The sequence below is a fragment of the Amphiura filiformis genome, chromosome 10, assembly GCF_039555335.1.
Source record: "Amphiura filiformis chromosome 10, Afil_fr2py, whole genome shotgun sequence".
Lineage (NCBI taxonomy): Eukaryota > Metazoa > Echinodermata > Ophiuroidea > Amphilepidida > Amphiuridae > Amphiura > Amphiura filiformis.
In genome coordinates this window covers 43,259,055-43,403,233 of record NC_092637.1, presented here as the reverse complement: position 1 = coordinate 43,403,233, position 144,179 = coordinate 43,259,055, and the positions used below count along the sequence as shown (strand labels likewise).

Genomic DNA, 144,179 nt, shown 5'->3' with positions numbered 1-144,179 from the left:
TGTGAAGTTTTTAAATTTTAGGATGTGGGATATATGGTATCATACATTTAAAATAATTTTCCTGAGTCAGTGACAAGGTCCTTTTAGCCCATCTAATCTTGTAACGAGATAGTGGCAACTTGCTTATGTTTTTTTCTGGTTTCATTTCTTCCTGGTTTGTGAATGTATATGCCTATCAAAATAAGTGCTTATAGGAGTAAGCCTTATTTGCACGGTATAATTGAATATGACACAGTGATATGTAGCTTATTTTGTTTGAAAGCTACATACCTCTAGCATACTGCTTGTGTTCAGCTTTTTTTGACGAGTGGCGAGTTTAGCTTTGATTAAATGCGTATAATGGGCGTAATATTGAACGTGTCGCGGCAAATGTTTCCCCTAGTTGACTTAAAACCAGTGCAAAATAAGTGGGTTTTTTTACTTATTATCTTCCACAGTCGATATGCATGTATCATTATGCCTCAACCCACTTTTTTATTGTCAAATCAATGCAGAGAATAGCTAGTCACCTGATCCGTGAACTTCTAAAATAGTCAAGTCTAATTCTTATAGGCCCATGCATTTCGCTGATTTGCATTTTTACCACTTTCTTAACAAGCACATGTCTTCGTGATGGTAGGCATAATTAGCTATAGCTAGAATGCCTGGATAGGACGGGTTTATTAACTGAATTTGAGAGCTCGACATATTAGGAGGGAACAAATGATGGCAATGATATAGCAGAAGTATCATAAAATGAATTTTACATTTCTGATTATTTAATGCATAACAAATTCACAATGTTAATATGTTACAAATAAGATAATAATTAATAGTTTACGATGTTATTTTACATTACGCAATTAATGATCACGTTACGAACATTTGAAAAGTTGTAAAATAATTTTAGTCTTTAATGTTAATACGTCGATAGGTTTACTACTTTTCGTTGTCTGAAGACCAACTTGCTACGTTGAATGTCTGAATGTTTTATTTGTCTTTAGATTCTTTAGACGTCGAGTCTTATTCGTCAACGCTAGTATCCAAACAGTTAGACGCTAGCGGGATTTTGGTACTCTGGTTTTTGCACTAGTTTCGGCAACAATTCGTAATAACTTTGTGACATCCTTTCAATCATATCGAACAGCTTATCGATATGGACTCTGGATCTATCCAATTCTACATCTTTACTTTGACACTGCTGGCGTAAATCTTCTATAATGAGATTCTTTTCCTCAATGATTGACTTTTTACACAATTGAGAACTTCGCTCTGCACCCGATTCAGAATTTATAAGCGTCCAGTCAAACAAATTTGGTATTTTCATTTGCAAGTATTTGCAAAAGCAGCCGACGACACTTCTCTCATTCCAAATATCCACACTGGCTTTGCAACACTTTTCCGTTGGCACGTATTGCTCCAAATAGCCTGGCGATGCGTAAATAAGAGGTGATTGGACATTCCATTTACCCGCAGCGTATTTGATGTAACCAGAACCTGGCAGTTTTACCAGCGCATTTTCTCCCTCTTCTACTACGAATAGATGGCCTAAGTCGTGCTGCACTGCTTCCAGCGGTAATGTTAACGTTTTACCACTTTTTACCCCTACGTTCATGGTATACGGGTAAACTAAGGCTCTATAGTGTGTCCCGTTGTTCAATTTTAATACGACACATTCGCCAGTAAACTCATTTTCCTCAACCAGTACTGGAATCGCGCATTGAATACTGTAGCAGGCATTGGGCAATTTTTGATCTCGTTCAAGCATTATTGGCTGGATGGTGACTGCTGGTACAGCATCGAAGTTGATTACACTTCCACTTGCATTTGAAGAAGGGCGTTTGTAGTTGACCGGTTCAGCTGGCTCAAGTTTGAAAGATAGTTTGCTGTGCAGATCTTTCTCGAGATACACTGTCAACATTTCCCTAGCCTCACGACTATTGCAAGCTACTGCATAAACCGCCTCGTCTTCGTGAGTACAAAACAGTAGTCTGGGTACAGTGGTGAAGGATCGGCTGGTACATTGCATTCGTCCCTTATAAATATCCTGTAGGCTGGCGAATTTGATATCGCCGTAACAATTTACATCAATTGTTGGTTCCTGCATGTTTGCCATCTATTTCACCTCTAACGAAATATCTTCTTTGAGGTTGAATTTATACGTTCAGAGTAGCATACGTGATGTAAACGACGCCCCCAAGACATGCTTTTGATTACCGCCTCTTCATCGGGAACCGTAATTTTTGTTACGTCACGAGAAGAATATGTGATTGGATGTAAGTTCACCCATGGTTCTCCTGGTCATAGTTATAATAAAGTCAGAAACAAGCTCCGATAACGCGTTGTAACTACGGGTGTAATAGAAAACTAATAATCGCATTAAAAACATAGGTCGACAAAACTTGCAGATTATAGTTCTCTGGCATGCATTTTTGTTCTAAGGTGGTTTCAGGACAGGACTACCGGTATGTCTTAAAAATAACCTTCATTTACGAACCGAAATACCATCATATTTTCATATATTTTCTTGCAATGCGTTGTGATTTGATTCGAACATAATATGCACGCTACTAGCAACTGAAGATAGCAATATGATATGTTTTGTTTTGAACACAATATGCACACTACTATCAACATGATCAACCTGATATGCTATCTATATAGCACTGCGTTGTGTATATTGATTTGAACACAGTGATTATACATAATAATGTATTATGTAGACATTATCGTTTCTTGTTTGTATACATCGCAGCAAAATATGAGCTTTGATATAAACATGCATATACCAGAAATGTTCACCCAAAGATCAATGCTTTCCTTGTCTGGTTTGTCTTGGTTCAAATCATCAACAATAATAAAATTTATAAACACATCAAAAGAAGTAAGTCCCCCTCTGAACATGTCGTCATAACATTGTAAGGTTTCGTTTTGTACCAATAAAACTAACTTTGAAATAATTATATGACTGTTTACTAAGTGATGTGTGAAAATGAGAGATTTCCATGACTTCAGGGCTGAATGAGCCTAAATTGAAGGCAAAAACTGCCATTTTCAAAAGTCTCAAAGTAGGCCTATGCTTGTCACAAAAGTTGGTTCATGGCTTGTTACTAATGGAAAACCCCATGTGTTTGAGTGCAGTTTAAAATCCTCACCAAGTGAACATTTACTGTAATGTGTATCGATTCTTGATCATTCAGCCATGCAAACCCCTTGGTGCAGAGTTCAGCACAGTGAGTTGTAAGATGGCCAGTTCCATTCCTTGTCCCAATACACCTTGCAGTTAACAAGCATATAGGCCTACTTTGTGATTTTAGGAAAGGGTAGTTTTTGTCTTCAATTTGAGTTTATTCAGCCATGAAGTCATGGACATCTTTCATTTTCACAAAACACGTAGTAAACAATCATATAATTATTTCTAAGTAAGTTTTATTGGTACAAAGTTTTACTTTGCGATGTTATGACGAAATTTTCAGAGGGGGACTTATTTCTTTTGATGTGTTTATATAAATTAGCTACATTCATAATACCAGTTGACCAAGTGAAAGAATATGACATTCTATTATCTATATTAAAGTATTTTTATGGGAAGATAATTTGAACCAAACGTACATATTTAGCTTATGAGAAGCGGATGGCTACCCGTTTACGAACACGTATTGATGTTATTGTCGAGTTTGTAACTGAATAACTAATTTATATAATGTTTGGGATCAACCTAATTAGATTAATTGTACGTAACATTGTATAGACAAGCAAATTTGTTTAATCACAACATCAAAAACAAAATAATCTGATCAGCTCTTGTTCTTTGCCTTTTTGGCTATACAATTTGCTCTTGGTATGCAGGCATTTCAAAAATATCATGCTCAGATCAAAGACTTCAATGTGCACAAAACAAAATAATTCGTTTCATACTGAATATGGATTTTCGGTAGGCCTACCACATCAGTCATTCTGACTTTCATAGTCTTGGCATTTTAAATATACACAACAGAGCTGAGCAGCTTCACGTTTTTAATATCTTTTATAATACTTGTCCAGACTACATGAACGAGAATCTTATCAGACTGTCAAGTTCCCAGGATCAAGTCTTTTAGTTCTGGTTATTTTATTTTATTTTAATTTAATTTGAATGCTATCAAAAACTGGAACAGCTTGCGGAAAATATTAAATCCGTTTCACTCAAACACAAGTTTAAAAAATATGTCTTTCATCTTTATGCTTTGTTTTTTGTTTATTCTATTTTGGTGTTTTTTATGAGTCTTAACTTTTTCTGTACTATAAGCACCCCTTTGGAAATAAGTTTTTTTAAGCTGAAAGGGTTAACGATATCCTTGGCACGGTGTTATGAATTATCATATATGTATGTAAAAATGCCTATGTTTATAATATAATATTATGTATATTTTACCTATAAGTGCTATATAATGTTTGTAACGTAGGCCTATATCCATTTTTAACATGCTGAATAAATTCATATCAAACTTCAGCTGTTAATGTAAAATATTAACTGTTTGGGGGAAACCTTTAATCGTGTTAAGGGATAATGCATCAGACAAAGCATTCATGCCAGAAGATTATATACACAATGTAACCTAACTGAGGATGATTTTCATGCCGTTCATGAAGTATTCTTTATAATGAATCGAGATGTACTTTGCCGCGTGTTATTAACGAAACATGTGATAATGAATAATATTATAATGAATATGGTAAGTTTATTTTCACCATGTTCAAAATATGTTCATCACGTGTTTCGTACGTATAGCGCTTTTGCGTTTTATTATCGCCACAATTACTCTGGTATTTATTATTACGATGAAAGCGTGACGCGTGAACCCAATATTACGTAACGAAAGCGTGTGAGAGGGCGCTTGTGTTTTGGCCAGGTTAGGTTATATATAGACCCGTATCACAGGCCTACCTTGACTTCATTAACTGCAAGATGGACGAGCAAATGATAATGGCCACTAATTCGCTTATTCAAGAATTGTACAAGACCACTCGAATTAATATCAAATGGGGTCAGTACGATTCCCAGCGGGAACAATTTATTTCAACACTCGCACATCACCACAAGAATTTGCAAGGAGAATTGAAAGAGCAAAGGCGCCTCTCCGAGAAATTACAACTTGATCTGGACCAAAAAAATGGCGAAATTAACCAATTAAGGAAAACAATTGATGCCGAACGTCAACATTTAAGATCGATAATGTCTTTATTGGGATTTGAAGGCATGGGCTAGCAGCCGTTTTGCTTTAGGTATAAAGCGTTAACATTATATCTCTTTTGAGACAGTACCGGCGAGAGAACTTTATTCTCACACCACCGCAACAATTTGCAAGTAGAATTGAAACTCCGTTCAAGCAACTCAGTTCAAGTTGAACTGCAAGAAATAAGTGTTGACATTACATCTCCATCGGAGTAATTTTAAGACAACGGCCTCTGCACGATACGACGATTATTGGAAGATTTGACGTTTTGAACATGTTGGAGAAAGTGCGACAAATTGAAACGGTTTTCGGTGCTAAAGAAGAGTTCTGCTTCCTCCGGATGACATTGGGGAATCATGCGTTGTGCCGTATTTAAAAACATTATTTTCAGACTTTTGCATATTATTCTGCATCATTCTCGTATAATACCGTAGTTTGTTATGTCGTTTTTAGCGGGGCTCTGAGTTAACCGTTTAAAAAACCTGTACGGATTTAATTATTACATTGCTGTTGTAAGGGTAAAATGAAAACCGATCGAGCAAGAGTGATTGAATCTATTGCATCGAAGCGTTCGCGTTGGGTCTCCACTGCTGATAACGGCACTGCGTTTAATGTGTCATAGCGCCCTCACGAGGTTGAAATCGCCTATTCAGGGCGTGGATCACTTAATATCGAAAAGCATGTAGGCCCTAAAAGTTGTAATATTTTCTCGTGGGAAAATAAGAAGAATACCATTATTCCACTATGGTAATGAGAAGCTAATTGTATGTGATGATTATAATTATCCAGGGACAGCTTTTAATTATAACGGAAAGTTTTAAAATAGTACGATATTAATGCACAAGTCAGCCAGGCAAGGCGTGCTATGTTTGCATTATTGACCAAGTCAATCAGACTTCATTTACCGATTGATATCACTTGCAAACTCTTTGACTCAATGGTCTTGCCAATAATTACTCTATGGAAGCGAAATTTGGGGTGTAGAAAATATTAACCAAATTGAAATATTTTATCGAAACTTTCTCAGAATGTTTCTCAAAGTCTGTTAATTGTATGTTATACGGTGAAACCGGTAAATATAAACTGCAAAGCATGATTGACAAAAAAAAAATTCAACATTGTCGTATTCAACTGGACATTGGGTCATATGAAGGGTTATGTATTGTATCTCAAAATGACCGGTAAACTTTGTACACATTTGAAAGTTCCGTGAAATATTGAAGTTGTTTAGACATGTTTTGCTTTCCTGTATCTTTATGCATTTTTATTTGCGTGTGATATGATCAATGTTTTAAAATGCACTTGCTAATTAATTTTGCATTATTTATTCTAATTATCTTATTATTATTCATTTAAAATGGAATATTCGGTATAAAATGCAATGACAAGCCCACAACTTCAAATTTTGATGTGTTCAAAACCTGATATTTAAAAACAAGATGGTTCTCGACCACTGTTTATAACATAACGGGGTAAAGGGGTAACTCACTTGCCTTGAAGTGTCCTGGTTAATGTTTTTGAGTTCGGTCGCCGTGGTTAAAGGTAACTAATTAACTGTTTTAAATAACACGCGTCGCTCTTCACCTGGATCATAGGTCTACTCTGCGATTGTAACAGCGCCATCTCTCTATCAGGTGTTTTTATCAGTCCATTAATTTTGTATTTCGATCAAAGAATATACGCACAAGATTTCATCCCGTGCATATTTGTAAACAATAATAAAAACGAATCCAAGCAAATTGTGGTTTTATTTCTAAGCTGGGCGTACTTTAAGTAAAACAATTGCGAAGTAAATCTAGCAAGAGTGAAATTAGAAGCTTTTCACAAAATCAAGACAATAAAAGTGCCCAGCCGTAGCTGGCGCCCTAAAAACAGAGCAGAACACATAATACGCCTTACCTAATGACCAAAGTACCACATTTAAGAAAATTACGGTGACTTTGAAACAAGTCTTTAATATTCGTTTTTGAGTTATCATAAGTTTTATTTGAGATGAAGGATTGGTATGAGGACCTCTTTTCACCACCGAGGTCAAAGGTCAATCAGAGGTCAAATGTACATTTTTTCTCATAAAATCACTAAACAAGGTCAAAGGTCAACAAATTTTACATCATAGTAAAGTATATTTAATAAGCTTCAATATGAGCCACTAACCACTTTGTTAGGGTTAGGGTTAAAGTTTAGGGTAACTAGACATTGGTTAGTAGATAGGTCTACGTAGAGTCTTGTTTTTTTTTAAATTTTTGACAGGCCTTATGTTTAGTAACAACATATCAAAATCACATCAAAAATTTGGAAATCAATAATCGAATACGTAATAATGAGATAAATAAATAATTAATTAATCAACTAATTAATAAATATATTTATTTATCCATTTATTTATTTGTTTATTTAATTATTACGTATTCGATTATTGATTTAATAGTTGATTAATAATTAATTAAATAATTAATAAATTAATTGATTAAATTATTCATTCATTTATTTACTTGCTTTTGTAACTGCCTACTTTTTCCTTTTTTATTAATTCCACCGGTTATTTTTACGCGGACTTTTCCTTCACTGTCTCGCAGTATAATCATAACGATAGGGCCTACTATTTCTAAAAGCTTTTATCAATTAGAAATAATAAATTTTCGATGCTTTGGAACATTCCATAGATTGGCACTGTAGGGATGTAAGTGTCTACGTTATTTAATCTAGTCCCATTCTATTCGCGGTAATAAGTCAATGTTTCAAGACGTAAAATATGTTATGCAGAATATTAGCGTAGACATACTCTCAATTTTACGTCATGAACCATTCGTAGAACTTAAACATAACGGGAAATAGATTACTTAAGGACGATATGTTACATCAAATATTCTACATCCACTTAAGAGTCTCTATCAGGGTCCTTAAACAATATGATGGAGGTGGTATTTTGGGACATTTTATAATATAGGGCTCAAATTCTTCGTATATTGTATTGTTTTTATCAATAATCAATACAGTTAAGGGGTATACTACACCCCTCAATAAATTTGTGACTATTTTTGCATTTTTCTCAAAAACTGATAACACCCTGGTAACAAAAGTTATGTATATTATAGGGGCAAGAAATCCAATTACTTCACTGAAATTTCAGTGACCCAAAGACAAGCGGTTCAATTATTTTGTGATAAAAAATGAGGTACGGCTATGATGTACCTCATTTCCTATCATATTTACTGAACCGCTGGTCTTGATTAACTGAGATTTCAGTGTAGTAATTAGATTCATTGCCCTAATAATATACATAACTTTTGTTACCAGGGTGTTATTAATTTTTGAGAAAAATGCAAAAATAGTCACAAATTTACCACAAGGGTGTAGTACCCCCTTAATGAGCTAATGACTTTAATAAAATATTGGTTTTTAAACTTTGTCAAAGTGTTCCTTATGACTTCCTAATTAGTTAGCTAACCGCCCTAGTTTACATAATTAGTTAGCTAATTAGCTAAATTAGCTAATTAATTATGCAAATTACATGGCGGATAGACTATATGTAATACATTATTAGAACGTATTAGAAACGATTTGACTAAGTTTAAGGCAAAAGTTTTGAACGGTGTAATCTACCCTACCCAATTAATCCCTTTAATGGGGTACTACACCCCCGTGGTAAATTTGTGAATATTTTTGCACTTTTCTCAACAACAACAAAATCACACTGGCAACAAAAGTTATGTATATTATAGGGTCAAGGAATCCAATTACTACATCCTAGCGGTAACTCGTTTACTATCATATATACTGAACCGCTTGTCTTGGGTTACTGAAATTCCAGTGTAGTAATTGGATTCCTTGACCCTATAATATACATAACTTTTGTTATCACATATGTTATTAGTTTTTGAGAAAACTGCAAAAATAGACACAAATTTATCAAGGGGTGTTGTACCCCCTTAAAACTTGCGCAGAGTATTTCCTTATTACTAGAATATGCCTCAAATAGCTTAACTTCCCTGGATCTTTTGGATGCATTAAAATAAGCATTATCATTGTATTTACCTCGTGCACCAAAATTTTGGGAATAAGCTTTTTTCGTGCATATCTACTGGAAAATGTCATAACAAAGAATGTTATAAAATAACAAACGTACACAGTATTTGATAACGATAATATATTTATTTAAACGTGTGGTTAACACAATTTCACAATTTTATACATTTAAAACACAATCCATTAGCTTCCATTCTATATTGTTGCAACAAAGCTAAGGTCACATGAAATTAAAAATTCGTTTCACGTTCCCACCTTTTTTAAAAACTGAGTGAGGATACATCTGATGTGGTATACCACGTTTTAGATTTTTGATGATATCTTCGGAAACACCTGGATTTGGAACTCCTAATTTCAATATGTTTGTGAGAAAAATATGATCTCTCATTTGATATGTAATTCATAACATGATGATTATCATAAATTAAGAATTAGACACATTTACAAGGAACATTTACGTGTTCTTTTCAGTGCATGACTATTTTAAAGGAACCACATTTTATGTGATACATAACTTTTAAAGAATTTGATTTTCCAATATAGCAGGTCATTTTCCTTTAAGTATTAAAAACTTAATTATTTAAAACGAAAGTTCTTGTATATGTATAAATCCAAAAGTGTTTTTACTGATGTGTTAATGTCATCCATGGATGCGCTAGAATATCTTCTAAAGAAGGTCTTTCTTCGGGGTTTTTAGATAGTAAAGAGCAAATCAGATGCTGTAAATAACACGAAACCGGCTTATAAAATACGGGTGCCTCGTATAGAATTTGAGTCGGCGGGTCTTCTGCAAAAGCGTTGGTTCCAATCGCCATTCCATATAAAATATGTCCCAGGGCCCACACTGTAGCTGATTCTGCAAAGTAATAACCACTTGACAATAATTCCGGGGGCCATAAGGCCTGGGTAGTGCCTGAAATAACAAAATATGTGTACGTTAGTATCATTTTTTTTCCAAAATATAAAACAGCTTTTGATTTTATCGACGTTTTCACGTATTTTTTGTGGGAGCTGAGAGTACATATCGAATTGCATTCTGAATACGAGGAATGTCCTGATGATATCAAAATAATTTAGATTTTTGAAATTTGCGATGTAATACAAATTTTTACGACAGATTATTAAAACTTAATAAATCTAATGAAATGTACTTAAAGTGTATGTAGCTGGGATGAAAAGCCGCCGATCAATTGATTTGAAGATATAGGCCCTACGTTTTTTCCCCCAAAAGACTTAAATTTTGTAGGTATTTTGTGAAAATCCATATTTCCAATACGAAAGGTCAAAATTTTCAATTGATCGTCGGCTTTTCATCCCAGCTACATACACTTTAAGCACATCATTAGATTTATAAAGTTTACTTCGATGACTGTTAAATATCAAAAATTTAGAAAATTTTAATAATTTGTCCATTCTTCGTATTCAGAATACAATTCGATATGTCCGATGTGCTCTCAATCCCACAAAAATACTGCCCAAACGTTCATACCCCCACCCCTTAACCGCTTGTGTGAAAATGTGTGAACGATGTTGCATTGAATAGATAATAAATATTACGTGCACTACAAAACCAGTGCTAAGCGTTGCAATGGGCTATTTCAGAAAATAAACGACCATATAGAGGGCATTTGAAATCCAGACTTTGTCTGCAGCTTATTATGTCTGAAATTCCATTCTTTTTTGCTCATGGTGTCTGAAAATTATAATAAAAAACATAAATAGAAACCGCTGAAATTCCAGACTAATTTTGAAAATATTCCAGGTTTTTATTTTCTGGAATCACGGTCCCTTAAAAGACTTTTCTTAACACATTCTTGCGTTCAATTTGTAAACAAGACTAAGTACTAAACATGTTAAGAGTATGGATATTCATCGATGTTTAGGAATTTATAATTAGTTGCTAAACATGGTTACACAGTGAAGGCAAGAATGTCGCATTTTACACAGTGTGGCGAATTACGGATACATAATGTTTTTTTGAAGAAAATAGACGTAACGATTTTTGTGACTTAACAATTGTTAATTAGTGGCCGTAAAATCATTGCATTTAATCACAAAATTTTATCGTTATACTTTAACCCTGACGCCCATAGGGCTTTTTTGCTATCGGAAGGGAGAGTATGAACGGACCTTAAGTATACGACTTAGGGTCCGTTCATGCGCTGCAAAATATTGTGTTTTTCCGGGGTGAACCAAACCTGCTTGGTTATCAAATTAAACAGTGACACAGTTGACTCTGAATTTGACACGTGTCCAATGATGTTTTAACGTTATTGCATCAAAACCTGTTAGAGATAACATTGTCACTGATTAATTTCATAACCAGGTAGCTTTGTTTCCCCCCAGAAGAACTGCTGAGTTGTTCCAGCGTGTATCTTTACATTCGTACTTACCTTGGATATACCTGTAACTCCCTTGATGTAGATAACATGCAGTCCCAAAGTCAATCACTTTGACTTTATTTGTCACCGGCGAAATTAAAATGTTCTCTTCCTTCAAGTCGTTGTGGAAGACTCCCATTTCGTGGCACTCTATCGTAGTTTGAACTATCTGTTTTAAAACAGTCCTGCATAGTGGCTCGGGAAGCCTGCCTTTAGCCTTCACAAACTCAAATAGGTCCTGTGTTGGATCTGGCCGTTCCATGACGATGAAACACGCCGTTGGGTTAATATGGTAGTCTATGATTTTGATACAGCCTTCAACATCTCTTAATCTCTTCATCATCGCCACTTCTTGTGGTATGTATTCTCCTATAGTCTGATCCTGTTATAGCATAAAATACACGTAAAAATATGTCAATATGAGGTGTACATTTACACAGGGTAAAAGCCTCATCCTAAGGGCCTACGCCAAAACATCTTGACAAAATACATCCCAGCAAACACAAAACGTTTTTGACACACGAGGAAGAACAGTCTATAAAATGCGGGGTCTAACTCACTTTTGTATAAAAAAAAGTGGAATTGGGCCCTTCTTCTACTTAGGTATTCAATTGAAGGACATATAATAAGTCTTTCGTTTATACATATTATATTTTACAATGTAGTTTTGCAAAGAAAGGTTATTGTAGTTTCCTCTTTGCGAAGATGCCTTGAGAATAGTTCCTTGAACCGTGTTTCTGCCTTTGCTTATACTAAAAAAACAAACAAAATCAGCTTATCGCTAACTTTGCAATATGAAATAATATTTTACAAAGATTGTTTTAATAATTATATTATTCAAGACTAGTTTTCAATTGAGACAGTCTTTAAAAAAATGCAGAATACTCACGTAAACCCAGCTGCTTATTTTAAACCGTTCAACCATTTTAACAGCTACCTGAAAAAGAAATGAAATATTGCATTCAATATATGCGAAAATATCCAGCAGAAAATATTTAAAAATAAAAAATCCTCAATTTGAGAGCTCATTTTGGACAGTTCCGTGATGGCATTTCCAAGCTTTTTCCAGTTTCATTTTAGAAAAGACAGCAAACTTGGAAATCCAAGCATTTTTAATTTCAAAGTTACTCCTCTACAAGGGTGTGCACTTATTTTGTGGAATAGTTCATTATGTTGTCAGGTTTTTACCTCTTATTTGTGAAGTGAAGAGTAGGGGTTTACAAAAAAATACCATTATTGTTTAGTGAACATATGGAAAACAAATATTTCAGTAATTTTCAGTTATAAGGTTCTCGACATTATTTTGGGCCTAAGCAAAAATTGCGCCACAAATTGTCGCTAACCCCGACACTGTATCAGAAATTAAAAAATATATCCAAAAGACGCATTAATAGAAATTTTAAATAATCCGGGTAAGTTTGATATCTGGAACAATGATTAATTAAAACTAACGTGTAAACATTATGCCTATACATATCTACTCAAAATATTGAACTGCATATCGTCAGCCTGCTACGCTAATGAGTTATTTTTTGCAATTTTGAGAATAAAGAACAAAATGTGGTTCAAGCATGCATCAGTTATGTAATCAACCTAATTATTCCCTTTCATTAGTATCATTATCATCCGTTTTTGTGTAAAGATTGGTGAATGAATATGTTTATATGAATGTTTGAACCGTATTTTGTACTTTGTTCTCAAAATTACAAAAAATGCCGTAGGCAATTAGCGTATCAGGCTGACACTTTTGCTTGAAAAAGATTGCTTGAAAAGAATTCAATTTTCCAAATATATCAGGTCACCTTAAACGACTGTTTATAAAGTTTCGTTACGCCTATTGAAATAAAACGATAAATGTAATAATCTTACCGGTCTCTCATTGTAAAATCCAGAGAACACAGATCCATAGCCGCCACTTCCTAAGATCGAGGATTTATCAAATACATATTTGTCGAAAAATTCTGCCATGCTTTTGCCGTTTACAACTAAGCCAGGTCCAAGTATATAGAATAAAGTGACCATTTTCCTGGTTCCAATAAATTTATATACAGTGTGCTAACAGTAAAACACACATAGGCCTACAAACATTACACGTCATAAATATTCATGAGCAAATCACCCCACTTAATTGGTCAATCGCTAGACAAATATCAAAAAAACCTCCATTCATGTCACGGGTAGCTATCTCACGTGATGCGATTGTGAACAAAAATGTGTATGCCTATCTATATGAGTAGGTGTATAGTAAGGGGGCGATGTTCTAGAGTGATTTCTCTCAACAATCCCGGAGCAAATCTTTGAAACTTGAATTTTGCGCTTTAAAAACTCTAATTAGGAATGCCTGACAACATACACAATTCTTATAAAATACAAAACATAAAATATTGACACGATGCCAATGATGTCTTTTAAAGTTAGCGACTTATTTTCAAACGGGTTCTTAAAAATACACAATAGGCCTAAACAATGAAAATATATACAATAACTATTTAACACATAAAACACCTAAACTACGATATTAAAAACTATTTAACCATATGGTCTAAAAAAAGGTTAATTTTGACATCTTTTTGAAACATTGATTTTGTATTGCACTATTTTCCATCATCGAGAAGTTTCTTCCAATTATGGATTTCTGCTTTAATTTTTGGAACTTTCTTTCATATATCACGCAAAAAAACTACGGGGTCAAAATTTGACCCCGAAAGGGTAAAAAATGACCCCGCTTTCCAAGTCACCTATGCACCGACTATAGTGAAACATTTGACCCAAATTGTGGTCAAAAAAGGGTCAAAAAATGATTTGACCTGTATATATATAGTCCGTTAAAAAATAACCCCGCGTCAAAAAATAACTATATTCAGTGGTCATGATTAGAAAATGACCCTTAACGTGGTTGAAATGACTATGTTCAAGTGCTCCGATTAGAAAATGACTCCGGAACGGGGGTTGAAAATTATTATATTTGCGTCATTTAAAGTCTTTTAGGGGTCAATTTAACATGATGTCAAATAACAGAAAATGACCCCGGCCGTATATAGTTGATTTAACCACAAATAATATGATTAAATAAAACTGAAAAAGATGATGTACATTTAATGTAAAAAGACAAATTTAATCAATGTTAATGAAAAATAACTCAAAATCATTTAAAACTAATTGCTATCTCTCATCTGTATATATGTTATTCATATTTAAGCAAACAAAATACAAGAGAAAAGGATTGAAGTGGTTTGAACAGGACACCGCCGTGAGACATTCACAATAATATTTGTTATTGAAACATTGCACCAAGTTTATACACGATAGACTTATATTCCTTTCTTTTTTTTTCTCTCTCTTTTTTTATTATTCCCTGTGCTTGGAACTGCAGAAAACACATACACAAAGATTCACCAGTTCCCAACGATCATGAACATTAACATTTATTTTTACAATCACATTAATTTTTATATTTTTAATATCATAATCAATACTATATAAAGCAACAGGTACAGAGAGGGACAAAAGAGACAAAGACAGTGGACAAAGACAACATTCATGATGGTATTCGTGAATACGTGTATATCACTACACTGTAAAAAGGGTGTCTTGCAAATAAACACGTCTTAAATTTGACGTGTCTTTATCTGGTATCTTTTCCCAAGACACGTCAAACCATATAGCGTCTTCTCCCTAGTCATGTCTTAATTACACATATATTATTCTGTGTCATGACTCATCATAGCAAACATGTCTTGACAGAAGACACAACACACATGTTCATTTGGAGACGCGTCTTGGACCAAGTTGCCAGTCCTACTTGATGTCTGAGATCAAGACACTAAATAAGACATGTCTATCTTACACATTTTGTAGAACACGTCTTAAAACCAGTGTGTCTTGAATGGAGACATATCACACACGACCAATTGGAGATGCGTCTTGGAAGAAGATACCAGTCCAACTTGACGCATGGATTAATGTTGTAGAACACGTCTTAAAACCAGTGTGTCTTGAATGGAGACATATCACACACGACCAATTGGAGACGCGTTGGAAGAAGTTACCAGTCCAACTTGACGCATGGATTAATGTTGTAGAACATGTCTTAAAACCAGTGTGTCTTGAATGGAGACATATCACACGCGACCAATTGGAGATGCGTCTTGGAAGAAGCCAATATAGGCTTTTTGGTAACAATTGGGTAACAAATAATTTTTGTGAAGAGTACTAGTGTTTGGAGGACCTAAGTTGAAATAATAGGAAACAAAACCATGGATGATAAAACGCAGGGCAAACGCTATTTAACACCACGGATTATATATTTTTAAGGAAATACACAAGAATTTTCGGCACTTTCTTTTTTAAGACCATACTTTTAAAGATAACTTTAAAGTACGTGTCACCGTGCTATCAAATACACTTGATGGCTATTCAACACCGCGATGATGAGTTGAAGTGTTCCTCTCTTAGCGCGAAGCGGGCAAGAGATGATACATAAGCTAAGACATGTCTTTTTGCAAAATATATCTTTGGCAAAGACATGTCTTTGGCGAAGACATGATGTACCCAAGACATGTCTCTTTAATTACATGTCTCAAAAAAAACTGGCTTCACAAGACCTGTTTTGGATACAAACGTGTCTTATACAAGTGGTGTCTTGAATCAAGACATGATGTACCCAAGACATGTCTTTGTTATTACATGTCTCAAAACCGGCTTCATAAGACCTGTCTTGAATATAAATGCGTCTCAAAACCGGCTTCATAAGACCTGTCTTGAATATAAACGCGTCTTAAAACCGGCTTCATGAGACCTGTCTTGTTTTGTGTCTTCTGCCAAGACACCATTTTTACAGTGTACTCTCTGTATTTTAATGGTCATATATGGGCACATAAACATGAAACACGGTGAATAATCATTATGCAGGCTGATTACATGAATATGTGTAGCATGAAATATAAAAGGGAGTAGTAAATTCAGAAAAAACAAACAAAAATAAAATAGCAAAATGAATAAAAATAAATTGATATTCACTCTCATGAGATATTGTTTTCCCAATTTATAATTTTTTCTGCAATTTTATATTCAGTTTTAAACTTAATTTTGACCTAATTTAAAAAGGCTTGAAAATTTGGAATAATTTGTTGAAACTTACACCTATAAACATAAAACTTGAGACAGAGAATACAAAAGTTCAAGCCTGTGTAATGCTTTGTACTAGTGGTATAGGTCCCAAAAATATTTTTAAAATTAGAAAGAATACAATTTTCACCAGTTTTATTATAAAAAAAGAGTTGCAAGTTTGTTCCACAAAGGATACACACAATCGCACTCACAGAATATGTGAGCTAAAAATTCAGTTGATTTCTTGCAAATGAAATACATAGGCGAATCAGTTCTACTAATTTTATAAACTTTATAAAAGGACATTATTTGGGCAGATAGTTAGAGGTGTGTTTCGATTCGACATTTAAAATTATTTTCATGAATAAATGTCCAGTCAATTTCCTCTTCAACTCCCAAATTGTTGATCCAATAAACCTCCGTATTTTCTGGTATATCCTGAGTCTTTTAAATATTGTATGCACATTTTGTCATTTTATTTCTTTCAAACAAAGTTTCCACAATTTTATAAAAAAATGTTCACATCAACTTTCGTGGAACGGATGAAATAAATTGGTTCACACAGTCATAGTCTTTTGTAAAGTCGGTTTTATTTTTTATTAAAGTGTGACTAGATGATAAAAGAAAGGTGTTGATGTTCACACATTTTGTTTGGTCGTAATGACTAGAGATAAAAAAAATAGATGGTACAGCTGTGTTTGTGCAAACATGAACAAGCATAAAGCTTTTATCGGTATCCATGAAGGCAAAATTAGAATCTCAAAAAAGCACCACTTTTATTATAATATAAAACTTAAACTCTATTCATCAAATTAAAACAATTGAAATTAACGGATTAATTCTGCAAATTTTGATATTTTATTTGTCTGCATAACCCAAATTTTGTAGGCATGGTAACCCTTTTGAATGAAAAATATCCCAATTCAAAAGTTGTATCAAATAGTTACTCAAGTCAATGTACAATTACATTCACTTTATACATGACTGGTCAAAGATTACCAGCTGGTGGCCATTTACTTCTTCGGAGATATTTTTATTATATTCATTAATAAATAAGTGAATACTGAAGTTTTGTATTTATTGTCAGAAAAGATATTAGGGTTTGTAGCAATCTAGCTTAGGATTACGGTCAATGCCACCGAGAAAAGCGCGCGAAAATTTGCATTTTGTGTTCCCATGATTAAGCTGCACTCCCCGATTTCTCGAATATTTATATCGAAAATAATCATTTTGTAAAAGCATACAGTAAATTCAAGCGAAATATCTATTGGAGTGTGTGCTTCGAAGGCTATTGTACATGTATGTATGTATTTGTTTTTAATGCACGTCTCTTTCTTTGTTTTTTTGGACCCTAAACTTTTGTATGCTTTTCATAAATTGGGATTTATAGGGCTATTCCAGAAATTTGTCACACACCCCCGAAGATGACATTGGGATTTACCACAGCTTTTCTTCGCAATATTGTTTGGGAATTTCCATTAGGAAATGTTAAAAGAACATCCCATTTACTCTTCAGATGCACATTGGAGTGTAAAAAAAATCGGACTTGCGATAACATTGGTGTAAATGCGTGTAAATTTTAATTCTCGAATGTACACTTTATAGCCGCACAGTTTTGTTAGCGTAAGGACGTTTAAGTTATAGAATCCTTTGGCCATCATAATTGCTAAATTGTTGAGTAGGCTAGGTAAAGTAAGTTTATATAAAAGTATTAATATTTAGAATAGTAAACACTTCAAGAAACGACTTGTCACATAGTGATTACTGAATGCTATCTTCAGTAGATAGCAAAATTATAGTTACACCAAGTAATAATTCGAATCACAAATAATTTCATGGGAAACATGTTTTCGAGACTCAAGATATCTCCTATATCTCTAAAGGCGATTTATAAGTCATTTTAAATGTGACGTATAAAATTGATTTATAACACAGGGATATCCTATAATGTAGGGATTTTGATACTTTTTGTAGAATTTTTACAGAATTTTACAGGATTTTAACCCTTGTTTTTGTTTGTTTGTTTACTTCAGGGTTGCTGAAGCAATTAATAATATTTATTAAATCACCTAATTAATAAAGGACAATACGATAATGCTCTACCAACACCAAATACGAAATGTTGATTTCTCAGCAGATTATGTCAAATAATTAAATCTAAACAAATAATTACTTTTTTCACGTGGGAACGCGGGCAGTAAATAGGAAACTGACGATTAAGTGCGAAAGGCCTTATCACAATATTAACGCAGGAATACAGGCTGAGTCAAAAAGAAGTAAACTCATGTTTGAGGGACTGTAACTCGACAACTGCAAGAAATCTGTTAAAAATAAAAATACCATAGAAAAGAGCAAATTCTATACGTCTAAATAAAAAAAAGAATTGTTGAAATTGCTCACAGCAAACTAAAGTTATTCTCATTTGAATACAACCACCCATTTTTTTAGCTGCACACGGCTGATTGATTTTCATCCATTTCAATCTCGACGAATCAGCAAAGTGCTAACAGGATTTATTGTTGAAAAGACAACTTTTGCTTTTAATTAATATTTAACAAAGTCCATGACAGTACTATAGTCGGGACTATAGTTTGTAGGGATACCAATTCAAGTCTTTACGAACGATCCGGCAGAAGCTTGATTGGGGAATGTTGGGTAAAGGATTGAGCTGATCTTTGGTCTTGCTGTAACGCATGTCTAACTCTAGCAATGTTCACTTGTGATCTAGCAGTTCGTGGTCTGCCTGAAGCTTCCGGCTGTCTGTTCCTTAGTGTCCCATGCACATTGAGCTTATTCACATTCTTATATACTGCTCCCTTACATGAAACCCGGTTAGCTGTAGGAAATTGGAGACGAAAAAGACGCTGAACTTCAGTGGGACTCTTAGTTTCATGATACTTTGTCGACAGAAACGTGCGCTCCCGTGCGGTAAATTGTGGTGCCATGTTGTCATTTGGTCCGTTTTATTATAATGTAGTGCAATGAGGTAAAATTCATATTGAAAAGAGTCCTTTAACATGCAGTAATTATTGATCGAAACCACACCTGCCACAGAACTTTATTTGCATTTGAATATCGCGCCTTACCAATCAATATAATAGGTATACCCCTACTTGGGAAGTGAAACCGTGTGCAGCTACAAAAATGGGTGGTTGTATTCAAATGAGCATAACTCGAGTTTGCTGTGTGCAATTGCAACAATTCTTATTTTTATTCAGACGTGTAGAATTTGTTCTTTCCAGTGGTATTTTAATTTTTAGCAGATTCCTTACAGATCTCGAGTTATAGCCCCTCAAACATGAGTTTACTTCTTTTTGACTCAGCCTGTACAACGACACAACTGTTTATGTTCGAAATCAAAGTTTCTTAATTTTACTATGAAATACGGCGTGAAATAAAGCAAGGATGTTTGTTTATTATCAAACAATGATTGACTGTATCGGATTAATTGCCTTGACTCTTTGAAGTTAAGCGTTGATTCATATTACATTTATCAAGAGCAGTTTTGATACAGCTTAGACGAACGAAATAAGTTATTTTACAAGATTCCCTGGAAGGAAGCACCTGATAGTCGAGGGATTATTTTGCGACCGGTTGGCGTATATAATATAATTTGTCAACATTTTAAACGTTCTTTCAAATCTCTCAAGCTAAGATGGATGATATACAGGTCTCAGCATTCCAAGAAGTATTTGGACTTTCTCTCGAACATTTTAATGATTTATCCATCGATACATTAGAAGATACTTTTTTAGATATAAATGGTACCTCGGTCGAGAAAGGTCAGAGTCCGAGTTTCATTGGACAGGATTTTGATCCAACCAGCCTCCAAATGCAAATATCTTCAGAAGACATTGATTATATCTGTAACCAGTCCATGACACAATACCCAGATGCCAATTTTGATGATTTTCACGATTTTCCAGAAGCCGATTTTTCAAATAATGGGGAACAAACGATCGACTTTTCATTATTTGACTTTATCAATAGCTATGAAATTGATGATACGCTATTCGATTGCGATAATGAACTTTGCAGTGAACAGACAGTAATTCCTGAACTAAAATTCGATGATTTGTAACATTTTACTTTCGAATTAATCAAGATCACTGAATCGTACGAGTTTACAAATTGGCACCATCGAACTATATTTAAGACGCGATATTATAACCCTAACTGAACACAAGGTTTTTTTTGCTATCGGAAGGGAAAGGAGAAACGAAAAAGGAGAGAAGATGAAGAAAGAAGTCACTTGGCACCCCCGGCGATTCCCTGTGTATATATGGTACCCATCACATCGGAACACAGCAGTTGTCGTCAAAAAGGAACTTGTAGATTTCTTTACCAAACCAAATGACTGTTTTTAAGCTTTAAAATGGCACATCCCATTAAAACATGTAGAATGGCGATTTTATGTGACAAATGTAGTTCAAATTTCTGATTATTTTCTTTATACTTTTCTTTATTATCTTTAAATGTTGATTTCTGACAACTGCCGTGTTTCGATGTGATGGGTCACATATGATTGCGAGGCCTATAGTGAGATCTGGCTGCTTGAGTTGTTCTGACATTATCGAAAACGGTTTTGTTGTCACGAAATCAATATATCCTACCTCGGGTTGGAAATGTATTATTTATTTGATTTTAATTTAAAAATTAATGCATAATTAAAACACTTATTTTGCCTTGAAACTTTGCCTCGAAATCAGGACGCGCACAAGCCCTTAATATAGCAAAATTGAGCTTTAATTTGGGCTAAAAGTAAACATTTTCCCGCGCTTCGCGCGCAAATGTCCTGGTGAAATCTAGAAACGTGGCCACTTGAGTGCACATACCTTCCTCACGGTGTGTTTGGGGCCTCCAAATTTTGACCTGGCCCAGGGCCCCCAAAAAGGTAAATCCGGTCCTGCTCGAAATATGTTAAATTTCCAGCAAACACAGAATGTTTTCAATATCATTCGCAAAAGGTTATAAAATGTTGTTGGAACGCGATTAAATGTCGGGTTATATAAAGGGCATAAAACGTTTTCGAAACGTTAAAAACATTTTTGATAACCTAATGTAAATATTTGAACATAATATTATTTCAGCTTTGACAAAAATATTTGGTGTAATAAAAATGTTCGGTTCTATTACCCTGAGTGGGATGAAATCATATTTCGTATTCATCATATTTTAGATCTTTATGGTAACAATTTGGTCAAAACATTTGAAGATTTGGGGGCTGGTGGTTTTTATCTTTGTTCCAAAGATGTAAGTTTTCGGGAAATCTCCTTAGGGGGACGCCAAATTGACCAATTCATCATCGATTCTGCGCCCGTTGGCTTACATCTTTGTCGTGTATATTTTTCCCCCACCAGTCCCAAGTACAGGGAATAAAAACAATACAATACAACCAATGTATTTATATGAAATATGTTTGACCGATGTTAGTTTTTAGTGTCGCTGTTAATGAAATGATGTAAACAGTAGCATTAATAAAAGAAGCCATTATTGATGAGACAAGTTGAAGTTAAACACGCAAAATATTGTACTCTCAAATTTTCAGTTTATAGTTTTAAATTTTAAATTTCAAGATGGCTATGTGAAAAATATAATCTACACTGCAAAAAGTGTGTTTAGGAATTAAACACTTTTCTAAACACTATCTTGCCCCATGTTTTTAAACATGTATAAATGCTACACATGTTTAGGAATTTGATGGGCTGTGTTTAGGAAATTTGACATTGGTGTTTAGGAATCAAACATGTTTAGAAACGTGGTGCAAGAAAAGTGTTTTATTCCTAAAAACCAATGTCAAATTCCAAAACATCATGTGTTAAATTCCTAAACACATACCCATCAAATTCCTAAACATGTGTAGCATTTAAACATGTTTAAAAACATGGTGCAAGATAGTGTTTAGAAAAGTGTTTAATTCCTAAACACACTTTTTGCAGTGCGTTGTCTGCACACCCCCATCACGTCAAGTGCCCCCGAGATGGAGCGGTTAGTAGCTATATATCAGGGCTGGCTGCCACTATAGGGTTTAGGAATCAAGCATGTTTAGAATGTGGTGCAAGAAAAGTGTTTATGAATTAAACACGCTTTTTGCAGTGTATTAAATGATGCCAAAAACTCATAACAATGAGAAAAATCGGGGAGGGGGGTAGGATTGGACTAAGTGGTATTGAACCCCGGGGGGGGGGGCACTCAAAACAAATGACCATACGGGTATGCTCCCCCGGAAAGACCTCCCTTTTTGGATTTCGCAGATCCGAAAGATCCGCTCATTATGACCAAAAAAGAGCTCCGAAAGACCCTTGATTTTGATCATTTCAGTTCTGAAAGGTATTCTCATGTGATTTTCAACCAGAAAGCCAAGAAAGACCCTTGATATGGACTGTTCGCAGCTCCAAAAGTTCCCATTTTATTTGTTCGCAGCTCCAAAAGACCCCCTTTTATCGGTACGCCGTCAGCTCCCAAAGACCCACCACCTCAAAATTCTGGGGGAGCACACCCATCAAAATTTTTCGATGTGCCCCCCCCCCCCGGGTATTGGACCAAATGGGATTGGACTATGTGGCATTGGACGGGATTGGCCCAAGTGGGAATAATCCCTTAAAATTAATCTCTACCTTTCTTTTACTGCAGAGGATCCAAAAATGGATCCTCAAAGTGTTTTTGTTTTGTGTTTATATTAATTTGTTTCGTGATATACTATTATATGACCAAGATCTTTCATTTTCTTCACAAATGAAAAAAATGAAAGCATGAATTCTTCCTCCTCAAAGAAACCATCGTCCTCATCTTGCATAGTAAGTTCGGGACAATTATGTTTAGCCCCTAAATATGGTAACATGGCATAGCAATTGCCACATTCAAAGATATGTATTATTTGTTGAGTGGAGGAGTTCATTTTAGCGAATAGTATGACATGAGAATGAGCACATAAAATTCACATAGACCTATCATGACAGTCACACAGATATTCAGTGCATGCGTGCATTGAAATGTGTGATATGTAAATCATGAAAAGGCCTATTTGTTTTATTAGGCCTACACCGAACTTTTGCTATGGGTATGAGGTTGTCATGATAGTGGTAAAATAAGTCGTGCCGTTTGCGATTAACCAATGAAGTGGCATAATTTGCTCACGAATGAATATTTAATTTATGAGGTGTAATAATATTTTTTGACTCTTTCGAAATGTGCAACGTGGCAGGCCATAAAAGAAAAGAATATTGTTGAAAGTTCAAGTTGCCAAAATACTCAAAATGTTCTGTACCGATGACTCGCTTTTTCTAAAGTTCTTACCACGTCAACATGGGGAGGGGGTTGATTGTATGAACTATCCCCGCCCTGGTAAAAAAATTGGGGGATGTGGGACCACCCCTTCCCCCGGGATCTGCGCTTATGTTATTTAAGGGTTCATACCAGTAAATCCGCCTGTGAAGCGGTTTCCGGCAAAAGGTGATTGGAACTGCGAGTAAGTTAAGGAATGTTAATGAGAAAGATTTTTCTGTATTTGTTAATGGTAAACAACTTGAAAGAGTAAGAAAGGCAAAATGCCTAGGTGTTGTTGTTGATGATCAGGTAAAATGGCATGATCAAGTTAATAGTATTATTCAAAAGGTTTTCTGTAAGATTGGGCTATTAAGACGTCTGAAACCTTTCCTTGAAATTGATAGATTAAATGTTATTTTTAAATCGTTTGTTCAGCCTATATTTGACTATTGCAATATCTCATGGTATGGTCGTTTTAAAGATGACAGTTCCAAACTTAATGTTCTTCATAACAGTGGTGTAAAATTATGGAACAACATTGAAAATGATATTAGAAACTCAATAAATGTGCAAACTTTTAAATGGTATTACAAAATGTATATTTTCACCAGTTTTAATTAAATAGTGTATAATGTAAATAACATCTTGAAATATATATGTTACTGAGTTATCATGTGTTTTATATGATGTTTTTATGGATCAATGTTCATTTAATAATGGCATGTGAGTTTTAATAAGTATTGCAAACTGTACAAATGTATTTGAGATTTATATTCTTTTAATGTATCTTTTAATAATGGCTTGAGTTGTAAATTGTATAATTATATTCTTTGTAATTCCCTATAATTATATTCCTTTTATGTATTTTGCAGGGCCCCGTGTTAGACCAGCTTCGGCTGAATCGGGCTACCCTGGGTAAACATGTTGTAAATAAATAAATAAATAAATAAATAAGGTTATCACGCCTATAGTCCCAACTTTGCATACAAATTGTGCAAAATCGGTGCAATATTAACAATTTTAGTGTTAAAAGTCGTGTTTTACTAGAACCTGTGAATGTGATCTCTACTAATTTGAGAATGTTTTTGATATTTAACAGTACTCGAAGTAAACTTTATAAATCTGATGATTTATACTTGAAGTGTATGCAGGTGGGATGAAAAGCCGACGATCGTATTGAAGCTATGGATTTTTTTCCCAAAACACCAAAAAAAATTAGGTCCTTTTGGGAAAAAATTCCATATCTTCAATATGAAAGGTCAAAATTTTCAATTGAGCGTCGGCTTTTCCTCCCAGCTACGTACACTTTAAGAATATATCATTAAATTTATAAAATTTACTTCGAGGACTTTTATATCTCAAAATGTGAAAATATCAAATTTTATTAATTTGTCATAAAATTTGTATTATATCGTAATTTTCATAAAATGAAAATTATTTGATATCAGAAAGACATTCTTCGTATTCAGAATGCAATTCGATAGGTCTGATGTGCTCTCATGTCCCACAAAAATACTGTCGAACGCTCAAAACGGTCATTCCCGTTCCCTTAAGATGATATCAAATATATATTTCAGGACCCATAAACTCTCATACAGGGGCCAAAAATTAAACACGGTTTTAAATTCATATAAAATGTATCGTCTGCCCTTATAAGGACATATGATGCTTTATATAATGCGCACAAAGTCCTTCGACCTTTGTTTCAGATGATGTCAAAATATTTCCTAACGCCATAGGTCATTAAGGGGTCATAAAGGGGTCAAAGGTCAAGATTTCAAAAATGCTCCAATTGAGCTGATATTTAAATGCAATGATCTTTATGACATTCTAAACATGTTTAAAATATTTTAAAATTCATTTAAGGTCATTAAGGGGTCGTAAAGGGGTCAAAGGTCAAGTTTACGAAATGGCCCAATTGAGCTGACATTTAAATGTAATGATCTTTAAATGACATTCTAAACATGTTTAAAATAATTTAATATTCATGTAAGTTCATTAAGGGGTCGTAAAGGGGTCACGGGTCAAGTTTTCAAAATGCTCCAATTCAGCTGATATTTAAATGCAACGATCCTTATGACATGCAGATTAAATACCCCTGTTTTGCTAATTTCACTGTTAAATTTCACGGACAGTGCAAATTAAATCCCCCTATTTTGCCCATTTCAAGGTCCTTGCTACTGGTAAAATAATAACCCTTTTCCGCCCAATTTGGTAACTCTCATGGTTGTCAACTTTTGTGTTGAGTTGGTGGGCCGGGCCTGTCAGGTATCAAATAAATCCCAGAGACGCGTTTGTAATTTTTCAATAAACAGATCATTTTGTAAATACATTTTTTTTTAAGGATAAATAACCGAAACTGGGCATACGGAGAGGGCCCAGCAAACACAAAAACGTTTTCAAAACGTTTTGGGGTTTTGGTTTAGATCAAAACACTTTGATAAAATTAAATGTCGAGTTATGTAAAGGTCATGGCTCTTATATAACCCAACATTTAGACGTTTTCAAAACGTTTTGTGTTTGCTGAGAGAACAAAGATAATTATTTCACGACTCCTTACTATAGACTAAACAAATAAATGTCAAGCAACGATAATAATTATACAACACGCAAATTTTATTGATTCTATTGAGTAATGTAAACTGTTTTTTAATAATAGGGTTGAAACATGATTTCAAAATCAATCCAGATACACAAGTATTAATCCGAGTAAAGTTTTTATATGGTTTTGAATTTTAGAAACCATAACACTTTAGAGTAAGCCCAAAATTAAGGTACGTTCACCTCCTTGTCATAATTGGAACCAGCAGCCAATAGCTGCATTTTTTATCTCAAGTTTAAGATCTTATTCGCTGAAATTGTTCAAGAAATAAAAACACAACGATCCCAAAACCCAGCTTTCATTAATTAGCACGAAAAACCACGCTGTCATGGATTAGAACACAAAAGTGCAACTTTTCGTATTTCGTTTCTTCATTAGGTTTTAGATCACCGATTCTTTAATTCTCAACCAATTTCAACAAATCAGAGCTAAAAAGTACAGACATTGACTGCTGGTTTTATATCGAAATTAATTATTAAAGCGCTATTATTCAGTCGCAGTGGATAAACACTAATATTCACCGTCTTTACTGACCTTATAATTATGACATTTTACATGTAACAATTAACACCTCATGAACGGTGATAATTATAATATTATACATGGTCGCCACGTTGTGAAAAAGAGTTCTTTAAAATAGCGGAGAATGCAATTCTCCTACCGAAAAAAGATCTTCCTGATTAGGCTCAAAGTATTCGTTTATTACATATGCCGTTAAATCAACTATTTGAGTATTTAAAGTATTAAATCTATTATTAATTTCATGTTTAAAAAGTTCATTTTGAATTTCTTTTTCTTCATCTCGTTGTTTCAGCCAGTCAATTTGTTCATTTTTGTCTTGAATCTGTGCACGTTTGGCGTGAATATCGTCACATAAATGACGGAATACAGTCTGCGTGTCTGTATCCGAATTGATATGAGAAATGACGTTCGTTATTCTCTGCTCTGACCCTCTCGTCTTAATTTGTGATAAATTTAATCCTGCCTCGATCAAGTCCAAGTCAAGATTTGATGAATCTGATATTTCTTGATTGTATTGGCGCTTCCAAAATCTCATAATGCATCCAGCAAGCGAATTTTCACCGTTAACTTCTGAACGCCCACGAAGTTTAGTAAACATATTGTTTTCACCTTTGGAAATATGTTCCTGGCACAAATTTAGTCCACTAAGAAACCAGTTATCGGTAAATTTTACCTTGTTTTGTGCACTTAAATCCATCAAAGGAATCACACATTTGCCATCTTTTTCATAATGTTTCATAGATTGGATGAATGTCTCTGCTTCATGAGGCAAAGTCAACAGCCGCTTCTTGGAATTTGATATGAATGCCGCCATCGGATATACAATGGCTCGTCTCTGCATATTCAATTCGGTGAAATTCAGACTAATGCAATTTCCAATAAAATCTTCTCCAACAAAATTGGGACTAAAATTGTAGCCCAGTATCTGCATTTGGAAAGCCCGCCGAAGTTGTATTTACTTGACATATTTCGGGCATGGTAGTTTCGTTCTCAAGGTAGTCAATATTCAGAACGCCAGATTTGATCACTCTGGAAGGTTTATTCAAAGTGGCGAAATAATTGTCGTGGCTAAAATTGAAATGTCCAATCTCTGCTGACAGCCTTGTTTCTATAGAATATCTGTGCATTTCGTAGGCTTCTGGAAAATTCGATGCAATTGCTGACTCGGCGTTATCGCATAGTAGCAGCAACGGAATACGTCGAAATGCTTGGTGGGTAACTTTAGATAATCTTTGCATTACCGTGTCAACTGTTAAAAACTGGTCAATTTCTACATTTTGAGTAACTGCTAACGTCGAATCCATGTAATCATCAATATTAAATGATGGTTGGTAATTAGAGGGTAATTTAAGAAACCCTGCTCGCTCTGCTCCATGATTATTTGACAATATTACCGCGATCAATTTTTCTTTAATAGTCAAAATAATATACGAGTACTAACAAGCATATACATGCGCAGTATGGTAACTGATAAATCACTGCTAATCTCTCGTAACATCATCCAAGCTGCAAAGTTCATTTCCCATCGAAAAGGCGTCACTGTCATAGCGTGTTAATCAAGATGTTTATTTATACATAGCTCTATCTGTAATCTGCAGATAAGGAAATTTGTGATTGTAATTATAACAAAAGATATTTTAACGCGTTAATATCATTTGTTAATATTCATTTTCTTTGTTTTGGTGTATTACTTGCAATGTTAACAATAATTAATGCATTGAAGTTTTTCCGACGCTTTAATGATTTAATGCAAAATGAAATCTTTGTAAACTACGACACAATACACGATATCAATTAATTTCTTTTGCATTTCATAACATTTCAACCAGCGATATTTAAGGAAATAAAATGAACATTAGTTTTTAAGTTTAATTGTGGAATTTCTTTATAGTTTCCAAAAATCATAGGTAGCCCTAAAACAAACTTAAAACACCTCTGCATTATAGTTGCACTTACCTACTAGTACATGTCTTAATATTCTTATTCTTAGTATAAGGCCAATTATAATTGATTCTTAGTTTCCTGTTTCCCGCCCGCGTCCAAAGTAGAGAATTGCTAAATATTTAATTATTTTATTTACATTTTGGATTTTCTCTTTAAAAATAACTTTTAATGACTACCATTTGCTACTTTCTGACTTTGATCATATCATCTATAATGATGAATAAACATAGAACCTAATTGTGCCATTACTTATGTATAAAATCAAACATAGTAGTAAAATAATTAAATGCATGCTCCTAGTCAAAATGGCTTGATATAGGTTGCGACCACTTATTTTAAAATAAAGAAAATAAAAGATAATTCATAATTAATAATTAAAAGTCGCCTCATGCCTGGTTTTCAACCATGAAACAGGAAACTAAGAATTAATTGTGAAGGGCCTAATGCAATTAGGGTAGGCCTGTTATAAATACTAGATAATATTATAGTAGATTCCCCTTAAAGCATTAAACACAATTTATTATGTATACTGTATCAAATAATTAGAAACTGAGGCTGATCGGTTTTAAATTGATAGAAAAACAGCCTGGTAAAAAACTGCATGACATTTACTTCATTGTTTTATGTTTTATGATGAAGAGTATCATTAGCCCTATTGAAAATAAAAAATGAATCAGATTGATACTTCAGCATGTTTTTATTTTTCTACCCTGTTTAGCAAATAGTTTAAAAAAACTTTCAAACGTGTTTTTGTCGTGTTACTATAAATGATAGCGCCTGCATGATTTTTACACCAACAGTTTGATAAAATATTTATTTTATTTTATAAATACATGTTTAATCTAGCAATATTACAGCACCAAACTTGCAAGTGTAACTTTAACTTGAAAATATTGCTATTTGAATATGAATAGGTTATTATTGTCCGTGAAATAAAGTTGTTATGTGGTTAATGTTATATTTATTCAATTTAAGGAATCCGTGTTAAATGTCTGGTTAAATGTTTCTCATTGGCCTATTCAATCACTATGTGAAAGCATGATTAACACCGTCGGATTATAAAATAGATCAGAGGACTAAATCTATGATTTTACATTACCGTTTAATAAAACAATATCTTTCCCACGATTAAATATTGAATCATTAATGTCCACAGGTAATTTTTACGCAGTAGGCCTATGTACAACATGTGAGAATTTTTACACCTCGTTAAACTGTAGACATATTTATTGTCATTTGAGGAGTAACGATTGTTTATTTCATCATTAACACGTATAATTATGGAACGGCTGAATAAATTTTGTGCCCAGTTTTCATCTATATCATGTTTAGGCCTATAGCTAGTAGCATACAGATGTGAGAATTTTCACACCTCGTTATTATTCGAGGAGTAACGATACAGAACTTCAGCAAAAGGGCATTGATATAATCTACGTTGAGAACTATTTGATAATGGGCGTGTCAAATTTGACATTCACCTTCAATGGCCGTCAATATGCGGCATTATGAGGCGTAATTTGCTACGTCACCCGGTAGAATTTCACATTTTCTGATATAAGCACCGACCAATTTTGAACTCATCACATTGTTTTTTCGACATATTCCTTCCGATAAATCTGAATGAAGCGAAGCTGAATCATATTTAATGTTTAAGTCTTTCGAAAGATTTAAAAATAGATTTTCTTTTTCCCGATCCCAAAGAAAATTTAAATCAAACCCCGCGTAAAATAAATCTTAAAGACTTTTAAAAAAATCTTAAGTCTCAACTAAGATTTAAATTTTAAGTCTTTCTAATTTAGAGTGTAGATCTAGTGTAGAGTGCAGCAGGAAACCACGCAATTATTTTTAATAATAATTGTCCTATACTGCTATATTTTACACCAATGTATAGCTATAGGACTCCTACCTAAATAAGTACAAATATTCCCCGAATAATGTCGATATGACGTAATAATGTGAGTGCACCTTCGCGAAGCTGGAAACTCTTATAATAATATACCAAAATTGTGTTTTCTGCTTTAAAATCTTAGAAACATAAGATTTTCACCAGCATTTCCTAAGTATGAATTACTATTTATAACTTTTACGTTAAGTTTGCAATCCCTAAGAATATCAGCAATTTCTGCACAAATACCCAGAATCAATGTTGAGTTCTAGTTTATACGTATTTGAATACGTATTCGGCTGGGACTTCTCATACAGCCGAAAAGCTGTAAATTCCAATGGCTATTTTAATTGTTTTAGAAATTAAAAGGATTGTAAATAAATACAGTACTGTACATTCACTTCTATTATACATTTCAAATAATTGATCATAAAAAACGAGTCATATTAAGTAGAATAATCGGCGGACACAGACAAAATTGGAACACCAATGTTTTTGCTTGCTAGTGGCCTAATAATAACAACATATTTTAAAGGACAAAAAAGGACATATGGGAAAATACCTCAGATATAGCACATTATTATTTGTTTTCAATGTAGTTCAAAGCGGAACAATTTGAGATCACTTTGGTCATAATCGGAGCATTTTTTATTTTGTTAATTCTGTGGACAATGGCGGATACCAAAATTTGACATTTCACTTTTACGCCTATAACTCAAGAACTGTACATCATAGATTGGTCAAACTATACTTTTAAGTATAGTTTGACCAATCTCAGATTAGAATTAAGTATTAAAATACTTAATTCTAATAATAAGAGGAATACAATTAGATGTTATTTTTATCCATATTCGACCATTTTTAAAATTTGAGCCCTGTATTAGCGGCCATTTTTCCTCTATGTCCCTTTTTTGTCATTTTTCTGTCTAGCCCAAATGCGAAATAGACTCGGCTAAATGTGTCAATTTTAAAAGGGCAAATGGACTGGTACAAAAATGTTCAAAAACCATTTATTCAGAACAACGATTTTGTGTATTCGACACTATGCCGAATTCATATTACGAATAAGTGATGTTTTCTTACCTGCTTTAATTAGTTCAGCAAAAACTCTTCTGATGACTACATGTACTGCACAACAGGTAAGCTTCCTTCACAGTGGTACCAGTTTGATGAAAGTGGTATCATTAATTGTAACAGCTAGCGAATCTTCAATGAGGAATAATATGGTGCGTAACTTTAAAGTTCTAAACAAACTTTCTTGAACATGAAGTTAAACCAGTTCCAGATTGAAGTAAAATAGGTTCCAGTTATAATCAAAAATGTTGCTATTATTTGCAGACTGGTGAGAGTCAAAATAACTTCTGCTGAATGAAGATACTGTACTATACCATACAAATGGGGAGGCAAACAAAGGGGATATGCTGATGTGGGCGTTGGTTAAATTAGTAACATGCATATGCAAAGAGACACTTCGATTCCAATCAAAAGTTGACATTTCTTCAATTTATGTGACCATATTTGGTCAATAGATGAGACAGAACACTCGCTGAGCATCACATGATAAGGCCAAAAAAAAATGTGTTGTGTTGCCCTCAACCGTCCTCCCGGGGGGGCCACTCAAATATGGCAGTGTACGCATGCGTGACCAAATTTTTTTCAAACACCCCCTAAACGAGTTTTACCCTACCAGCAAATTTAGCCCCTTAATAAGGTAATTTAGTGTAGAATTTACCCCCTAAATGAGTTTTTGGCTGGTGAAAATGCAACAAATGTACCCTTTTTGGACTCATAATTTACCGAAAATTTGAAAAGGTACCCTAAACAAGTTGTCCAGTTTCAAAAACTACCCTTATTCTTGAAAATCACTGTTTTTTAGACCCTAAACGCGTCACGCGCGTAACTTGCCTTGCCTAAAAAAACACCCCCTTTTACTTGTTTTTTTGGTCACGCATGCGTACAGACCATTTATGTGAGTGATCCCCCCGGGACCGTCCTACCCTAAATCCTGAAAAATCAGGGTCGCAATTTTTTTTTTTTTTGAATGATGATTTTTACAGATTTGTTCAAAAACTCAATGTTTTTCACTTAAAATTAATATTTTATTGTAAGACTAGTCTTTAATTGTTGTCTAACAGGTATACAAAAGTCAAAATTGACAAATGTCCCCTAATTGAACAAGCATTATTTAATATTTGAGGGGATTTTTAAAAACTGAAGGTTTAAAAAAAATAAAAAATAAAAGAATCCGACCGCCCTACCCAAATTTCCCATTTTTCCACTTGAGGGCAACACAACAATTTTTTTTTGGCCTAAAGAGGGGGCAAATCCTATCCCAGGGTATTTTTTATACATATTTTTGATACCAAGTAAAAGGTTTCTATTCTATTCTATTCTATTCTATTATATTCTATTCTATTCTATTCTATTCTATTTGGTAATAAAACATTGTCTTGGTTCCTGCTTCTTTAAGGTTACTAAAGAGCGTTTGTCAGCTTCATCTTACAAAGGCTTTTTAGAACAAAGAAGCTTTCAAAGAACTGACTCATCTACTCCAACATGAAAGGAAAATTTTGTTTTGATTAGAATAAAAACAACTTAACATGGATTATAACGTTCAAGAATTGTTTTGTCAATTTACGTTTTTGAATACAATAAAAAGTTGCTCTTGTATTTTATCTGGCAGCGAAATATGATGCACCTTGAGGAAACTAGGAAACGATGGTTTTGATTAGAATAAAAACAACTGTTAAGGATACGCTCTATTTTACTATTTTCTGTCCACAAATTTGATGCATGTAGCCCACTTTAAAATTATATATTTCTGGAAATAAATATCGTATGAAAGAAATCTGCAGAAAATCTTAAACGTAAAGGTTAAGAAATCTCATTTTAGTAATCGTTTGTTACTAGTGTTTGAATTTCTACTACATTCAAGCACCATGCCTTTTTATAGTCACCTTATTTTGGAAAGCTTACTATCAACAGATTTCGCTAAAAGTTTGGATACGCGTTGCTAACACATTAGAAAAAAATGTTGATATGTAAAATAGGAATAAGTGGTTCTATGACTTAATGAACTAATTGGTTAATGTTAAACTAGCAACATTATTTCACTAAACCCTAATTAAGCCATAGGTAGAATTTTCCACAACCAAGCTACACTTATGTTAGGAAAATACATTTCTCGTCACCTATGGCATCAGAGTAGGTAGTTTTTCATTAGCTTCACTTTTGTGATTTTGGTAGCTATCTTTGTTTGTCCAATCCATTTCAGGATTTCTACTCACCATTTACATCCCAAGAAATGTTATTATGTCCATCACATTTCAGTATAATATATGTCCAGTAAAGAAAAACTAGACAAAATATCAAAATTAGAGCCTCAATTATGCTATCACGTGTTCTTCAAAATGGATGCCTAAATTTAACCTTTACTCAACCTTACTCAACAGTTGAGCTGTGACCTTTTTTACTCAACAGAGTGGTAAAACCTTCCTCAATCCTCATGGAGTAATATTTTGCTCTGTATTTTAGTAAATTGTTTGCTCAACCGTTGAGCAACATGAAGTTGACTCAACTGATATTGAGTAATACTGGATGTATGTTCGAGCCCCGCTCGTGCCAACGTGTTGTGTCCTTGCCACTGGGGGATGGGGTTGGGTTGGATTGGATGTTTGCATAGTTGTTTGTTTCAATGTTGCAATATTGGCGCTGATTAAGCTGCTGCCTGCAAATTGCATTGTGTCTGTTTAGTTGTGTTTAATGTACAATTCTAGCAATTTGACCTGCGGGTCACCATTAGAGTTTGAAATAAAACCTTCCTTTTTTTTATGTTAGTCAAAATTTTTACTCATCATATAGCTGCAGGTTACTCCTAACCTACCATGTTGAGTAAATTGCTAAACCTGAACCTCTGCTCCGGGTATTTTGACTTTATATTACTCACACTTTTAAAGAATGCAAACAAGATTCATGTAACTGTGGTGCTGTTACCATTTAATTCACATATTAAATAAATTTGCTTAAATTGCTAAAAAAACGCTATACATGCCACATGCTTATTAGTTGATACCCGGTAACGACACAAAATGTCGTCGTCAATAATTGTTACCAGATTAATATTGCTTTTTACCATTAATATACGATAATTGCCGATTTGGTTGTCGTTTCCAAGTATGCACACTCCAGTTACTTTATTAACCTTAAGTTACTTTATTAACCCTAAAGAAGGGCGGAATACAAAGAGAAAACAAAGAAAGGAGTTGTTTGATCTGGGTGGGGTTCGAACCCGAGACCCCTCGCATGCCAAGCACTAGGTTTGCAACACTTTGTCACGGATCTTGGGCTTCGCTGGCCAGCGAAACCGTGCCTATATATTACTTGGGGCGATTGCGTCATCACACCACGAACGAACTTTAATACAGTGCATATATTACAAGGGGGCGTAACACTAATTCAGAGTCCCATAGGATAACGTGGGAATTCGGCCTACTTCAAGCGCCATTCCTGGAGTCCCTACAATACTTGCCATTTGGTATCAAATTAAAGCTCTGTTTCTGTAGATTCCAAAACCTTTGTCGGCATATATCGATGGCCATCGACTTTTTTCGCTATTTGCGGAGCAAAACATAAGACCTAAAAATACACTAAACTCACCACTCACATTTCAAAATCGGAAGTTGTCTTAATCCGCCACAGAGAATTGCTTTTGAGATAAAATGTCCGGTTTTTTCTGCATGTTATCATTGAAGACACTTGTCGAATTCATATGAGCTGATATTGAGTGATTTAAAGTGAACATGTCGGTAGATATGGTCACTACAATCTCATATTCACTATGGACTATATTAGCCGAATTTCGTTGTTACATAAAATGAGTAGTGATTTAGTGTTGCGCCCTCTCAAGTAGTATTTTGTAGTACCTGGGCGTGTTAAGGTTAAAGGAATGTTCCTTAAAATATCCTTCCGCCTAGACGTTGATCCACTTTTTACACTATTTACAATACCATGTTTACACTTTGTTTTCTGTTTGGATGGTACTGTGTCTTGGATTATTAGGCTACTTTCTTCTTCCCATTGATCAAAACTTGTGGAATCCAGATGAGAGCAGAGAGTCCAAATGCAACTCTTAATACGACGAGCTGATAATAATACATGACAGCATAGTCTGGCATACTCCTTGTAATATAAGCATCCATTGACAGGACCAGCACACAGCGGATAAGCTCCATTGCTGATGCATAGGATCTAGACAAGGAGAAAGACATTTCAAAGAATTGTAAAAATGTGTTTTCAGGACAGTCGTATAATTGTTTTTTAACAGATTCCCATCGTTATTCACATTCTTAGTCAGTTAAATAATAGTTTAATCACTAAAACTATACCATTTAGCAACAAATTACCTTCATTAAAACTTCCCTTGATTTTACTTAGAGACACTAGTGGAAAATTTATAATAAGAATTCTTTCAAAGCGATGAGAATTGGACAAAACTATGAGCAATTAAAATTTTCTCATTTCTATGAAATTTTCTCACCCAAATGAAAGAAAAATATTGATTTATGTGTCAACTACAGAGGATGTTTAAAGACATTCCCACAAGCCAATGGGGTTTCTGACCTTGTATGTCTGGCTTTTGTACACATGTGGTACAGTTGATCATGCCTTGCATTGGGATTGTGTGCAAATATCTGGTGTTTTCATCCTATTATTTAACATTCAAAACATCAAGACTTAGGAATAAAATTAATGCAGTGGGACAATATGAATGTTTCCTGTCAGAAAATCAAATATCAGTCATAAGTCTCAACTATTAGCTCGTTGGCTGCAGTTTTAAAATTACCATTTTGTGTGTGTGGCAATGGGGACGTTGCCTTTAAAATTAGGTTATATTGATCAAATTTCCCAATCATAGTGCATTGTAGGAATGCCTTTAAGCCTCCTCTGTGTCAACTACATGCAACATCATTTTGAATAAGAACATTTAAGACATGTGACAGATTGTTGACATGTTAATTAGTATTTTTCATTTATTTGGATGACGAAATTTTTCATAGTTTTGTTCCAATTCTCATCGCTTTGAAAGAATTCTCATTTTATTTTCCACTAGAACAAACTGTATGATTTTTTAGGTTTACTATCCGCTACCGTGAGATGGACTACAGGCAGGTCCAATATTTTACCATAGTAATCAAAATAGAGGTTAGTAAAAATCATTTTTAGTCACTTAAATATTATTCTAATATAGTACCGTCATAAAACTCCCCTTATCAAAATGAACAAAACTTGTTTACAACTTTACACTTCAGTTTCGCGTGTTGCAAGCGCGTGTGAGAGTATTACGCGTTAGTCTCATTGTTGCCACATCCACCGCATATGATATTACTCGCTACATACGCGCACCTATACAAGCGTGTTACACGTTTTCACTACTCATTGATCGTACATGATCTGATACATGATCGACACCCGAAATTATGCCATTGTTCAACCACCCCTACTGACTAAGAACGACACTTGTTTATAACTGCGCGTTCTGCGATCGCGTCTGCGTATATGCATTAGGCATACGCTTACAACGTTCACATTCCATAGCGCGTCTCGATAATCTTGTGGCCATTGTAGTATGCTGTCTCATATAGGGTGCACAACTTATAAGTTCCCCCTAATGCTTTTTGAAAGAAATCGAAAATTATTTACCGAAATGTAAAATTGTAAAACGTTATGAGTAACCTTATTTGTTTCACAAATCTGGACCAATTTATAGTGTCACACATCATTGCGTTCGGTTACAATGGTTCATTATGTAAAAAAAGAGGCAGTTTGAAAAGTTGCACCTTAGTCCATAGGAGTCAATTTTCAAACAATACAGTATGTCAGGTCTGTTCATGTGTTTGTAATGGAAATAAAACTTAAAGTCTAGATATTCAGTAGGGAATGTGTCCTCCTACACTGTTAACAAGTACATTACAACATCGTCGCATGCTGTTTATTAAAGTTCGGGTCAGTTACTGGTTTTAGCCATATTAACTATTGACATGTCCTGACGAACAGACGTGGCACGTCCACGAGGTGCTCTTGGCAGATTTTTCACTTCTCCTGATGTCATCTGCAGTTTTGTTCCCAATTTTCGAATCGCCTTAGACGCAACTCCCATACGACGCGACGAGAAATTTCTTTCACTGGTACATTTTCATCCAGCAAACCTATTGCTCGACCGCGAAGGAAATTTGGCAAATGCGGCATTTAAAAAAATAATTTTCACATGTGATGAACTACTGGCGATGTATGGTCTATTCTCACCGCAGTACATACCCCACCCAATTCAGCCATTTATCATTAAAGAGAAAAGAATTAAGCACCTGCTTTGCTTTTGAAAAAGAAGAAAACCAAAGATAAAGTTTTCTTTAACAAACACATGAATATTCCTGGCATATTGTATTGTTTGAGAGTTGCCTCCTATGGACTCAGATGTAACTTTTAACACTGGTAAAAACGGTCTCTTTTGTTTACATAATGAACCATTGTGACCAAACGCAATGACGTGTGACGCTATAGTCTGGACCATATGTGTAAAACAAATAAGGCTACCCATACCATTTTACACCGTTGCATTTCGTCAAATATTTTTCGATTTATTCTAAAAAGTACTTAGGGGCCGGGAACTTGTAAGTTGTGCACCCTATAAATGAAACCCAGGAATTAAGCGTTTACACGCAAGCTTAACCACACCCACTTAAGAATTGCTGATAATGGAGGATTGTCTTAATTTAACTTACTTGACATCACAGAGTGCCCCAACGCATGTAAAACTGTAAATAAGGAAGCTTATCCCGATTAAAGCTACCAAAGCTGTGTGCATCTGGAAAAAAAATTCATGTTTTTTATTAAGGGATCTGGAATGACCGTTTTGAGCGTTTTGAGTATTTTTTGTGGGACATGAGAGCACATCAGACATATCGAATTTTAAAATTCACGATATAATACAAATGATTGTATGACAAATTATTAAAATTTGACATTTTTGATATATAACAGTCCTCGAAGTAAATTTTATAAATCCAATGATATATTCTTAAAGTATATGTAGCTGGGAGGAAAAGCCGACGATCAATTGAAAATGTTGACCTTTCATATTGAAGATATGGATTTTTTTTCCCAAAAGACCTAATTTTTTTTGGTGTTTGGGAAAAAAAATCTTCTTTACGAAAGGTCAAAATTTTCAATTGATCGTCGGCTTTTCATCCCACCTACATACACTTTAAGTATAAATCATCAGATTTATAAAGTTTACTTCAAGTACTGTTAAATATTAAAAATATCCATTTTTAATAATTTGCCATAAAATGTGTATTACATTGCGAATTTCAAAAAATCAAAATTATTTGATATCAGAAGGACATTCTTCGTGTCAACACTTAAATAACATTATGTTAGAACATTTTGCAGAATTTATATAACCCGACATTTAAACGTTATCTGGCAATCTTTTCTAACCTTTTGCTAATAAAGTCGCAAATTTGGTAATATCAAAATAAAGCCCTGACAATAAACTTGAAAACTGAATTTTGACTTTTCTCGACATTTGACTCATTTTGCTTGATCTCGTTTTTAAATTGAAAACATTTCAGAACTTGTCCAAGGCGTTATACAACTCTCGATTACCAACCGCAAATGTCGAATTTTAGCGCACCAATACCCGGGGGGTACTCAAGTTTGGTTTTGCTAGGGTGTGCCGCTGAGAATTTGAAAGTGGAATAATCAATATACCAATTTTTCAAGAAATTTGGACCCATATAAACCAAAAGTCATAATTTTTGGCCAAATTTAACCCAAATTGTCTTAGTTTTTACAAAGTTTTTCAAAACTTTTGGGAACATTTCAAAAATTTTGGCTAGATTGAGGCAAAATTGGGCTATTTTCCGAAAAAATAATGAGAACACTTTGAAAAAAAAAAGGACCCATCCATATACCAAAGAAAAAGGAGTCATTGATATACCACAAGGCCGAAAATGCTACCCGTGTTTGCGGCACGTCCCCGTATGGTCATTTGTACTGAGTACTTCCCTTGGACCAATACTAACTGTAATTGTTACTGTATATAATTATGATATGATGGTGAAATAAACTTGAACTTGAACTAACCTCATATTTGCTGGCATACATATCCATGGCTATGACGTTCAGTAAAAAGTGTATTGCCACATAAACCTGACACCAAACAGGAATCTGTGTCCGATACTTTGGCATCGGATACTTAATCTGCAATATAAAAATATTGTATTGTTTAAGGGGCTGTGCAATTACGAGCCCCCTTCGGCCCTTCCCAACAATTGCCTCCTCTCGGCCTGTCAAATATTGTTTGCCACCCCCCCCCCCTCCGTCGGTCAGTCAACAAATCTCTTTGCATATGAAGCCCTGAGCACAACTAGACCGTAAGTCCACCTGGCCCCTCAACATGTATACACTAAAGTTGCGTATAGTTTCGTATAGTTTGGTAATGTTTTATACATGTTCAGGGGCCAAAGCAAATCTTTCACAACCTTTCATGATGTTTTCACCCTCGAACATGTATTAAACATTATAAAACCCTAAAAAACTAGACGTAACTTTAGTGCATACATGTTGAGGGGCTAAGTGGACTTACGGTTTTCTTGCGCTCAGGTCTTCATATGGCAAATTGTTAGTTCCCATTTTGCAAACTTTAAATGGTCTATATGACGCTATCGTCGCGAGACATATTTAGAGGGTGTTATTTAAAAAGTGCCCCGTAAATGTGTGCCAACAATCACCCCCTCCGTCTCGACCTGACCAAAATACCCCCCCCATTTTACCCTCCCCCGGGCACAGTATTATTGCACAGACCCTAATCGATGGGTAATTGGGTTATTTGAAGACCCCGTTAGTGGGGTTATTTGAAATAATTTATTATTAATGTTTATTAAGGTGAAAGATGGATTGTTCTATTCCACATGTCATATATTCCACGCGTCGCAACGGGAGGATAAATTAAATAATACATCTTTCACCGAGTGATTATATTTAGACCACTACACGAATTATCACTCATACATAATTTCAAAAACATTTCAACATTTTTTCATATTTTATAACACAACATCAAGTTCAATCCTAGGGTTTTGCTGTGGGATTATTTATCTTAATTTACCCGTAGTTTAATCGACGAGTCCATGAGGTAGCGCACATGCAAAGTATATTCCCGCGCACGACACGCATACTGTAACTGACCTACTTACATCCGGTATATCTTGTATATCTCCAAGCCTTGGTTTTCCAGGTTCCCATCCGGGACCTTTCAAAATGACGTATAACTTGTTGACGACACCTTGTTGCAACCAAAATTGTTGCCACATCCACTGCATATGACACAACTAAAGAAAAAAAGCACAACAAAGGGTAACAAGCCTTCTTTGTCGGATAGAATTATGAGCGGTAACGTTAATAGTCCCCTCCGCCGCCAGATTCATTGGGGTTTGATTCCGCTCGCTCTATCCCCACAAACCGTCTGACAGTGCATCATCGTGAGCCCTGTGTAATTGGCTAAAATATTTTCTACGACGCAAAGTGCGTCATCAAGCACGACTTCAAACAAGGCGTTCAACTGGTAAAATGACCATTATTCGGCCACTTACATTCATGAGTTGTGACCATGCGTATATTTACGTGGAATCGAACTCAGGCGTACCGTCTCCAGGAAAAGTTCATGGATTGTTTGTTTGTCTGTTTGTCTGGCACAAGACCAATTTCTAAAAACTTTTTGACAAAAAGCTTCGTTCCCTTAAGATCTCACACCACCAAATCAGAGTCCAATAGAGATAAATTTGCCTTAAGAAAACGTTTTTTCTTCACAGGAGCGACTCAGTTTTAAGCGATAGCTATGATGGTTGAAATCAACCCTTGCCTGATCCCTCTGGCTGGGAAAAAACATAGGTTGACCGTCATTATTTTTTACGACTGGCCCTCGAAGTCTACGATGCCGTTTCTGTAAAGAAAAGGCTGCTTAAAATCATTAAAAGTTATTCAATCTCTCCCATCTGTGGTACACTTGCAGGAAATAATATTACTAATCATGGCCAATCCAAATTTGGCTAAAATTATTTAATGCTTTTTTTCTGAGAAGTGAAATTCAACCATATAATTCTATCTGGTGGTGTAAAATCTTAATCTAGTATTTGTATAATAAAACTACCTATTTCTTATCTTTCAAATTGATCATCAATTGTAATGACTTTGTAATGATTTTTGTACCTGATGAGTAATGGGGTCATACGTCTGTATAGGATGCACGAGACCATAGACAACTTCTTCATCTTGCTCTGCTGCAAAGGTACCTGCATAAAAGCATCCGAAAAATTCAAATAATATAAAATATTAGATTTCGCGGTTCTCGTGTTGGGTGGTTCTCATAATAGGCCTATCTCTAATGACCTTTTAAACTACTATATGGCTATATAATAGGCCTTACCTGGTTCTGGTCCGATGAGATGCACCTGTAAATATTATTAGTCACATGCACACTGTAATGCTTTCTGATACCCGCACTGCGCCCGTCGGTACTCCGCGCACACGCCCGTTGATACTCCGCGTACGCGCTCTGCGAGCACGCAATAGCTCCGCGCGCACGCGATAGCGCGCGGACAGACGGACAAACTCTCCATAATTAGTATTAAGATAGGCTTATCCGTTAACAACTGAGTAGTTGAACGACTAGTTGACTCATTGGGGACAGTTAAATGCGATAAGAAAACGTCCGTTAATATATACTCTGGTGGTCAATTGTGTTGCTCTAAACTTTTGACCGCTTCTATGTGGTCCGCTAAACTTTTGAATCCCTCTGCTGAGAAACGTTTGAGAAACTTTTACTGCCCCCCCAAAAAAAAAAAAAAAAACTCATCCTATGTTTTGCTATAGCATAGCATTATTGAGGTCACATTAGCACAATCAAGTGCTCCCTAGTGACAGAAATCACATGAATTGGTACGTAGAAGCTATTAGGTATACAGATTAAAACCAACGGAAACCAATATGAGCAGTCATTTTGCCGCTAAATGGGTTATCTTAGAGAAAAATAGTTCGCATGTGACGATCCGTCAATCAAACTCCAGCGCAGCCCGTAATTGGTTAAGATGGGCGTTTCTATGAGCCAGCACACCCCGGTGTGCTAAATTTGACCCTGGAGTGCTGAATGTTCAAACTACCGTTTAAAATTATAATAATTGACAGAGGTAGCTAATAGATGTGTTTTGAATATGCTACAAACATTGAAGCATTAAATGATCCTGAGGAATATCCATTAATGAATGTATTAATTAATTCATTTAAATAACATTTTAAAGGCCCGAACCCGGGTGCCTCCCTCCGCAACCTTTGGTACGCCCCTAAACTAGAGTGGTACCCTCGGTTGCGATAATAACCAATCACTGGCCATGTGTAATTTGAATTTGATTGACAAGAACTAATAATATAAAATTGTCATCTTTTATAGACTTACCAAATAATCTGTCCCATATAATCAGTGTACCACCATAATTTTTGTCAATGCAGTAACGGTTACGACCTGTAGGAGGAAACAATCGTTTTTATTTCCATGTTCTCCGGTCACGGTGGACCTAGATTTTGCGTTTTTTTTTAAATGTTTAATAAAGAATGAGTACATTTCTGTAAAATGCTTACCATGATGTACTCGATGGTGACTAGGCGTATTCAGGATATATTCTAATGGACCTAGAGACTTGATGACCTGCACAAAAGATATGTAAGTGTGCTATCAGGATGTGGTCAAAACTATAACGGGGCCGGGGAGCTTTACCCATGATGAAAGTAACGTACATGTGGCTACCGGGATACTAATTTATGTGTCTATCTGTCTTGGATTTAGGGGTAATTCAGTGCGGAACCTTCAAAGAAAGATAAACACAATTAAAACGCTAGAAACAGGTACTGTTTTAATGCCCAACCATATTCGGAACTTTTCTTATAGGTCAACAAAATGTAAAAAGAAAACAATTTCAGTTTCGTACATTAATTTCTATGGAGCAACCGTGTATGAAAGAGGACAGAAGAGTTCCTTGAATAAATTCATCATGACTGTTAGATATCAAATTGCTTTACAAGTCCACTAGTTTACTCACGTTTTAGAGGTTTCATCTTCCGATCGGAAGACTTCATCAGTAATGCCGGCGATGAACCAGCTACACTCCTACTCTCATCTCCAGAGGGTGTAGTTCTTTGTAATAGCTGGTAATATACATGATTGAGTGAGTATGTCCCTTCATCGCGGTAGATAATAATTAAATTTCGCTTCGCAACATTCCTTACACCAGAAATTAGGAGAAGTCAGAACACTATTAGATCGGAAAGACGCAACAGGAGAGCAGCACATCAAATATGCGCTAAATCAATGTGGATATCCTAACTGGGCTATTGAAAAAGAAAAACATCAGATCAGAGATGAGACCAAAGTGAAGAAGAAAGCAAAGGACAAGGACACAGAAAGTAGTAAGGCATGGAAGTGATACCGCATAACATCCAGACAGCGATGAAGCCACACAATACGCTAAAACAAAACCTCGGGTACCACAAAGACAAAGCCACTAAACCTTAGATTGTGTATATGAAATACCATGTAAAAACTTCAAGAAGTCCTACATTGGGTAAACCGGCATACCCTTCGGGGTAAGACTGAAAGAACATTTAAAAGAATCCGAAAAGTGAATAGGGAGGAAATTCACGCACGCTGTACAACGAAACGGTCGACGAAATTAAGAAGTCCGCCATCACAGACCATGTATCACAGCAAAATCATGTCATTGATAGGGAGGGAGCTAAAGTAATCGACAAAGATTCATGCAAGCAAAACAGATGGATTAAAGAAGTAATGTGCATCAGAAAACGGTGGGAGGGGGCAACGTTATCAACCGCGATGAAGGGACATTCTCACTCACTCACGTATATGACCAGCTATTACAAATAACTACACCCACTGGAGGAGAGAGTAGGAGTGTTGCTGGTTCATCGCATTACTGATGAAGTCTTTCGATCGGAAGATGAAACGTCTAAAAACGTGAGTAAACTAGTGGACTTTGTAAAGCACAATTTACCAATATAGACAGAAGAGTTGTTACCTGCACGGGGACGTAAGGTTGGAAATAATCCCATAAAATGACATACAAGTACATACCCTAGTATGAATCCAAAACTGGTAGATTGTATTGAACTGCATATGCACATATATAGCCGAAGGTGGAATGAAGAAAGCTAATGTGGCATTAAACATCTGGAGCAATTAAAGAATATTTTCAAAAACAAACACTTATTAAAGCAGATGTACAGTAAGAAAAACATATGCCGTTCATTTCAAGAACATATACTTCACAGAGCTCTGTATGTTTCAACCGTATTTTTTTGGGACATGAGAGCACATCAGGCATTTCGAATTTAATTCGAGGAATATCCTTCTGATATCAAATTGATAATTTTAAATTTTTGAAATTCGCGATATAATACAAATGACAAATTATCAAAATTTGTTATATTTTAATTGTTTGATATTTAACAGTTCTCAAAGAAAGCTTTCTAAATCTAATGATATTTACTTAAAGTGTATGTAGCTGGGATGAAAAGCCGACGATCAATTGAAAATTTTGACCTTTCGTATTGAAGATATGGATTTTTTCCCAAAACACCAAAAAAAAAAAAGGTCTTTTGGGGAAAATGTATATCCTCAATATGAAATGTCAACATTTTCAATTGATCGTCGGCTTTTCATCCCAGCTACATACACTAAGTTTACTTCGAGGATGGTTAAATATCATAAATATCACTTTTTAATAATTTGCCATAAAATGTGTATCATATCGCGAAATTCAAATAATCAAATTATTTGATAACAGAAGGACATATGCTTCGTATTCAAAATGCAATTCGATAGGCCTATGTCTGATCTGCTCTCACGTCCCACAAAAAATACTGTTCAAACGTTCATACCCCACCCCTTAATATTAAAAAATGTCTACCAATGTTAGCTAACACAATTATTTTGGTGCAAGGGTTAATATTTTCACCTCCAACTGAAGAGTGACATAGGTATAATCAACGGAATGCATCATCTATTCATCTATTGTGTCCGATTAGAGCGTTGCACTCATCACTGTGCATGTCTGCAATCATAAATTGAATACAATGCCGCTCTTTTCGATACTAATCTTTTTTTTTCTTACCGGTCACCCCATTTAAACAGATCATCATATAATCATTTCAACATTATTGCAGTAGTCCTCTTCAACACTACCATCATTGTACAATTAAAAAAAAACCTGCCCTCAGCATGTATTGTCTACGGGGGTGGAATAGCCCTAATAAATACTGTTATTATTGCAATATAAATTTATAATCGTCATATTACTTACCCATTTAACTTCAAATAGTGGCTGTCTTAGAGCTGTGGCAAGGTTGAATTCCTCAGAACTGTGATGAGTTTGATGAGCAGCCCAAATAAAATTCACCTCTGTGAAATATGTACACAAAAAATTATTATACTATGAAAACAGAATGGTCAGTTTTTGAAGAATATTGTTCATATATACTTGAAAACTCTTTGGGAAAAAAGTTCTTTTGGAAAGAGCCCTTTTACCTTCGTTAAGTTATAAAAAGTTAAAGTATGGAAATATATTGGACTATATATTGTTCGCTTTGCATTATATGTATAAAATATAACACCTTCAAACATACAAACATGCAGACATCTTCCGCCATTATCAGAGATTCCTTTTCTACGATGAAAGCACCAGATGAATCAACCTCCCTTTTACGCGCTACTAACAAGTTTGATTGACAGGATCGGCAGACGCGTCTATAATCCATATATGTGACGTGTCATGTCAAAACCAGACACTTTTGGGCAGGTTATCAATTTTGAAGTTTTTACAATGAAATCGGAAATTTCTAAGCAAAGATATTGAGTTCGTAAGTTATGGTATTATAAAATTGGAAATTGAGATATCGGCCTTTGAAAATATTATTGACAATGTTTGGGAATAGGAATTACCTTTAAAAATGTCTCAAAAAATACAAGATGCCAGTTATATTCCGGTCTGAAACTATCAGACAATATTTTAAACATTAATAACATCACAAATTCGCAACAAATCCAAATTGTGAATACCCAATACACACATATTGTACATGGAAAACACTGTGACAATACGTAGTTTATGAAGACCGTGCTTGGAAGAGTATGCTGTATGCTAGCATACGTATGGTCACGTGTATCCGTTGTCAAAATACCACGTACTTTAGTACAGTAACAGCGCCCTCTGTTAGTAATAATGATTATGTGTTTCTGTTATAATCAAATCACTGTGTATACATCCATCCCAAAATCTGATTGCTATTATTATATGGGTGAATGGATAACAAAAGAATTGGTTTCTCCATAGGGCCTGTACTTAAGCAATATTTGGAACTGGTCGGTGACAAAGTCTTTATTGGGCGAATTACCGTGTGTCCACCAGTAATGATTATAAATGACAAATGCCATACCTACCATGTGCCATACGATGAAACCAGTAATACATGAAGTCTAGTGCCAGAAATGTCATGATCCAAGTCCATGGACTATCCCATGGCAAATTCATCAAGCTGTAGTGTCTGTGAATGGCTACAAATGCAACAATCTCAAAGCCTTTTATCATTGCTCTGAAAGAACAATGAACAGTTGTTTTTATTTATCTTTGTCTTTGTGGTCATGGTCAAGGTCATCATCATCAGGCACAAAAAGAAACTCGTCAGTTATAGTCATACTTGCTGTTCAACAACCTGATAATTATGGATTATTCTGAAATATACATTTTGTTAATTGGACTTAGTTCGTAAAATCGAGCAAGAATTGACCAAGATAATTATGTACTTCCAAACCCGCAAACCCCAAAATCAAAAGTTGCTATTTCAACGATTCAATTGTGCCTGTTATACATTGTGAGCTTTTATTGATCGGAACGTGGTGCTCGTGCAATACAACGATGCGTTCCCATTAAAAATCGTTAAAATTGCAACTTTTGATTTTGGGGTTTGAGGGTTTGGAGGCGCATATCTTGATCAATTCTTCTTCGATTTTCACGAACAGGATGTCAAGTGAGAAAGCAAAGTCCAAATTACAAAATGTATATTTCAGAATAATCCAAAATTATGAGGTTGTTGAACGGCAAGGATGACTATAACTGACGAATTTCTTTTTGTGCCTGGTGTATATACATATATAGAGGAAGAGGAAAGAAGAATAAATTTGATATCGTGCGCTAGTTTGTAATGATGTACGATTTGCAAGTCTCTTTCTTTCCTTGTTTGCATGATATTATAAGGCTGGTGGATAAGCATTAATTGATCTCGTACGCCGGTTTCTGATCCACAAGTAAACTGGTATTTGGTTGAACTATTGTAAGCACTGGCACGCATGGGAAAACAACTATGAAGGAAAGTTATACTTACCCCATGGAAAGCATAAATAGTCCTGCTGTAACAGATGCAATACTATCTGCCAATGAACCTCGTTCATCTACTTTGCCCTCAATAATAGAAACAATTAACTCCAACAGCATGGCACCCGCGAAATATGGTATTGCCTAAAATAACAAACGTAAACTGTTATACAAAATTTTGAAATTCTGGAGGCTGGATCGTTTCCGCAATTAACAATGCTCCCGAAACAATCATATACTGTTTGCATTTCCGTGCCGCGGACATGTGTATATAATGCGAAAAACGGAAAGGCTTTGAAAGCAAAATGTGGCGGAAAGATGTATGGACATTTCGCACTGTTCTCGTGAGTGTAATTCAGCTTGTACGGGATAATTTTGTTTGGTTCCTGCGTGTCGTCTATGAGGAGAGTGACAACATCTTCGCGGAACACACTTGTCCAGCTCAAGGGTCCCACTGTAAAAAATGAGTCTTTGTTTTGCACGATTTGAGGTATATTCGGCAACAAATGGAGCATCAACATGCCTTGCAAATTGATGCCAATAGAGGCCGTCAGCATTTTCCGCGGGATCCGCCATCTTGTGGGTACTGCCGTTCTGCATGTCATGCGTTATACATTACGCCCCCGATAACGTGGAAGTCGCATGCGCGTGACGCACCTTTTCAGTCAAGCGTCAACGCGGTGATCTTAGCAACAAGTCACTCCGTACCCACAAGATGGCGGCGTTGACGTCACAATGACTACCTCTATTTAAACAATGTTACCATGTAAGGGAGTTAGGCGAGCTCAATTTTATTTAGGGGTGTATATTGCTAATGGCACCGCGCTGTCGAAGATCTGAGTAAAATGGAATTTTATGTTTTTCAAAATTAGGCTTAAACAGCAGAGACACCATTTGACACTCAGTGAAAATGGGCCATCATCAATGCGACACATTACATGCTACACGGATACGGTATAAGCCTTTTCCAGTGCCGCCGACAAGGGGGTTAAGGGGGTGTGTTACTCCCGGGCCCGAGGTCCCAGCTGGGGGCCCGTAAAAATAAAGAAAACAACCCTTAATGGGCCCATAAAAGCAAAGTAAAGAGATCTCAGGGCCTGTAAAAGAGCCCAGGCGTTCATTTTAATCCCCCCCGCCCTCGCCGGGCCCGTAATGGCTCTTGGCGGCACTGGTCTTTAGTTCCCCAGATGTCACTGATCATTCGATATTGAATTCAACATTAAAGTCACCCGTGCTCATACGCTAAACCACGCTGAAACTAAGGTATACAATAACAGTTCACGTTTAAGCAATTATTTTGTGGAAGCTGAGGTGAAAGAAAACAAAATCGAGAACATAATAGGCAATGCATGGTGTTTTATAACATTGCCTCATTTCAAATATTGAGTTTTAGTTTTAGTTTTGGTTTTGGTCACGTGGTTTCCTATTATCCTGCCTAACCTCTTGATACGATTATTGATATCTTTGTTTCTACCTTTTGTTAGAAACTTAAAATTTGTATCAAGGCGATTCGGTTTTCATTTCAGTTTCTTATATGAAGACCTGAGCGCAAGAAGACCGTAAGTCCACTTGGCCCCTCAACATGTATACACTAAAGTTACGTTTCAAAGTGTCAAAATGAACGCTTGGGCTCTTTTTACAGGCCCTGAGATCTCTTTACTTTGCTTTACGTGAACAAAGCGTCACACAGTATTGTTACTATGCGTTTGCTTTGTAATATTTCATCCAACTGAAACTATAATAACTATAGCATATTGCAATATCGCACAGGGAAATTAGATACATGAGTTTGTGGACTTAACACTGTTTATATACACGGTTGAAATTCTAAGCACAATTTTTTTTTTTAGCCCAAATATTGCTCATGATATTGATATACATATGAATTGTAATATCACAATTTACTAATATATAAAAAAAGAAGCGGCTGATTTTATCCATATGTTTAAAAAACATTAAATTTGTAATAGTTTTTCTAGGCCAAATCTGTCTCGTTCGCTTATCGCTTAAGTTGGTTTTTGCGGAATATCAATTTTAACTCTCTTCACGCGGGTGTCGACTGCAGACGACATGTTTCAATTTTTTTTTTAAACTTCAAAACTTTCAGAAATGTAAATTTTCATGACCATATTTGCAATCAGCACGAAAAATGCATTAAAATGAGTACAAACAAGCCTAGTATTGGTTCAATAGTTCTTAAGATTGCTCTTGATATTTTGACAAAAAATCTCAAAACTTGGACTTTTTATGTTGAGGCCTATGGCTAGCACGCAGAGCATTAAACGTCTTATTTTCTCAAAAAAGAGTCATTTTCATTGTCCTCATAATATTACCTTGCCAATGATATGATGTTGTCCGAGCAATATACCTGACCTTTAATCGCATGTACGAGAATCGATGGAAGGCCATTATGCGACTTCCAATATAAGCTAGTGACTTTTACTGAAGCAATTTTTACTTTAAAAAAAATTAGAAAATAGAGGGGGAAAGAGAGAGTACGTGTGTGTGTGGGGGGGGGGGGAAGGTAGAAAGAGAAACATATGGTAGAGGGCATTGGAAGTGAAAGGGGAAGGGGAAGGAGAGCTCGAGATAGGAGATTTCGAATGTTGGGGAGGCGAGCAGGGGGGAGAAGGAGACACTTAGGGAAAAGGTGGTTATTATAGTTGGGGGAGAGGGAGCCTAGGTAAGAGGTATGGGTTGTGCTTACCGGGAATAATAAACTAATTCATAATCAAATTATCTCCATGCATCATTTATGTTTCATATAAACAAACAAAGCCCCCACCCTCCATCAATATATGCGCGATTTCTAGGCCTAGAACTCGGGGTGTAATTATACGGTGACATGAAATTATGCCACCTTCGACAGAGAGCATCAACTGTCGCCCACGGGATAGATATCCGATAATCATGATAATAAGTATGTTAGCACAATAGGCTATTATATACTTATGGTTATATCCCATACTGTGTCCTATATCTCCCATCATAATAGTGTTATGATTGCAGTCCAGATCTGCTCTACTTTTTAATCCCTTGATATTTGGTTTCTGAACAAAAGAGACACCAAAACTTTTGCAATTTGAAATGAGGGAATGATTCACCTGAGAACGCATGACTTGTTTATTTACACTGAAAGCCCAATTAGGATCAATCAAGTAACCTAACGGCAAAATATCTATTTAATCACCTTATCTGATATCATAATATTTGTGATCACTGGATATATAAATATTGGAGTTCAACAAACTCTTTATACTTGTTGATATGTGACACTATGTGTTGTTTCATGGCGCGTCCATCGGATGGGCAGAGAGTATAAATACAATGCAGGGCACAAATAACTTACGAGGATCGCAAGGTGACGCAAAGTTTATAGCCATACGAAATATAATTATATTCATTTTCCACAAAATGTTGGATTTCACTGTCAGATATATGACCCCGTTTAATTTTGGCCCGAACAGATGAGGCAATGTGTCGTGTCAAAACAGACACTTTTGGGCAGGTTATCAATTTTGAGATTTTTACATACCTTAAATATAGAGATATTTTGCTTCATAACGCCGTTTTCCCCAATGAACATGATGAAATCGGACATTCCTAAGCGAAGATATTGAGTTCGTAAGTTATGGTATTATAAAATTGGAAATTGAGATATCGGCCTTTAAAAATACTATCAAATGTTGAGAGTAGGAATTACCTTGAAAAATGTCTAAAAAATACAAGATGTCAGTTATATTCCGGTCTGAAATATTATTATCAGACAATATTTTAAACTTTAATAACATTACAAATTCGCAACAAACTCTAATTGTGACAAATTTACCCCCGGGCAGATTCTTGGCTATTTCTCCATTTGTGTCTGCTACCACATCACATATAAAGTATTGCTATTTAACAACGCATATCTCGCCAAAGCGAGCCACTCTGGCGAACGTCACTGACGTCGGTCTCCGCGTCGGTCCTCTTTATGTGTTATAACGGTGACATCCCGCTATCTCTAAGGTCCGCTATCTCTAAGGTTCGCTATCTCTAAGGTTCGCTATCACTAACGTGTAAAGTCTATGGAGATCAGAATCCCGCTATCTCTAATAGTGAAAAAGGTTCGCTATACCTAAAAAAAGGTCCGCTACTTCTAAGGTTCGATATCACTAACTTAGAATAAGGTTCGCTAGTTCTAAGGTTCGATATCACTAATTTAAAATAAGGTTCGCTATTACTAATTTAAAATAAGGTTCGCTATCACTAATTTTGAATAAGGTCCGCTATCACTAATTTATTGAAGGTTCGCTATCTCTAAGGTTCGTTATCACTAATTCCAATAAAGGTCCGCTATACCTAAGGTTCGCTATCACTAATTTTGTTTAAGGTTCTGCTATCCCTAATTAATTAAGGTTCGCTATCTCTAAGGCTCGTTATCACTAATTTCGATTACGGTTCGCTATACCTAAGGTTCGTTATCACTAATCTTAAATAAGGTCCACTATCTCTAATTTTAAATAAGGTCCGCTATCTCTAATTTCAAATAAGGTCCGCAATCTCTAATTTTAAATAAGGACCGCTATAGCGAACCTTATTTGAAATTAGAGATAGCGAACCTTATTTAAAATTAGAGATAGCGAACCTTATTTAAAATTAGAGATAGCGAACCTTATTTGAAATTAGAGATAGCGGACCTTATTTAAAATTAGAGATAGCGAACCTTATTTAAAATTAGAGATAGCGAACCTTATTTGAAATTAGTGATAGCGAACCTTAGAGATAGCGAACCTTAGAGATAGCGAACCTTAGAGATAGCGGACCTTATTTAAAATTAGAGATAGCGAACCTTAGGGATACCGGGATTGTTAAAATTAGAGATAGCGGACCTTATTTTAAATTAGTGGTAGCGAACCTTAGAGATAGCGAACCTTTAATAAATTAGTGATAGCGGACCTTATTTAAAATTAGAGATAGCGAACCTTACTTAAAATTAGTGATATCGAACCTTAGAAATACCGAACCTTTTTCAAAATTAGTGATATCGAACCTTAGGTATAGCGGACCTTTTTCGTAATTAGTGATAACGAACCTTAGAGATAGCGAACCTTAGAGATAGCGAACCTTAGAGATAGCGAACCGTAACCGTTATAATTTGCCATACGCCATGTACGTACGCCGGGTACGTACAGTGTTATGAACATCGCGTACGCGTTCGACTCTGTCGTTTTATTAAAAATCTCGGATTTTGCCACAACTACTACACCTAGAGTCCTGATTTTTGCAGGGTATGTTAGTTTACTATAGTACATAACAATTTTGTAAAAACAATGAAAAATATTGTAGGCGTCCTACTCAACAGTATATCTTTCAAGCAAGTAAAAATATGTGTGAGTTTTGTGCAGTTTCAAAATTTCTTAACCAGTTTGATGTGAATCAGGAGAAGCCTTACTTCATTTATGTAATCTGGTACTTCATCTGTTGTGGCAAATGATGTTTCATTGGGTGTCACAGCATAAAACATACGTCTTAGCCCAGTCAGGGGATCGGTGTTCTGTAACATAGACATCTTGATGACCTGAAGAGAAGAACAACAATGTATTGGTTGTCATTCATTGCTCACAGTCTCACTTTCAAGCACTTAATTAAAACGCAATGTTAGGCGTTAGAGCACCTTCTTAATAACATAAAACAACTCTGTTTAATTCCGTCCGTGGGCGGAAAGGCTGCACAATGAACAACTCTGTACCGTGGATGCCTATTTGGCAACAAATTTGTGAATATTCTCAGTCATCCAGGTACAGGGTGTCCCAGAATGATTTGTACCGTGTTTGCAAAAATAACTAAAAATAGAAGACGGGCAGTGTATCTATTTTTGATACCAGCATTATAATGTTGGATATGTCTCCTACCTATTCTGTTAATTTCAGCACGCTACCTTTATTTGTTTTGGCGTGGCATGCAATAATGTAAAATCGATGAAAAACGACTCGCATACCTTTGAAAAATGGCACGATACGATGAAATGAAGAACGTGGGATGTTTGGCACAGCATTTCGACGACAACTACTGTTGGGGTTGCGCCTTAAAGCTTGCCGGACAGCTGCAATGTTCGCTCTAGTTCTTACAGTCTTACGAGCACCTGAAGCTTCACTCTGCCGATTCCTGACAGTTCCGTGCTCGTCAAACTTCTTTACGTTATACACTATCGTCTAATGAATCTTCTTTGCGTCTCAACATAGCTGCCGGTTTGCCAGTAAGTTTTGAAAGAAATCCACGCTGCTGTACAGTAAATTGAGGAGCCGACTTTTCTGTACCACAACCAATTCGATCTCTGCAAGCATTTCAAATGACATGGACCTCACACCACAATAACTATATTTAAAACTACCGCCAAAGAGAGAATTGGATTAGGCCACAAATCCTTAATTCCATATAATGATTGCTTCGTAACGTCATAAATAAGATAGATATCGGCTATTTAGTGGAAATATGAACAGGGCACAACTAAAATACCTGCATAACTTTTTCCAAATAACTTTGTGCTGAACGGTTAGTAATGTTACAGATTTTCAAAATAGGTTGCGTTGTCAAAACTTAGAATTCATCATTTTTACGCAATCTTCTATAACTTCTACTAGAAACGTCAAATTTTTAAAAACTAAAAAATCTGAGAAAGCTAACTATAATGTAGAACTTAAAATGCAAAACAATATGACCATTCAACATGCCCTTCATACCTAAAAAATTCCATCTTTCCCGGTACAGATCATTCTGGGACACCCTGTAGATAAACATAATAAAATGAATATTAAATCTGTTCATCTGGACTTACTATTTTTGATAGCGACAGTATCGCGTCTCATCCAAGACGCATCATCAGGCTGACTGATCAGGTTGTTGACTATTGCTCTGTGACACACTTGTCCCCCTCCTCTGTTGAGCGAAGGTTCCTCCCGCCGGACATGTATTGCCTCCTTAACTCCTCTTTCAAACCACTTATGTTCTCTGTCGAGCACTAGCACATCCTTGTCCAACCTGTCAAGGACCTACGACGCAGCAATCCGGAAACTACCCCGGCGACTCTCCTGTGACGTCATACCATCAAGTGTGTCACAGATCAATAGTCAACAACCTGATCAGTCAGCCTGATGATGCGTCTTGGGTGAGACGCGATACTGTCGCTATCAAAAATAGTAAGTCCAGATGAACAGATTTAATATTCATTTTATTACTATTTGGCAACATTTTCTCTAAATTACTGAACTAAAATAAGTGCTAGAATAGAATAGATCAAAATTATTTTGCTTACCTGTCGTGATTATTTCATTACAGGAACTACCGAATCTTTAGATTGGAATTATTCTGTATATCTTATATCTTTTCACCAATGACCCCTTTTGATGATTTCGTGGTGAAATTCGAGCTTCCAAGACGGTTCTACGTGCATGTTGATCGCCTTCTACAGTCGTTGTACATGTAGGTGCGCAGCTTGTCATATGGTTGTGCGAAGAGGGTTCATTGTACAGTAGTAAACGAATAAATTAGTAGTGTACGATAAAATATTTAACTGCTAAGGGGCTGTGAAATAATAATGAGCCGGGGTCCGAATGGTGTGTCAAAAATTGCCTGTCTCCCCAGCCTTGCTTTATATTTATATAATGCGAGTTTCTGTATTGTTTTCAGAGTTGTTTTTTAAAGGTGACATGTAAATCAGTAAATGTGTGCTAAAACTTGCACCCCCTCCCCATTTTTATCGCTTGACCCCTCCCCCTTCAACCTGCACAAGTTGCTTGCCTCCCCCCCCCCCATTTCGTCCTTAACTTCTGTTCATAATATTGCACAGCCCTAATATGATATGATAAGGATACTTTATGGCCTCCCGACCAAAGTGCACAAACTCATGGTCAAGTGCGATTACCTTTACCTATGCACTAGGTAAATAATCTGCGTAAATCGATTATTAGCAGTTTCAAATAAGACGAATCGAAACCCTATATAGTATACAGTACACCAAGCACAGAAAGAAACTCGTCAGTTATAGTCACCCTTGCTGTTCAACAACCTGATAATTTTGGATTATTCTGAAATAAACATTTTGTTAATTGGACATTGCTTTCTCATTTGACACCCTGTTCGTGAAAATCGAGCAAGAATTGACCAAGATATGCGCCTCCAAACCCTCAAACCATAAAATCAAAAAAGTTGCAATTTTAACGATTCACTTGTGCCTGTTACATTGTGTGATATTATGTTTATTGATTGGCCCGTGGTGTGGTACTTGTGTTCAATACAACAATGCGTCCCCATCAAAATTTAAAAAAATTGGAAAAAACGGTTCCTAGATATTTTTATCTAGTAAAAAATAATTGGCCCAAGATTTTTTTGTTACGTTGAAAAATCCGCATTTGACGATCTTCTTGCAAAACCAACTGGCAACCGCGTTGCTAAGCAGCAGTTGCAAGCAGTATCATCTGCGTCACAACAATTATAGTGTTGAGAAAGGAGTCTGCTAAACTTCGAAACGTCCACAGTGAGTACTACTTTTTTGGATTAGAAATAGGAATATCTACACTCATGTTTTAACGACAATCCTGATGAAAATGTTCAGTAACGCTGATATGATGGACATGCTCCTTTTAGGTAGTGTTCATTAATACTTTGGTAGGGGGGGCTGGATGGACCGCTAAACTTTTTTGCCCCCCTTTTTTTACAGACCCCCCCCCCATTATCGTATAACAAACATTAAAAGTGTTGTTTCCAGTGGTGTGGTATCTGGGTTACATGTCATTGAAGGAGGCAAATGTTTGGTTTGAAACATTCCCGGTGGGACAATTGCGCATGAAATACAATACAAGCACAAGGAAATTTTCATTTTATACTTAATTTAGATTTGTCCCAAATCAGGGTGTTTATCTGATTTTACAGGGATAAATGAAATAGAGGATTTATTTGGAGGTTCATAGGCACATCAGCATAATTTGGATCTGTGGCTATTATGATAGTACAAATGCGCGCAAAAAAAATTTGGCCATATTGGATCTTGAATGGCCAAATAATGTTAAAATTGGAACTAATTTATGCAAAAAGCTAAAAATGGTCAAATATGAGATTAATTTGGTCACGCAAATGTACACAGGTATCAGTTTTGGCCCCCAAAGACCGTGGCACCTGGGCCTGTGCCCACTCTGCCCTATGGTAAATCTACCCATGGGCATTTGTGTACAAAATAATTTTGCAATGAGAAATAGTAAACTGAAGTGTGCAGTTTACGTGCAAAGAAATCCAATTTAATTTGCAATATTTTCTTCAATTAGTTGTATTTTGATCAGATTGGTATACATAATCATGTTTGTAGCCTACTTTGAAGAGATATTGTACACTAAGCGCCATAATATTTTCAAACAAAAGCACTGAAAACCCAAACTTGGCCATGTTAAAAGTGATATAGAGGGTCACAATGCGCGCGAAGCGCGTGAAAATTTGGGTTTTAAAGCCGAAAACTTTTTTGACCCCCCTTTCCTACCACCTAAAACTTTTTGGTCCCCCTCTTTTAAGGTTCAAAACTTTTTTGGCCCCCTCCCTTTTTACCAGACCCCCCCCACCAAAGTATTTCTGAACACTCCCTTAGAATTTATGTCTGATCGTCTGTTTTTGTAGGCAACAGAATGCAGATTGGCTCAGGATAGATGTCGTATTCCTCTATTTGAGTCTTGACGATATAATTACTTTGAATTCACCAAATAAACTTTTCGTATTTGATGCACATTTTAAATTGTTTGATTCTGATGTCTGTTTCTCGACTTACGTTCAATTTTATTCACTCGGTATTTTTTATGGGGCACCCTGTAAAGCTGGTCCAATAGTTGGTAGGAATTATTGATATCCACTTAGTCATTGTATAGCACGAGTTTCTCATGGCGAATTTATTTTTATATTAAAAGAAAATAGCGTGATTTAATCCATTAGGATAATTAGTCACACCTTTTGGAAACGACGTAAATAAAGCTCATGGATTTGGTGTTAATAAAACGTGCCTATCAAATAAACATCTCAAAAAAAGTAACTAACCCTCTTAGATATTTACCATTATTCCAAAACGGGCGATTGTATTACAAATCTGTAAAATGCGTTGGAAGCAGAATTTATTTCTGCGCATTTTGACAACTCATTTGATACAATAGCTCAGAAAACAATAAAACACCGGTCAATTTAATGTAGTGAGGTCCAGATTTGAAACTTGCACTTTACATACAATACAAAAACACTCAGATATTATTCCCGGGATATTATTACACAGTTTTCCTTCCATTATACTGAATACAAAATCTATACAATTTACTGCAACTTTCAAATCTTGGGTTACATTGATTTAAATGTGCGCTGTGACGTCAATATTTAGTCAATAGCTACAAATGGGGTGTCAAAATGTGCATAAATAAATTCTGCTTCCAACGCATTTTATAGATTTGTAATACAACAGCCCGTTTTTGAATAATGGTCATTATTTAAGGGGTGTTAGATACTTTTTTGAGATGTTTATTAACATATAATTTACGCTTTTATTTTACGAATGCACTAATGCATAGAACTAAAACTAAAACTAAACTGGCGCAAGTCAAATAACTTGAACCTTTTTACTGTAAATTCATTGTCGATAATATGTCACTATCTTAAATTCTAAAGTATTCTTATATATTTGTTAACAAAAGCAAAAACGTTTGTCACAAAATAATAGAAAAATAAGAATTAATCACAAGACAATACAAAACATTTCTCTGCATAACTTAATATACGTATTCATTTTGTTGATTTGAAAATCTGTGAATAGAATCATCTTTCTCTACAATATAATAAAAGGTTAAGGGATAGGATATCAACGTTTTTTAACACGAGTTTGCACAGTATTTTTTGTGGGAGCTGAGGTTGCACCAGATCTATCGAATTGCATTCTGAATACGAGGAATGGCCTTCTCATATCAAATAATTTTGATTTTCTCTTTTATTTTTTGTCGGAGGGGCACTCTTATCATTCATTTTGGGGGACACTTGCCGGTTGGAAAGCGATTTTTCCAAAATAGAACCAATCTATCTGAAAAACGTTTGGAAAGACACAAATCAGTCGGAAATAAATACAGGGTTGGCAATTAGTTGCCCAGGCCTTTTGGTTTAACGCTTCATTATGTTTAGTTTGCATTATGCTGGTTTCATACTATCATGCGGCTTGCCGCTGAGCGACATGACGCATGAGCATTGCAGTCAAACGGATACAATCAAGGCTTATGATTGGCTCATGCGGCTTGCCGCAGCGGCAAGCGGTATAAAAGTCTGACAGGGGCATTATTGATAAACTACAGATAAATGCTATAAGAGTTTGCTTTCTTTAGTGAAATGCAATTATCTGAAATTTCAGTCCAGAGTACATCTGGCGACCAGTAGCGTTTGCATTTTACAATTGTTTAATAGACAAGAAAGCAAATGCAAGTTTGTCTTATATTATCCGAAATTAATTCCAGTTCAAAGCAAATCGCAGGTAGCGTTATAATTGTAATTATAAATCGATATTTAAAAATATCGATATTTATAAATATTGATATCCAAAAATATCGATATCCAAAAATATCGATATTTAAAAATATTGATATTTAAAAAAATCGATTTTGCCATTAGGCGCTGGAATGCAATAACGTTTTCCGTTTTGTCACCAGAATAGCGGTTGTGCATATGACGTATCATACCGTAAATATGGCAGACTTCTCAAATGCATTCAACAAAAGCATGATTGCAACTACCACGACAGTTAGTCTGACACACATAACAAATGCACTACGATCAAATAGGTTGATGACAATATTTGATTGAACGGACTGCGTGATTACGGTGAAGGACACCGGTAAAATCCTTTGTTTGGAGCCAATCGATAAAAGCATGCAGAGCCTCTATTGTTCGGCTAGAAAAGGCGTACCCACTGATTTCGAAAGCTTGTTTTTGACCAGGCGGCGGATGACATGATCGCGCCGGCAACTCGTGAAACCGCCCGGCCGTATGGCATTTTCCACCTACTCGGTTAGTTTTGTGGGGTTCATTATCGAACCCCAACGGTTTTAACTTGTATTTATATTATTTATCAACATAGGCCTATTTGTTTGTGATATTTCAAGCGTTTTAAAATTTCAAAATAATCCCATTCAATTACACGGTTGACGATGAAAATTTACTGAATTTAGGGACTGCACGTCATACACCACCTGTTTTTGACCAATCAATACGATCGTATTTATCGACGTAGGAAGTAAAAATATCTATCTTAATTTTGTCAGTGCGTGCATAGCGACGGAGACAAGCATTTCAATCTGTAAGGCCGTATAAAATTAATGTTTTGGTTCTCGTCCAGAGGATTTTCATGAATTGATGAGGGAGGGAGGTGTTTTTTTTTTTTTTTTTTTTTCCCAATGTAAAATTAGCATTGTCAGTAGTTTTCGGTCTTCTCCAACAGTGCTTGAGGAAACGATGAGGCCTTTTTTTTTTTTTTTCAAATGTGGGATTCTGAGGGATAAACCCCCTAGAGTACCACAAAAAGACTTGGAAGTGATGCTTGTTCTCTAATAAACTTATTTATATGTATGAAGATTTCATAAATCATTCCAAAGTCTAAAAAATTACAAAATCTAAAAAAAAAAAAATCTGACAAATCCCAGAAATTGAGGAGGGAGGGACGAGAACCAAAATATTAATTGTACACGGCCTAACCTTGTCAGTGAAAGGATCAGTAGAATTGTCTTTACACGCTATTTGTTGTCTGTTACCTATCATTTACACGTCTGATTCCATGTAAGACAAAGGCTTGGTAAGTAGCAAATATGTGACCTGTCATATGTCAAAAGGAGACACTTTTGGGCAGGGTCGTAAAGGGAGATATTGCCACAAATTTTTTCACAATTTGGGTTTGTTGCGAATTTGTGTTGTTATTATGTTAGAAATATTGTCTGACAGTTTCAGACCGGAATATAACTGGCATCTTGTATTTTTTTGAGACATTTTTCAAGGTAATTCCTACTCTAAACATTATCAATAATATTTTTAAAGGCCGATATCTCAATTTCCAATTTTATAATATTTTAATTTACAAACTCAATATCTTCGCTTAGGAATGTCCAATTTCAGTGGGGAAAACAGCGTTGTGGAGCAAAATATCTCTATATTTAAGATATGTAAAACCTCAAAATTGATAACTGCCCAGAAGTGTTTCCGTTTGACATGACACGTCACATATATCTAATAAAATATTATTTTACGATCAGGTTTTTTTTTTTTTTACATTTGAAGTGATTTATATGTACACAAATATGTAGCCCTACTAGTATAGGGCCTTTTGACTGTGGTGATCCAAAACCATGCTATATCATAAAACCTGGCTATGTTCAGAGAGCTGCTGCCAGTGACTGCTATAAATTCCCCTTTTATCTCGGGGCAGCGGTTAGTGGGTTGTGAGCTGTCACTGGGTTTTTAGCAGTTTTCAGTATATAGCATGGTGTATATAATGTGTAATAAAAAAAGGCCCTGTGGTAGGGCTACAAATATGCTCCATCAGACTGGAAAACATGTAAATACTTAGGATCATTACTGGATACTATTGAAGATATAAAAAAAGAGAAAATGTCCCGCAATAGCATCATATAATCAACTCAAACAATTTCTCCAAAGCAAAAGAGCAAACATTACAACAAAAATGAGAATTTTTAATGTATATGTAGGGTCCATTTTTCTATACACCAGTGAATTATGGACACTGACAAAAAATCTAGAACATAAAGTTGATGTTTTTCAAAGAACTCTACTTCGAAGAACAATATCACAAAATGACAAATGCTGATCTATACAAACACAAAATAATACTGAACCATGGAGCAAAACCATCAAAGGAAGAAGATTAAACTGGGTAGGTCATCTAAAAAGACTCCCAGAAGAAACCCAGCACGTCAAACCCTACCTGAATTCCAATGAAAAACTAAATGTCCTGTCGGACGTCCAACCGTTGTATTGTGCTTAATGTTAGCAATTTAGTAGAGAGGCTGAGTTGACATAGACCTAGGCATAATCATTTGAAACGACATATTGCAATGAACAGCAACAGCACACTAAAAAAACCTGTATAAATTCGCTCTATAACGTTGTTTGTTTATCGTTTGCAGATATCAGATCACTCACATATACATTGGTTATGCCGTAATAACATCAGTGACGTTAACATCAAGTCGCCTACAAAGGAAAACAATGGATTGCACAGTTGTTCGTATTCTAAGCTGTTTAGCTTTACTTATATTCCTACCATTGCCAGCTGACGCTTGTGCTTCAATTTCTCAAAGTAGTGAGTTTTTGGGGTCTTCTTTTTGGGGCAAGAGCTTATTTGATTCATACGGTATAGGGTATTACTTGAGTCCTGCAGAAAACTCTTGTTCAAAACTACATATTTTGGTAAGTGATAAAAACAGGTTTCTCGTTGTTGGAGCCGATTCTGAATGTACTCTAACGATTAAAGCTGGATTTCGTTCTTGGTTTATTATCGATATACAAAACATAGACGCAAATTACAATTATTCCATGTTTTTTGTGGAACAATTTGACCAGGAAGGTAGTTCTGCAACAAATATAATATCTTTCCCTGTCAATTCTTGTAGAACAACGCTAATAGGGACATCCCTAGTGTTTCATTTCACAATGATGTACATCGAATTTAGCATCATTTCTCATAGTGCCAGAGATACAATTGGTACTCAACAAGACAATTGCAGTCTTACCGAGTTTCAGAGAGTCGAACGGCTTCATCCGAGGGAATCCTTGTTGCAAGAGTTAACATTCAAGTTTAGAGATACAACTATTCGAATGTTAATGTACCAGTATGAAATCAAATGCCCGAATAATTGCACTTGTTCTTTGGATCACAAGATCTGGTTAACAGAATGCACAAGGGAAAAGGATAGTGCTTTGCTTATGTGCGATCCAAACATAGCAGGTTTATCTTTATATAACCATGAAATAAGCACCGTAAAGCCAGAATCATTTTGGTGTTTTAAATCCTTGCGGAAGTTGGAAATGGACTACAATGAAATTGAAGTGTTGCCTGAACATATTTTTCATGGTCTAAAGAAGTTGAGGTTCATAAATTTAGCACATAATAAGCTTACCACGTTGCATAAAAAAATATCTTTGTAGATCAGGTAAAATTAAATTATTTAATAACATATGGTAATAAACTAATATCAATACCAGACAGTATTTACAAATCAACTGTGAATCTAACAGTATTAAGACTGGATGAAAACGATCTTCTTACCTTACCATCAGGTGTATTTGGTGACTTAACAAACCTAACAGATCTTGGACTTAGATCTAACGAGCTTGTTACTTTACCAAGTGATATTTTTAATAATCTTGTTCGATTAGAGTTTCTTGACTTGTCTTTCAATTATTTGACTCAATTGCCGAAATTTATCATTTTAACGCTAAAGATGTTATGGATAGACGGCAATAGATTAACCTCAATGACAGCCGGAACGTTCACTCATAGTGTCGGCATTTACGAGCTTAAATTCAGGTATAACAATCTTATTAATATACAAGAGGGATTATTCAATACAACTATTCAGCTTGACTTTCTATATTTGGAACAAAATAATCTTACTCTATTACCATCGCTTTTATTTCGGAATCTTAGACGATTAAGGTATCTCACTTTAAACTCTAATAAGATAACCCATTTACCAGACCATATTTTTGACGACCTTGATAATTTACAATTCCTGAACCTATCTGACAATAAATTGACAACATTGCCAATATTAAAGTTAGTAAATCTGAGAGAATTTCAGGCAACTGACAACAACATATTGTCAATCCCCAGTGATACTTTTAACATGACTATTAATCTTGAAGTTCTACATTTGAAACAAAATAATCTCATTGAATTATCCGTGAATTCATTTAGAAACCTCAGACAAGTAAGAGTTCTTACTATAAATTCTAATAAGATAGCAGATTTATCAGATCATATTTTTGACGAACTTGACAATTTATATTTCCTGAACATATCTGACAATAAATTAACGACGTTACCGAAACTAACATTAGTAAAACTAGGATCATTTTCGGCATATAGCAACAATATATTGTCAATCCCTAGCGGTCTTTTTAACGTGACTTTAAATCTGATTTCCGTGCATCTTGGAATCAATAATCTCGATGATTTACCATCACATATGTTTAGCCAGCTGACGCAGCTGCAGCTAATACATTTACATAACAATCAAATTACAACTTTACCTGTAGATATTTTCCATAATCTAATGAGTTTACTCGTTCTGAACCTGCGTGAAAATTTCTTAGTAGAATTACCAGGTTTAATTTTTTCTTCGACCTTACATCTGTCGTATCTACAAATTGACCAAAACGATATGATAAGTTTTCCGAATATATCAGCTTTGACAAACATCCAATATGTGTCTGCTCACAGAAATAGAATTTCTTCTTTGGAAACCGATGCTTTTGCGTCATTAAAATTGAGAGTGCTGGATATCTCAAACAATATGTTATCTCTGATACCCGCTAATCTTTTTCACCATAAATACGAGATGATGATTCTGGACATGGAATATAATGATATTACTATTCTAGATAACGACACATTTCGTGATCTTACCTCGTTACAGCGACTTAATATTCTGGGCAATGAACTAATTGATTTACCGCTGGGAATATTTGATACTCTACATGGACTAATTGAACTTAATCTCGGTTGGAACCAGTTACGGATTTTACCCAATACGAGTTTTCAAGCTATGGTGGTCTTAGAAGTTTTACTTCTAAACAATAATCACTTAGAAATATTACAAACAAATATATTCTTTTCAACAACGGCTCTAACAATCCTTTCACTTTCACACAATAAACTATCCGTGCTCCCTGGTGGTATTTTTGACACTCTTATTAAATTAGAAGCTATCGAACTGAACCGTAATTTCTTGAAAGAATATAATGTTGGGATTTTTGACTCACTCCAAAATGTAGAATTTGTTTCGTTATCAGGGAATAATATTGTAAACCTATCTGAGGACATGTTTCATTTTACAATTAAGCTTCGTATTCTATATCTGTGTTGCAATAAATTAGGAATTTTACCAATGGAGATCTTTACACCATTAGTTTCCCTAGAATCCTTGTCCTTGGAAAACAACGTTTTAATCATGTTGCCTCCTCTGTGTCAATGCATCAATTTGATACAGTTGAGACTTCAAAATAACGTCCTATTAGAATCAAGTTTTTACAGTTTACAAAGTTTTGAAAACTTAAAAATGCTGCAATTACAATATAATAATATTAGACTGCTTCCTACTGGAGCATTTCAAGGTTTTATGGTCTTAATATTCTTTACATGAATTCAAACAACATTTCTAAGATTGAGAAAGGTGTTTTCAAACACTTAAACAGTCTGATAATCCTAAAAATGTCCAATAATAATATTTCAGAACTTGATAATGATACTTTTATTGGATTGAAACATCTCGATGTATTGGATCTTCAAGATAACAAACTAACTCAGTTTGAAGTCAATATAATTTTACAGAATGCAGGATATTTCAGTATTTTAAATGTATCAAATAATCGTATTCAAAATATATTCAATCATATTGGTTCGCAGACTTGGCAACATAACGTCACTTTTGACTTAAGGGGTAATCCACTGAAGTCATTAACAATAAAGTCATTTTCTGGTTTGAATAACATGACAATTTTTGTTGACGAATACGCCCCATGTTGTTTTATGAATAATAATCTTTCGTGCCTTCCAAGAAATGCTCGGCCTTCGTACTTGACATGTAAACGGATGCTACCCAATATAATGTTAAGAGTGACGATGTGGATTGTTGGTTTAGTTTCGGTTGGATTTAATATGTGCGTCATTAAACAAAGATTTCTTACAGACGAAGATGAAAACACTCAAAATACACTGATATTAAATCTTTCCTTTTCGGACCTTTTAATGGGAATTGACATGGTCATCTTAACCTCCGCAGATTTGTATTACGCTGATTACTTTCCAAGTTTTTCAAATATATGGACTAACGGTTCTCTCTGCAAGGCAGCTGCAGTTTTGTCCACACTTTCAAGTGAAGCGTCTATATTTTTGGTTTTACTAATAGCTATCGATAGATATCTTGGAGTCAGATATCCGTTAGGTATCAATCATGGATTAGGTTATACCAGGATGAAGATTTGTCTGTCAGTTTGTTGGTTGGTTGCATTATTGCTTTCTTTTGGATCGATTTTATTAGAAATATATGTTCCAAGAGGTTATGATATTTCCGAAGTTTGTGTCGGTCTACCGATAGTTAAACGGGTAACTGTCGTACAAAAAGCAGACTCTGTTTCGTTTACAAGGCACGTGTACTCATTGCAGTACAGAAGGTATGAGAATAAGTATGTGAACGAGGTTTATGAAGGAGGTGTATACTGGGAATGGGGCCTCACCAGCTGGGCATTCAATGAAACAATTATTTACCAAGTTTCTGAAATGTCAGGACATGTATTAGCCAGTTACTTATCAATAATCATGTTTATTGGACTCAATCTGGTATGCTTTTTGGCAATAGCTATATTCTATATTCTAATATTTCAAAGAGCACGTGTCTCTAGCGCTAATATCAAAAGCACTGCAAAAAATATAGAATTGAGGATGGCTTATAAAATGTCTGTAGTGGTTTTGACGGATTTCTTCTGCTGGGTGCCACTTGCCTTTGTTTGTTTGCTTGTACAGTGTGGTGCGGTTACTGTTGGGCCTGAAATGTATGCTTGGACTGTCGGGTTGATACTACCCATCAATTCAGCTATAAATCCGTTTGTTTATACACTGGCATCGATATTAGCCGACCGATTTGACGAGTAACTTGAATAGGTTCTTCATCAGCTACCTTCGACTATATTCATAAATACGTATTTATAAATACGCACGAGTCGGCTAAAATAGATTCTTTATACCTTCGTATCGACATTAGATGATCGACTCGGTTTAACGGTTCTATATACCTTGATACCGACATTTATAGATGCGCGACGCGGGTAACATATTAGGTCACAAGGGCCTTACAGAACAATATAGCACATTAAAGCCTCTTTTGAACCAAATTCATGGTAATAACTTACGTAGTAAACGATGCCTGTAGCATACTCTGTGTAGTGAGATGGTTAATACTTAATGACTAAGTGCATGCCCCCAGGCGACGGTTATACAAACTACATGACTGCACGCGTTTATTTTATTGGGTCATCTTGGCTTTGCACTAAAGCCTTATATTGTGTCAAATCACAAGGTGACGTAATGAATACATTTATTATTTGACATTGCACTAGAGACTTGTGACAAATCACAAGGTAACGTAATGAACACATTTAATATTTGGCTTTGCACTAGACTTGTGACAAATCACAAGGTAACGTAATGAATACATTTAATATTTGGCTTTGCACTAGAGACTTGTGACAAATCACAAGTTAACATAATGAATACATTTAATATTTGACTTTGCACTAGAGACTTGTAACAAATCACGAGGTAACGTAATAAATACATTTAATATTTGGCTTTGCACTAGAGACTTGTGACAAATCACGAGGTAACGTAATGAATACATTTAATATTTGGCTTTGCACTAGAGACTTGTAACAAATCACGAGGTAACGTAATGAATACATTTAATATTTGGCTTTGCACTAGAGACTTGTGACAAATCACAAGTTAACATAATGAATACATTTAATATTTGGCTTTGCACTAGAGCCTTGTGACAAATCACAAGTTAACATAATGAATACATTTAATATTTGGCTTTGCACTAGAGCCTTGTGACAAATCACAAGGTAACGTAATGAATACATTTAATATTTGGCTTTGCACTAGAGACTTGTGACAAATCACAAGGTAACGTAATGAATACATTTAATATTTGGCTTTGCACTAGAGACTTGTAACAAATCACGAGGTAACGTAATAAATACATTTAATATTTGGCTTTGCACTAGAGACTTGTGACAAATCACAAGGTAACGTAATGAATACATTTAATATTTGGCTTTGCACTAGAGACTTGTAACAAATCACAAGGTAACGTAATAAATACATTTAATATTTGCCTTTGCACTAGAGACTTGTGACAAATCACAAGGTAACGTAATGAATACATTTAATATTTGGCTTTGTACTAGAGACTTGTGACAAATCGCAAGGTAACGTAATGAATACATTTAATATTTGGCTTTGCACTAGAGACTTGTAACAAATCACGAGGTAACGTAATGAATACATTTAATATTTAGCTTTGCACTAGAGACTTGTAACAAATCACAAGGTAACGTAATAAATACATTTAATATTTGGCTTTGCACTAGAGACTTGTAACAAATCACACGGTAATATAATGAATACATTTAATATTTGGCTTTGCACTAGAGACTTGTGACAAATCACAAGGTAACGTAATGAATACAATTAATATTTAGCTTTGCACTAGAGACTTGTGACAAATCACAAGGTAACGTAATGAATACATTTAATATTTGGCTTTGCACTAGAGACTTGTAACAAATCACAAGGTAACGTAATGAATACATTTAATATTTGGCTTTGCACTAGAGACTTGTGACAAATCACGAGGTAACGTAATAAATACATTTAATATTTGGCTTTGCACTAGAGACTTGTGACAAATCACAAGTTAACATAATGAATACATTTAATATTTGGCTTTGCACTAGAGCCTTGTGACAAATCACAAGTTAACATAATGAATACATTTAATATTTGGCTTTGCACTAGAGACTTGTAACAAATCACAAGGTAACGTAATGAATACATTTAATATTTGGCTTTGTAGTAGAGACTTGTGACAAATCACAAGGTAACGTAATGAATACATTTAATATTTGGCTTTGCACTAGAGACTTGTAACAAATCACAAGGTAACGTAATGCATACATTTAATATTTAGCTTTGCACTAGAGACTTGTAACAAATCACAAGGTAACGTAATGAATACATTTAATATTTGGCTTTGTAGTAGAGACTTGTGACAAATCACAAGGTAACGTAATGAATACATTTAATATTTGGCTTTGCACTAGAGACTTGTGACAAATCACAAGTTAACATAATGAATACATTTAATATTTGGCTTTGCACTAGAGACTTGTAACAAATCACGAGGTAACGTATTGAATACATTTAATATTTGGCTTTGCACTAGAGACTTGTGACAAATCACAAGGTAACGTAATGAATACATTTAATATTTGGCTTTGCACTAGAGACTTGTAACAAATCACAAGGTAACGTAATGAATACATTTAATATTTGGCTTTGCACTAGAGACTTGTAACAAATCACGAGGTAACGTATTGAATACATTTAATATTTGGCTTTGCACTAGAGACTTGTGACAAATCACAAGGTAACGTAATGAATACATTTAATATTTGGCTTTGTACTAGAGACTTGTGACAAATTACAAGGTAACGTAATAAATACATTTGATATTTGGCTTTGCACTAGAGACTTGTGACAAATCACAAGGTAACGTAATGAATACATTTAATATTTGGCTTTGTAGTAGAGACTTGTGACAAATCACAAGGTAACGTAATGAATACATTTAATATTTGGCTTTGCACTAGAGCCTTGTGACAAATCACAAGTTAACATAATGAATACATTTAATATTTGGCTTTGCACTAGAGACTTGTAACAAATCACAAGGTAACGTAATGAATACATTTAATATTTGGCTTTAGTAGAGACTTGTGACAAATCACAAGGTAACGTAATGAATACATTTAATATTTGGCTTTGCACTAGAGACTTGTGACAAATCACAAGGTAACGTAATGAATACATTTAATATTTGGCTTTGCACTAGAGACTTGTGACAAATCACAAGGTAACGTAATGAATACATTTAATATTTAGCTTTGCACTAGAGACTTGTAACAAATCACAAGGTAACGTAATGAATACATTTAATATTTGGCTTTGCACTAGAGACTTGTGACAAATCACAAGGTAACGTAATGAATACATTTAATATTTAGCTTTGCACTAGAGACTTGTAACAAATCACAAGGTAACGTAATGAATACGTTTAATATTTGGCTTTGCACTAGAGACTTGTGATAAATCACAAGGTAATATAATGAATACATTTAATATTTGGCTTTGCACTAGAGACTTGTAACAAATCACGAGGTAACGTAATGAATACATTTAATATTTGGCTTTGCACTAGAGACTTGTGACAAATCACAAGGTAACGTAATGAATACATTTAATATTTGGCTTTGCACTAGAGACTTGTGACAAATCACAAGGTAACGTAATGAATACATTTAATATTTGGCTTTGCACTAGAGACTTGTAACAAATCACTAGGTAACGTAATGAATACATTTAATATTTGGCTTTGCACTAGAGACTTGTAACAAATCACGAGGTAACGTATTGAATACATTTAATATTTGGCTTTGCACTAGAGACTTGTGACAAATCACAAGGTAACGTAATGAATACATTTAATATTTGGCTTTGCACTAGAGACTTGTAACAAATCACAAGGTAACGTAATGAATACATTTAATATTTAGCTTTGCACTAGAGACTTGTAACAAATCACGAGGTAACGTAATGAATACATTTAATATTTAGCTTTGCACTAGAGACTTGTAACAAATCACAAGGTAACGTAATGAATACATTTAATATTTGGCTTTGTACTAGAGACTTGTGACAAATCACAAGGTAACGTAATGAATACATTTAATATTTGGCTTTGTACTAGAGACTTGTAACAAATCACAAGGTAACGTAATGAATACATTTAATATTTAGCTTTGCACTAGAGACTTGTGACAAATCACAAGGTAACGTAATGAATACATTTAATATTTGGCTTTGTACTAGAGACTTGTAACAAATCACAAGGTAACGTAATGAATACATTTAATATTTCGCTTTGCACTAGAGACTTGTGACAAATCACAAGGTAACGTAATGAATACATTTAATATTTGGCTTTGCACTAGAGACTTGTGACAAATCACAAGGTAACGTAATGAATACATTTAATATTTGGCTTTGTACTAGAGACTTGTGACAAATCACAAGGTAACGTAATGAATACAATTAATATTTAGCTTTACACTAGAGACTTGTAACAAATCACAAGGTAACGTAATGAATACATTTAATATTTGGCTTTGCACTAGAGCCTTGTGACAAATCACAAGGTAACGTAATGAATACATTTAATATTTGGATTTGTAGTAGAGCCTTGTGACAAATCACAAGGTAACGTAATGAATACATTTAATATTTGCTTTAGTAGAGACTTGTGACAAATCACAAGGTAACGTAATGAATACATTTAATATTTGGCTTTGCACTAGAGACTTGTAACAAATCACGAGGTAACGTAATGAATACATTTAATATTTAGCTTTGCACTAGAGACTTGTAACAAATCACAAGGTAACGTAATGAATACATTTAATATTTGGCTTTGTACTAGAGACTTGTGACAAATCGCAAGGTAACGTAATGAATACATTTAATATTTGGCTTTGCACTAGAGACTTGTAACAAATCACGAGGTAACGTAATGAATACATTTAATATTTAGCTTTGCACTAGAGACTTGTAACAAATCACAAGGTAACGTAATAAATACATTTAATATTTGGCTTTGCACTAGAGACTTGTAACAAATCACACGGTAATATAATGAATACATTTAATATTTGGCTTTGCACTAGAGACTTGTGACAAATCACAAGGTAACGTAATGAATACAATTAATATTTAGCTTTGCACTAGAGACTTGTGACAAATCACAAGGTAACGTAATGAATACATTTAATATTTGGCTTTGCACTAGAGACTTGTAACAAATCACAAGGTAACGTAATGAATACATTTAATATTTGGCTTTGCACTAGAGACTTGTGACAAATCACGAGGTAACGTAATAAATACATTTAATATTTGGCTTTGCACTAGAGACTTGTGACAAATCACAAGTTAACATAATGAATACATTTAATATTTGGCTTTGCACTAGAGCCTTGTGACAAATCACAAGTTAACATAATGAATACATTTAATATTTGGCTTTGCACTAGAGACTTGTAACAAATCACAAGGTAACGTAATGAATACATTTAATATTTGGCTTTAGCAGTAGAGACTTGTGACAAATCACAAGGTAACGTAATGAATACATTTAATATTTGGCTTTGCACTAGAGACTTGTAACAAATCACAAGGTAACGTAATGCATACATTTAATATTTAGCTTTGCACTAGAGACTTGTAACAAATCACAAGGTAACGTAATGAATACATTTAATATTTGGCTTTGTAGTAGAGACTTGTGACAAATCACAAGGTAACGTAATGAATACATTTAATATTTGGCTTTGCACTAGAGACTTGTGACAAATCACAAGTTAACATAATGAATACATTTAATATTTGGCTTTGCACTAGAGACTTGTAACAAATCACGAGGTAACGTATTGAATACATTTAATATTTGGCTTTGCACTAGAGACTTGTGACAAATCACAAGGTAACGTAATGAATACATTTAATATTTGGCTTTGCACTAGAGACTTGTAACAAATCACAAGGTAACGTAATGAATACATTTAATATTTGGCTTTGCACTAGAGACTTGTAACAAATCACGAGGTAACGTATTGAATACATTTAATATTTGGCTTTGCACTAGAGACTTGTGACAAATCACAAGGTAACGTAATGAATACATTTAATATTTGGCTTTGTACTAGAGACTTGTGACAAATTACAAGGTAACGTAATAAATACATTTGATATTTGGCTTTGCACTAGAGACTTGTGACAAATCACAAGGTAACGTAATGAATACATTTAATATTTGGCTTTGTAGTAGAGACTTGTGACAAATCACAAGGTAACGTAATGAATACATTTAATATTTGGCTTTGCACTAGAGCCTTGTGACAAATCACAAGTTAACATAATGAATACATTTAATATTTGGCTTTGCACTAGAGACTTGTAACAAATCACAAGGTAACGTAATGAATACATTTAATATTTGGCTTTGTAGTAGAGACTTGTGACAAATCACAAGGTAACGTAATGAATACATTTAATATTTGGCTTTGCACTAGAGACTTGTGACAAATCACAAGGTAACGTAATGAATACATTTAATATTTGGCTTTGCACTAGAGACTTGTGACAAATCACAAGGTAACGTAATGAATACATTTAATATTTAGCTTTGCACTAGAGACTTGTAACAAATCACAAGGTAACGTAATGAATACATTTAATATTTGGCTTTGCACTAGAGACTTGTGACAAATCACAAGGTAACGTAATGAATACATTTAATATTTAGCTTTGCACTAGAGACTTGTAACAAATCACAAGGTAACGTAATGAATACGTTTAATATTTGGCTTTGCACTAGAGACTTGTGATAAATCACAAGGTAATATAATGAATACATTTAATATTTGGCTTTGCACTAGAGACTTGTAACAAATCACGAGGTAACGTAATGAATACATTTAATATTTGGCTTTGCACTAGAGACTTGTGACAAATCACAAGGTAACGTAATGAATACATTTAATATTTGGCTTTGCACTAGAGACTTGTGACAAATCACAAGGTAACGTAATGAATACATTTAATATTTGGCTTTGCACTAGAGACTTGTAACAAATCACTAGGTAACGTAATGAATACATTTAATATTTGGCTTTGCACTAGAGACTTGTAACAAATCACGAGGTAACGTATTGAATACATTTAATATTTGGCTTTGCACTAGAGACTTGTGACAAATCACAAGGTAACGTAATGAATACATTTAATATTTGGCTTTGCACTAGAGACTTGTAACAAATCACAAGGTAACGTAATGAATACATTTAATATTTAGCTTTGCACTAGAGACTTGTAACAAATCACGAGGTAACGTAATGAATACATTTAATATTTAGCTTTGCACTAGAGACTTGTAACAAATCACAAGGTAACGTAATGAATACATTTAATATTTGGCTTTGTACTAGAGACTTGTGACAAATCACAAGGTAACGTAATGAATACATTTAATATTTGGCTTTGTACTAGAGACTTGTAACAAATCACAAGGTAACGTAATGAATACATTTAATATTTAGCTTTGCACTAGAGACTTGTGACAAATCACAAGGTAACGTAATGAATACATTTAATATTTGGCTTTGTACTAGAGACTTGTAACAAATCACAAGGTAACGTAATGAATACATTTAATATTTCGCTTTGCACTAGAGACTTGTGACAAATCACAAGGTAACGTAATGAATACATTTAATATTTGGCTTTGCACTAGAGACTTGTGACAAATCACAAGGTAACGCAATGAATACATTTAATATTTGGCTTTGTACTAGAGACTTGTGACAAATCACAAGGTAACGTAATGAATACAATTAATATTTAGCTTTACACTAGAGACTTGTAACAAATCACAAGGTAACGTAATGAATACATTTAATATTTGGCTTTGCACTAGAGCCTTGTGACAAATCACAAGGTAACGTAATGAATACATTTAATATTTGGATTTGTAGTAGAGCCTTGTGACAAATCACAAGGTAACGTAATGAATACATTTAATATTTGGCTTTGTAGTAGAGACTTGTGACAAATCACAAGGTAACGTAATGAATACATTTAATATTTGGCTTTGCACTAGAGACTTGTAACAAATCACGAGGTAACGTAATGAATACATTTAATATTTAGCTTTGCACTAGAGACTTGTAACAAATCACAAGGTAACGTAATGAATACATTTAATATTTGGCTTTGTACTAGAGACTTGTAACAAATCACAAGGTAACGTAATGAATACATTTAATATTTGACTTTGCACAAGAGACTTGTGACAAATCACAAGGTAACGTAATGAATACATTTAATATTTGGCTTTGCACTAGAGACTTGTAACAAATCACAAGGTAACGTAATGAATACATTTAATATTTGACTTTGCACTAGAGACTTGTGACAAATCACAAGGTAACGTAATGAATACATTTAATATTTGGCTTTGCACTAGAGACTTGTGACAAATCACAAGGTAACGTAATGAATACATTTAATATTTGGCTTTGTACTAGAGACTTGTGACAAATCACAAGGTAACGTAATGAATACATTTAATATTTGGCTTTGCACTAGAGACTTGTAACAAATCACAAGGTAACGTAATGAATACATTTAATATTTGGCTTTGCACTAGAGACTTGTAACAAATCACAAGGTAACGTAATGAATACATTTAATATTTGGCTTTGCACTAGAGACTTGTGACAAATCACAAGGTAATATAATGAATACATTTAATATTTGGCTTTGTAGTAGAGACTTGTGACAAATCACAAGGTAACGTAATGAATACATTTAATATTTGGTTTTGCACTAGAGATTTGTAACAAATCACGAGGTAACGTAATGAATACATTTAATATTTGGCTTTGCACTAGAGACTTGTGACAAATCACAAGGTAACGTAATGAATACGTTTAATATTTAGCTTTGCACTAGAGACTTGTGACAAATCACAAGGTAATATAATGAATACATTTAATATTTGGCTTTGTAGTAGAGACTTGTGACAAATCACAAGGTAACGTAATGAATACATTTAATATTTGGTTTTGCACTAGAGACTTGTAACAAATCACAAGGTAACGTAATGAATACATTTAATATTTGGCTTTGTAGTAGAGACTTGTGACAAATCACAAGGTAACGTAATGAATACATTTAATATTTGGCTTTGCACTAGAGACTTGTAACAAATCACTAGGTAACGTAATGAATACATTTAATATTTGGCTTTGCACTAGAGACTTGTAACAAATCACGAGGTAACGTATTGAATACATTTAATATTTGGCTTTGCACTAGAGACTTGTGACAAATCACAAGGTAACGTAATGAATACATTTAATATTTGGCTTTGCACTAGAGACTTGTAACAAATCACAAGGTAACGTAATGAATACATTTAATATTTGGCTTTGCACTAGAGACTTGTAACAAATCACGAGGTAACGTATTGAATACATTTAATATTTGGCTTTGCACTAGAGACTTGTGACAAATCACAAGGTAACGTAATGAATACATTTAATATTTGGCTTTGTACTAGAGACTTGTGACAAATTACAAGGTAACGTAATAAATACATTTGATATTTGGCTTTGCACTAGAGACTTGTGACAAATCACAAGGTAACGTAATGAATACATTTAATATTTGGCTTTCGATCTTTGTTCCAAAAGCTAAGGTAACGTAATGAATACATTTAATATTTGGCTTTGCACTAGAGCCTTGTGACAAATCACAAGTTAACATAATGAATACATTTAATATTTGGCTTTGCACTAGAGACTTGTAACAAATCACAAGGTAACGTAATGAATACATTTAATATTTGGCTTTGTAGTAGAGACTTGTGACAAATCACAAGGTAACGTAATGAATACATTTAATATTTGGCTTTGCACTAGAGCCTTGTAACAAATCACAAGGTAACGTAATGAATACATTTAATATTTGGCTTTGTAGCAGAGACTTGTGACAAATCACAAGGTAACGTAATGAATCCATTTAATATTCAACTTTGCACTAGAGACTTGTGACAAATCACAAGGTAATATAATGAATACATTTAATATTTGGCTTTGTAGCAGAGACTTGTGACAAATCACAAGGTAACGTAATGAATCCATTTAATATTCAACTTTGCACTAGAGACTTGTGACAAATCACAAGGTAATATAATGAATACATTTAATATTTGGCTTTGTAGCAGAGACTTGTGACAAATCACAAGGTAACGTAATGAATACATTTAATATTTGGCTTTGTAGTAGAGACTTGTGACAAATCACAAGGTAACGTAATGAATACATTTAATATTTGGCTTTGCATTAGAGCCTTGTAACAAATCACAAGGTAACGTAATGAATACATTTAATATTTGGCTTTGTAGTAGAGACTTGTGACAAATCACAAGGTAACGTAATGAATCCATTTAATATTCAACTTTGCACTAGAGACTTGTGACAAATCACAAGGTAACGTAATGAATACATTTAATATTTGGCTTTGCACTAGAGACTTGTGACAAATCACAAGGTAACGTAATGAATCCATTTAATATTTAACTTTGCACTAGAGACTTGTGACAAATCACAAGGTAACGTAATGAATACATTTAATATTTGGCTTTGCACTAGAGACTTGTGACAAATCACAAGGTAACGTAATGAATCCATTTATTATTTAACTTTGCACTAGAGCCTTGTAACAAATCACAAGGTAACGTAATGAATACATTTAATATTTGGCTTTGTAGTAGAGACTTGTGACACATTTTTTAATCTGTTTCTATTGGAAAAAGAGAATCATTATACCTGTATCATGATAAAACAGTACAAAAGTAAAACAATTGTATTGTTGTGTAATCATTCTTTTGATTTCACGAAGGAACACTTATTACACTTGGTGCTATCATTGACTTACAAATACAGCCCTCTTCCCTAGTAAAAGTGACACAATTATGATTTTACCCCTTCGCTGATAACTAAACATATCTCGAGATTAAAACAAGCAAATTGAACAAAACAAACGGCATTTGAAAACTAAGACTGCGCCCTTGACGATGATGTAAGCATCATGTCACAATGACAGTATTTTCTAATTGCCAAAGAGGGCGCTTTTCACTTGCAGGAGGAGATGTGTTTCAACTTAGAGTGAAAATACATCTGGGAAAGAGTGGAACAACCTATGTCGTACGAATGGAACCTGGTATAATAAGGCCTTCCCTGTCTGTATGCCTGATAAGGCCGATCCGATGATATCTGACGCAACATCCCTAGCACAAATTCTATACAGCAAGAAGTGTATCAAAAGTGTATCAAAGTGTATTAAAACTGTATCAAACGGCAATTTGATACAGTTTTGATATACAAAGGGTGTATTGAAAATTTATCAACTGAAAATATAGGGTATCAAAACTGTATCAAATATCACCTAACTGTATCAAAAATGTATCAAAAGTGTATCGAATTTGAAATTAGTTAATGTTGGCCATGTGGTGTATCAAAAGTGTATCAAATTGGACTTTGCAATTTTTTAGTGTATGTAAAGTGTATCAAATTTAATTTTTTGGTGCTAGATGTATATCAAAAGTGTATCAAATTGGACTTAGTCAAATTCTGGCTGCCTACAGTGTATCAAAAGCGTATTAAATTGGACTTAGCTAATTTTGGGTGGCTAGAGATATATCAAAAGTGTATCAAATTGGGCTTTCATAAACTGACCTTTTGTAGTGTATCAAAACTGTATTAATAACTGATCACATGTCTAGATAATGACTCATCATTTTCAAATTTGCCCATGTGGCATGCATGCAGTTAACACCAGGATTTGCATTTGGAAATGTACTGTATTTTAGAGCAAATTATGGTGTTTTATTTATCATGATGAAGAAACAAACATGCTTGTAGACTGCACATTAGGTTACAATGTAGTTGTAATCAGGGACTGTGATTAAAGAGGATATTTTATTGACTTTGTTCTGATAAGGTAAGCTTACTATATATTATATATAGGGCCTCTATGTATATGTATTAAGCATGAATATAGCACATGCCTGTATAGTAAAAAACCCTGCTGAATCTTTTTGTTATTGGTAGCCGTTTTGTCTCTTTATTGAGGGTAACAACTTCAGTGACAAGCACTGCTTTCCAAGCAGGCCCTCTGATGTATGTATATTCCATTTTGGTTGGGTTTTGCTTCTTTTTTGCAATACTTTCTCACACATAATTTTGAACGTTGATACGGGAAAGTGCATTGAGCTGCTCCGTGATGGGGGAAAGTGCTAGAGGTCAGCATTGGCAGTAGAGGGCAGTGTTGAATTTGAGCTTGATTAGACTAATTTCAAAATTTGACCTTTGACCCCTTCACTTTGAGCTTTGGGGTCATTAATGTTTGCAAATATGTTTAGATCATGTAAGGATAATTTTTGTTGAATTTGAGCTTGATTGGACCAATTTTGAAATCTGAAAAACTGTATCAAAAGTGTATAAAAAAACTGTATCAAAAGTGTATAAAAACTGTATCATAAGTGTATAAAAAACGGTATCAAAAGTGTATCAAAACAACTATCAAAAGTGTATCAAAAAACTATCAAAAGTGTATAAAAAAACTGTATCAAAAGTGTATCAAAAAACTATATCAAAAGTGTATCAAATGGCATGTATCAAAAATAGGGCGGTCCCGCTGGCCAGCATTAGAATTGGAACGCTGATTTGATACAGTGACATATTTGATACACTTTTGATATTATTATGTATAAAATGTGTATAAAATGAAAGGATAAGAATTTCAATGCTAATTTGATAGTTTAAATTGGAACGCTGATTTCATACAGTGACATATTTGATACACTTTTGATATAATTATGTATGAAATGTGTATGAAATGAAAGGATCAAAATTTCAATGCTAATTTGATACAGTTTAAATTGGAACGCTGATTTGATACAGTAACATATTCGATACACTTTTGATATAAATTATGTATGAAATGTGTATGAAATGAAAGGATAAAAATTTCAACGCTAATTTGATACAGTTTAAATTGGAACCCTGATTTGATACAGTTACATATTTCATACACTTTTAATATAATTATGTATGAAATGTGTATGAAATGAAAGGATAAAATTTGAACGCTAATTTGATACAGTTTAAATTGGAACGCTTATTTGATACAGTTACATATTTCATACACTTTTGATATAATTATGTATGAAATGTGTATGAAATGAAAGGATAAAAATTTCAACGCTAATTTGATACAGTTTAAATTGGAACCCTGATTTGATACAGTTACATATTTGATACACTTTTGATATAATTATGTATCAAATATATATGAAATGAAAGGATACATTTCATTTGATACTTTTTTGATACATTATCTTGGCATTTGATACACTTTTGATATGTATAAAATGTGTATGCAATGTTAATTTGATACCGTTTTGATACATAAAAGTGTATGAAATGAGGGTTCCAATTCAAATACTTTTTATTTCATACATTTTTCATACGTATCAAAAGTGGTGTATCAAAAGTGTATCAAATTTCAGCCAGGGATATCATCTGGAAAAAAGTGGAACAACCCATCATTAATAAGAAACTGCCATACGAATGGAACCTGGTATAATAAGGCCTTCCCTGTCTGTATACCTGATAAGGCCGGTCCGATGATATCTGACGCAATGAACGGCTAATCAAGCTTGCAGCAAAATAGCCACGATAGCAAATTGGAATTGTGTATTAATTTAAAACTTAAAACAAACTAAAGATAAGTCTTCACTCCACCTATTTTTAGAGTTTCATAAAAATTTTACCATTTCTTATGTATTTCTTTATTTTTTGAAAACTACCTAAATTTTTCCACATTATAATTCTTTTGCCAACATGGAGTGTGCTATGGTTTCCAAACTTTCAGGGATGGTGTATAAGCTTAATATCTAAATTCTCTCGCCAGCTTTTTTGGATAAAGTGTTTTTAGAAAATAAATTTATAAAATGTTGATTTTAGGGAAATTTAGAAACACCTATAACTTAAAATAGAAACACTTCATTAAAATTTGATTACCTTTCATATGACACCTTGTTTGTTGAAATTGGACCTATAGTTAGCTCAAAAAAAATTCTAGAATTTAGGTAATTTAGTGTTTCTAGAAAAAGTCAAGAACATTGAAAAAAGTACTTACATTACCATTTTATATCTCCTTTGTTAAGGCAAATATCTTGGAAACAATTGCTGTCCTTTATTAAGTAGCATTTTTGCAATCAAATAAATTAAAAACCAGATTTATGCAGTTGGTATAAAGGAGAGAAAATCACATTTAAACAAATTACTTGTTTTCAAAAATTAAGCTGATTTGAAGAACTTGGCAACATGCCAAAAACATGCCGTGTGCAAAGTCTATGGGGTTTTCCAATCACAAAAAATTACATACGTCAAAAACGCTCTTTTGGAAAAAATTAAAAATTGGCAGGTGGGTTTTTTTCATTAATCTCCACATTCTGTATCATTTTCAAGCAAATCTGAGCATGACACCGTAGCCGTTCATACTACCTTAATAAGAAACTGTCATACGAATGGAACCTGGTATAAAAAGGCCTTCCCTGTCTGTGTGCCTGATGAGGCCGGTCCGATGATATCTGACGCAACATATCATCTGGAAAAGAGTGGAACAACTCACCATTAATAAGAAACTGTCATACGAATGGAACCTGGTATTAAAAGGCCTTCCCTGTCTGTATACCTGATGAGACCGGTCCGATGATATCTGACGCAACATATATCTGGGAAAGAGTGGAACAACCCACCATTAATAAGAAACTGCCATACGAATGGAACCTGGTATAAAAAGGCTTTCCCTGTCTGTATACCTGATGAGACCGGTCCGATGATATCTGACGCAACATATCATCTGGGAAAGAGTGGAACAACCCACCATTAATAAGAAACTGCCATACGAATGGAACCTGGTATAAAAAGGCCTTCCCTGTCTGTATACCTGATAAGGCCGGTCCGATGATATCTGACGCAACATATCATCTGGGAAAGAGTGGAACAACTCACCAGTAATAAGAAACTGTCATACGAATGGAACCTGGTATAATAAGGCCTTCCCTGTCTGTATACCTGATGAGGCCGGTCCGATGATATCTGACGCAACATATCATCTGGGAAAGAGTAGAACAACCCACCATTAATAAGAAACTGCATACGAATGGAACCTGGTATAAAAAGGCCTTCCCTGTCTGTATACCTGATGAGGCCGGTCCGATGATATCTGACGCAACATATCATCTGGGAAAGAGTAGAACAACCCACCATTAATAAGAAACTGTCATACGAATGGAACCTGGTATAAAAAGGCCTTCCCTGTCTGTATACCTGATACGGCCGGTCCGATGATATCTGACGCAACATATCATCTGGGAAAGAGTAGAACAACCCACCATTAATAAGAAACTGCATACGAATGGAACCTGGTATAAAAAGGCCTTCCCTGTATGTATACCTGATGAGACCGGTCCGATGATATCTGACGCAACATATCATCTGGGAAAGAGTGGAACAACTCACCAGTAATAAGACACTGTCATACGAATGGAACCTGGTATAAAAAGGCCTTCCCTGTCTGTATACCAGATGAGACCGGTCCGATGATATCTGACGCAACATATCATCTGGGAAAGAGTAGAACAACCCACCATTAATAAGAAACTGTCATACGAATGGAACCTGGTATAAAAAGGCCTTCCCTGTCTGTGTGCCTGATGAGGCCGGTCCGATGATATCTGACGCAACATATCATCTGGAAAAGAGTGGAACAACTCACCATTAATAAGAAACTGTCATACGAATGGAACCTGCTATAAAAAGGCCTTCCCTGTCTGTATATAATTATGTATGAAATGAAAGGATAAAAATTTCAACGCTTATTTGATACAGTTTAAATTGGAACCCTGATTTGATACAGTTACATATTTGATACACTTTTGATATAATTATGTATCAAATATGTATGAAATGAAAGGATACATTTCATTTGATACTTTTTGATACATTATCTTGGCATTTGATACACTTTTGATATGTATAAAATGTGTATGCAATGTTAATTTGATACAGTTTTGATACATAAAAGTGTATGAAATGAGGGTTCCAATTCAAATACTTTTTATTTCATACATTTTTCATACATATCAAAAGTGGTGTATCAAAAGTGTATCAAATTTCAGCCAGGGATATCATCTGGAAAAAAGTGGAACAACCCATCATTAATAAGAAACTGCCATACGAATGGAACCTGGTATAATAAGGCCTTCCCTGTCTGTATACCTGATAAGGCCGGTCCGATGATATCTGACGCAACATATCATCTGGGAAAGAGTGGAACAACTCACCATTAATAAGAAACTGTCATACGAATGGAACCTGGTATAAAAAGGCCTTCCCTGTCTGTATACCTGATGAGACCGGTCCGATGATATCTGACGCAACATATCATCTGGGAAAGAGTGGAACAACCCACCATTAATAAGAAACTGCCATACGAATGGAACCTGGTATAAAAAGGCCTTCCCTGTCTGTATACCTGATAAGGCCGGTCCGATGATATCTGACGCAACATATCATCTGGGAAAGAGTGGAACAACTCACCAGTAATAAGAAACTGTCATTCGAATGGAACCTGGTATAATAAGGCCTTCCCTGTCTGTATACCTGATGAGGCCGGTCCGATGATATCTGACGCAACATATCATCTGAGAAAGAGTAGAACAACCCACCATTAATAAGAAACTGCATACGAATGGAACCTGGTATAAAAAGGCCTTCCCTGTCTGTATACCTGATGAGACCGGTCCGATGATATCTGACGCAACATATCATCTGGGAAAGAGTAGAACAACCCACCATTAATAAGAAACTGTCATACGAATGGAACCTGGTATAAAAAGGCCTTCCCTGTCTGTATACCTGATACGGCCGGTCCGATGATATCTGACGCAACATATCATCTGGGAAAGAGTAGAACAACCCACCATTAATAAGAAACTGCATACGAATGGAACCTGGTATAAAAAGGCCTTCCCTGTCTGTATACCTGATAAGGCCGGTCCGATGATATCTGACGCAACATATCATCTGGGAAAGAGTGGAACAACCCACCATTAATAAGAAACTGTCATACGAATGGAACCTGGTATAATAAGGCCTTCCCTAGTGTGCCTGATAAGGCCGGTCCGATGATATCTGACGCAACATATCATCTGGGAAAGAGTGGAACAACCCACCATTAATAAGAAACTGTCATACGAATGGAACCTGGTATAATAAGGCCTTCCCTAGTGTGCCTGATGAGGCCGGTCCGATGATATCTGACGCAACATATCATCTAAAGAGTGGAACAACTCACCATTAATAAGAAACTGTCATACGGATGAAACCTGGTATAAAAAGGCCTTCCCTGTCTGTGTGCCTGATGAGGCCGGTCCGATGATATCTGACGCAACATATCATCTGGAAAAGAGTGGAACAACTCACCATTAATAAGAAACTGTCATACGAATGGAACCTGGTATAAAAAGGCCTTCCCTGTCTGTATACCTGATACGGCCGGTCCGATGATATCTGGCGCAACATATCATCTGGAAAAGAGTGGAACAACCCACCATTAATAAGAAACTGTCATACGAATGGAACCTGGTATAATAAGGTCTTTCCTGTCTGCATTCCTGATGAGGCCGGTCCGATGATATCTGACGCAACATATCATCTAAAGAGTGGAACAACCCACCATTAATAAGAAACTGTCATACGAACCTGGTGTAGATATGTTTGCTTCGCTCGCTACTTTGGTATTGTTTGTTGATATTTTGATATTATTGTATTATTGATTATTATGCAATTTTTGTTATCAATTATGTTTAAAAAAAATGTGCAATATGTTTCGCATAATATTTTGTCTACATCTCGTATAAGTTATTTTTCTTGGTTGCTCTCGTGATGTGTCTTTATACCTGGTGTAGACATGGTAGATATGTTTGCTTCGCCACTTTGTTATTGTTTGTCGATATTTTGATATTATTGTATTATTATAATTGTGCAATTTTGGTTATTAATTATGTTTATAAAAGTGTGCAATATGTTTCGCATAATATTTTGCCTATGCACCTCGTATAACTCAAGTTATTTTCTTGGTTGTTCTCGTGATTGGTCTTTTCATTTGAGTTTTATACCTGGTGTAAATATGTTTGCTTCGCCACTTTGGTATTGTTTGCGTTAAAAGTATCCTTATTTGTTTAGAATTTTTCATATTCAATTTGATACTGTGTTTTTGCCATTTTTAATATTACATTGAATTGATCATGTGTTTTATTGCTTCGCTGTATACTTCATTTTCATTATTGTTTTCTACTCTCGTGTTATCTATGTAGTGTACAGCTTGGCTTTTTAAAAATTTCGTGATTATGATTCTAATTTTCATCTTCTGTTTGATATTTTGTTAGCAGTATATTGCTGTTGTTTATTCAAAATTGTTGTCTGGTTAAACTTATTTTGCTTTATTGCTTATGCCGTCACTTTGAACATTTCACTTTAGTTGTTTCTTTGCGCATTTTGCATGTATTTTTTTCCGTGCAATACCTTTTGTGCAATGTTCATCTTGTGCCTATTTCATTTGTTTCTTATTTCTTAAAGGGGAGTAACCCTATTGGTTTTGGATATGGATTGTCTTTAAAATTACATAATAATATCAAATATCTCCCCCTTTATGAAAAAAAAAAAAAAAACGAGAGCATTTTCAGCGTAAATGTGAATAAATAGCCAAATTTGCAATCCAATACCTTGTATACGTGAATTGCATTCTGGGTAGGCATGCAACAACAACAATTCCCGTTCGTATGACGAATGCTGACATGCTGCAATGCTCGGCCTGTATTGAACGGAAAATATTTGTTGTTTTTCGTACCGTTTCAGAAAAAAAGGAAACAAAATATATTTCCCTTGCAATATGTACATTTCAAATTAATATAAGAAAGTTTGGTTTTAAAAAAAAAAAGAAAAAACCTTCCGATACCGGGTTTTGAACCGGGTACCTCTCGGGTAAAAGAACGGCGCGCTAGCCAATTGAGCTATTTCACCAACTGAAATAATCAAGGAATTGTTTTAATTATATACGGCGGACCGTCTCCTCAGCACTTAGCGTAGTCTCCTACACAGCCAGTTTGCGTCGGTCTGACACTCGTCGATCCTCGTGATAGCCACATACAGTCTGGCCGCGAGACTACACTTAGCGTAGTTCGCTTTTTTCTCTTCCCATGATCCGAAGAAATTTTTATTGTTTACAAACTGGTAACCTGTAAAAACCGCTGTGATTCATGAATTCTCCGGAAATACATCGACTTGGAGCGTCAAATTTCAGGATAGTAATGAGAAAAATAGTATCTATTATGTGATACCAAAACCTCATCAACAATGAAAAAAATCGGGGATGATGCTGTCGATCGGGTTACGGACCATATTTATATTTTAACATGTTTAATGGGTATTTTGTTTTTACGTACACATGTTTTAATTGTAAAGCGCCTTGTGGTCTTTGATGTAATGCGCTATATAAGAATACAATATTATTATTATTATTATTATACGAATGAAACCTGGTACTAGTAATATAAGGCCTTCCATATAATTCTTTCAAAACGCTGAGAACTGGACAAAAGTATGAGAATTGAAAATTTTCTTATTTCTATAAAACTTTCTCATCCAAATGAATGAGAAATGCTAATTAACCTGTCAACAACCTGTCACAAATGGTTGTTTGACACTGAAATTAATGTGAGCATCATCATTTTCTAATACAAAATTATTATGATTAGGCCTACTTTGTTTTGATGCAAAATTCATACATTACGTATACCTTTAATTTGTAATCGATTTCGCAACTCGTGTTGTGGTGTAGTGGTTCTGAACAGGGCTTTATGTCAGTAGGGCCTTAGTTCGAATCCCGGATAGTGTTTCGTTCATGGGGGGGATGTGTGTCTCCTACTTTCTTACTCCTGAACCATTTATTCCAAGCAAAAGAAAAATAAAACAACAGTTTCTTCATTTTTTTCCCAAAGCAATAAGTTTCTGATTTTATATAGGAAAATTCACGGATAACGTGAATATTCATGTATTTTTGTATTAAAAAATAAAAGATTTGACAGGTTTATTAAACCGTGTATACTAAAATGAGGCAAATTTATTAATCCCTTCATATCTGCAAGAATTATCAAAATCGAACAGCGCGTTATGGAGATATGGTCATTTTATGATTTTTATAGGTCACCTTTTTGATCTATTCATACAATCTTGTGCGAAAATCGTTGGGACAGATGATGTTTTATAGATCAAATTCCTGTGAATTGAACATAGGGTTGCAAATACATGATACGTTTCATAGCTCACGTTATGTACTTGCTTACTCCCCATTCCCTCCCTCCTGGAAACAATGTTGGAGCAGACATTGAGCGCAACCACTTTTTACTATTTTTCAGCATTTAACATTGAATAATAATGGTGACCCGCAGGTCAAATTGCAAAAATTGAACAATAAACACACATTAAACAGACACAATGCAAATTGCAGGCAGCAGCTTAATCAGCGCCAATATTGCAACATTGAAACAAACAACTATACAAACATCAAATCCAGCCCCCACCCACCCACCCTCAGTGGGCAATGAGGATAAAGTGCCTTGCCCAAGGACACAACACGTTGACAAGAGCGGGGCTCGAACTCGCAACCTATGGATTATGAGTCGGGCGCCTTATCCACTCGGCCACACGTGCTCCACAATCCCGGTCCACAATTTTTTTCAAAAAATCAAAATTATTTGATATCAGAATCATTTTGAATATAAATATATTTTAAATGTCAAAAACCCTAGAATATACGCATTTTACTGATCACCAATTAGGCCCTATATGTATGTTGCTCTTAAGGGAACTGGAATGAGCGTTTTGAGCGTTTCGACAGCATTTTTTGTGGGACATGAGAGCACATCAGACCTATCGAATTGCATTCTGAATACGAAGGATGTCTTTCTAATATCAAATAATTTTCATTTTATGAAATTCACGATATAATACAAATGTTATGACAAATGATTAAAATTTGATATTTTTCATATTTTGGAGATATAGGCCTAACAGTCCTCGAAGTAAATTTTATAACCCCCCCCCCCTGCGTACGGGCCTGCATAAAATACTATCAATCGATTGCAAATCGATGAAATTTTAATATATGTTTCAATGTACGGGTAGCTCAAACAGCACCATGACCATTTTCGACCCCTTCTATACTCTGAAAACCCGTTTCTGGCCATTTTTCAATCCGCGGGCCTACTTTATTTAAAAATTGTGTTTTGCAACTTTTTGGGCGATCCAAGTTCATGTATAGGTCTTAATCTTTTATTTAAGCTATAACATGCTTCTCTTTTTTATTACAAATCCACAGAGAGGCTCATACTACCTCAAAAATTATTCTGTTTTTACCGGAACTCATTAGGGTTACACAAATGGAAATGGCGCATTGATTTGGTGGTGTGCGCCCTTATAATGCACGAAGTTTCAAAGTCGATTCTTCTTTTCACAGATTTAGAAACGTTCTTAACTTTTGAGTTAAATCCTCAAGTTTTATTCCCGGGGGCACTCAACACAAATGACCATACGGGTATGCTCCCCGAAAGACCCCCCTTTTGGGTTTCGCAGCTCCGAAAGACCCCTATATTTGACCAAAATAACGCTCCGAAAGACCCTTGATTTTGATAATTTCAGCTCTAAAAGACCCCAAAATTGCTCATTCCTCATATTTCTTGTTTTTTCAGGCGATTTTCAACCAAAAAGCCAAGAAAGACCCCCGGGGGGGCCACTGGTCATTGACAAGGGGGTATCATGCGTGGCCATGGAGTTTCAAAACGCACCCTAAACAAGTATGTGCAACGACTGAGATTACACCCCTAAATAAGTATAACAAGTGTAAAATCCTACCCTAAACAAGTATTTGCATTTTTTTTTACCCCTTAGCAAGTAAAACATATTTTCGACACCCTAAGCAAGTAGGCCTAATACTACTTGAAGCTCCATTTTCATTGATTTCTTTAATATTAGTAAACTCAGAATGGCTCTGCTACCAGGGCAGAATATGGCTATTTTAAAATTACAAAATAAACGTTACATTATTTTAAGCAGATTTATAGTAGGCCTATCAGAGAGCCTAATAAGAGGGTATTAAATGAAAAGAAAATTTACAAAACTCTTAAGAAAAAACAACAATGAAGAAAATAAAATAGAGAAAAAAGTCAAGAAATGTTTTAATATCATTTTTGTAGGCCCTATTATTAAGTTTCGACAATTTATTCTCCATCCTCCAAATATTATTATAGACCTACAAGGCTACAAATCATGTTTCAAAGTGAGACAAAAATCATAAAATAGTGGTCAGATTTTTTTATGACCTAGGCCTTATTGCGAAAAGATGAAAAGTGCATATTAATGATTTATTTTAAAAGCTTAAAATGACAACAATTAAGGCCTACTTCTGGAAGGAATCGGATGAATAATAGTGGTATTATTTCATAAGTTGAATAAAGTATTAGGATGAAAATAAGTCGGTAAATAGCGACTGAGATGCATGATGCTCAATCAGTTCATCCAAGACTTGCAGGATTCGTGTATGACTGCAGAATTTGATACCAATCCAAAAACGTATTTTAATTCTGCACCATATCCATCTTACCTTTTAATATTCATAAGATGTTTTCACATTTTATTCAAAAGTTTAAAATTTGTTTTTTTAATAAAATCAAGATCACTTATTGTGACAAAATTCTGACAAAAATCTGATGCGTTTGACGATAATAACATGCATGTTTTTATTTATTTATTTTGTGGATAATAGGTCACAGGTCAAGTCAATCAGTCCTCTTCCATAGATATTGGTGGTTAAATAATTGTATACAACATGAAAATGAGCTTTAAAATCTTTATTTTTATCCATAAATACAAGATAGAAAATTCAAATAACAGTAAAAATATTTTAAAATGAAATGAGAAACTTTGGACTTTATAAAGGAGAATTGAAACTCTTAAAATCAGAGTATACACGTGCTGTGCATGTACAATGTACATTGTACATGTACTGCATGTGTACATCACCATTGAATGTTGTAGGGTTGTGTAGCATTGAATGGGCTAATGGTAAAATATTAACAGGGCCAGCTGGGCGAAGTCGGCAATCTTTATGGACTTAAAGAAGAGACTAAACAGAGAACTACACAGTCAAGTCTAGGGATAAACATGAAGGACATGAAACTTATAAAGGACTGGAGTCTGGACGGACCCTAAATACGTAAATCTGTTGTGAAAAAGATACCCTTTTTCTCTAATTTCCATGTTTTTGACACCCTATTCACGATACGTACGTACAGTGCCTGATCGTGAAAAAAGACCCTTTTTACGTGATTTTTTGGCCACGCATGCTACCCCCTTGTCAATGACCAGTGGCCCCCCCCCCCCGGGGAAAGACCCTTGATTTTGACTTTTCGCAGCTCCAAAAGACCCCATTTTACTTGTTCACAGCCCGGTTCGCAGGCTCCGAAAGACCCCCCTTTTACCGGTAGGCCTATGCTACTGCGACCCGACGCCGATTATTTACCGACCCGATGCTAATGACTGCCGCCCCAACAGCGATGAATGGAGGCGGGCTGTAGTCGTCAATTCTGCCGCCCTCCTGATCATGCCCCCCCATTTTGCCCGGCCCCACCGCTGCCCCCCCAAAAAAAAAAAAAACCCCAAAAAAAAAAAAACCCAACAACTTAGTTAAATTGCTTATAATGCCGCCAACAAGCTCAAACTATACCGAACACGCCTATTATATTAGATGACTTGATTATTGATTTTGTGGCTGAAAATCGCAAATCGTGGGTTCTTTGGGGGGTTTGTCACTAAAAACCAAGAACAAAATCTGCCTCATGTATTATGATGAAATTAATAAACATAATGATAGTATGTAGTATTACTATTTTTTGGTATAATTATGTTAATAATGCCCAAATGCTCCAATATTAATGTGCATTGGTGAAAATTATAGGGCCTATATTCTTTGAAAGTAATAATATCTTAAATATATGTGTCAAAGAATGTGTCTCACTTACCCCAAAGTGTTGGGGTAAATGGGACATTTGAGTCATTACATAATTGGTCCTGCCCTTCTGTAGGCCTACTGAATATTAAAAACTAAAACAAAACTAACACCAGGCATTGTCCTAGGATTATACTTGAATTATTAAAGCTTGTAGTCCAATCTTTATTCACTTACATCATGAGTTTAATATCCAATAATATCCTAAAGTGTCCCACTTTAATACCGGTACCCCATCTTACCCTACTTTTTGATATTTTGCTCTCACCGAATGCCCGTGACTGCAAAAGTAGGCCTAATGCTTGGCCCTATATACCTGACCCATACATTGATTGGTGTGGAAGTGGCAGTAGCGTGGCCAAGGGGGAGGGGGGAAGGGGGGAGCACCCCCTGTGACTAAGTCTTGCCAGCCCCCCCCCGTGGGATGCTGACCGCCCTGAAATGTACATTTTTACCCTTTTTGTACTTTTTAGCCCATTTTCAGAGGCAAAATTTACCCCCCCCCCCGCGGGGCCCATTCAGCAGTGTCAGTGATTTGCTTATTTGGACGATCGTAAAAATCATCCAATTTTAGATTTTGGTACCTTTGTCATTGTCATTGATGTGCTTAACATATCCTGCTGGTGGTCCGGGACCATATGACCCAAGTGTGTCTCCACACCGGGAGATGCCTTTGCCACCGCGAGTTCTTGGGACAGTCAAAGTTATCAGAACTCACATGAACCTTACTCCATGTAAAGAGAAGTGCTCCTGCAAAAGGAGGAATATCTACAATTAATAAAAGTTCATGGTGATTTGCATTGCAGGGATTTTCGTATTGTGAATTGCGTGTCATTTCATGTTGGAAATAAACATAAAAGCACCTACAAATGCTGAGTTTGAGAGATATAAGTCTGGTGAGTGCTTTAAGCCTGCTGGTACCGCGTACCCATGCTCAGTTTAGTGTGAGCTTTTGTTTCCCGGTACCCCAGGTCAACATAAAAAGTGGTAACCATGTGTGTTCTTCCTTTTTCAAAACCCCCTTTTCACTGATTTTCATTGATTTTACCCCCTTTTTTTGCCAAATCACTGACAAAATCAGGGTAAAAAATACCCCCCTTTTCAAGGTTTTCAATGAGAAGATTTCCAGACACCCCTTTTCAATGACTCCAAATATTTTAATATATTAAGTACAAAATGTGCAAGTATGAACATTACTTTGTGTCTGTTGTACTCCCAGATGATCCTGTGTTATTAACTGGGGTAATTACAATGCCTGTATACTGATTTTAATTGAAAATGAACCAAAGAGGAACAATCCTCAAGTTTTGTGTACAGAGGTTCCTTTAAAGTATTGTGGTACCCAAGTTTTGACACAAGACCTCAGGCTGCACAACACTATGGGTTGGATACTCAGATCAGATATATCTTAAACACATTCGCTCCAATCACTGCCAATGTTTCCCGCAATGTTTTCAATTCACCGCATGGAAAAGTGTATACGGCAGCCAAAACGGTTACATCTGACACCATCGATGTTCGCGTCGCTCATTCAGCTCTCTTCAAAACGTGCGGGAGCATACGTGCAACACCCACTAGACAACTATATCGGGAAACCGCCGTGCCAATAGTAAAAAGCTGCCTTCTGACGCTCTCGCTGTGACGATTGAGGGCGGAATCAATGAAATGCCAGAGGATGAAGGCTGAAGACATCGATCGAACGAACCTGTGAAATACCCCTTTTTTTTTAAATTTCGCGGAGACAATGCTCAGAATACCCCCTTTTTTCGCGATTTCGCGGTCCGCGATTTCAGTCAACAAAATACCCCTTTTCCGCGAAATTTAGAACACACATGGTTACCACTTTTTATGTTGACCTGGGGTACCGGGTTTTGTTTGAGCATGCCATGATGATGATTAGGCCCCCTAACAGTCAATTTTGAGTTTCCCGTCACATAATTTCTGAAAACAAGTGAGGTACTTGAACTTTTTCATCATTCATTATTCATTATTTTTCTGCCTTTCATTATATGACTAACACGCATGTAAAATGTGTTGTTATTTGCCGCGCACTGCGGCTCACTCACTTGAAGATTCATGTTTAGCCCAAATGAGATTCAAAAGTATATTAAAAAGAGTCTGCAAGGTTGACAGCAAAATGTATGTTTTGATTTTGATTTTTTCCACAAAAAAATCGGTATTTTTTGGAAAATCATAATAATGAATTCAAGTGAAGGTCAGAAAATGAAGTGAGGGCGGGTGACGGGAAACTCAAAATCGACTTTCCTTGGCCTTACAGGATCATGTCAGAAATTATTATTTTGTTCTGGGTCTGATTATTCGGACTAGATGATGATGGCACATTCTTAGTACATGTGGGAGTGGTCTAGTTCGTAGACACATTTCTGATTGGACAATCGCATGATTTCGGGTGCCGTCTATCAGGCCGTAGTCGACCCCACGTCATCATGCGTCCTGATAATGCGTATTCAACATGCGTGTAGAGGTCCGCGTATGTATCGCGCTGGATGCGTAGACTAGTGCGGAATACGCTGAACGCGCTAGCAATACGCCGCAACAGAATACGTGAAGTTGTAAACAAGTTTCGTTCATTTTATAATGAGGGGACTTTTTATGACGGTACTAGTAACTTATTTTTTGCTTAAAAAATTTGTTTACAGTGCTGCCGGCATCCACTTACTCAAAATATTGGACCTGCCTGTCGTCTATCACACGGTAGAGGATAGGCAAAATAAAAATTCCTATCGTTTATTCTCTACATGTAATTTAGGACCCAAGTCATGTCATGCATGTACATATGTCTCCACGCGGTAATATACATGAAGACTAGCGTGATGTCGATCCTCAGTCCAGGATTTTTTCCATTTTTCATAATCAAACACGAAATAAAGCAAAACTCACTGAAAAAATAATATTTTCTGAAAAATCAACTGATTTTACATGTACCGTATGCGTTGCACTATATCGCTCATTCTACAAAATCCGGTGCCAATCCACTAAAAAAATAGAAAAAATAAAAGTTGTTCAAAAAGACCTGCTTTTTGGTTTTTTTAAAAGTAAATGTATCACTACTTTCAGATGTAAAAGATTGCCAACACCACTTGCATATTTTTCTTTCAGGAAGTCATGATGTTTTTTAACACTAAAACTTAATGTAATGTGAGCTACGTTACCGACTATAAAATGGGCTGGTTTTACTCAATCCAAGGTCATAAAAGCAAATTAAAGATCACTTGAGTGAAATGTAAAACAGATTTCACCATTTCATAGAAGTTTTGAACATGCTTAAATGAGTGTGTAACGTAGCTCACAGTAACGTAGTTCACTGGTTTTTAATGTTTTTAATGTGATTTGCGAACGTTAGAACGTTATGTCGGTTAATTCTAATATAAATGGGGTTCGACCACTGGTAGCTTTCACATATTATTAGGAAGTACATGTAATACAAGTGCATACTATAGAATCCTGGTAACGTAGCTCACCAATCTTAACATGGTCGGTCGAAATTTCAATGTTTACAACATTTCTATGCCAAAAATGCTACAGCATCACAATTTTTATTGTGATTTTTAAAAACCTATGAGTGTTTCCTTTCAAAAACTGCAAATTACATTGATACCTCTGTTTTACTTCTTTCCAATAACGTGTGTTAAAAAGGGGTAACGTAGCTCACAGCATTTTGGTGGAAAGTGCAATTTATTTTAGAATTACACAAAGACATTTTAATTACTCAAAAGTAATGTTGATAAACAATATGATGGTGCGTTATCTAATTAAAAAACAACAAATATGTAAAGAAATCGCATTTATTCAAAGAAAATATTCAAGGTTAGATGTGACACTTGAGCTGTGGAAACGCATTTTTAGCGATTTTTGCACCTTTGCAAGGGTTAATCAGGCTGAAGAAAGCATTTAAAGTATGGAAAACTATATATGTCCGTGTAGATCTCGTTGAGTTCTACCAGAAAAACAACATATTTGATGCCCTAAATGCTCGACAAAGTTTTTGTGGACCAAAGAATGGAAAAAAGGCTATTGGCACCGGATTTTGTAGAATGAGCGATATATGCTAGGTGAATTCAAATTTGCCTTCAAACTGCATCATTTTATATATCAAATCAAAGCCCTTGAGTAAAGAAAGCCAAAACTGAAAACCTTTTTTCATAGCACTTTCCATATAGCAAAGTTACATCTTGTCAAAGATTTACTTTCATCAAAAAGATTCAGCTAGCAAAATTCTCCAATACAATACAGCATTTCGGTGGTGTTTCTAGATCTTAATTAGTCTTATGATGATAGCAGCTTTTTTTAATGGAACTGCTATCAAAATCCCTCTAAAATTCCATGTGCGATTGTCTTTTCACCATAAAAAATCATATTTGGGTCAAGTGATAGAAAACATATTTATGTAGGTTTCCTTGACCGGCCAGTTCTTTTAAATTTCTAAATATGCATTGTGTTCTAGGCGAATTTGGCTGACTAGCAAAAACTAAGGTTTGCCTGGCATACCTAAAATATGATGTACGGTACGAAAAAAATAATCGCAAATGAGTAAAAATAATGACATGAACTTCATCAGTGGCGTAGGCAGCTAGAGACGTACAGGTACAGCCGTAGCTAGGGGTTGTGGCACCCGGGGTAATGGATAGGCCTACATAACTGGCGACCCACCCCCAATCCTCGAAAATTGCACAAATATGCCTACCACTAATTTAGTTATAATGAAGTTCCGGCTTTATTGATCTTTTAAATGAGTGCTGAAATGCGCGCTAAGCACACAAACCCTTTGGCTTTCATCGCTAAGGGTGCAGAATCGATACTGAGTTGGCCAGGGCAAATAATAAAGTGTCCTTATGAATAAAATGGGACAAAAATTGACAAATGGGGTTGAAAATTTGGTCAACTAATAAAATCCCTTATAAATGTGACATGATCATACTACACATTTATACACAAACATGTACACATATATTAGAATGCTTGCGATTTCTAAATGTAGGTATCATACACCGGGTCATACACCCCCGGCCGTGCATGCATATCTATTCGAAATCACAAATCTGACGCAATTCCAGTGTCTAGGCCGGCCAGGGGGGCCCAGGCCTATTTATAAAATTCAACTGTATTTTTTTAAACTGCACTTGATGGCTGAAAGTTGGGGAAAAATAACATAAATAATATTAAAATTTGATTTCCAACAATCAGAATTTTGTGGCGACTATTGAAAATTTTTATTTTTGCCCCCAAGTGGCACCATAAATAGGGACGGTCGGGTTACTGGAAACATGAATTTATTTTATTTTGGCATAAATATTCACGAAAAAGATTATTTCCAGAATGAATTTGCAATTTACTCATAATTAGCCTAATTGAATGTATTTTCCGGGGGTGGGGGGGGGGAGGCTCTTCCTGGCTGAAGGTATACGGATGTGCAGCGGCTTTGGGGTACCTTTTCAGGGATTTGTTATTTGGCTAGTTAGCATTTGGCTAGTTAAATTCAAAATCAATAGAGGGCGTCCTATTTTGGCTAGTTAAATGTTGGTCGCCCAGGCTAGTTAAAATTTTGTCCCCTAGGCTAGTTAAAATTTTGTCCCCTAGGCTAGTTAAAATTTTTCCCTTAGGCTAGTTAAAATTTTGTCCCCTAGGCTAGTTAAAAATTTTCCCTTGGGCTAGTTAAAATTTTGTCCCCTAGGCTAGTTAAAATTTTCCCTTAGGCTAGTTAAAATTTTGTCCCCTAGGCTAGTTAAAAATTTTCCCTTAGGCTAGTTAAAATTTTGTCCCCTAGGGTAGTTAAAATTTTTCCCTTAGGCTAGTTAAAATTTTGTCCCCTAGGCTAGTTAAAATTTTCCCCTTAGGCTAGTTAAAATTTTTCCCTTAGGCTAGTTAAAATTTTGTCCCCATCATCTCAAATCAAGGGGTATTCCCCATCAATCATGTGGTCAGCCACCAAAACAAGGAGGCCCAGACGCCCCTTGACCCTGTGAGGTAAACCACTCAGACAGAGGAAGGTCACTTCTCCTAAATTCTAAATGCAAAACATGTCATATAAATATTCACAGTATTTGGTACATTAATTAAAACAAAGACATAATATACACTATAAGTTCTAATCTTCTTTACATTATTATAATGCTCAAATCATGTCAAAGGTGTATGTTTGTATTACTGTTGCATTTGTTTTACTGTTTCATTGATATTAGGAAAGTAAGGGAACCAGAAACAAGGAGCCAAGGAGCCAACATTTAACTAGCTTGAGAGACCAAAATTTAACTAGCTTAGCTGACCAACATTTAACTAGCCTAGGGGACACAATTTTAACTAGCCTGGCCGACCAACATTTAACTAGCCTAAGGGACAAAATTTTAACTAGCCTGGCTGACCAACATTTAACTAGCCTAAGGGACAAATTTTAACTAGCCTAGGGGACAAAATTTTAACTAGCCTAAGGGAAAATTTTTAACTAGCCGAGGGGACAAAATTTTAACTAGCCTAAGGGAAAATTTTTAACTAGCCTAGGGGACAAAATTTTAACTAGCCTAAAGGGAAAATTTTTAACTAGCCCAGGGGACAAAATTTTAACTAGCCTAAGGGACAAAATTTTAACTAGCCTGGGCGACCAACATTTAACTAGCCAAAATAGGACGCCCTCTATTGATTTTGAATTTAACTAGCCAAATGCTAACTAGCCAAATAGTTATCCCCCCTTTTCAGCGATTTAATAATTTTAATTAGTATCGATGGCTGGGTTTTCAGTGACTGAAGACCAATGCAGCTCCTTCCACAGCATATCCGTGAGGCCCCCACCCTAAACCGGTTCAAAGAACTCCTCAAATCACATTTATTTCCTGTTGCATAATATTGTTTTTTTTTGGGTTTTTTTCCATTTGCATGTTTTTGTCTCTTGTAATGCGATTTGATATTTAATGATAAAGCGCAATATAAATTCTTGTATGTATGTATGTACACGCGTCCCGACACGCGTGCATGCAGCTCCTGCAAGCATGCAGCTCCTACATGCATTATGCATATAAGCATGCAGACCGTGCATGCGCACACTTCATATATTAAATGCAAATGTGTGATATGTGTGCGCATTCATGCTGAACGCTTGCAAAAAATGTGTGTCATTTTTGTAAGGGAGATCCCTGTACAAATTTATTTGAAGACCCCCCGGTGGATTTTACAGGCTCATCAGTGTCATATACTATGTTACAATTTCAATTCCGTCACCGTGAAAGACATGAAATAAAATGGATGGTCTTTTTGTCAAAAACTCATTTCGCAATAAAAGTGTATGCACACAAATAGCTCATTATGTAGTCCTACGGTTCTGGTGATAAAAATCTGAAGTTTTTGGAGTAAATTGGGCGAGGAGGCAGTGGATCAAGACATAATTTGTAAAAAATCATATTGTTTTTATTTTCAATTATAACATTTCAGATTTGATCCAGTGATACAATTCTGCATAATAAGACAACGTGTAATAATTTCAACCAACGCTAATACAGATGGCAGTGAGGATTGGTGTCTTGTCCTGCTTCCTGCACCATTGTTTGCGAGTATTTATTGATTTCCATGGTTGGTTCCAGTGAGGTTCGCACAGATATTTCAACCGAGGTTCGCACAGATATTTCAACTGCACATAATTACGTGAATTATGAATGTTATTTGGATTCCTTTACAGTTCAGGAAATAATGATTATACAATGCATATTGCAATATCTATATGACTGACAAACATCTACAGGCAACAATGAAACTTTTGAAACCATTTTGCTGTACATTTTGTAAAATGAACCATTATTCTTTGGATAAATTGAAGATCCATGTTAGCAGACATCTTGTTAAATATGTGCATGCTCATAGACGTAGAAAAAAGCGTTTGTTTTGTCAGAAAAGCTTGACATATTATGGTAGGCTGCGTAGACACCTGATTAACCACCGGAAACAATCAGACAAATGTAAAAATTGTTTGAAAAGTTTTTCAAATGATTGTGACATAGTTACCCACAGACTGTTGTGCACTTCCAGTTGTCTCAAAGAGAAGTATCAGTGTGAATACTGCCAGAAGTGTTTTTCTGATCAATATAATCTTAAAACCCACATCAGAACTCACCCCAAAGAGAAACTCCATCAGTGTCAATATTGTCCGAAATGCTTTGATGATGAATCGTCTCTGCAAAGGCACGTTATATTTCACACCAAAGAGACCCCATATCAATGTGAATACTGCCATAAGTATTTTTCTGATAACTATAATCTTAAAACCCACATCAGAACTCACCCTAAAGAGAAACGCTATCAGTGTCAGTACTGTCAGAAATGCTTTGTAAATAAACGTCGCCAAGTAACTCACGTTCGAACTCACACCAAAGAGAAACCATATCAGTGTGAATACTGCCAGAAGTGTTTTTCTCAGAAAAGTAATCTTAAACCCCACATCAGAACTCACACCAAAGAGAAACCCTATCAGTGTAAGTATTGCCAGAAGTGTTATACACGTAAATACACTCTCACCCGCCACATAGTCAATATACACACCAAAGTGGATTCCCCGGGAGTTGATTGCTTTCAGTGTGGATATTGCCGAAAGTGTTTTCCTCAGAAAATTTTTCTTGACTCACACATAAGGGGCAACACCAAAGAGACACCATACATATGTGAGTACTGTAAGAAGGATTTTGCGTATAAATGCAGTCTTATTGTCCATATCGGTACACACACCAAACAGTAACGCTTTCAGCCCGGGGGTGCACTCACTTAAAATGGGTGACGGGGATATGTATAGCCACTGCCACATTGACCCCCATTTTTCAACTCCCTCTCACCCCTCTCACCTCATATTTTTCAAATATTTGAAAATCTTTGCTGAGACTTATGTACACATTGAGAGATAAGAACTTATGTATTTCATTTACCATAAAAAAAATGGTTTTTCACAAGCCTGAAAATCATTACATAATTACCCCATCTTACCCTAAGAGATTTAAGGGGCTGTGAAATAATAATGACCAGGGGTGGGGATTTTCAAATGGCTCAAAATTGTTTGCCCCCCCACCGCCTGCCCAAAATTGCTTTCCCCCTCTCCGCCTGCCACAAAATCTTTGCCCCCCTTTGCACATGCCAAATTTTTGGGATCCCAATTTGCAAACCTTAATGGCCTAGATACATGTTGTAGGCGCAGCACAGCAGGCAGGAAAATCTGCATACTGTTTTTTATAAGCATTTTTAGAGCATTTTAAAAGTCCCTCCATGAATGTGTGCCAAAATCGCTTGCCCTTAAGCAAAATAGGGGGAGGGGGCTGGCATAACAATTTTGATGACCAAAATGTAAGCATCGAGTCACAGGATGACCACAGATAGTGTGTAATACTGTGTGTTTATTTTATTCTAACAGACTGATTTTAATCTGAAGATGATTTTGATATGATTTAACTTTTGATCCAAACACAAGGAATTAATTCCTACCTCCGAATTTTCAGATGGTACGGTACAAATGTACAATGTAGGCCTACTCATCTTTCATCAGCGAGTACAGTGAGTGACAATTTTAGCCTGTATACTGGGGTATAATGTGTATCAGTGGTGGGGGGGGGGGTCATAAAATTTTGCAATTTTATTGGCGCTGACTTTTGTAAATTCGGGACACCCCCCTTCCTAAAATAAAATTCCAGTCCCCTTAGGAGTGGGTGACAAGACCTTCCAGAACCAGTGGGCGTAACTACGGGGAGCAGTGGGGGCAACATGCCCCAGGCGCTACCCCTAGGGGGGCTCCAAATTGATCAATTCAGCATCGATTCTGCGCCCTCCAAGCAAATTGCTTTCCCCTCTCCGCCTGCCAAAAATCTTCGCCCCCTTTGCACATGCCAAATTGTTGGGATCCCAATTTGCAAACCTTAATGGCCTAGATACTTGTTGTAGGCGCAGCACAGCAGGCAGGAAAATCTGCATACTGTTTTTATAAGCATTTTTAGAGCATTTTAAAAGTCCCTCCATGAATGTGTGCCAAAATCGCTTGCCCTTAAGCAAAATAGGGGGAGGGGGCTGGCATAACAATTTTGATGACCAAAATGTAAGCATCGAGTCACAGGATGACCACAGATAGTGTGTAATACTGTGTGTTTATTTTATTCTAACAGACTGATTTTAATCTGAAGATGATTTTGATATGATTTAACTTTTGATCCAAACACAAGGAATTAATTCCTACCTCCGTCCAGAACCATGACACGATCAAATGTACAATGTAGGCCTACTCATCTTTCATCAGCGAGTACAGTGAGTGACAATTTTAGCCTGTATACTGGGGTATAATGTGTATCAGTGGTGGGGGGGGGGGGGTTCATAAAATTTTGCAATTTTATTGGCGCTGACTTTTTGTAAATTTGGGACACCCCCCCCCCCCCTTCCGAAAATAAAATTCCAGTCCCCTTAGGAGTGGGTGACAAGACCTTCCAGAACCAGTGGCGTAACTACGGGGAGCAGTGGGGGGCAACATGCCCCAGGCGCTACCCTTAGGGGGGCTCCAAATTGATCAATTCAGCATCGATTCTGCGCCCCTCCAAGCAAATTGCTTTCCCCCTCTCCGCCTGCCAAAAAATCTTCGCCCCCCTTTGCACATGCCAAATTTTTGGGATCCCAATTTGCAAACCTTAATGGCCTAGATACATGTTGTAGGCGCAGCACAGCAGGCAGGAAAATCTGCATACTGTTTTTTATAAGCATTTTTAGAGCATTTTAAAAGTCCCTCCATGAATGTGTGCCAAAATCGCTTGCCCTTAAGCAAAATAGGGGGAGGGGGCTGGCATAACAATTTTGATGACCAAAATGTAAGCATCGAGTCACAGGATGACCACAGATAGTGTGTAATACTGTGTGTTTATTTTATTCTAACAGACTGATTTTAATCTGAAGATGATTTTGATATGATTTAACTTTTGATCCAAACACAAGGAATTAATTCCTACCTCCGAATTTTCAGATGGTACGGTACAAATGTACAATGTAGGCCTACTCATCTTTCATCAGCGAGTACAGTGAGTGACAATTTTAGCCTGTATACTGGGGTATAATGTGTATCAGTGGTGGGGGGGGGGGTTCATAAAATTTTGCAATTTTATTGGCGCTGACTTTTTGTAAATTTGGGACACCCCCCCCCTTCCGAAAATAAAATTCCAGTCCCCTTAGGAGTGGGTGACAAGACCTTCCAGAACCAGTGGCGTAACTATGGGGAGCAGTGGGGGGCAACATGCCCCGGGCGCTACCCTTAGGGGGGCTCCAAATTGATCAATTCAGCATCGATTCTGCGCCCCTCCAAGCAATGGAAGTCAAAATTTTCGAAAAGGGGTATGATCCTTCTTGTCTTCCATGAGCAACCGCGTTATATCGGGTATAATCTTCTTTCCAGGAGCAACCACTGTGCATGATTGACGGGCTATTCCATTGCTCGTAATAGGGTAGTGTATTTTAGCGGTGCAATGCTGGATGGTGCACGCGCGGTTGAACGATGTACAAGGTTTCGCCAAGCTTTGCATGTGGTTGTTGGTGTAGGGGTGTGGGGGTGTGTGTTGGGGGAAGGGGGAATTATTTAATAATAGTTTTTAATATTGGAAGAACGTTTAAAACTTTAATTTAAGGCATCATATACGGTTTTATACTATTTCAAGTTAGACTTTTCAAAATAGCATGTAAAATTTATATTAATAGGCTTATTTAAACTATACTGTATACAGGAAAGGGTTAGCATTCGAGATCTGACTTAATTGTGTTTGGTGGCCATGGGAGTTAAAATATGTTATTTAGGTGGTCACTTTTAGTGTCTAATCTGTAAAATTTTTGAGATTTTGTTCATTTTAGGGCTGAAAATTTTAAAAAGATTAGCAAAAAATTTAAAATGAGTTTTTGTAAACATGTTTATAACTTAGGCCCTAATCATCGCTTTTTTTTCAAATGTTAAGTTACTTTTGGGACACTCTATAACCGCCGCGAGTATTTTTTTACCTGTAGGCAAGCTCACCCCTACAGTTCTAGCCCAGATAGCTTTTAACTCACGCCTACTAATAACGTACTTTCATCAAGTGATGGCGCTATAAGGTTTACCACGGAAGCTGTTTGGTTTACCGTGGAAGAAGATTATACCATACCGTATATGAAATTTTCAGCACAAAATCAATTGAAAGAACATTTTTAAGACCGATATTCAAACTCCACGCGCAAGTGTTTCTAGAATTGCCCGATATTCTCGGGGGGTGGGGGGGTGTAGGGGCGCCAATTTTGTTTCTTGCCCCGGGCGGCGCTACCAACCCTAGTTTATTTAATAGGCCTATCCCACTGTCCAGAACTCCCACGATCTTCACTCCGTGTTTATGTGTAGGTGGTGCTCCTACAAAAAAGAGGAGAAACATCTACAGAAGGAGAAAATGGCGACTTACAGAGGGTTCCCGTCGCGTAAATTAGTACAATAGTAAATCGGAGACTTTCAGTAACCACAGGTTTTTCTGCTTAGATGAGGGCATTCCTTTTTTCCAGTGCACGCGTTTTGTGATTTTGGACTCTTTACTTTACGTCACCGAGACCATAGTGACTCGGTAAGCTTACAAATTAGCGTAGTTTTTGCATGTTAATGATGTATCGACTATTTATATGTATCGTGTTAATTGCAGCTGCACCACAGCTATTTGCAGTAAACTTTGACGAGCGCGTACCCCCCGGGGGGGGGGCATCGAAAAATTTTGGAAGGTATATGCTCCCCCGGAATTTTGAGGTGGTGGGTCTTTGCTTTGGGAGCAGACGGCGTACCGATAAAAGGTAAGGGGGTCTTTTGGAGCTGCGAACAAGTAAAATGGGGACTTTGGGAGCTGCGAACAGTCCAAATCAAGGGTCTTTCTTGGCTTTCTGGTTGAAAATCGCCTGAGAATACCTTTCAGAGCTGAAATTATCAAAATCAGGGTATTTCGAGCTCTATTTTGGTCAAATATAGGGGTCTTTCGAGTTGCGAAATCCAAAAGGCAGGTCTTTCCGGGGGAGCATACCCTTTTGGTCATTTGTGTTGAGCCCAACCCCCCCCCCCCCCCCCGGGCACGTACCATCATACTTTTCAGTAAACCTTGACCAGTGGCGGCGGCAGGAATTTTTTTCGGGGAGGAGGAAGTGAATTTCAGGGGGGGGGGGGCAATATGGACAAAATTTGCGCAAAGTAAAATATTTGGGCATGTTGGGGGGCATTTAAGGCCACAGCCTTTGACGAGCGCATACTCATGATACTACTACGTGTTCTTGCAAAGTCATTAGGGCTAAAATGCGTACGTCGCCCGGGGGATCACTAGTCATGTACATCATGTATGAAAGTTGCTAGTAAGCATCCGTGTGAATTGACTTTCAAAAATGACCCTAAAGCAAGGTCATGTCGAAAATTTGACAAGGATTTTACTCAAATAAAAACACCCTATGCAAGGAATTGCAATATGGCTTATTCCATGAAGTTGGGACACATTACAAATTGGGAGAATTTTATAGTATAAATGCAGTTTAATATTTCTTATATGAACCTTTTCTCCTCAGTTGATATTTTCTAAATAGATATGAAGTTTAACTTTCATGTAAAAGTTACTTGAAAATTGTACCTATTATATTTTTATTTTTACGGGCCATTAAGTGGTTGGTGTCCAGCACTTTTTAGGGCAAAAACGTGACATAGAAAAAAGCAAGTATGCGGAATAGAAATAATTTCAATTGTAACATCAAACAGTCACAGTTTTACATAATATTACATGAATTAATGTTGGTAGTAACTAAAAAGTATATTTAAACAAAACAGAAACCAGTCAATTAAAATTTATGGGATGTCAAAAATGAGCTTCCCGATGCTACATGCGGTGTCCAGAAAAATAAGTGTAGCATCGGTATAACAGCTCACCCACAGCACATACATGTATCATTCAAATCAATTTGTTTTGTGTTTTTATTGATGTAAACGTGTTTATAGGAAATTTGACCAGCATTTGTGCCTAAGCTCTCAGTCGTTTTAAAATTTCATGAGAAAATGTCACTGTGGTGTCCACGTGTAGCATCGGGAGATTTCAAACCATTATACTTGCTTACAGCAAGGTCAGTACACATACTGACATGAATGGACTTATTTTAAGATGTGACTGGGTAGGGGTTTTCAAGGGAACTTGATTTGAGGAGCTGCTATTTTACCAAAGAGTAAATATTTTGAAAAAATGGTGCGGTGTCCATGTAGCATCGGGATGTAGCATCGTGATCAAAGTATAGCATTGGGAAGCAAACAGTTAAAATTTATGTAATTTCTTCTTATATTATGAAAAGAGATGACAAACAACTAAACATATTAACTTTTGAGGGCAGGCAAACATTGTAAAATATTTATGTGTTCAATACAAATTTTTATGCACTATCAGACACGGTGTCCATGTAGCATCGGTACACAGTTTTGTCAGTTTTATGTATTCACCAGTTTTTAAGTATCCTTGTTTTATTTTTTCTACAACTTTTAATGTCCGTAGGCCCAAATATAATTTTTAAATAACTTTACCACAAAGTATGATTACTTCTTGTGCTAAACTCACAATCCTACCGATTCTACAGGACACGGTGTCCAAGTAGCATCGGTAGAATTATGTTGAATTTTTGCAACAAAGGCAAGTTTTTTTACTTCTAGTTTCAAAATAAACTACCAGCTGTGAATCTAATACTTTCTGAACCATCCTAGGTAGCTGCAAATATATTCCTTGTGAATTTTAGATACAAAAAGAAATCAAACATAATTTTGAATAGATTTACCTGTCATCCTTCATTTTTGATGCCTCATAACTTTTGTTTCTGATTTAAGATAGTGTAATTGGTAATATTATGCAAATTTGCCATGGTAGGACATCATAAAAAAGTATTTTATTAAGACATGTTATGGACAGTATGTTTAAAATAGAGAGAGCTAGTATAAAATGGTGTCCATGTAGCATCGTGATATTTGCCTCGACTACTGAACAACAAAGCACTTCCACAGAAATTCTGTACTTTCCAATGTAAAAAGATCACTTTTTTGTTGAAGTATGATAGTTGAAGTAACTAAAACACACATTACATTTAGAATTAAGTCATTTTGAAATTTTGACCCTTATGTCACACTTTGTGCCCCAACTTCATGGAGTTAGCCATATACATGTACATGTAGGCCTACCCCTAAACAAGGATAGATAGACAATATAAAAACACCCTAATGAAGAACTGGTTTGAAATTTGCTTCTAAACAAGAAGGATACTTAGACATTGTCACATTGCGTGTGTCGGCTAGAGTGTCATTCAGTCAGTGACAGTGATGATATCGGTAGGCCTAAGCTTAAAATTGGTGCTGTTGAAGTCAGCTCTGAATTTTTATAAAATCTGGTATGTGCAGCGCAGTAAAAAATAGTTTTTTGAGGTTTCTGACACCAATTGTATAACAAATTTGATGAACAAAGATTTCTTAATCTGGCAAACAACTTTAAAAATACCCACATTTTTCAAAACTTTTTGTATGTTTATATGTAGCTAATTGCAGTGCAATTTTTTTATTTATCAGTTGATGTGCTTTTTTTAAAAGTATATATCTCAACATTTTACATTCGTCTGTCTGACAGTGTGTTGTGATTTGTTTCTGTGTTAAGGTTTATTTGTGAAAATCTAGTCAAATTTGAAATTGTCAATTTAAACAAGTAAGGCCAAGTAAAAAAAATGACATATCCGCTTCTCATCCGGATTTTCTTTTTAAAGGAGGATTTCGTGATCCTAGCATCCTCTTTTTATGACATTTTTCAGTAGATATCCACGAAAAATGCTTATTTCCAAAATTTCAGTTGATTCCGATTTTGCGTTTGCGAGTTATGCATGATTATGTGTATTACACTGCTCCATAGACAATGTGTTGTAATTTCGTTCAGGTGCACCAGAACGAAATTCAAATTTGACGATATTTTTGCTTAACGAATTAATCTGCAAGAAATATTTGGTACATAAACATGTAGCCAGAGGTATCAGTGGTGTAAAAATCTCAACTTTTTTTTGGAAAAGTGGGGGGATGAGGCTGTGGATCACGAAATGCCCCTTAATTGCTGAGGGAGTCCTTATTATTTTTGATTTTTTTTTTGTTTTTGTTTTTTTGTGTGTACAATCTCTATGGCAAATGATTTGAATTTTGAATTCAAAATGTAATGTTCTGATGCTAAATTGTTTAATAATAACTGTTAAATTGTTTAAATAAATATTTAAATAATAATAATAATAATAAAACGGCATTTATCCATGCTTTCTGAATACTCAGATTCCTCAAAGCGCGCCACGGGTCGATATGCTGCCAAGCCTCAAAGGGCAGCGCAAGTTGATCTTAATGCTGAATGACAGACAACAGGCCCAGGCTGATCCACTGCTCTTTACGAAAAGGCCTGCAACTTTACATGTCCAGATATTGCTATTCTGGTACATGGGACCACCATTAGTGGTCCCATGGTCTCATTTATTAATGGTCTCATTAAACCTGATGGAAAGTGGTAGAGGATAAGTGGTGTGTACAATCTCTATGGCGAATGTTTTGAATTCTTTGAATTTTGAATTCAAAATTCATAACTGCTAAATTGTTTGTCTAAAGTATATAAAAGTATACAAATTTAGAATGGCAAAGACTTGACAAATTAATCTGTGAGGTCAAATTTGGGCCAAATTACTCATTTTGTCCCAAAATCCCCCAAGACAGCTTTTCTGACCCACTATTTTTTCATTCAGCGTAACAAAAAAATTATTGGGCCAAATTTTGCACAGACCCTATTTCAGTTGATGTATTCCATATCAGTAGCAAATGCAATAAATTATCAATTTAATAGTAAAATTGAATTGTTTCATGATATCACCCTATATACATTATAATCTTTAATGGTCGCATGTCATGATAAAATGATAAAAATATCACTAATTTTGATTTATTTCAACACAACTTTTAATGAATACATTATAGACCATTATAAGTATATATTTTTGGAAAGCTTACAAATGTATATTACAAGGATGCCAAATCAGCAAAGTACATGTGTATAACATCATAATACAGGGTGGGTAAGAAATATACAGGGTGGAACATAAACAAAATTAGCATATTTGTCGTCAATGTCATAGTGAACCCCTTATTTTGCTTTTCTGAAAGCTATGTACCTCAAAATAAATATGGATTCAGAAAGACATTGCATGGGCCCTTCAAACAAATTAGGAAAAAAGAGCTTGGTATATCCCGTGCGTTAAACATACAGGGTGGTCAAAAATTTAAAACAATTTTTATGACATTATCAATCAAAACGTTTTTCCTCCATGTCTGGCACTAAAACTAATTGCATAATTGAATTCCTCATTAACACTGTTGTGCAGAACTATCTCATTTTGGAAAATGGATCTCATTTTGAAAATCATCTCAAATTGGATAGAATTGAGACCCAATTTGAGAATGAATTTGAGTACCAATATGAGATCCATAATCACCCAATTGGTGCTAAATACATTGGTGCTACCAAATGTTTGTCATTTCATGGTCAAAGAAGTTGGGGATCATCAAAATTGTATTTTTGACAGAGCAAGGCCTAATTACTCCAATTTAATAGCTAAAGTAGTATTGGGAATTTTGTGCTTGCAGATCAGGTTTCTCTGCTAAGAAGGCAAGGTCAATTATACTATTGACACAGACTTCAAATGTATGTATCCCACTTTAAATATCAGGGTGTTGCTTCAGTTTTCACTGCATGAATTATTTCCACATTACTTATAGCTGTTGTTCTTTTAATTTTTTGTAGCAAACAACCTGAAACCAACTACATTGTATCCTCCTGGAATTTATAAGTCCTTTGTTACTGATTGAGTTTGCAATTTTCCAAGCAATTTTAGGAGTATTCAGATTTTAAGTTTGTGAGATATTCTGATAAATAATTTGAAAAACATTCTCTTGAAAAAGAAAAACATTTTTAGATCAACTTTACCATATGGTCACCTTGTGTATACTCAAAAGACCATGAACAGCAATTAAACCCATACTTGACCATGAGAAGTCTAGACACTGGTTCCATACAGTACCATACTTCATCAAGTATAATAGTTAGCAACTTAGCACCCAATAAAACCTAATTGGGTGGATTATATCTCAATTTGTCACTCAAATTGGATCTCATGTTGGATCTCAAATTGCTTCTCAAATCTATTCAATTTGAGACGATTACAAATATGAGATCCATTTTCCAAAATGAGATACTTTTGAATATCAGTGTAAATTTCCTTAAAAATATGTGTACTTTTGAATAAGCAGGGTGACTCAGGCAAGAGATAGGGCATTTGGAAATGTTGGAGCATTACGTGCACACTTTGTACAGTAACATATTGGGAAAACTGTCTTAATTAGCATTTAATTAGGCAATTAATTAGTTCATCTTTTGTTATAGTTGATCTAGTATGAGGTAGATCTACAATCCAGGATGATATTTGTGACCGTCCATGGCGAATGAGCCGTAAATTCCTCCCCCGGTCAATTTTGTTTTATTTCGTGTTTAAAAAATAAACATCATAAACTTAAAAATGGTATATCATTTGACTTCAAACGATATCCAGAAGCGGGGTTATGGGGTTATGGTTTGTTAAACAAAATTATAGCTTTTACGTTTTTACATGTGTCTCTTTTTCCACATTGCTGGCAATAAATATCAAACAGTCATAATTGGCGGTCATTTCAAATCATCCCCAAGTCAACGAGGTTTAAGAAAGTTCTCTCATTGTTAATTGTTGGTTATATGCATACCTGTACCAAATACAATGCCTGGTAACCCACCACTTGAACAGGATTTAGCAAAAGCAAACAAAGACCAGAGCTATTAAAAGTTCTAGCCACCAAAGGTAGAAGCTTATTATCCACTTCAACAATAGGATTATTGAATTAGTTTTTGACTATCAAAATGAGTCAGATGTCAGGCCAGATTAAGTTACCGATGAATACGACCTTCGTACACATTTTACACCGTAACTCGGAATACAATTTATGGAATTTACGGCTCATTTGTGCTGCCGGGTCACATTTGTGCAATTTGTGGCCCGGATTTGTGGTCCAGGCTGTATACCAACTTCAATTTTGTATCTAGTTGGATTTCTTGGAACATTAAAGCTTTCCGAAAATGTATAATTTCCTGGTGTGAGATGCACATGTATAGCTCTACATGTATATCAATTTGAAGTGTAAGTAAAGGAGGACAAATTAAAATCAATGCTTGTAACGCAAATGTGTATGACACATGACCACTTGTTTTAAACATCTGCAGGTGAAAGTGCAGTTAAATACATTGTAAATGACACATTTCAAATTGGTTTAACATTCCAGATGTGATCCAGTGATACAATTCTGCTGTTGAAACTACCAGAAGGCAGTGAGGATTGTGGTCTTGTTTGGGCTTGCTGCTCCACTGTTTGTTTGGCTTGACTTCCATATTTGGCCCAAGGTGCGCACAGATATTTGAACTGTTGGATTTTCTGAGTGTTATACAATACCAGTATTGTTTATGAATTATATTGACAATGAAACTTTTGAAACCATTTCTTTGCACATTTTGTGGAATGAACCATTATTCTTTGGATAAATTGAAAGTTCATCTTAGCAGACATCTAATTAAATATGCACGGGCTCATAGAGGAAAAAAGTGTGTGTTCTGTCAGAAAAGCTTATCAATATATGGTAGGCTGTGTAGACACTTGAATACCCACAGGAAACTTTTGGACAAATATAAAAATTCCAGAGGCCTCAGAACAGACTGCAAAAGTGAACCCAAAGAGAAACCCTATCAGTGTGAGTACTGTCAGAAATGCGCCAGTAAATAATTTTCACCTAGAAAGGCACATTCGAAGTCGCACTAAAGAGAAACCATATCAGTGTGAGTACTGCCAGACTTGTTTTACTCAGAGTGGTAGTCTTAAAACCCACATCAGAACTATTCACACCAAGAAGGAAAAACCGTTTCAGTGTGAATACTGCCAGAAATGCTTTGTAAATAAATCTCAACTAAAACGTCATGTTCGAACTCACACCAAAGAGAAACCATACCAGTGTGAATACTGCCAGAAGTATTTTACTCTGAGTGGTTATCTTACAACCCACATCAGGACTATTCACACCAAAGAGACACCATATCAGTGTGAATACTGTCAGAAATGCTTTCTAATTAAATCTTACCTAACGAGGCACGTTCGAACTCACACCAAAGAGAAACCACATCAGTGCGAATATTGCCAGACTTGTTTTACTCAGAGTGGTAATCTTACAGCCCACATCCGAAATATTCACAACAAAGAGACACCATATCAGTGTGAGTTCTGCCAGAAATGCTTTGTTACTAAACATCGCCTACAAAGACACGTCCAAACTCACACCAAAGAGAAACCGAATTATTGCGAGTACTGCCAGACAGGATTTGCGGATAAAAACAGTCTCACCAGTCACGCCTGTACACAACGCACAAGTATCAAAGAGAAATTGTTTTAGTGTGATTATGGTCAGAAAATCTCACACAGAGAACTATCAGTGTGATCACTGTCAGAAGTGCTTTACAAGGTATGATACTCTTTAAAGACAGTACACTAAAGTCATCACACTAAAGAAAAACCATATCAGTGTGAGTACTGTCGGAAATGCTTTGCAATGAATTATCACTGTTGTACAGAATCTCATTTTGAAAATTGTCTCAAATTGGATAGAATTGAGATGCAATTTGAGAAATGAGAATGAATTTGAGTACCAATATGAGATCCATTATCACCCAATAACCTATGAGAAAAATGCCTCTTACCGAAAATCAAAAAGGAATATTAGCCTATAATAACGATCGAGGGAATTTGGAACTGTGACATTGCTCGGCAGCTGCAAATCTAGTATGAAGTTTCGCTCTCACTGTGCCGACTTCGGCAGGCTTAAACACATGCAATCTTGTGATACATTTTTGGCACCTGACTTTTAAAACGAACTCCGCTTAATACGAGCTAAACATGCCGGCCCCGGGGATCTCGTATTAACGGATTTCTTGGAACATAAGCTTTCCAAAAATGTATAGTTTGCTGGTGTGAGATGTACAATGTACATGTATATACATACATGTTCTACATGTGTATCAATTTTAAGTGACAAGGAGGACAAATGAAAATCAGTGCTTGTAATGCAAATGTGCATGACTCATGACCACTTGTTTTAAACATCTACAGGTCTGTTTGTCCTGGGGTGAAAGTGCAGTTAAATAATGACATTTCAAATTGGTTTAACATTCCAGATGTGATCCAGTGATACAATTCTGCTGTTGAAACTACCAGAAGGCAGTGTGGATTGTGGTCTTGTTTTGGGCTTACTGCTCCACTGTTTGTTTGGCTTGACTTCCATAGTTGGCTCAAGGTGCGCACAGATATTTGAACTGTTGGATTTTCTGAGTGTTTATACAATAATACCAGTATTGTTTATGAATTATATTGACAATGAAACTTTTGAAACCATTTCTTTGCACATTTTGTGGAATGAACCATTATTCTTTGGATAAATTGAAAGTTCATCTTAGCAGACATCTAATTAAATATGCACGGGCTCATAGAGGAAAAAAGTGTGTGTTTTGTCAGAAAAGCTTATCAATATATGGTAGGCTGTGTAGACACTTGAATAACCACAGGAAATTCGACAGATGTAGTGATTTGATAGGTTGTTCAAATGATTGTGACTTGGTCATCGCCCACAAACTGTTACACACTTCCAGTCGTCTCAAAACTGACAGCAGAATTGACATCAAACAGAAACCATATTTGTGTGATTATTGCCAGAAGAGTTTTTCCCATAAAAAAACTCTGAAAGTTCACAGAAAAATTCACACAGGAGAGAACCCCCACCCTTATCAGTGCAAGTATTGTCAGAAATGCTTGGCAACGAATGGTACACTTAAAAGACACATCAAAACGCACACCAAAGAGAAACCATTTCAGTGTGAGTACTGTCAGAAATGCTTTGTTCAAAAAACCGAACTCACCTCTCACGACAATACACACACCAAAGAGAAACGCTTTCAGTGTGAATATTGTCGGAAGAGTTTTTCCGATGGCAAATATCTGAAAATCCACAGAAAACTTCACACAGAAGAAAACCCTACCCCTACCAGTGTGGGCACACCAAGAAAGAGAAACCGTTTCAGTGTGAATACTGCCAGAAATGCTTTGTAAATAAATCTGAACTAAAACGTCATGTTCGAACTCACACCAAAGAGAAACCATACCATTGTGAATACTGCCAGAAGTATTTTACTGTGAGTGGTTATCTTAGAACACACATCAGGACTATTCACACCAAAGAGAAACCATATCAGTGCGAGTACTGTCAGAAATGCTTTGTAAATAAATCTTACCTAACGAGGCACATTCGAACTCACACCAAAGAGAAACCATACCAGTGTGAATACTGCCAGAAGTGTTTTACTATGAGTGGTAGTCTTACAACCCACATCCGAACTATTCACAACAAAGAGAAACCATTTCAGTGTGATCACTGCCAGAAGTGTTTTACTCAGAAAAGTAGTCTTACGACCCACATCAGAACTATTCACACCAAGAAAGAGAAACCGTTTCAGTGTGAGTACTGCCAGAAATGCTTTGTAAATAAATCTCAACTAAAACGTCATGTTCGAACTCACACCAAAGAGAAACCATACCAGTGTGAATACTGCCAGAAGTATTTTACTGTGAGTGGTAATCTTAGAACACACATCAGGACTACTCACACCAAAGAGAAACCATATCAGTGCGATTACTGTCAGAAATGCTTTGTAAATAAATCGTACCTAACGAGGCACGTTCGAACTCACACCAAAGAGAAACCATATCAGTGTGAATACTGCCAGAAGTATTTTACTCAGAGTGGTCATCTTACAACTCATATCCGAACTATTCACACCAAAGAGAAACCATATCAGTGTGAGTACTGTCAGAAATGCTTTGTTAATAAACATCACCTACAAAGACACGTCCAAACTCACACCAAAGAGAAACCGAATTATTGCGAGTACTGCCAGACAGGATTTGCGGATAAAAACAGTCTCACCAGTCACGTCTGTACACACCGCACAAGTATATAAGAGAAATTGTATGAGTGTGATTATGGTCAGAAAATCAAGAGAAAATCTCACACAGAGAACTATCAGTGTGAGCACTGTCACAAGGAATTATACTCTTAAAAGACATACTTAAGTCATCACACGAAAGAAAAACCATATCAGTGTGAGTACTGTCGGAAATGCTTTGCAATGAATTATCACTTTTGTACAGAATCTCATTTTGGAAAATGGGTCTCATTTTGAAAATTGTCTCAAATTGGATAGAATTGAGATACAATTTGAGAATGAATTTAAGTACCAATATGAGATCCATTATCAACCAATAACCTATGAGAAAAATGCCTCTTACCGAAAATCAAAAAGGAATATTAGCCTATAATAACGATCGAGGGAATTTGGAACTGTGACATTGATCGGCAGCTGCAAATCTAGTATGAAGTTTCGCAGGCTTAAAACACATGCAATCTATGCAATCTTCCGACACATTTTTGGCACCTGACTTTTAAAACGAACTCCCTTATACTAGTACATTATATCTCTTATGCACCCTGTATTCCAACTTAAATTTTGTATCTAGTTGGATTTCTTGGAACATAAGCTTTCCAAAAATGTATAGTTTGCTGGTGTGAGATGTGCAATGTACATACATGATGTTCTACATGTGTATCAATTTAAAGTGAAAAGGAGGACAAATGAAAATCAGTGCTTGTAACGCAAATGTGTACATGTATGACACATGACCACTTGTTTTAAACATCTACAGGTCTGTTTGTCCCGGGTGAAAGTGCAGTTAAATAAATGACATTTCAAATTGGTTTAACATTCCAGATGTGATCCAGTGATACAATTCTGCTGTTGAAACTACCAGAAGGCAGTGTGGATGTGGTCTTGTTTGTGGCTTGCTGCTCCACTGTTTGTTTGGCTTGACTTCCATAGTTGGCTCAAGGTGCACACAGATATTTAAACTGTTGGATTCTCTGAGTGTTTTAAACAATACCAGTATTGTTTATGAATTATATTGACAATGAAACTTTTGAAACCATTTCTTTGCACATTTTGTGGAATGAACCATTATTCTTTGGATAAATTGAAAGTTCATCTTAGCAGACATCTAATTAAATATGTACGGGCTCAGAGAGGAAAAAAAGTGTGTGTTTTGTCAGAAGAGTTTATCAAAATATGGTAGGCTGTGTAGACACTTGAATACCCACAGGAAACTTTTGGACAAATATAAAAATTCCAGAGGCAGACAGACTGCAAAAGTGAACCCAAAGAGAAACCCTATCAGTGTGAGTACTGTCAGAAATGCGCCGTAAATAATTTTCAGCTAGAAAGGCACATTCGAAGTCGCACCAAAGAGAAACCATATCAGTGTGAGTACTGCCAGACTTGTTTTACTCAGAGTGGTAGTCTTAAACCCACATCAGAACTATTCACACCAAGAAGGAAAAACCGTTTCAGTGTGAATACTGCCAGAAATGCTTTGTAAATAAATCTCAACTAAAACGTCATGTTCGAACTCACACCAAAGAGAAACCATACCAGTGTGAATACTGCCAGAAGTATTTTACTCTGAGTGGTTATCTTACAACCCACATCAGGACTACTCACACCAAAGAGACACCATATCAGTGCGAGTACTGTCAGAAATGCTTTGTAATTAAATCTTACCTAACGAGGCACGTTCGAACTCACACCAAAGAGAAACCACATCAGTGCGAATATTGCCAGACTTGTTTTACTCAGAGTGGTAATCTTACAGCCCACATCCGAAATATTCACAACAAAGAGACACCATATCAGTGTGAATACTGTCAGAAATGCTTTGTTACTAAACATCACCTACAAAGACACGTCCAAACTCACACCAAAGAGAAACCGAATTATTGTGAGTACTGCCAGACAGGATTTGCGGATAGAAACAGTCTCACCAGTCACGTCTGTACACACCGCACAAGTATCAAAGAGAAATTGTTTTAGTGTGATTATGGTCAGAAAATCTCACACAGAGAACTATCAGTGTGAGCACTGTCAGAAGTGCTTTACAGGGAATGAGGCATTACACTAAAGTCATCACACTAAAGAAAAACCATATCAGTGTGAGTACTGTCGGAAATGCTTTGCAATGAATTATCACTGTTGTACAGAATCTCATTTTGGAAAATGGATCTCATTTTGAAAATTGTCTTAAATTGGATAAAATTGAAATGCAATTTGAGAATGAATTTGAGTACCAATATGAGATCCACCCTGTATACCAACTTCAATTTTGTATCTAGTTGAATTTCTTGGAACATCAGCTTTCCAAAAATGTATAGTTTGCTGGTGTGAGATGTACATACTACATGTGTATCAATTTTAAGTGAAGAGGAGGACAAATGAAAATCAGTGCTTGTAATGCAAATGTGCATGACTCATGACCATTTGTTTTAAAAATCTACAGGTCTGTTTGTCCCGGGGTGAAAGTGCAGTTAAAATAATGACATTTTAAATTGGTTTAACATTCCAGATGTGATCCAGTGATACAATTCTGCTGTTGAAACTACCAGAAGGCAGTGAGGATTGTGGTCTTGTTTTGGGCTTGCTGCTCCACTGTTTGTTTGGCTTGACTTCCATAGTTGGCTCAAGGTGCGCACAGATATTTGAACTGTTGGATTCCCTGAGTGTTATACAATACCAGTATTGTTTATGAATTATATTGACAATGAAACTTTTGAAACCCTTTCTATGCACATTTTGTGGTATGAACAATCATTCTTTGGATAAATTGAAATCCCATCTTAGAAGACATCTAGTTAAATATGTGCAGGCTCATAGACGAAAAAAAGTGTGTATTTTGTGAGAAAAGCTTGTCAAAAAATGGTAGGTTGTGTAGACACTTGAATACCCACAGGAAACTTTTGGACAAATATAAAAATTCCAGAGGCCTCGGAACCGCAGACCACAAAAGTGAACCCACAGAGAAACCCTGTCATCAGTGTGAGTACTGTCAGAAATGCTTTGTAAATAATTTTCACCTAGAAAGACACATTCGAAGTCACACCAAAGAGAAACCATATCAGTGTGAGTACTGCCAGAAGTGTTTTACTCAGAGTTGCAATCTTACAAGACATGTCAGAACAACTCACAACAAAGAGAAACCGTATCAGTGTGAGTACTGTCAGAAATGCTTTGAAAATAATTCTCTCCTAGAAAGGCACATTCGAAGTCACACCAAAGAGAAACCATATCAGTGTGAATACTGCCAGACTTGTTTTACTCAGAGTGGTAATCTTAGAAGCCATATCCGAACTATTCACAACAAAAAGAAGCCATATCAGTGTGAGTACTGCCAGACTTGTTTTACTCGCAGTGGTAGTCTTGCAACCCATATCCGAACTATTCACAACAAAAAGAAGCCATATCAGTGTGAATACTGCCAGACTTGTTTTACTCAGAGTAGTAGTCTTACAACCCATATCCGAACTATTCACAACAAAGAGAAGCCATATCAGTGTGAGTACTGCCAGACTTGTTTTACTCAGAGTTGCAATCTTACAAGACATGTCAGAACAACTCACAACAAAGAGAAACCATATCAGTGTGAGTACTGTCAGAAACGCTTTGAAAATAATTCTCGCCTAAAAAGACACATTCGAAGTCACACGAAAGAGAAGCCATATCAGTGTGAATACTGCCAGACTTGTTTTACTCAGAGTAGTAGTCTTACAACCCATATCCGAACTATTCACAACAAAGTGAAGCCATATCAGTGTGAGTACTGCCAGACTTGTTTTACTCGCAGTGGTAGTCTTACAACCCATATCCGAACTATTCACAACAAAGAGAAGCCATATCAGTGTGAATACTGCCAGACTTGTTTTACTTATAGTGGTACTCTTACAACCCACATCCGAAATATTCACACCAAAGAGAAAACATATCAGTGTGAGTACTGTCAGAAATGCTTTGTTACTAAACATCGCCTACAAAGACACGTCCAAACTCACACCAAAGAGTAACCGAATTATTGCGAGTACTGCCAGACAGGATTTGCGGATAAAAACAGTCTCAGCATTCACGTCTGTACACACCGCACAAGTATCAAATAGAATTTGTATCAGTGTAATTATGGTCAGAAAATCAAAGAGAACAAATCTCACACAGAGAACTATTAGTGTGAGCACTGTCAGAAGTGCTTTACAAGGAATGATACTCTTAACAGACATACTGAAGTCATCACACTAATGAGAAATCATATCAGTGAGTACTGTCGGAAATGCTTTGCAATGAATTATCACTGTTGTACAGAATCTCATTTTGGAAAATGGATCTCATTTTCAAAATTGGATAGAAATGAGATGCAATTTGAGAATGAATTTGAGCACCAATATGAGATCCATTATCACCCAATTGGTGCTTAATACATTGGTGCTACAAAATGTTTGTCATCTCATGGTCAAAGAAGTTGGATGGGGATCACCAAAATTGTATTTTGACAGAGCAAGGCCTAATTGCTCCAATTTAAGTAGCGTTTAGTGTTCACAGATCATGTTTCTCTGCTAAGAAGACAAGGTCAATACCAGTATAATATGTCAATGCGATCAAGCAAAATCAGTCGGAACTCGGAAATATTGATTTAGAGATATAGCTAAACAAAGGAAATATTTCCTTTTGTTTTGGAAAGTCTTTAATTGCTCATATCTTTGGAACTGGTTGTTCAATTTCAATGGGGTTTTCTGCAAAATTCAGCTTTGTAAATGCTTTTTACTATCCTATCAGAAACTGGAAAATTAATATTTCCGAGTTCCGACTGATTTTGCTTGATCACATCACATATGTGTTATTGATACTTCACATTAATATCCCACATTATCAGGGTTTTGTTTCAGTTTTCTCTGTGATGAATTTTTTGCACATTACAAAACCCTTTTTTTTTTTTTTTTTTAATACGAGTAGTAGCAAACAACCTGAAACAAACTATCCTGCTGGATATTCCTTTGTTAGTGATTAAGTTTTGTATTTTATGAGTAGTCCTATACTGTACAGTTATGTGCAAATCATTTTTGGTATTAGGCTTTAGTACAAGTTTTTTATTTACCACTTGTGGATTTCGGGGCAAAGTTGGTGTTCAAGAGTTAAATGAAACCACTTTTCTGTAGGAACGTGCACATCAAATTTATCACATTCTCTGCTAACACTTACTTCTGAAATATTGAAAATTACATCTCTATTTTTCCTACAAACCTGATTAAGATTTTTTCAATTCCCTCCCTCTCAAACTTATCTGGAGAAAAGCTGAAAAAAACTTTTGAAGTTACTAATTTAGTTTACTAAAAATACATTCAACATCAGAGGGTTGACCTTGTTTCAGGACACAGAACTTGGCATGAATTGGTTGTGTACAAAAGACCATGAACAGCAATTAAACCTAATATACTTGACCATGATAAGTCCAGACACTGGATACTGTTCAATCTATGGTTCCATACAGTACCATACTTCACCTATTATAGTTAATAGCACCCAATAAAACTAATTGGGTGGATTATATCTCAATTTGACACTCCAATTGGATCTCATTTTGAGACCATATAAGTGTAAGTCGGGTGTGAGTACTGTCGGAAATGCTTTCTTACTAAATATCACTTAGAAAGCCATGTTCGAACTCACCCCAAAGAGAACCCGTTCAGTTGTGAATACTGCCAAAAGTGTTTTTCTCGTAAAGATTGTCTTAAAGCCCACATCAGAATTCACCCAAAGACTATCAGTGTGAGTACTGTCAGAAGTGTTTTCCTACTAAGCGTAATCTTGAATCCCACAGAAGAGTTCACACCAGTACATACCCCGGGGTACATACCAGCTGACATACTAATCACTCCAGGCTTAAAAGACATCAGCACTTACAGCAAATAGAGAGTACCGCTACTGTCAGAAATATTGTGATGATAAAAGGCCAGGGTCTCCTCTACCAGATCCGAACATGTAGAGTTGTACATGTACCTAAGACTAATATTAGTCTCAGATAGTACGCATTGTGGTCATGTTTGCGTTTAAAAAAAACACTGATTTTGATCAATTGTCTACCTTTTCATTTTATAAAATTAATATGTATCTCACAGCAGCAAAACTATATAAACATTTCTGAAAGCTTATGTTCCAAGGAAATTAACTATGCAAAAATCAAGTTGGTATGCAGGGTGTATAGGGTGATCATGAAAAAAAGAAATCTAATTTTGTATTAACAAGCCAAGGCCACACTATAAGCTTTAATAAATGAAAATTCTTGAAATATTTTATCCAACATTTAAGTTGCAAATGTTCTCGTTTTCTCACATACAATAGGAAGATGCATAAAGGGGATGATATTTGAAATTGTATGGAAGTTTGAAGACAATCCATTCCTAAACCACTTACCCCCCTTTAATATTTTTCACTAAAAATGCAACAAATTTCAATTCCAAATTGTGAACATAGTTGAAAAGTAGAAAGCAAAATAATGGGGAGTGCGGGTTCTGTGGGAAAGTTTTTTTTCATGAAAAATGAAAAACTCTGAAAAATTTGTACCAAAAACGAAGAGAAACCATATCAGTGTGATTATTGTCAGAAATGTTTTGTGTTTTACACGTACAAAGAGAAACCATATCAGTGTGAGTACTGTTAGAATTTTGCTGAAAAAATAACAGCTTAACACATTAATAAAAAGACACACTTTCCTTTTATTCTATCGCTCATACAATATGAGCTCACTTCTAAATGCATACAAGTTTTGGGTCCAATTCCTGGAGGGGGGCACTCAACTTTAGAAGTGACGGGTATGTGCCTACCGGGGTCGCGAAGTAGGGGCCTATCGGGTACAAAGCGTTATTTAAAAAGGGGTCATTGGGTACAAGCAAAATAAAAAAGGGGTCATTGGGTATAATATTTTGAAAAAAGGGGGTCATTGAGTATAAGATTTCAAAAAAGGGTCATCGGATAGAAAATTTTGAAAAAATGGAGCAAAATTTTGAAAGTTTCAGCATTATTTTTTGGCATTTTGATGATGCTATTCTAGAAAATCTAGAAAAAAGGTGGTCATTGGGTAGCCGCAACTAAAAGAAAGGGGATCATCGGGTATGACTTTAAAAAAAAGGGGGTCATCGGGTATAGTCGACTTCAAAAGAGGGGGCCTATTGACAGGCACATATACCGTCACTTCCAAAGTTGAGTGCCTCCGCGGGGTTCAATTCCCAGTCTGTGTTGTATAATTATGATCTACGTTCATCTTCAATCGGATAAATTAGTTTTGAAAATGTGAACTTGAATAGGACATCAAAGAGAAACCGCATCATTGTGGGTTTACAATGTCAGAAATGGTTGTCATATCGAGGTATGGATATAGATTACAATCACCTTGAAAGACATTTGAATTCATGCTGCAACACAAGAAATGTTTGCAAGTATATAAATGTTCCCGGGGGGGGTTCTTCGAAAAATTTTGTACGGGGGTGTGCCACGCAGACTTTCGGATGCTGACTTTCTCTATACCTACTTTTTGCTGTTTTTGCTACCCATCAGTATACCAATTTTCAAGAAAAAGCACCCAAAAAGCACCCAAATTTGCCATAATTGGGCGCTTTAAGTGCAATTTTTTCAAAATGCGCCCAATTGGGCGCATTGGTCTCCGCTGATAACCCACCCATCGATATACCAAAATTGCTGAAAAGGTACCCCAAAACCGTGGCACATCCCCGTATACCTTCAACCAGGAAGAACCCCCCCCGGGTAAATGTTAGTCTTTAACAGTATGCCATATTGCCATTCTTAATCGCCATAAAAAGTGTTAGGTGCGTTAATAATAAACCAAAAATATTCATTTTTCTGACGGGTCTGTTGTGAATTTGTTATTTATTTGTTTGAGGTTTGCTATAATTTGTGAAAATGCAGTCAATTTGAAATTGTTAAAACAAGTAATACACCTTGTCATGCTTGTTGTATACATCTGCAGGTGTTATAATTTGCGAAAGTCTCTGGATGAAAGAACAGTCAAAATTTCAAATTGGTTTTTAACATTTCAAATTTGATCCAGCGATACAATTCTACTGTGAAACTATGCCAGAAGCAGGGTGCCCACGGTCCTTGAAAGTCCTTGAATTTGAAAACATCCCTTACCTAAAAAACTAGCATTCTCTAAGCACTCACTAGGCATTCCATTGAATGGTAAAGAACCGCTAATGAATGCCTAAATGGTGAATGCCTCCAATACTATAACATTGAGCTAATAGGCGGTTGTTAGCACTCAACCGCCTGTTTCTAAGCCCTCAACCGCTTATAGTGGTTCATAAGCGGTTCATAAGCCCTCCTCAGAGGCGAAATATGTAAATGAGCTAAGCACTCGAACCACTAGGGAGGCATTCGAACCACTAAGGAGGCATTCAAACCACCTAGCATTTAAACCACCTAGGAAGCATTCGAACCGCTTGGGAAGCATTCCAACCGCCTAGGAAGCATTCGAACCGCTAGGAAGCATACCAACCGCTTCAGAAGCATTCCAACCGCCTACAGGTTAGCACTCGAACCACTTATTAAGCCCTCAACCGCTATAAGTGGTTCGTAAGCGGTTCATAAGCCCTCCTCAGAGGCGAAATATGTAAATGAGCTAGGCCCTCGAACCACTTAGTGGCATTCCAACCACCTATGAAGCACTCCAACCGCCAAAGAAATTTCCAATTGCCTAGGAAGCATTCCAACCGCCTATAGGCATTCCAACCGCCTATATGCATTCCAACCGCTTATAGGTATTCCAACCACCTGTATAATAGCACTTGAACCACGATATAAATAATAATATAGCTATAGCAATTCTACAAAAGTGAGGAATAGGAATGCACTGCAGAAAATCGCAAATGGTAAGCCCATAATATACTCACATTTTTTATCCATTGTGACAGAGGCAGAGGCATTTTAATTGCAAATTCAGCTTAAAATTCAGTATTCACATCAATTGAGTGAACGCAAAGATGTAACAGTATACTTTTCCATATGATTTCCCGTATTTTTTTTTCAAAAATAGCACTTGAACTTGAATCTTATAGGGTTGCTGTAGGAATTCTATGAGAGTAAGGATTAAGAATATGCACAAATTGAACTTGAATATATCAGCAAGTATATAGCCATGTCCCGGAGCCATGGGCATCAGCAAGATCCACTAAATTGCATCAAATTCATAACTGATAAATTGAGTAACATATCCTAGTCTGCACAGGTTAGGATTTCGACGTTGTATCAATACTGAAACAACATCGAAGTTTCAACCTAACCTGATTTCAACCCTTCAACCTAAGGGGCTGTGCAATAATTATGAGCCCTGGGGGAGGGTAAAATTGGGGGGGGAAGAAATTTTTGGCGAGCCGAAAGGGGGGGGGCAAGCAATTTTTGGCAAGCCGAGAGGGGGGGGGCAAGCGATTTTTGGCACGCATTCACGGGGCGCCTTTTTAATAAAACGCTCTAAAAGGCTTAGGAAAACAGTACGGAAACGCTTAAATATGCAAATTTTCCTGCTCGCTATGCTCGCAACATACATCTAGACCATTTAAAGTTTGGAATTTGGGATCCCAAAAATTTGGCATGTTCAAGGGGGGGGCAAAGAATTTTTGGCGGGCCGAGAGGGGGGGGGCAAGCGATTTTTGGCGGGCCGTTCAGAAATTTTACCCCCGGGGGCTGATAATTATTGCACAGCCCCTAAAGGTTAGTTGATATCATGTTGATACAAGGTTGAAATTTCAACCTGATTTCAACCAACATTCAATGCAGAGCCCGGATGCAGAGGTTGAAATCAGGTTGAAGTTCATTTGCAAATACAGCCTGATTTCTGGGATCAGTGTATGTACACAAAACAAGAAATGTCTTTAAAAAAGACAATGCCTCCAAGATACCAGTGGGCACCTTTTGTTATTAGTTAAGGAGACACTTAGGGCCTATAATGCTAGCTTTAAGGTAACGCTTTTGGATATAGATTTTTGTCTGATTGAAATATGCGAGTCCATTCTCTCCTGATTACAAGACTGAAAATTTTATTTTAATCGGATTTTTGGTTTATACCAAAATATATGGCCTGTCAAAATGGCGCGAAACCAAGAAGTTGGCAACAAATTTCTTTTATTTTTGTTATGCAATGTTGTCAGGTAGGCCTTATTTTCTAATTATATATGCAAGAATTGTACAAAGTAAAATGTTCAGATCGGCTACAAAATAAGATATAAAACCCATGGATGCCTTTTTCCATGCACATTTCCATTTGCATAATTAATTAGGGCCCTAATCAACTTTTCTAATAAGTGGCCCTAATTAATTATGCAAATTAAAATTTGCCAAAACGCAACCGTAATTTTGTAGTAGGCCTACAGTGTGTGTTCTACCCATGTACCATGCCTCAGTACTATAGCTCTTTTAATTGTATCTGAAATCTTTACTTTGCATAATTCATGCATGTAATTAGAAAATCATCTGGCAACTGGACTTGTCAAAAATATAGAAAATAAAAAGAAAGTTATGCCAATTTTTTGTTTTGGTTTCGCGCCATTTTGACAGGCCATATCTCAAGAACCGAATGTAATCTACAGGGCATAAGCTTTAACATTATTTAAATAGAAAGAAAATCTAAATTTGTGCATTAGCCAATAGGGCCACGGTCACCTAAAGCCATCTTGCAATCTTGCAGATAATTCTGATGTATGAAATAAGACCTTCAAACTTTCAGATATGAAGAGTTCCAGATGCAGGCAGCCGTTTCTGTTTTTTTTAAATATATGCCCAAGTTGTATCAAGAGTCATTTCTCGTGGATTTTTGACTGAAAATTACGATTGTAACGTTTCAGAGTAACAAATTTTCGTATCAGATATTTTTATTCTTGTTTATTATATTTTGTATTCAGGACTAAAATAATATTAATATTATTATATTTAGCATGTTTAGGGGGGTCTTTTTATAGGCCATTACTCTTTTGTATGTGTAATTGAATAAAAAATCAAAAACATTATTGTTTTGTTTTGTTTCCTTCATTTGTGCTTTGTCTTGCATCGAAAAGGCCAATATCAACACCTTGTTTGTAAGAAGTATTGTGTGGGGAAAGATGATTCTTGCATTTTATTTTTATTTTTATCTTAACAAACAAAAAGCAAATTTCTCAGTCAAAGTCTTGAAACGGTCATGGACTGGGTATGCATGCAAAAATATTGCAACAGTACTCAGTAGAACATAAAAAACTGATACATGGCCAACCACGCATGGGAATTGGGGAAGCAAATACTTTAAAACGAATTATTCCGAATTATATCAACGCAATAAAATTGCAATACTTTAGTACATGTATTTGAACAGCAATGAAGCCGGCCATAGGCGCGGCTAGGCGTATCATACCATACATTGCAGTTCAAATGCATCATGATCATGATTGTGGCCTAGTCGAGCCTAGCATGCATACCAGTCGGTCTGCTGACTCGCCGCGGCACAAAAATACCCCCAATTTCGCACAAAACAATCCATGATGTCAAATTATCACATCCAAAGTGTCGCCATGAACGTCAGCTTCAACTTCTCCAGCCAAAGTTTTTGCATTGATAATCAGGTTTCATGTAATCATGAAATTAAACCTTGTTTGATGTGTATTCCCATTGCCACAGCATAACGGTTTTCCAACTTGTCTTCTACGATAAAGCTGCTGCTGATGAGCGCTGAGGCTAAAGCCTATAATTAAAGACCGAATTAAAAAGAGACAAATTTGCGTCTGACGTCATGACAAAGGCGCGCCGTGATTGGTTGCTGACCTGCGCAGTATGGCATTTTTGGTCTGGTTTACAGGACGGCATACGCAAGCTAGTCTTTTTTTAATTCGGTCTTCAATTATACAACATATGAGTTTGAAAATATTCTAATGCATAATTCATTAACTTGATAGACCCACGCCATTGGCGCCACGTGCTAGGTGTTTCTAGAATCGCTATAGAATAAGATTAATTTTAATGCTAATTTATTGCACATGCTGAGGAAGCGTGATTACCTTTTTGAACATTCGGAAATGGCGATAGGCGAATTTATGTATGGCGCAGAGAGGTGGGGGATATATATTGGGCTCTCAATATTGGGCGGAAATTAGAGTACTTGTCAGAATATAAATTTGTACAATCGGCCTGCATGCCGCGCAATGTGCGGCATTTTAGGTGTCAATTTCAAAGCAAACTACCTCCTGCGGAGGCAGAATAATTATAGCTACATAATGATGTACCGGTAATTTGTCACTGTTGTTTGGTTTCATTGTTTGAGGTTTCATGCTCTTTGCTTGAGCTCTTCTTGCACCATATGAGTGCTTTTTAGTGGATATTTGTGCGTGGTATAAATGTACACTATTATTATTAATAATAATAATGCCCCAATATACATACTAACTAGCCTCTCCTTCCATATTTCAAGAAACTGCCTACATTACATCTAGTCATATTTAAGCTTACCTTTTATACATACACCATCCATATTGTGGCATATTATTGCACACAAAGATAACTACATGGATCACATGTATACATGTATGATGTTGTCCACATAATATGCATTGTCATGTAACATCCCAAATGTAAAAAGTGGAAAAATAAGGTCTATAATAAAGCTGGAAACATGAAAGGATAAAGATTCCATCATCTCTGCATTCACACCAGTTCAAAAATGGCAGTTAGAAATATATTCCCATCATGCACCTGTTTGACCCTTGGGTCAACCACTAAGGAATGCTAGTCAAGGCTATAGCAGAATGCCTAATTGAACAGAATGCCTATTACTTAGAAATTTTTAAACCGAATGCCTAATACTTAGAAATTTTTCAGTGGAATGCCTATTACTTTAAAAAAATTTAACCGAATGCCTAATACTTAGAAATTTTTTTCAGTGGAATGCCTATGACTTATCCGAATGCCACCGAGTGCCTATAGCAAACCGCCTAATCCTAGAACCACTTGGAATGCCTAAGTTATGAATGCTTAGGAATGCCTAAGTTAATAGTATTGAGCTTTATTGAGGGCTTAATGAGTAAATAGGCATTCGGTAGCATTCTTGTAAGGCATTCGGAATGCCTGTGAACCAGCTCTATAGGCATTCATTAGCTACTGAGTGCTAGTGACCACCTAGTACCTCTATCCTTAGCACTCGAGGGCTTGGCGAATAGCTACAGAATGCCAAATAGGCATTCATGTTTGGTAAGGGATCTTTTCAAGGCCTTGAAAGTCTTTGAAAATTGGAATTTGACCTAAAGTATAATTTTGACAAAATCTGGGAAGTGGAGAGGAGCTGTCACTTTTGTTAATATGTGCCGCATGAACAGCCGCATCATGATTTTGGTGTTGTGGTAAGTCCATGGAAATCATGCTTTTGAACCTTGAAAGTCCTCGAATTTTAATTTTAAAGGCTTCAAGGTGCGGGAACCCTGCAGAAGGCAGTGAGGATTGTGGTCTTGTTTGGGATGACTTCCATAGTTGGCTCAAGGTGCGCACAGATATTTGAACTGTTGGATTCTCTCAAGTGTTATACAAATACCAGTATTGTTCATGAATTGTATATTATATGTGCATTTGTTCATGAATTATATTATATGTGCATGACAATGAAACTTATGAAACCATTTTATTGCACATTTTGTGGGATGAACCATTATTCTTTGAAAACCCATCCTAGCAGACATCTAAAAAAAATCAAATTTGTTTGATATCTTAATTGCTCTGGAAAATCCGTAGCCACAAATTGGTAAACCTGTGGAAGCTTCTTCAAAATTCGACATTCTGATCATGCAGATATCAGGCACTGGCACCATTCATGCATTGGGTAACTCAGTGAAATGGTTAATTAAAAATATTCAGAACTGGAGAAACCCTATCATTGTCAGTACTGCAAGAAGACCTTTTCGCATGTGACCCATTCCATGTCAACTCCAGGGATGTGCACCGCAGCACCTCTTCAATTTTTTCTTTTTCCGTGTGGTGGTAGATATTGATGAGAAAGTACAATCCCGAAAATTTGAGCTTCATACTCCATTTCGTTTTCCCGTGGCATCAATTTGAAATTTAGGGGGGTCAGCATAAAAAATGTGTCGCAACGCGAAAGACGACGTTTGGAGGTCCATAAATGTATAAAGGGAACCCTTTACAACTTTGAAAAGTATGTATCCTGGGGTACTTATTTGTGTAAAATTCAAATCTGGCATCAGAAAACTTGTAACTCCTTTACTTTAAAAGATATAGGGGCCTGAAAATGCAACTTCGTCCATCCAGGACCAACTTTGGGGGGTCAGAACTCCAAAAGTAAAAATAATTTTACAGTCCATTTTTGGCCAGTCAGAGCCCTTTGGTAGGACATTACTCTTATCCAATATCTCTGAGCCTATTCGAATAATTTTAGCTGAGATATTACCCATACAAAACCCCAATTGTACATATTTTGTACATTTTGACCCCCCCTGAGAACCAATGTCAGACATTTTGATCCACCATCAACTTCAGGTATGTTGAAAATATGTCCTTGGACAACATTTCTGAGAGATAATGGCTTTGGGACTCGATGACTTCAACACATCAGTGAGGTTTGCATTCTCCATAGAGTTGTACATAGGTCATTATACATGCGAAATCAAAAATGTGTACAAAAACTCTATGGAGTAGGCAAACCTAAGTGATGTGTTGAAGCCATCGAGTCCCAAAGCCAATATCTCTCAGAAATGATGTCCAAGGACATATCTTCAACATCCCTGAAGTTGATGGTGGGACAAAATGTCTGACATTGGTTTTCAGGGGGGTCAAAATGTACAAAAAATGTACAATTGGGGTTTTGCATGGGTAATATCTCAGCTAAAATTATTCGAATAGGCTCAATATTGGATAAGAGTAATGTCCTACCAAAGGGCTCTGACTGGCAAAAAATGGACCATAAAATTATTTTTACTTTTGGAGTTCTGACCCCCAAAGTTGGTCCTGGATGGACGAAGTTGCATTTTGAGGGCCCTATATCTTTTAAAGTAAAGGCGTTACAAGTTTTCTGATGCCAGATTTGAATTCTACGTCTACACAAATAAGTACCCCAGGATACATACTTTTTACTTTTTAAAGCTATAAAGGGTTCCTTTATACATTTATGGACCTCCAAACGTCGTCTTTCGCGTTGCAACACATTTTTACACCGACCCCCCTAAATTTCAAATTGATGCCACGGGAAAACGAAATGGAGTATGAAGCTCAAATTTTCGGGATTGTACTTTCTCATCAATATCTACCACCACACAGAAAAAGAAAAAAATTGAAGAGGTGCTGCGGTGCACATCCCTGGAGTTGACATGGAATGGGTCATGTACAAACTTTGAAAATCCATATAAAACTTCATACAGTGAAGAACCTCTATCAATGTGTGCACTGTCAGAAGTCCCCCCCGGTCAGAAGTGCTTTGCAATGAGTAGTATAAATCTTAAAAGGCATATCAACTTATCACACTAATCAGAAACCAAGTACTGTCAGAAGTGTTTTTCAATGAAAGGTATATAACCCATAGAAGAATTCACACCAAAGAGTAAGTACAGTCAGAAATACTTTTCAGTGAGTAGTAGTCGTACAAGACATATCAAAACTCATCACACTGAAAGACCATAAGTATGCGGAGTACTGTCATTGATTTGCTACTAAATATCACTTACAAATACAAAGCCAAAGAAGCAAGACAAAAATTGTCAAGGTCATTTTGGGGTCATCCAATGTCAAATCGATAGAAATTGACAGATGTTCATGATATTTAGTGGAATTGACCACCAAAATTTGATAAAAAATTCAAGGTCATTTTGGGGTTATCCAAGGTCAAATCACCACTTATCGCTCAATTGTCACAGGCTGATGATATTTGGTAGGAATAACCACCTAAGTGAGACAAAGAATTTCAAGGTCATTCGGGTCATCCTGGTTCAAATCACCACAGGTTGTCACAAGTTCATGGAATTTTGTGTGAACGACCACAAAAGCAAGACAAAAAGGTTACGGTCATTTGGGGTTCATCTGGGGTCAAATCACCACTTAAGTAAGACAAAGAATATTCAGGTCATTTTGTGGTCATTCATGGTTAAGTCACTTAAGATTGTCATAGGTTCATGATATTTGGTAGGAATGACCACCTTAATGAGACAAAGAATTTCAAGGTCATTTCAGGGTCATCCTGGGTCAAATAACCGTAGATTGTTGCAGGTTCAAGAAATTAAGTGTGAACGACCACTGAAGCAAGAAAAAAGCCAAGGTCATTGTGGGGTTATCTTGGATGAAATCACCATAGATTGTCACAGGTTCATGGTATTTGGAGGAAATGACCACCTAAATGAGACAAAGAATGTCAAGGTCATTTTGAGTTCATCCAGGGTCAAATCGCTACTGATTGTCACAGGTTCATGATACGTGCAGGCCTAGTATAACACGGGAAAGATGCTGTCCACACCTTTTTGTATTGCGCTGGTATAGGAGTTGCAAGGGCATGCCATACATTTGTATAATGACCAGTGGGATTTTATTTTTTAGTAGTAAGGGTAGACTTTTTATGGTCGAAGTCAAAGGTCAACCGAGGTCATTTCCAGGTTAAAGATGACCTTCAATCCGAAATGAACCTCACGGGCGGGGAATGTTTCTAGAACTATAATTTAAATTTGAAATTTTGCCTAAAATACCGTGTTGTATCAGTTGTTTTAAGGAACATATCGTTTTATGGTTGAATTACACACCACATACAGGGGACGAAAGGTCGATGTGTTTAAAAATATTGTTTCGTCTAGGGAAATGTCGTATTTTTCGTTCTATAGCAGGTATCTAAGTCAAAATTACGGGTTTGACCTCGCGACCCGGAAATGACCCTCGATCCGGCAGTGACGCTCAACCCAGAACGATGGGGAGGGGGCAAAGACTTTTTACCACATCAAAGGGGGGGGCAAAGGTTTTTTGGCACATCGAAAGGGGAATAAAGGGGGGGCAAATATTTTGGCACGGCCAAAGGGGGGACAAGCGATTTTGGCAGACCATTTTGAAAATTCATCACCCTGGCATTCACATAATTATTGCACAGCTCCTAAATAAGGTTTTAGATCCCTACATCAAAGTATGTGCTTTTATTGTACTATGGGTATTTAGTTTTAAGATGTCATTTGAAGGTGCAATTATTTATAACTTTTGAAAATATAATCGACAATATGACATTTATATCAATTTGTTTTGAACATTTCAGATATTTCGATCCACGCAGTGATAATATTCTACGTTTTGAAGTGCAAGTTCCACCAGGGCTAATATACATACAGAAGGGAGTGAGGATCAGATCTTGTGCTGCATGCATGGCTACCCTAGTGTTTGCTTTTGATCCAGTGATGCAATAATTACCTGCGGTTGAAACTACAGTTCCATCAGGGCCGATACAGAAGACAATGCATTATGCATGGTCTTGTGCTTCCTATAGGCCAGTGTTTGCCTGTATTGACTACCACGCCTGGAGTTGTGGTGCATATATTTGAACTGCATATGGTTGTGAGTTCACCAAGGAATATAAATATTACGAATAACTACATGCGACAATGAAACTTTTGAAACCATTTTGTTGCAAATTTTGTCGAATGACCCATTATTCTTTGGATACATTGAAAATCCACGTCAGCAGACATCAAATTAAATATGTGCAGGCTCATAAACGGATAAAGTGTATGTTTTGTCAGAAAATTTTGTCCAAAAATGGTAGGCTGCGTAGACACTTGAACAACCACAGGAAATTGGACAGATGTAGTGATTTGATAGGTTGTTCAAATGATTGTGACTTGGTCATCACCCACAAACTGTTACGCACTTCCAGTCCTCTTAAAACTGACAGCAGAAGTGACATCAAACAGAAACCATATCCATGTGATTATTGCCAGCAGAGTTTTTCCAGTAAAAGAATTCTGAAAAGCCACAGAAATAGTCACACTAAAGAGAAACTCTATCAGTGTGAGTACTGTCAGAAATGTTTTGGGCGTAAAGCCAGCCTCACCTCCCACATCCGAACACACACCAAAGAGAAACCCTATCAGTGTGAGTACTGTCAGAAATGTTTTACTCAAAAAGCCAACCTCGTCTCCCACGTCAGTACACACACCAAAGAGAAATGCTTTCAGTGTGATTATTGCAAGAAGACCTTTTCTCGGGTACAAACGCTGAAAATCCACGAAAAACTCCACACGGTAGAGAATCCCTATCAGTGTCAGTATTGCCAGAAGTGCTTTACAACGAGTAGTAATCTTAACAGCCATGTCATCAAAACTCACACCAAAGCGAAACCATATCAGTGCGAATACTGTCAGAAGAGTTTTCTTCGTGACAAATATCTGAAAACCCACAGAAAACTTCACACAGAGAACCTCTGTCAATGTGGTGAGTATTGTCAGAAATGCTTTAGGGGCTGTGTAATAATTATTAGCCGGTAGGTAAAATTTCTAAACGGCGTGCCATCAATTGCTTGCTACACCTGCCAAAAAGTCCCAATTTACAAACCTTTTAAAAAAGTAGTGTAGTCGAGATATATATTTCGAGCAGGAAATTTGCATATTAAGCGTTTCTGTAATGTTAAAGGCGCCCCATGAACGGTGCCAAAAATCACTTGCTCCCCACTTGCCAATATTTGTTGTGCATGTGCAAGTGTTTGTGTGTACTCATGCATGCCCGTTCATAAGTGTTTGCGGGTACACAGTGTGCCCACAAGTGTTTATGGGAATGCCCACCCATGTGCAACTCTTTAGGGGCTGTGCAATAATTATAAGCCCCCTCTGAACGGCTCGCCAAAAATCACTTGCCCCCCCCTGGCCCGCCAAATATTGCTCGCCCCCCTCTCGGCCCGCCAGAAAATCGTTGCCCCCCCCCCCCTTTGCACTTGCCAATTTTTTGGGATCCCAATTGGTAAACTTTAAATGGTCTAGATGTTGTGAGCGCAGCGAGCAGGAAAATTTGCATATTAAAGTGTTTTCCTAAGCCTTTTTAGAGTGTTTTATTTAAAAGGCGCCTCATGGATGTGCCAAATATCGCTTGCCCCCCCCTCTCGGCTGGCCAAAATTGCTTGCCCCCCTTTCGGCTCGACAAAATTTCTTGCCCCCCCCCCCCAATTTTTACCCTCCCTCAGGGCTCATAATTATTGCACAGCCCCTTATGGGTACGCACATGCATTTGCAAGTGTTTATGCAAGTATGCAGAGGTCATCAAGTGAGAAGTCACCACCTGATAGTCATGGCTCTTGAGCCACAGTAGCTCTAGTTTCTATCTGCTTCCGTAAGCAACATCGTAAAGTGACGCCACTTGCATATAATATGTGCATTATTGTTATGCTGTGCCCATGATTTGTTCCCAGATTTGGGGTCAAAGGTTATTAATGGGTCACTACTTCCGATTTTCGGCAATCAATATGTTTCTACAAAATATTGACCTAGCACAGTGAGGCCACTTGTACACATACATTGACATTTAGCCAGTGTCTATGAAGTGTTCATAGATTTGGGGCCAAAAGTCACCAAGCGGGGTCATTTCCGGTCTGATCTAAAAAAAACCATTCAAATATCCAATTCTACCTTACAGTAACAGTTATGTCACTTTTACATAAGCATTGACGTTATTAGTCTGGTAATGTCTATAAGGTTTGGAGTCAATTTGGGGTTAAAGTTCATTAAGGGGTCACTTCTGGGCCGAGACAAAAAAAAATTGTCAAAATGCTTCTACCGCCAACAGCATAGCAGATCGAGTGACGCCACTTGCACACCTGCATTTATATGGTATCTATAGGGTGTTCTCATTTGGAGTGAAAAGTCATTTAGGAGTCACTTCCGGTCTTAAACCAAATACCTTCAACAAGTTGTATTATCCAAGATATTTGACATACATACTAAAATATCATCCTCTTTAATGCATGCAGCTGCGTATGAGCCCCCTCGGGGGAATTTACAATCGGTGGGCCCAATTTTTGGGATCTCAATATGTAAACCTTAAAATGGTCTATATATTATATATCAGCGTGGCCAGCAGCCAAATTTGCATATTTAAGCGTTTCCATAGGCTTTCTGTTCCAGAAATGCATAATTAGTTCTGTTAGCCTTGGAAATATTGAAGGGATTTTGGTTGATCCAAGGAGCCGGGGTTGGGTTTTTTTTTTTTTTTTTTTTGTCTTGTTTTCCTTTTTTTTTTGGGGGGGGGTCCTTTTTATTTTCGTACCAAGCATACCAGTTGTTCTTGTTTTGTTTTGTTGTTTGTTTTTCTTTTTAATTTTCATTCTTTCTTTTTATTCAGCTGATGGAACCAAGAGAGTAGAATTTCGAATAGAAGATTTTACCAAGTATATAAGTTTTATCACCAAACTGGCTAAAAATCTTGGAATGAAAGTACATAAGATAAAGCTCATTGGACAGGAGAGAGTACGCATGGTGCTTATATTACAAATACCTGAGGGTGCCGCCATGAGCAGATTACGGGATGCTGTCAAGCGGAAAGCTGATTGGCTCAAGTCCAACAAAGTTCTAGGGGTACATATAGAGGGCGAGTCTTATCAGGAGGTTATGATGCCATTAGAGAAAGAAGGTAAATGACTGCAACAACATGACATATGCATGCCCAAAACAAGCAATGGCTCTTAAGCAATGTATCATTATGTCACCAATTCACACTATATGAAAATAAAACTTGTATACAGTCATGTAGGACCCTATTGTTTTTTTAATTGAGCATTTTGCAACCATTTTTGGTGCAAATTTCTCAAAGTTTATCAAAATAAAAAAATTTACTCCCAATATCAGTAATATATACCAGAAGGATATTCAAATTTGACGATATATTTGCTAGCCAGAGGTTTCCAGTGGTATAAAAATCTTTTGTTGTTGTTGTTGAGAAAAGTGGGGGGATGAGGCTGTGGATCACGAAATCCCCTTTTAAGAGCCCTACTAGCAATATCACAAGTGTCCCAGTAAGCAACTTATGCAAGCTGCGCACTGGAAGATAGGCATGTGCTCTAATAGGTTTTTAATGGGAGCCGTTTTGGTTTTTAATTCTTTCTCAATTATATACTTTTTACAGGTCGTCAATTTAAGTGTCCGGATTGTGATTACGCGTCGACAGCAAGATACAAAGTCAGGACTCATCAAAGAGTGCATGTAGGAACAAAACCTTACCAGTGTCCATTCTGTACATTTGTGTGTACATTTGTGCAATCGTTGGAAAGGCACAAACGAATTCATAGTGGCCAAAAACCATATAAATGCCAGTCTTGTGGCAAATCATTTACTGGTAGATCTGGATTCATTGATCACATCCGAATGCATGCAAATGAGAAACAGCATCAATGCCGATTGTGTGAGCGGTCATTTGTTACATCTTCACAGCTCAAATCGCACCATAGAATCCATAGCAAGGAAGCCCCATACAAATGTGATAAATGCAATAAAGCATTTAAGTGGAAATCAAGTATAAAGGTACATTCATGTAAACAATGAACAGTGGACTGATAAGCGGACAATGATTTTTGTTTGTCACTAGTCACTACATCTGTGACACAATCTGGTCCATGGAGGCCAAAGGCGGCAAATTTGAAATTGAGATAAAGGTAAACATAATGGAGTAAAAAACAATACAATACATAAGGAAATAGACACCACAAAACTTAATAACTTTAGACATGTTAGAACCAAATGAACTAGACATTTGGTATTTTCTGTAAATGATAGCCAAGTGTTTATAAGGTAATAATTATAGTAACTCAATTTTCAAAATTGCCTCCATTGCCTTCCATGGAGGCAGATCATGTCACAATGTATTAAAGTATATCAACAATTTGTTCAATAGCAACAAATTCCTGGAATCAAGTTTGATGAGAAGGACCTACCTACGTATGTACCTACTATAATTCGATACTTGCATGGTTCCACCATTATATACATGTACTAGGGAGAGCCTCGAATTGTCAGCATACATAAGAGGAAGAATTTTAGACTGGTTCAAATTCCCATGGCGGAACCATGCAAGTAGCGAATAATACGTTTACGGGAAATTTGGACGTCCAACCATGGAAGAAAGAGATAAGAAGGAACCACAACGAACGCATTCACTTTGTCCACTCCCTTTACCGACATTTAGTTGACATTGTTATTCATGAGGATTTACTTTGATCACTACCCTGCGTTAAATAGGTGATTGGTATTGTATTCCATGTATTTGCATGTCTCCTGGAGCGTGTGTGAAGGATGATTTGAACTAATGACCTTCCGTGCAAGCACCCTATAGGATTTTCTTTGGTGACGTGATCATCGGTCATTGATGGCCTACATCTTTTTCTTCCATTTTGCCCAATTTTTCCGAACTTTGATGACTTTTTTCTCAGAGTTGGCAGTCTTTGGCACTGAAACGAGTTAGCTAGTTACGATTATACACATATAAACTATTAAATTAAACAGGTTTTATGTACCGGACTCAACCGGAACATTGTGCATTATTTAAGAACATTTTACATCTATTTTTCATCGAAAAAGTCACCAAAATCTTACCTTATTTGCTAAAGATGAAACTCAGCAAAAAACGGCCGATTTTGATTACCTTTTCGATGTTTTATAGGACATTTTCTACACAACACGATCAAGAAAACAGTTTGACTGTAGATCCCAAAACAAAGCTACTATACATGTTCAGAGCATCAGTGAAATTCCATAATCTTACTTCTGGGTAGCGTTTGTTTGTTCGTGGATGGGTTTGTTATAAATTTTTTCCAGTAATGATTTTGCTAAGCATCGATCGCGGTAAATGGATCATACATGAAAGTAAGTACCATTGATAGCTTTTCTTTTCATGCGTCAATAGATAAGCGGATTAAAACTTGGCCGATCGAAGTCGTTGTGGTTCCTTCTCATCTCTTTCTTCCATGGTCCAACAGATCGATAACGTACCATTGGTCTGGAGAGGAGCTGTAGACCATAAATCAATATGACCTTCATCCAGCGAGGATCAGCCAATAACGAAAAGTTGTACTGTAGGCCTATACTACAGGCCTGAATGTGCGAGTAGGAGGATTGGTTTGATATTATTCTTGATTTTTATTAATATTACAGGCATACCTGTTGTTTAGGGGTGGTGCAATAATTATGTGTACCCCCGGGGTGAATTCTCAAAATGGTCTGCCAAAATCGCTTGCCCCCCCTTTGGCCGTGCCAAAAACCTTTGCCCCCCCTTTCGACGTGCCAAAAACCTTTGCCCCCCCTTTAGACGTGCCAAAAAAAATATTTGGCCCCCCCTTACACATGCAAGATTTTGGGAAACCCAAATTTAAAACCTTAAATTGTCTTAACATATAATGGGAGCGCAGCGAGCAGGAAATTTTGCATATTTGAACGTGTTCGTAACGTTTTCCTACGCCTTTTAGGGCGTAATATAGAAACGGTGCCCAAAATATCTGTGCCAAAATTGCTTGCCCCCCCTTTCGACCTGCCAAAAATCGCTTGACCCCCTTTCGACCTGCCAAAAATGCTTGCCCCCCCTTTGGCCTGCCAAAAATCTTTGCCCCCCTATAATTCACCCCCGGGGTACACATAATTATTGCACCACCCCTTAGCATTATGTTATTAAAATAACAATTGTCCACATTACTTCTGGGATTTTTGGAATTTGTATTCGCTGTCGAAGTTCTGTAAAAGCTATCATAGCAATTAGATGAATACAATTTTTGAATAGATCGCCCTGCACTACAAGCAGGTTGCACTCATCACTGCTGTGTATGTCTGCAATACAATGCCACAGACTGTTTTCAAAAATACTAATCTTTACATTGAACTCGAGAGGAGAGAGAAGGGACCGGGGAGAGAGTAGGGAGACTGATCATTGGGAGGGGGAGGAGGAAGCAAAATAGGGAGATAGACAATGGTTCAATGGTTAGGTATCGCGTGAACGTTGTAGTGCAGGGCGATCTATTCAAAAATTCCTCCAACCCGGAAGATGTAGCCTAGGTCCTGACAATAGGCGAATTAGCGGCCATTTTGTTCCAACATGATGTTATTCACGTGTCGTATACTTCAGTACACAAATATATAAGTTAACAGGTTTACAATTTTTAAATTATATGTTGAGCATACAATATATTCTGTAGTAAATTGATCAAATGACGGTGATTGTTCAGGTATTATATATGCTCGATAGAATTAAACCGTCTGACCAGCTAGTATTTCCTCCACCGTCAGTGTGATTCCACTCTACATACCGTGTTGCGAAGGTGAAGGAGACTAAAACTGTATTGACGAACACGCATGCGTTAAAAATGCTGGAGCCTGGGTCGAACAATAGCGTGACGTAGTTCCCGACATTGCCCCTATGAACTCTCACCCTCCTGCCATAATTCACCACTGACGTATAGACGTATCCAACGAGCCAAGTCATGGTCAGGATTTGGTCGGACATCTTTGGGTAGCCGCTAGCACCAACCTGGTGTTTTGAGCATCCAAGTGTACAAATAACAGCCGCCTAACACCTAGAGAAGATGCAAGGACGAGGAGGGTTAATAGAATAATATATATTATAGAGATAATTCCGCAGGTAATCCCATCGCATCTATTCATACATAGTCCTTTTGTTCGCAAGTACATCAATGCATAGATACTGCGTGTAGTTAATCCGATTATTATGTATTAAGGTGTAAAACGGGTGATGGAATGCAGTTTAAAATTTCCGCCAAGGCCGAATCATTTCACATTTTGAGTGCATTGTTGCCGACGGCTACCCAACTAAAGGCTGCTAGTCAGGTGTAGGAATGCGTGAATTTAGATTCGTCTGTAGAGGAATCCAAATACACGCATCCCTACACCTGACTAGCAGCCTTTAGTTGGGTCCCCGCCGGCTACAATGCATCCAAAATGTGAAATGATTCGGCCTTGGTGGAAATTTTAAACTGCATTCCATCACCCGTTTTACACCTTCCGCGAAAACACAGGTAGACAAAAGATTGATTTAAGTTACAATACAGTTCCAACAGTTGTGCAAATAAAAGCCGCCTTACACCTAGATAAGGTCAAGGGGGTGACACTAACTTCACGGTTGTTCTATTATCAACGCAAACCTATGACAAATCCCGCTGGTTTGCTATTTAGAAAATGAGGCCAGTTATCGATCGGTTATGAATAATTAATTTCGATCCCTTTTAGGGTTGGCAAATAACGACGCCGTTAGTTTTGCGAACTCTGCCTGTTAAATGCGAGTACCAAGCTTGAAAGTGCGCCAGCTAGCAGAGCAGGGAGCAATCCGGTGATGGCGCACTAGTATTTCCCATCAGGCACCAGTGATTTGTTTTTTACAGAAAGTCTACTAATTTGATAATGGAATAACCTTTCGCAATAGTAATGTCGAAATTAGGAATTGGTGTCAATAATACGACGGTAGTGTATCACTTGAATTTGATACGATATTCAGCCAGCGATTTGGCGATAAAAAAACCTTTGACCACTGACCTGACCTGAAGCACGTGAGGCGCCATATTCGTTTGTTTTTATTTCCTCGTGTGATAATAAATATCATTCAAACTATAGTTGTCGGCCGTGACGTAGTTTATAACTGGCCTAAGAAGTTTGTTTTTAAAAATAAGTAAATAATCATCACTCACCGTTCTATTTGATCTTGTGGATTTCCCAACACGTAATAAATTGAAACGCCACTACCGGATTGCTCTCAGGTAGTAAAGCGGGCGCACTTTCAACCTTCGAAGCTTGCTATTCACTACCGGTAGTAATATTAATTAAGTGATGTCACTGATGTGCAGCGTTTCTGGAATAGCACTTGCATCGTGCATGTATAATTTGAATGTAGCTTGCTGTATTCAATATGTGCATGCATATTACAGGAGCTTAGGTAAATCAAAAAAACAATAATGAATAATTTAGGAGATTATCAGGGGCTGTGAATAATTATGGGGAGGGTAAAATTGGGGTGAGGGGTGCGATTTTGGCCTTAAAACGCTTTAAAAGGCTTAGGAAGTTAGGATAACCAGGGGGGCGGGTACTTGGATTATTTTTCGACGGAGATGTGCGGCCCGAGCTTCCGAACCCATAACCATTTCTAAGGGTCACGATTTTACCGAAAATAGGTAGGCCCCTACCCATATCTAAGGATTGTCAGGAAGTAAGGACCCATATCTAAGGATTTGAGCTTGAAAATAGTAAAAGCAACATGTTTTCCGGCATGTTTTTCACACATAGCACCGAAAATCTAAAAGGGAGACCCATGTCTATGGCCTTCGTGGAAAACCTTATACGTGAGTACCCCCCCCCCCTGGGGGGAGGGGGGGGAGGATAATAGTAAAGGTCCGGAAACGCTTATGATATGGAAATTTTATTTTGAACAAAAATTCTTTAATCACTATTGACGGTTTCGCCTACCATGGTCAATAATGAGTAAAATATCGGTTTAGTTTTTTAAAAAAAGGTTTTTTTACTGTAGGCCTACATCTACAAATCTGATGTATTTAATCATTATTTGGGATCCCAATAATTTGAATGTGCAACAGGGGGGTGGTCACAATATTTTTGCAGGCTGAGAGGGGGAAAGCGATTTATTTATTTATTTATTTATTTATTTATTTATTTATTTATTTATTTATTTATTTATTTATTTATTTATTTATTTATTTATTTATTTATTTATTTATTTATTTATTTATTTATTTATTTATTATAATTATTAAGGCTTGTTCAAGTAACTCACCTCTAACATTTCACGCACTCACTTGCACCGGCTCAACAAATCAATCAATCAGTTAATTAATCAATCAATTCACAAACAATGAATATGAATAAATTATATGATATTCAATTTCAATCAATAGACATATCATATCAAACCATCAAACAATGAATAAATGAACTGATCGACCAAGAGCCCTTTTTTCTAAAGAGTGTGAGTGAGTGATTAAACAAAATAAATACAAGCATAAATATTTACATAAATAAACAAATAAATAAATAAAGAAATAAAAAAAGAAATAAATGAATAAGAAAAATTTGAACAAATGGTATCGTAGCATTGCATTCACAAAAACAAACATTGCTGACAGGAGGACTCGAACCAACAACCTTTGCATCACCAGTCTGATGCTCTACCACTGTGCTACGACGTCGTCTAGTGGTGAGGACCTAGTTTTTAGCCTATACAGTGTTCGTCTGTGACAATGCCGCCTCGTGAAATGAATTTAAAGTTATTTTGATATCAATCTTTTTTTTTTTTTTTCAATAGGGCCGTAACATTTTGTTTTGAAGATCTCAATTTTATTTTCTTTAGAGCAGAGACAAATATTTCCCTTTTCTACAATTTGAGCCCAAAATAAGAATCTACGTCTTTTATTACTGATTTAATGTTACACGTCTCACAACAGATATTTAGCTGGCTTAGCGGTCTTGCACTGTGCTTTTTAACCGGGAGGTACCGAGATCGATTCCCACCTCTGCCTGTAATTTTTTTTCAAGCCTGGGAAATAATAAGTTTATTTGGCTTCACAACGCTAAATTATTCATGACTTGCCCAACCTGGTGGTGTAAAGTGCTCCCCATAACATATGAATATTAAGCAATAACACAATGGCTAATTTAAATAAGAAAGCGTCACATGCAAATGAGGGATTGCCCTCTCCAGGAATTGCTTCATGATAAGGTCGAGGAGGGTTAATAGAATAATACTATAGAGATAATTCCGCAGGTAATCCCGTCGCATGTATTCATAGATGTACAAATGGATGAACAAAAGGACTATATGTATGAATAGATGCGACAGGATTACCTCAATTGTATATATTATTATATTAACCCTCCTCGTCTTTGCATCTTCTCCCTGGTGTTAGGCGGCTTTTATTTGCACAATCGGGAGCTCAATACCCCAGGTTGGTGCTAGCGGGAAACCAAAGATGGCCGACCAAATCCTGACCATGACTTGGCTCGTTGGATTCGTCTATAAGATAGAACACCATTCACAAACTTTCACACTTCTCGGACCATGAAGGTAGTTCATGCTCGGTCCTAAAGATTATAAGGATTATAACTATGATGTTCTGTGCATACTTGCATCTACTGCTGCTATCGCCGTCGCCCGATGCTAGCCTTATCAATATGCTTCTTGCGTGGAGTGTGTTAATAAACGAGGTGTGAACCATATACGAAAGGTTAACATCGTTACACGTTTGCAGATGCCCATAGGTGCTAGTATGAACTTCCATTTGATATTCTAAATACCATTTTAAACCAAGCACATGCACCTCAAATCCAACCTTCTACCTCACGGTTGTTTGATGTATATACACCTATCCGACTTCGCCATTACTGCGGTGTCCCCGATGTAAAACTGCGGTGTCCCGAGGTCGGGGGTTCTATCCATTATTTATTGTGTGCTATACAGAATTGTACCCGGGAATTGTACACAACAGTGATATTCAATACACAATCATGAGTATTGAATTACGAATTAAATCTCCCGCTCTGGTACATCTGTGTTGCCGTCAATAGAGGGCCAAATACAGTAAACGCTTCTCGGATTGGTGTATAGAATTTGCTTCATTATTAACTAAATGAAAACTGTAGATGGCGCTGTTTATTCTAAATCATATTTCTTTATTTGCAAGGGGTAGGGGATTTTATACTGCCATTAAAATAACGAATAGGTAAAACAAGCAACAAGGAAATTTTATAAACATGTTTTATCAAACAAAAGGAATTATTTGTAATAAAAGCTTGAAAGAGTAATTTCCAGTTACTAAATAGCGCCACCAATTTTGTCATTAATAGATACATTTTATATTCGAAAAATCTTTAAAAATGCTATAAAAGCATGATATCACATTTAGCTGTTAGAAGCCTAAAATTTGGTTGCACATGATGTTTTGTTTGAAACACTAATGAATGGTCCCATCACACAACCGCGACCTCTTGTCAAGCAAACATTGTCCAAAGGTGCCTTAAACGCACTATAGTACTACAAATCAAATACAAAACTTGCCGAGACACTTCTTCGTATTTCGACCAAGGATGGTCAGATCCTGGAGTCGGAGGGAGTATACATATCCTATATCCTATTATACAGTATAACAGTTCACAATATGCGGCCGACGAGTTTGAGTAGACATATCTACCTGATATCAAGGGTGTCTCTGAAAGAACTGTATCGTCGGAAACATTATTTTTTCGGTATTAAATGCCCGAACCAACCAAAGCTAAATAATTGATGTGGTTAAGGAATAAAACAGTTGTCACATACTTTTTGAATTTTGACAATTTACCCCTCATAAGAATTGTACGAAAACACCTCATTTTCAACAGTGTCCAATACCAATCAATGACATGCACATCTTATGCGCAGTGATTTAGGGGCTGTGCAATAATTATGAGCCCGGGGGGGCAAGAAATTTTTGGCGAGCCGAAAGGGGGGGGCAAGCAATTTTTGGCAAGCCGAGAGGGGGTAAGCGATTTTTGGCACGCATTCATGGGGCGCCTTTTTAATAAAACGCTCTAAAAAGGCTTGGGAAAACAGTACGGAAACGCTTAAATATGCTAATTTTCCTGCTCGCTGCGCACGCAACATACATCCAAACCATTTAAGGTTTGCAATTTGGGATCCCAATACTTTGGCATGTTCAAGGGGGGGGGCAAAGAATTTTTGGCGAGCCGAGAG

General features: G+C 36.2%; 5 protein-coding genes and 1 pseudogene across 5 annotated transcripts; 4 read left to right on the top strand and 2 right to left on the bottom strand.

The window, feature by feature from the left end:
- Positions 1 to 10,819: 10,819 nt before the first annotated feature.
- Positions 10,820 to 13,570, bottom strand: LOC140161905 (serine/threonine-protein kinase pim-1-like). Its single transcript, XM_072185201.1, has 4 exons — positions 13,472 to 13,570; positions 12,492 to 12,539; positions 11,615 to 11,984; positions 10,820 to 10,914 (listed from the first exon to the last, which is right to left on the bottom strand). The coding sequence occupies exons 1-4, from the start codon at positions 13,568 to 13,570 to the stop codon at positions 10,820 to 10,822; spliced, it is 612 nt and encodes a 203-aa protein (XP_072041302.1).
- A 2,380-nt stretch (positions 13,571 to 15,950) lies between these two features.
- LOC140163344 (small nucleolar RNA U3) lies at positions 15,951 to 16,068 on the top strand (annotated as a pseudogene).
- Positions 16,069 to 35,359: 19,291 nt separating this feature from the next.
- LOC140162293 (alkylglycerol monooxygenase-like) lies at positions 35,360 to 53,976 on the bottom strand. The gene is made up of 12 exons (XM_072185531.1): positions 53,860 to 53,976; positions 48,436 to 48,569; positions 47,495 to 47,646; positions 46,359 to 46,456; positions 45,131 to 45,226; positions 43,624 to 43,690; positions 43,442 to 43,507; positions 42,199 to 42,281; positions 41,187 to 41,321; positions 40,075 to 40,191; positions 38,709 to 38,791; positions 35,360 to 36,177 (listed from the first exon to the last, which is right to left on the bottom strand). Exons 1-12 carry the CDS (start codon positions 53,974 to 53,976, stop codon positions 35,985 to 35,987), a joined length of 1,341 nt encoding a protein of 446 aa, XP_072041632.1. The 3' UTR covers positions 35,360 to 35,984.
- A 38,152-nt stretch (positions 53,977 to 92,128) lies between these two features.
- Positions 92,129 to 100,313, top strand: LOC140162292 (uncharacterized). Its single transcript, XM_072185530.1, has 2 exons — positions 92,129 to 92,246; positions 98,791 to 100,313. Exon 2 carries the CDS (start codon positions 99,077 to 99,079, stop codon positions 100,082 to 100,084), a length of 1,008 nt encoding a protein of 335 aa, XP_072041631.1. The 5' UTR covers positions 92,129 to 92,246; positions 98,791 to 99,076; the 3' UTR covers positions 100,085 to 100,313.
- A 3,347-nt stretch (positions 100,314 to 103,660) lies between these two features.
- LOC140162895 (uncharacterized) lies at positions 103,661 to 136,144 on the top strand. Its single transcript, XM_072186200.1, has 4 exons — positions 103,661 to 103,937; positions 131,731 to 132,902; positions 134,799 to 135,086; positions 135,579 to 136,144. Exons 2-4 carry the CDS (start codon positions 132,074 to 132,076, stop codon positions 135,992 to 135,994), a joined length of 1,533 nt encoding a protein of 510 aa, XP_072042301.1. The 5' UTR covers positions 103,661 to 103,937; positions 131,731 to 132,073; the 3' UTR covers positions 135,995 to 136,144.
- LOC140162896 (uncharacterized) lies at positions 112,497 to 119,335 on the top strand. Its single transcript, XM_072186201.1, has 2 exons — positions 112,497 to 112,795; positions 115,320 to 119,335. Exon 2 carries the CDS (start codon positions 117,293 to 117,295, stop codon positions 118,490 to 118,492), a length of 1,200 nt encoding a protein of 399 aa, XP_072042302.1. The 5' UTR covers positions 112,497 to 112,795; positions 115,320 to 117,292; the 3' UTR covers positions 118,493 to 119,335.
- Positions 136,145 to 144,179: the final 8,035 nt, after the last annotated feature.

What these genes read in the sequence shown, in the direction of transcription:
- LOC140162895 (XM_072186200.1), top strand. Translation starts at nt 132,074, where the DNA reads ATGAAACTTTTGAAACCATTTTGTTGCAAATTTTGTCGAATGACCCAT. An exon ending in AGAGAACCTCTGTCAATGTG is followed by an intron (nt 132,903 to 134,798) that starts GTGAGTATTGTC and finishes CTTTTTATTCAG; the next exon opens with CTGATGGAACCAAGAGAGTA. An exon ending in GATGCCATTAGAGAAAGAAG is followed by an intron (nt 135,087 to 135,578) that starts GTAAATGACTGC and finishes TACTTTTTACAG; the next exon opens with GTCGTCAATTTAAGTGTCCG.
- LOC140162293 (XM_072185531.1), bottom strand. Translation starts at nt 53,976, where the DNA reads ATGTCTATGTTACAGAACACCGATCCCCTGACTGGGCTAAGACGTATG. An exon ending in ATATACAAGATATACCGGAT is followed by an intron (nt 40,192 to 41,186) that starts GTAAGTAGGTCA and finishes TTTATATTGCAG; the next exon opens with ATTAAGTATCCGATGCCAAA. An exon ending in GGGGCACTCTGTGATGTCAA is followed by an intron (nt 36,178 to 38,708) that starts GTAAGTTAAATT and finishes CTCCTTGTCTAG; the next exon opens with ATCCTATGCATCAGCAATGG.
- LOC140162896 (XM_072186201.1), top strand. Translation starts at nt 117,293, where the DNA reads ATGTGCAGGCTCATAGACGAAAAAAAGTGTGTATTTTGTGAGAAAAGC.
- LOC140162292 (XM_072185530.1), top strand. Translation starts at nt 99,077, where the DNA reads ATGACTGACAAACATCTACAGGCAACAATGAAACTTTTGAAACCATTT.
- LOC140161905 (XM_072185201.1), bottom strand. Translation starts at nt 13,570, where the DNA reads ATGGCAGAATTTTTCGACAAATATGTATTTGATAAATCCTCGATCTTA. An exon ending in GATTTTACAATGAGAGACCG is followed by an intron (nt 12,540 to 13,471) that starts GTAAGATTATTA and finishes TTTCTTTTTCAG; the next exon opens with GTAGCTGTTAAAATGGTTGA. An exon ending in GAGTTACAGGTATATCCAAG is followed by an intron (nt 10,915 to 11,614) that starts GTAAGTACGAAT and finishes TATAATTTTCAG; the next exon opens with ACACCATGAGCAAAAAAGAA.